General features: G+C 55.8%; 7 protein-coding genes across 24 annotated transcripts in view; 4 read left to right on the top strand and 3 right to left on the bottom strand.

Moving 5' to 3' along the window:
* Positions 1–4,793, top strand: part of Spata33 (spermatogenesis associated 33) — a 5,947-nt gene extending 1,154 nt beyond the window's left edge. The window contains exon 3 of the mRNA XM_047529874.1: positions 4,032–4,793. Within this exon, the coding sequence (XP_047385830.1) occupies positions 4,032–4,243 (212 nt within the window). The 3' untranslated portion in view covers positions 4,244–4,793. The remainder of the gene's footprint in view (positions 1–4,031) is intronic.
* Positions 4,794–7,466: 2,673 nt separating this feature from the next.
* Cdk10 (cyclin dependent kinase 10) lies at positions 7,467–14,694 on the top strand. 3 transcript variants are annotated; one of them, XM_047529871.1, is made up of 13 exons: positions 7,477–7,698; positions 9,541–9,613; positions 10,235–10,306; positions 10,883–10,985; positions 11,096–11,177; positions 11,486–11,553; positions 11,940–11,992; positions 12,117–12,186; positions 12,786–12,845; positions 13,038–13,161; positions 13,233–13,372; positions 13,781–13,833; positions 14,012–14,693. In XM_047529871.1, exons 1-13 carry the CDS (start codon positions 7,612–7,614, stop codon positions 14,107–14,109), a joined length of 1,083 nt encoding a protein of 360 aa, XP_047385827.1. In that variant the 5' UTR covers positions 7,477–7,611; the 3' UTR covers positions 14,110–14,693. The 3 variants fall into 3 exon arrangements, with proteins under 3 accessions (XP_047385828.1, XP_047385827.1, XP_047385829.1); XM_047529873.1 differs by lacking the exon at positions 9,541–9,613 and having other exon boundaries at positions 7,557–7,698; positions 14,012–14,692; XM_047529872.1 differs by lacking the exons at positions 11,940–11,992; positions 12,117–12,186 and having other exon boundaries at positions 7,467–7,698; positions 14,012–14,694.
* On the bottom strand, positions 13,318–19,002 carry Spata2l (spermatogenesis associated 2 like). Of its 2 annotated transcripts, none has more exons than XM_047529868.1 (3): positions 18,621–19,002; positions 18,064–18,367; positions 13,318–16,586 (listed from the first exon to the last, which is right to left on the bottom strand). In XM_047529868.1, exons 2-3 carry the CDS (start codon positions 18,364–18,366, stop codon positions 15,606–15,608), a joined length of 1,284 nt encoding a protein of 427 aa, XP_047385824.1. In that variant the 5' UTR covers position 18,367; positions 18,621–19,002; the 3' UTR covers positions 13,318–15,605. The 2 variants fall into 2 exon arrangements, with proteins under 2 accessions (XP_047385824.1, XP_047385826.1); XM_047529870.1 differs by having other exon boundaries at positions 13,320–16,586; positions 18,697–18,795.
* A 3,610-nt stretch (positions 19,003–22,612) lies between these two features.
* Positions 22,613–34,531, bottom strand: Vps9d1 (VPS9 domain containing 1). Of its 9 annotated transcripts, XM_047529863.1 has the most exons (18): positions 33,194–34,528; positions 32,838–32,970; positions 32,204–32,485; positions 31,991–32,066; positions 30,617–30,709; positions 30,355–30,517; positions 29,172–29,283; positions 29,021–29,083; positions 28,531–28,583; positions 28,348–28,435; positions 28,091–28,176; positions 27,076–27,572; positions 26,291–26,425; positions 26,006–26,135; positions 25,550–25,758; positions 25,183–25,294; positions 23,873–23,977; positions 22,613–23,433 (listed from the first exon to the last, which is right to left on the bottom strand). In XM_047529863.1, exons 5-18 carry the CDS (start codon positions 30,672–30,674, stop codon positions 23,340–23,342), a joined length of 1,905 nt encoding a protein of 634 aa, XP_047385819.1. In that variant the 5' UTR covers positions 30,675–30,709; positions 31,991–32,066; positions 32,204–32,485; positions 32,838–32,970; positions 33,194–34,528; the 3' UTR covers positions 22,613–23,339. The 9 variants fall into 9 exon arrangements, with proteins under 9 accessions (XP_047385819.1, XP_047385814.1, XP_047385818.1 ...); XM_047529858.1 differs by lacking the exons at positions 32,204–32,485; positions 32,838–32,970 and having other exon boundaries at positions 27,076–27,384; positions 27,463–27,572; positions 33,194–34,531; XM_047529862.1 differs by lacking the exon at positions 32,204–32,485.
* Znf276 (zinc finger protein 276) lies at positions 33,261–56,352 on the top strand. 2 transcript variants are annotated; one of them, XM_047529866.1, is made up of 11 exons: positions 33,261–34,307; positions 35,241–35,544; positions 36,102–36,148; positions 36,237–36,683; positions 37,941–38,019; positions 39,095–39,178; positions 42,501–42,601; positions 44,392–44,642; positions 44,999–45,116; positions 46,062–46,161; positions 46,231–56,352. In XM_047529866.1, the coding sequence occupies exons 1-11, from the start codon at positions 34,094–34,096 to the stop codon at positions 46,499–46,501; spliced, it is 2,016 nt and encodes a 671-aa protein (XP_047385822.1). In that variant the 5' UTR covers positions 33,261–34,093; the 3' UTR covers positions 46,502–56,352. The 2 variants fall into 2 exon arrangements, with proteins under 2 accessions (XP_047385822.1, XP_047385823.1); XM_047529867.1 differs by lacking the exon at positions 42,501–42,601 and having other exon boundaries at positions 33,364–34,307; positions 44,392–44,502; positions 44,567–44,642.
* Positions 45,334–101,790, bottom strand: Fanca (FA complementation group A). 6 transcript variants are annotated; one of them, XM_047529853.1, is made up of 43 exons: positions 101,582–101,790; positions 90,098–90,207; positions 89,663–89,756; positions 87,535–87,668; positions 87,318–87,413; positions 85,963–86,036; positions 84,422–84,534; positions 83,797–83,879; positions 83,237–83,270; positions 82,682–82,748; positions 80,226–80,335; positions 79,140–79,216; positions 78,691–78,832; positions 78,385–78,518; positions 77,174–77,284; positions 75,289–75,384; positions 75,148–75,207; positions 72,908–72,996; positions 72,198–72,258; positions 72,076–72,125; positions 68,830–68,903; positions 66,691–66,804; positions 65,135–65,271; positions 64,758–64,828; positions 64,417–64,510; positions 64,104–64,291; positions 63,176–63,272; positions 62,257–62,430; positions 61,045–61,118; positions 58,905–59,033; positions 54,672–54,756; positions 52,836–52,987; positions 52,262–52,367; positions 51,355–51,411; positions 51,102–51,206; positions 50,401–50,513; positions 49,403–49,538; positions 48,548–48,610; positions 48,102–48,207; positions 47,669–47,741; positions 47,335–47,506; positions 47,150–47,242; positions 45,337–47,010 (listed from the first exon to the last, which is right to left on the bottom strand). In XM_047529853.1, the coding sequence occupies exons 2-43, from the start codon at positions 90,116–90,118 to the stop codon at positions 46,903–46,905; spliced, it is 4,167 nt and encodes a 1,388-aa protein (XP_047385809.1). In that variant the 5' UTR covers positions 90,119–90,207; positions 101,582–101,790; the 3' UTR covers positions 45,337–46,902. The 6 variants fall into 6 exon arrangements, 4 of the variants coding, with proteins under 4 accessions (XP_047385808.1, XP_047385809.1, XP_047385810.1 ...); XM_047529852.1 differs by lacking the exon at positions 101,582–101,790 and adding an exon at positions 90,533–90,602 and having other exon boundaries at positions 45,334–47,242; XR_007105545.1 differs by lacking the exon at positions 101,582–101,790 and adding an exon at positions 90,533–90,602 and having other exon boundaries at positions 46,978–47,010; positions 47,150–47,506.
* Positions 101,791–103,326: 1,536 nt separating this feature from the next.
* Spire2 (spire type actin nucleation factor 2) lies at positions 103,327–134,028 on the top strand. Its single transcript, XM_047529974.1, has 15 exons — positions 103,327–103,681; positions 112,296–112,339; positions 116,992–117,351; positions 119,578–119,655; positions 119,764–119,928; positions 120,719–120,805; positions 121,144–121,267; positions 121,733–121,902; positions 122,478–122,667; positions 123,580–123,695; positions 127,185–127,319; positions 127,444–127,511; positions 132,579–132,606; positions 133,158–133,273; positions 133,637–134,028. The coding sequence occupies exons 1-15, from the start codon at positions 103,423–103,425 to the stop codon at positions 133,857–133,859; spliced, it is 2,163 nt and encodes a 720-aa protein (XP_047385930.1). The 5' UTR covers positions 103,327–103,422; the 3' UTR covers positions 133,860–134,028.
* Positions 134,029–135,268: the final 1,240 nt, after the last annotated feature.

Raw genomic sequence — 135,268 nt, 5'->3', positions numbered from 1 at the left:
GAAATTCAGGAACTCCTCACTTAAAAGTAGGAGGCTGCAAGAAGAGCCAGGGTCCTAGGATTGCCTTTGTCTCTCAGGGTGACTTTAGCCACAGTTACAAAAAGCCATCAAATGCAACTGAGGCCAAAGCCTCACAGATGATAGAAGGGTTGGATGTCATTCTGCTGAGCATTCAGAATGGTCTGCTCAGCAGCTCAGCATTGACTAAGTCCTGACAAGGACTTGACTGTTATGCTCTGCTTCCCTCATATCAGGGATGGCTTCTTCCATAGTCCCAAGGTAGCCAGAGGGCCCCTGGTTCTCCTCACTGTCTGAAAGAGAGCTTTCCCAAGTGGACTTCAGCCACCCTGCCTGTCTAGGTTGGGCTCAGCTTTGCAAATTCACCAGGACTGGAGGAACTATGAGGCACTACAGCGGGCAAGACCTCTGTCAGCAAGGAACTGCCTGTTGGAAAGGCACCAGGCAGCACCTGTCACACAGCACCTCTTCAGAGGCAGGGACATGAAGAGAAAACAGCAGGTCAGGAAGCAAGAGGGAAGATGAGCTTCAAGATAGAAGGGAGAGTGTGTTCCTCCATGCCGTGGAATGTGTTCTGCAGTAACAAGGGACCAGCCGCTGACGTGCTGCACTGTGGAGCAACCCCAGAACATGATGCCACATGAAGGAAGCCAAGTGCACAGTGCAGTACAGGATGAGTGCTTGTATCTGAAGGTCAGCTCAGTGACCTCCTGGCAAGTGCAGGGGTGGGGATTGGCCACATTCAGCACAGAGACTTCTTGGGATGATGGAATGGAAATTTCTTAAAACTGAGTTGAGGGGTTGGGGATATAGCTCAGTTGGTAGAGTGTTTACCTCGCAAGCACAAGTCCTGGGTTCAAATCCCCAGCGCAGCAAAAAAAAAAAAAAAAAAAAAAAAAAAAAAAGTCTTTGTTTCACATTTGAAAACTGAATTAGGGGACTGGGGCTGGAGTTGTAGCTCAGTGGTAGAGCACTTGCCTGGCGCTTGTGTGAGGCACTGGGTTCGATTTTCAGCATCGCATCTAAATAAAGGTCCACGAATAAACTACTTAAAAAAAAAAAAAAAATGAATCGGCCCAGCACACCAAGGGGTTGTTGTCTCTCCCTTTGAAGCTGACCTGTATTTTCCATTGAGTGTTTTCCTTGCTTTACTCCAAAGGCATCTCTCTTTTGAGATTGCCATCTCCTACCCTGTTCTCCCTTGAATGTGTATCCACTTTCCTAAATAAACCTGTCTGTGCCTTAAAAAAAAAAATATGGAATTAGGCCAGGTGCACTGGTGCATGCCTATAATCTCAGCTATTCAGAAGGCTGAGGCAGGAAGATGCCAGGTTCTACACTAGCCTCAGCTACTAGGCAAAGACCTGTCTCAAAATAAAAAGTCCTGGGGCTGTAATTCAGTAGTAGAGCACCCCTGGGTTCAATCTCCAGTACCAAAAGAAAAAAAAAAAAAAAAAAAAATCTGGATTGGGCTGGACCTAGCTGTGCACACCTGTGTTCCCAGCTACTCAGGAGGACTGCTTGAGCCCAGGAGTTTAAGGTCAGGCTGGGCAATTTAATGAGACTCTGTCTCAAAATAAAACAAAGGGTCGGCAGTAGAGCACCCAGGTTCAATCCAGTACCACAAATTAAAAAAAAAAAAAAAAAAAAAAAAAGGAAAAAAACAAAAAGAACTGGTGATGTGGCTCAGTTGTAAAGTAGTAGAACACCCCTGGGTTCAATCCTAGTGTGGGGGCATGGGTTCCATCCACACACACACACACACACACACAAATCCAGTCTCAAAAGGTCACATGCTGTATGATTCCATTTGTGTAACATTCACCAAATGACAAAATTATGGAGATGGAGAACAGACAAGTAGTTGCGGGGACGGAGTGGATGGCGGGGATCTGTGGTGAGGGAACAGTCCTGTGTCCTACGTGGCATACATCTGTACACTGGAAACTGTACACTGGAATCTGTACACTGGAAACTGGTCAGTGCCAGTTTCCTGGTGTTGATATTCACTCAGTTATAAAAAGTGTAATCACTGGGGAGAACTGGGTGAAGGGTATATGGGAATTTTCTGTTGTACTTTTGCAGCTTTGTAAATGTATAAATATTTAAAAAATAAAAACTTTTAAAATATATCAAAAGTTGTAATTAAAATGTAGTTCCAGAATTTTTTGCCTTTTGCTTCAAATCAGACTAAATAAATGGCAAGGATGGATGACTTCAGGTTTTTTAAAAAATGTCTTCCAGTTTCAACCACTATTATGAAAAATATGAAAATTTGAGACTATAGCAGTAAATTCCAAATATTTGTTGTAATTTGAAAAGAAAGAGATGCTAAACAGTTACATATATTTCTAAATCCTGGTTCATCTTGTGACATAGACTTACTGGACAGAAGCAAAGGTCCAGTGTGCAGTTAACTGTTTGATGTGGTAAAGAAGCATAAAGACAAGATATCAAGATTGATTTCATATCTGGAAAAAATATATAGTTCCAGTACAAAAGAGCAGAACAATGAAATGGAAAACATGAAGAACTCTGTGTGTGCTTGTATGTGTAATGAGAGTAAAATAAAACTGGCACCAGGTAGGAATGATATTAGCCAAATTATATCATTATATTGTGTATGTGCAAATACTTAACAATGAAACCCACAACTATGTATGACCATTATACACCAATAAAAATATGGAAAAAAATAAGTAACTTTGATGCTTGATATCAAGGCAAAAAACAAGTGGAAAAGGGAAGAATTGCATAATAAATGATGCTAGGAATACTGTCTAACACTTCCAGGAAAAACACAAGTTGGATTGTAGCCTTTTGTCATACACAGATGACCAAGTGATCAGAATAAAATGATGTAAATATGAATCTGATTTTTCTAAACCTCAAAAACGGACATCACAAAGGAATATTGAAGGGACTAGGAAGACTGAGACAGGATGATCACAAGTTTGGATCCTGTTTGGGCAACTTAATGAGACCTTTTGCAATTTAGTGGGATCTTGTATCAAAATAAAAATAATAATAATAAATAAAGGCTGGGGATGTAGCTCAGTGGTAAAGCACCCCTGGGTTCAACCCCTGGTATCAAAAGAAAGAGAAGAAAAAGAAATATTGAAGATCTGCCAGGGATGGTTGTGTAGGCCTGTAATCCCAGCTACTTAGGAAGCTCACCAGAAGGATTGCGAGTTCAAGGCCAGCCTGGGCAATTTAATGAGGCCAGGTCTTCAAAAAAAAAAAAAAGAGGCTGGGATGTAAGTGCAAAAGAATGATACACCTGTACACTGCAGAATGTCTTTCTACACCAGACGAGTTCTAGAAATCTTGCCTGGCATGCATGAGGTCTTGGGTTCAATCTCCAATACTGCAAAATAAATAATAAAAAACATGTTGATATCACCAACCATCCATTCTCCCCTGTAACCAGGTTCATGCAATATTAAGGGAATTGGGGCACGTGAAGCAAGCCCCAAAGGAACATGACCAGCATATGACTGAGTGTCTTATCTGTGCATCTTACTGGGCTCCCATGTGCCCCAGCCTGGGAACCCTGGGCCAGTGGGTGGAGGGAGGAGGCTGGGAATCCCTTGGCTTTCATATCTTGTAAGGTGACAAACTCAGTCACCTTAACAAGTGTATGCAAATGGCAGTACCTGAAACAGCCTTTTCTAGCAATTTTGGCGGGTAAAGTTCTGTACAGAGGTGTCTCCAGAGTTAGAACCCTCTGAGCATCTGGGGCAGATCTGCCTTTATATCCTCTCCTTCCTGTGTTGTCACCCTGCAGGCTTCTCCCCAGGGCACAGGAAATCTAGAAAGTCTCCCGTTTCTCCCTTGAAGGAAAGCACTGTGCAGCTGAGTTGTAAATCCATGTGAGCTTTGGAACATTCATGCACTGTCTCTCCTGCTAACCCTGAGCCCAACTCCTTTACTCTGGCCCAAGACAGGTCTTGTCTGCATCGTGGAAGTTCCCCACACACCCACTAAATGCCTGGATGTTTTCTTCCCTCTAGAGAAACCTGATGTAAAGCAAAAGTCGAACAAGAAGAAATTTGTCATTCCGCAGATCATCATCACTCGGGCCTCAAATGAGACTCTAATCAGCTACTGTTCCACTGAAAGCGAAGAGCAGAGAACCATTCGAGAACAGGCTGATTGGGGCCCCTACCACCGACACAGGAACCCCAGTACAGTGGCTGCTTATGGTCTGCATACTAAAGAATAAACAAGCACCCCCAAACTCACTCTGAGTCTCAGCCACACTGGCAAAAGGACCACCCTCCCTGCCCCTTGGGAGGCAAGGGGTCCTCAGTCCACTAGGTTCTTCCACAGTGGCCACCTTGGTCTTACCTTCCCCAGGGCTGGCAGCTTGATGGAGTGACAGTGACAGGTTCAGAGTGAACTTTGAGGTGCTAAATGAATAAACTAGCATGTCCTGTTGGAAGTGGCTGGCTGTGCCGGGTGATGGGCAGCAGGTGGCACGGACTCTGACTTAGGTGGGCAGTAAGTACTTGGAAGTTATGGAAAATGGCCTGTCCCCAGACTTGGAGAAAAGGCCAGAGTCTGAGTACATCTTTGAGATGTAATGTAGAACAGTTGTAGGGCTGCCGTGTGCTACTGGCTTCTGTGCTGCCTGCTGTGCCTCGACCTAATGTGTCCAAGGCCCAGAATAGTGCAGGATGTACCCTGGGGTGGCAGACAGGGTACTCAGGCTTTGGAAGTGACCTTGCCAATGCTGTCCTGTCTTTCTGGCCCTATGGACAAGGGTCCTGGTAATGAAGGGCCACTCAGGGATAAAGGGATATCATTAGAAAACTTAGCTAACTCCACCCTCAACAGCAATCTTCAAGTCAGATTGTTGCTTGACAGTGTTCTGACCTGTCTGATCTCATGAATTTTGTAACAGTGTGTTAGTTTTGTTAGTTTCTAGATTGGCTGACCTCAGAGGGCAAACCAGAACCAGGGGACAGTGGCATGTCCACTAGGACATGACCACAATCTTCTCAGGTATTGAGACAAGAGGGCCCATTGCCTGTCACACATACTGACCTTCCCCCCCCACCTTTCTTTTTTGTAATTTATTTTCTATTTTGAGTCAGGGTCTCACTGAGTTCCTGAGGCTGGCCTCAAACTTTCAATCCTCTTACTTCAGCCTCCTGAGTTGCTGAAATTACAGGCATGAGCTACCAAGCCTGGCTCCAGCAGCTTCAAATATAAATATATATACACACACACACACACACACACACACACACACACATACATGTATGGATTATATATATATATATATATATACACACACACACACACACACACATACATGTATGGATTTCCATCCTGTACATACAAGTCCTATCTAGTAAATATACAGACATACAAACACACAGCCTTATAGACTGGGCTGGAGATTGGCAGGCAGACGTCCCTGGGCCTTCACTGCAGAGCTCTGCTCTTCCTAAGTGAAAGGAGGTGTTTGATGGTGGAGTACCCACTCAGGAATGCTAAGCTCGAATGCCATTTCAAGGAGCCCTCCCAACTGCCACCTTATGCCTGTGTCCATAAAACCTCTCTATTATGTACATAATACAACCTTGTCTATGTAGTATGTACATGTACATGTGGGCCTAATACATGCATACATTCATATACATCTTTATTTCACACATACATGCAGACCTACCTACTACATACACATATGCAAACCTATCTAATATGTACATAAGTTCTACCTAGTACGTACGTACATACAACCCTATCTTGCACCTTATCAAAATATACATGTAGGCCTATTTAGTACACACATATGTATACACACATACCACTTAAGTAATGAGCAGATAAATTTTCAAAGTCAAAGTATAGCATAAAGATGATTTTAAGCTGGTCATGGTGGTACATATCTGTAATCCTTGCAACTTGGGAGCCTGAGACAGGAAGATCACAAGTTTGAGGTCAGTCTGGGCAACTTAGCAAGACCCTGTTTCAGGGACTCTGGTTGTAACTCAGTGGTGGACCCCTTGCCTAGCACGTGTCAGGCACTGGGTTTGATCCTCAGCACCACATAAAAAATAAGTAAAGGTATAAAAATACAATAACATTTTTTTAGAAAGACCCTGTCTCAAAATAAAATAAAAGGAGGAGGAGGATGACTGGGAATTGGGGATGTAGCTCAGTGGTAGTGCACTTGCAAAGCATGCACAAGCCCCTCAGTTCAATCCTTAGTTAGAAAGAAAAGAAAGAAATGGCATTGTTTAAAGACTTGTGTGATTGTGTTTTAAACTACTAAGGAGAAAGCAGTCTGGCAGAAGTCTGTTTTTAGATGTCTGAGATTTGCCACTGAAGTCCTGCTTTGCACTGACCTAAGTGACTGGAGCCTAGATGGGACTGTGCTCAGGGCGCCTGGGAGCAGGAACAACCCAGTTTTGCAACCTCAGACAAGCCAACCACAAGGGATTGGTGGCAAATGACATTTTATGTTGCATTGCATGCCACACACAGCTGAGTGCAGTTCCCTGGGACCACTTGGGCCTCCTGAGCATTCCCCAGTCAGTACGTTTCCCTCCCAGCTTCTCTCCCAGCTGATTCCAGAGCCAAGCAGCTCTTCCCGACCTGCAAAGAGAAATGTAAGAGTGGAGTGGGAGAACAGGATCTTTTTACCACCTCTGTATTTGGCACATACAGGTTGAAGGAAGACAAGTCCCGATGTACAGCTGGTAGAAGTCCTGTGCTGGGCAATCAATCCCTTACTTCCTTCCGAATGATGGTGCCCCCTCCTGCCCAAGGCTCCAGCCTGTCCCTAGAGATGGGGTGAGTTGCTGTCACGCAGGACTGAACTCCTGGGGAGGCTACTCTTGGGCTACCTCTTGTTGCTCAGTGGCATCACAGAAGAGTTTAAAGCACTGGAACTGTGGTCTATCTGCTAGAACCGCTACTTGTCATTTAAACATCTCTGAAGCTACAAGATGTGAAAGAAACATCAGAAGTGGGGAGGGGAGACATTTTCTTCTATTTGGACAAAACCAATTTGAGCCTCCTCTAGGACTGACTGCGGGCGGTAGTTTCAGGCCTGCTACCTCAACTGGATTTCAATGGAGCCAGATTAGAAGACTCGCAGCCCTGATGCTAAGCCTCCCGTCAAGGGCACTTTGTAAACTTCCCACCTCGCTTCCTTCTTCCACTTTGCAGGGCTGGGCCGGAGACTGGCAGGCAGACGTCCCTGGGCCTGCCTGCATCCACTCCAGGGCTCTGCTCTTCCAAAGAGGAGGGAGGTGTTTGATGGTGGAGTACCTGCTTAGGAATGCTAAGCTCGAATGTCATCTCAAGGAGCCCTCCCACCTGCCACCTTCCGCCTGTGTCCAGCACAGGACTTCCACCAGCTCTGGGGTGTCCCGCCAACCCCACGTGCTTAGCACAGAGGAGGCACTCAGAGGCGGGTGGAAGGCTGCCGCCCGGGATCAAGGCCCGGGCAGAAGCTCCGCAGCGGGGACTTGGCAGGTCCTCCCGCGGTTCCCTTGGTAACCGTTGCCACCAGTATCACAACCCGGAAGCAGATCGCGCGCCTGCGCGCTCGGAAAGCGGCGGCCGGCCCTCGGCATGGCGGAGGCCGACGCCGAGTCGGAGCACATCCGTCTCAAGTGTATCCGAAAGGAAGGCTTCTTCACGGTGCCCGCGGAGCACAGGGTGCGGCGGGGCGCGACGGGGCGCGACGGGGCGCGACGGGCGGACCGGGCGGGCCGGGCGGGCTCTGCGGCCGCAGCGGGAGCCGGGCGAGCACGGGCGCAGCGGTGCCCTCCGCTTGAGCCTGGCGCACTCGAGGCCCGCCAGGCTCCCGCGGACCCCTTTGGTGGTGAAGGTGCCGAGTGGTTTTTAGCAAGGTGGACATAGGTGTAAGGAAAGGTTGGAAACGGCGGGGTTGAGTTTCAGCTTATGGGAATCAAGAGCCAGGCGTGGTCGGGCACGCCTGTAACCCCAGCGCCTCGGAAGGCCGAGGCAGGAGGATCGCGAGTTCATAGCCAGCCTCAGCAATTCAGCGAGGCCTTAAGCAACTCAGCGAGACCCTGTCTCTAATAAAATATAAAAAACGGGCTGGGGACAGTGGTTAAGCGCCCCTGGGGTCAATCCCCGGGACCAAAAAAAAAAAAAAAAAAAAAAACATAAGGAGATTGTGACCCAGTGGCAGCAGAACCACACTTGGTTTCTGCTGGGGTCGCACAGCGTTCAGATGTGCCCCAGCAGCTTGCAGAGTCCAGAACACCGTGCTGGACGCTATGGCTAAAGCAGTAAGGGGGGAATTGCCCTCAACGGGGAGGACAAGGCTGAGGGCATTAATGAGCAGCGCCTGAGACTGGAAGTATCTTGGGTTTTAGAGAAGAGTTGCTGTTCAGCTGGGGTCAGGAAGAAATTGGCAGAACTGGCATTTCTTTTGGACCAGGAAGTGTGACCAGATTGGACATGAAGATGAGAAGGGGTGGCATGCCAGACTCAGGAGGCAAGGACAAGGCCCTGGAGAATCAGTGTGGGTAGGGAGCACCAGGAGAGTAGGATGTGAGAAGGGATGCCTGGCGAGGATCCTGGAGGGAGCCAGGCCCATGTCAGAGTAACAAGACTAGGGGGTCAAGAGAAGGGAAAGCAGGTGGAGCAGTTAGAATCCGAACGCTGCTGCAGATACTGCTTAGGTCCAGGAAAAGTGCTCATTCAGTCCTCCAGAGGCACCACATCATGGAGGGTTGTCAGGGTGCAGGCTCTCCAAGTGGACAGAGCTTTATTTCCTGTCTTCACTAACATTCTAGAGAGGTAGCTGTTTTCCAAAAGGTGGGCCTTGAGTGAACTAGGCGAGTACTCCACTGCTGAGCTACATGCCAGCCCTCTTACGCCTGTAGCTCCCCATTTCTCATCCGTATGCTAGCCTCCCTGGAGGGGAGTGAGGGGTAGCCAACTTCCTTTGACCTGGAGGTCACACGTGGCACTTCTGCTCATATCCCAAGGCCAGCTGCCAATGAGCAGTTTTTCTTTTCTTTCTTTTTTTTTGGGGGGGGGGGGGGTTGGGGGTGTTCTACCACTGAGCTACATCCTCCATCCTTTTTAGTTTTTATTTCGAGACAGGGTCTCACTAAATTGTGAGGCTGGCCTGGAACTTGGGATTCTCCTGCCTCAGCCTCCTGAGTGGCTGAATTACAGGTGCACCACTGCACCCAGCCTGAGCCAAGTTTCTTAACACAGAAACACATCACAGTGACTGGATGGTGGAGGTAGTATTCTCTGCCACAGTGGTGCCTGTGTGCACAGTGGGTGACTGCTGCAGACAGCAGGCATGTAGACAATGGGATTGAGAGGGAATGGCTAGGCCACCTTTGTATTTCATTCAAAGTGGGCCCAGTATCATCCTCCCCCTTTCTCAAAAGAGAAGCCCAAGTGTGTGGCTGCTTTTCTGTGGTGAGCAGGACATAGGCAGGCTTCTCAGGGCCAGGCAGGTGAGAAACGCCTGTTCTCAGTTGTTGTACTGGCAGCACCTCTCTCTTTCAGTTGGGACGATGCCGAAGCGTGAAGGAATTTGAGAAGCTGAACCGCATTGGCGAGGGCACCTATGGCATTGTGTGTGAGTGGCCACCATAGGGTGACTGCTGAGTGCAGACTGTGTTGCACTTGGCAGCTGTGTTGGGCTGGCGAAAGCCTGTTCAGGACCTGTAACTCCTGGTGCAGTTGCCACAAACTTTACACCATGTCTGGGCAAACCTGTTTCAGGGTCCAATATCAGTAACCCAAACATATAACCATGTAACAGAGATAGTTCTTAGATCAATGAAAGGTAGACTTTCCAAAAGCAGTTGGAGTTCGTACTGGCTCCATTGGTGTGAGACTTCTGCTGAGTGTTTGGAACATTTTCAAGGAGCTGTCCAGATAGAGCAACTTCTTTGCCGTTAGAACGAGTTAGAAGCAAATGTGAAGCCATGGGCTAACACGCTGACCAAGAGGAGAATGCACAGAGAGCTTGAGGCACTGAAGGTCAAGTTTTGGAGAGTAAAACTGGGCATTCCCACCCAGCTCCAATGAGGGAGCACCCAAAGAGCTCCTCTTTTGGATAGGGGTATTGCTTGCACAGAGTGAGGACTGAGCACTAGTAGGCGCTAGGTTCCCAGAGAATAGGAAAGGAACCTGGAGGAGCTCAGGAGGGGTTCTGCCTGGCACAGGGGGGCTTGTGATGGGATTTCCATTCCAGATCGGGCCCGGGACACACAGACAGATGAGATTGTTGCCCTGAAGAAGGTGCGGATGGACAAGGAGAAGGATGGTGAGTGGGGAGAGAGGTAGACCACTGCAGCTAGGACCTCAAAGCAGGAAAGGGTAGAACTGAACCCTCTGGGCACTCTGCAGGATGGTTAGGGGCTGGCTCAGCCTGTCACCTCCAGGCTAAGTCTGTGCAGTCTGTCCCCACTGCCTGGAAGCATCTGGATTCTCTTCTGCCCCTCTTCTCCCTCCAGTCTGGTGATTCACCTCACTTTTGTCTCCACATCAACCTGGCACTCCCACTGAGCCCCAGCACCTGCCTTGGATCCACCATGGATGCCCTCACACAGAGCAGTTAGCACAGAGTTGCTGATTTTATTGATGGGTGATGGTTAAGAGTGGTGTTCAGGGCTGGGGCTGGGGTTCAGTGGTGGAGCGCTTGCCAAGTGTGTGAGGCACTGGGTTCGATTCTTGGCACCACATATAAATAAATAAAATAAAGGTGTTGTGTCCATTTACAACTAAAAAAAAAATTTGTGGTGTTGGGATGGCCGTGTCTCCCTGAGCTGGGGACAGTGGTAGTCTTTCAGTGGGTGTTCCAGAGCAGGGCAGGGGCTCACTGAGCCCATCTCCGTTACAGGCATCCCCATCAGCAGCCTGCGGGAGATCACGCTGCTCCTGCGCCTTCGCCACCCAAACGTTGTGGAGCTCAAGGAGGTGGTCGTCGGGAACCATCTGGAGAGGTGCTGTGTGGGCCCTGTTCTCCTATGCCGCCTTCTGCAGCAGCAGAGGGCCTCTGCCCAGCAGGGAGAAGACGGGAGAGGGCATGTGTCTTCCTCTGTTTTTCTTCCAGCATTTTCCTAGTGATGGGTTACTGTGAGCAGGATCTGGCCAGCCTCCTGGAGAATATGCCGACACCCTTCTCTGAAGCCCAGGTATGTGAGGGGCACATCACAAGCCCTGGTCAGTGCACACTGTACCAGACGTGGCTGTCTGGGGGGTAGGTGTCTCAGCCCTTTTGAATGAGGTGGAGTTACTGCCTGTGGGGCATGTGGCGGAGTGCAAGAAGCCACACATCAGCCACTTGGGAGAGAGGTGGCAACTGCACCTTCCTGGTCAGGCTGGACAGAGCAGCTGCTAGGTTCCTGAAGCTGTGTGATGACCAGCTGGCCACCAGTAGGGATATGGAACATAGAGCCTCCGCCATCGGATTGCCCTGACCCTCACCTGGGCCTCTATGCAGGTCAAGTGCATTGTGCTACAGGTGCTCCGTGGCCTCCAGTACCTGCACAGGAACTTCATCATTCACAGGTGAACTGAGGTAGCCCAGAGGAGGTTGGGGCAGTTGCCATTCTTACACTGGGCAGGGTGGTCCTAACCTCCCCCACTGCAGTCATTCAAAGTACCCCCCAGCAGCAGATGTACAGAAGTTCTCCAGGTGCTTGGGGGAAGTCTCTCCTGCCAGGAACTGCTGGGAGCAGGGAGTGGGGGGCGGCCTGCATGGCCTAGAGCAGGAGGCCGGCCTTACCTCAACAGTTGGAGCTCCTGCACCCTGGCTGCTCCTGTCCTTGCCATTGCGCCCCTTGCTTTTGAAAGGCTCAAAGTGGGTGGGGACAGTGTAAGACCGGCTGTGATGTCAAGACTAGTGAGTCTGCCCATGGAGCTTGCTTCCTGGGGACACTGATGTTCTGTCTCAGGGACCTGAAGGTGTCCAACTTGCTTATGACCGACAAGGGCTGTGTGAAGACAGGTGGGTGCAGGGTGCTGGCCCCGTGTGTGTGGAGGTGGCTTTCTGTGGGCATACCTTTAGTAGTGAGGGTGTCGGTCCTTGCAAGCACCCTGAAGAACTTCTCCTCCCCCTGCCTCTGCTGCAGCGGATTTTGGCCTGGCCCGGGCCTATGGTGTCCCAGTGAAGCCAATGACCCCCAAAGTGGTCACCCTCTGGTGAGTCCCTCCTGGGGATGGGTGTACCAGTATAGATGAGCTGAGAGTCTAGGAGACTCATAAAGGCTGGGCCTAGGACAGCTTCCCAGGACAGCCAGGGTTGATCTTGCAAAGGGTGACAGCTTGGCTTAGTGGCCTTAAGGAGCCTGCCTTGTCCAGATGAGGCACCACTCTCCTGAGGTTGTGTGTGTCTTCAGAGCTCTGAAGCACCTTGGGAGTTGGGTGGTCTACAGAGCTCTTTGCAGTCACACTGTTAACATGCAAACAGCCTGTGGCAAGGGAGACCATGGAGTCTCAGACCTGGACCAGGGCGCCTATGTGGCGCCTCTGCAGTGTGCACTCAACCCCACTGAAGTGGGCTGGTGGCTGCAGGCCTGTGCTGAGTCCTGGTGGTTCTCTCAGTGTGTGGGACGTTCATGCGGTGGCTCTCCATTAACAGCTGCAACCACTGGGGCGCCCAGTTTTCAGGCCTAGAGTGGAGGGCAGTTGGACCGGCAGTAGTGGTCCTATTGCTCAGGCTATGTGGACCCTCTGGGAGGCTTGGCCCAGGCTAGAGGAGAGGGCACGGCCAGAGCGAGCTGCAGTGCCTTTCTGTGCAGGTACCGAGCTCCGGAGCTGCTGCTGGGAACCACCACCCAGACCACCAGCATCGACATGTGGTGAGAGTGGCCGGTGGAGCACACCTGGGCAGGGCAGGCGTGGGGCTGGGTCCCGTGGGTCTGAAGGAAGCATGAGAGCGCAGCTGCAGAGAGGCCCTCAGGAGCAGCCTGCCCTTGCCGTGCCCTCCTCCTGTGCCCTCCTCATGTGTCTGGTGGCACAGCACTCAGGTCCATGGCTTCTCTCCCCTGCAGGGCGGTGGGCTGCGTCTTGGCTGAGCTACTGGCCCACAAGCCCCTTCTCCCAGGTACCTCTGAGATTCACCAGATCGACCTGATTGTGCAGCTGCTGGGGACTCCCAGCGAGAACATCTGGCCGGTGGGTAACCTGGCAGTGCCCTGCTCCCCCTGTGCCCAGTCCCTCTGTGGCTCAAGCCCTGCCTCCTACAGGGCTTCTCCAAGCTGCCCCTGGTTGGCCAGTACAGCCTGAGGAAACAGCCATACAACAACCTCAAGCACAAGTTCCCCTGGCTCTCTGAGGCTGGACTACGCCTACTGAATTTCCTCTTCATGTATGACCCCAAGAAAAGGTCAGATCCCGCCTGTGGGCAGTACTGAGTCAGCTCTTTGGGATGGGAAGACCCTGATCTCTACAAAGGTGGAAGGCCTCAAACCCACATCATTTATTTGTTCTCATGGTGCTGGGTCTGAACCTGGAGCCTTGTGCAGGTTGGGCAAGTGCTCTACCCCACCCCAGCTCGCAGAGCCCTTGAAGTTCTCTTAACGTAGGCGGCATTGCTGCCAAGATGCCCAGGTTGGGTTGTTTCTGCTTCCCCTGGTTGTAAACTAACTCTGAGATTCCTCTTGGTTTCTGGGCCTCTTTACCATCAGCCCTGCTATTAGAAGTTTGAAACAGGGTCTGCTGATTTGAGCTGGGGTGTGAGGGAAACAGACCTTTTTTGAGGCCAGCATCCCATTAATGGGCTGCTTTTCTGCAGGGCAACTGCAGGAGACTGCCTGGAGAGCTCCTACTTCAAGGAGAAACCCCTACGTAAGTTCCTAGACCCCTGGAGCTCTCTTCTCTGGGGGCTTGCTTGCCTAGTGGCCCTTTTTCATGGTGGGTGGACCCCCAGGCAGGCAGGATGTAGACACCCCTGGGTAGGTGAGGACCTGCTCTGCTGGGAAGCCACGCTCCCTGTGGCCCAGCACTGAACTGCTCCTCTCTGTAGCCTGCGAGCCGGAGCTCATGCCCACCTTCCCCCACCACCGTAATAAGCGAACTGCCCCGGCCACTGCTGAGGGCCAGAGCAAGCGGTGCAAGCCCTGAGGTCAGCCCACATGCACGCGTGCCCGCGCCAAATGACCAGGCCAGCCACGAACTGGGAATGCCCTACAAACCAGGCTGTGCCTCCTGGGAAGTCAGGGGATACGGCTTGGCCCCACGCCTACCCTCGACCATCCTGTTGCTGCAGTTGACTCCACCTGCTGTTTCTCTGTGCCCAGAACCAGACAGGGTATGGACATGGGGTGCTGTAGGGGCGGGGGCTCCAAATTGTGAACCCAGGTGGGCTGGGCTATTGAGGCAACACCTGGTGGCTGCACAGGGTCTTCTCTGGCAGAAACTCCTGAGGAGGACACACTGGTGCTGAAATCTCAGCTGGTACAAATTAGTGGGGTCTTGGAACTGGGGTTGGGTGCTGGCCCCTGAAGACTGCTATGCTGTTGCCTCTTGGTCACAGGGGCTGCCCGGGGCTCAGAGAGGCTGTGGTGACCCTTGGCAAGGCTGGGAAGGAGGGGCCAGGTGTAAGGTGGGGGCCATGAGAAGGGGTACCCTTGAAACTCCCAAGGAGAGAAGCAGTTGGCTCCCATCCTAAGAGTAAAGAGAAAAACTTTTCTAACACACCTGGTTTCACCATTGTTTAATGCACTGTGGGGTTCTTATTTGCGTGACATGGACAGTGTCCTCTGAGTGCACTGGGGAGGAAGGGTGGGATGGGGATACAGAGGTTGCTGACCTGTCCCCTGAAGGTGGGCCAGGGCAGGCTGCACTTCCCCATCCCTGGGTGGACTGGCAGTCCTGGGGACCCTGGTCTAAGGAGCCTGAGGTTGCCCCCAGGGAAAGCAGGCTGTGATTTCTCCTCTGGCATCTGCAACAGCTGCACAGAGCCACCGTGGACATAGCAGTCTGATGGTCAGCCTGCAGGACTTGCCCCCTCTTCTGCTGGGAGGCAGCAGGGGTGCTGGTTGCTGAGACTTGCATTCTCCACAGGGTGGAAGTGGCATAGCTGCCTGGGTTCCACCAGCAGCACCTCCTGGCTGTGACCCCATGGGCAGGCCAAGGCCCCACAGCCAGGGTGACATGCACCTGGCTGCTTCCCAGACTGACTCAAGTGCATCTGGGGACCTTCACGGTGTCCCTTGCAGACCCTGAGGAAGCCACATGGAGGGTGGGCAACCTGCTGTCCTGAACCACAGGCTGCAGGGAATGGGCCAGGAGCTGTGGGCCAGCCAGCAGGTGAGGGGCTTTTAAAGGGGATGGGTTTGGGCACTGTTGACAGGGACCCTTCACTCACCACACTGGGCATGGGTCTGGGCTTGGAGGACAGGGACACATTGGCAGGTATGTCAGTCCAGCTCAAGGCTTACTACTAGCTAGGCCTCAGGCCTGACACTGGTCCCAGGCAGGAGCTTTCCATGGAAGGCTCTACCCCCACCTCCCTGGACTCCTCCAGGGATAGGAAGGCCAGGAGTCAGTGGCTTTGGCCCCTCCTCGAGAGCAGCACCATGGAAACCTCTGAAAACCCTCGAGCTGGGCCAGTGGGGTTAAGGGTGGGCCCCAGGGCTGCTATAGAGCAGGGTGTCCACCTGTGCACGCTGCAGCCACAGGCGCCTCTGGGCATCGCTGAGCAGTGCCCGTAGTGAGTGACTGGGGCGGCAGGCTGATAGGGCAGTGCAGTGGGCAGCATGTAATTGGTGGCAAGTGTCACAGCAAAGGGTAGGCAGGGCACCAGGGGCTAGACAGCTGTGTGCCTGGTAGCCCAGGGGCTCAGGGACAGGCCCATAGGCTGAGGCTGACACCCCCTCTGCCCGCACACGCCTGGGGCTGGCCCGCCCTGGACTCCCAGGGCCTTCAGGAGCAGCCAAGTCCCCAGGCCGAGTCAGCTCACCATGCAGTGAGAAGAAGGAGAAGGCAGAGGGCTCAGGCTCCAGCTCCTCCTCCAGGGCCCCATAGGGTGGGCTGCTGGCCCCAGGCAGCTCCTCTGCAGGAGGCTCCCAGGCCCCACCCGCAGTACCCCACAGTTTGGCACTCTGCTCCCAGAGCGGTGGCCTGTAGGCCAGTTCCACAGGGGGCGAGTCTGCACCTGGTGAGGGCTCCCCGTAGAGGCTGGCCTCCTCTGAGCCCTCGTCCTCCTGCAGGTCCCGGTACAGGTCCAGTGGGGCCCTATACGCAGCAGAGGTGCCCCGGGGAGGCAGAGGTGGTGGCTCCTCGTCCTGGGCCAGCCGCTGCTGCAACCAAGCCACACAGGAGGCTACGTCCCCACTGGCCCGCCGGGCCCTCAGCAGCTCTTCTGCTGGCAGCACACTGGTGCCCAGCTGGGTCAGCACCTCGCCTAGGATCTCACACTCCAGCCGAAGGGCGAAGCAGCCCAGGGCCACCTGCACCAGTTGGCAGGCAGGAGGCAGGGCGGTCACCATCAGGCGGTGGCTGTCCCTGCGCACGTAGCCCATCTTCTGGAAGCTCTGGATGAGGAGCTCCTCGGAGAGCACGCCCTTCAGCACGTGCACGTAGCCCCCCGAGAAGGTCTGCAAGGGAGGGGCCTGGTCAGCTGCCCTCCGCCAGCCAGGCCCCAGGACTGCTCTCACCTGTCTGGGGCGGGCCCAGATGTCAGAGCCCTGCCTAGAGCGCAGTTCCACTCGGACTCCACCTCCTCTTACCCTGGACTTTCTACTCTAGTCTGTTTCCCTTAACAGGTGGCCTCTTAAGCACTCTCCTGCTTTCTACTTCTTCACAACAGTGCTGGAGACCTTTCCTTACCAGGGCCCAGGGAAAGAGGCTTTGTGGCTTTTCCTGCTGTGTAGTGTTCTCCCACATGGATGAAAGTTCTCAAAGCACTCCAGAGGTGGTTCAGTTTTGTTGCAATGCAGGGCTTCTCCAATGCAAGGCAAGTGCTCTACCAGAGTTACACCCTAGTCCTCTCCTGCCAGTGGGTGAGTGCCCTGAAATGGCTTTCTAGACTACAAAGCTGTATGTTACAAAGTTGGAAGAACGAAAAGGATCATCAGGCCCATGGCCTTGAGCCTCTCCTAAGTAAGTTCTGAAATTTCAGGGCTCTCCGGAGCATTTCTCTGCTTACAGCATTTGGAGGAACACACCTCCCAGGTACTGAGCACCAGCAGTAGCACTTCCTCTTCTGTAAGCCAGATGGGCTTGACTATTGTGTTCCTTTCTCAGATGAAATGGGCTTGGAGGGATTAGGTAACTTGTCCAAAGCCACCCAGTCAGGAGGCAGAACCAAATCACAAGCCAGCTCTGCTCCTTCCTAGCCTCCCCCTGCGCTTGTGAGCACCTCAAGGGCAAGCCTGTCCATTCTGCTTTTGTCCCTCAGTGGGGCTGCCCGGCCCTCTTCTGCTAGTCTGAAGGGCTGAATCTAAGTTCAACAACCTCGGACCAGCAGGTGTCCCAGTGGAGCTGCCGGCTCCCGAGCTCCTCCAAAGGGGCTGCCCGCTGCTAGGCAACCGGCGGGGGCGTACCTCGCCCACGTGAGCACTGACGTTACCACCCTCCCACTCCTCCCAATTAGCTGGGAGCATCCGGCGGCCCTGCCCCCTCCAGCTCAGGGCAGCTCCTCTGGGAGCCAGACCAGCACTGGACTTGGCCTCCGAGCCCGGCTCGGGCTGGGAACCAGGTCCGTGCCATCCCCCTCTCTACGGTTTTCCCTCTGCCTCAGCGTCCTCCTTTACAGATCAGATCAACCGGAGGAGTCATGATGCCTATGGGCTTTAAAGTCCCCCTGTATGCCTGTCCTAGGATTTCCACGGCAACTAGGGCCGCGGGGCCCGGCAGATAGGCACCCAAGCATGTCCTGTGCCCACCCTTGTTCTCAACACTGAGAGTGACCATGGGGACCTCAATACGCCCACGACCTCTTAGCGCTCCGAGCGCTGAGGACTCCTGAAACCCCGAGAGGAGGCGCACTCCCGACCCGACGGTAACCAGCCCCAGAAGCCTAGGCGGGCAGCGGAGCTGAGGCTCTGCCACCGGCGGCGTCCGGCGCCCTACCTTGATGGTGGTGAACTCCTTTCTCCAGGGCAGCAGGTACAGGTGCACGGCTGCCAGCTCCAGCAGCTCGAAGGCCCGGGCAAGGCCGCGGAGCGCGGGCGCCAGGTCGGCGCGGCCCCACAGGCCGTCGGTGAGCAGCGCCAGCGCGTCGTCCTGAAGCGCCCCATGCAGGTCGAAGTCCTCCACCAGGATCTGCCAGAGCACCGCGCGCAGCGAAGGGTCCCCGCACACGCCCGCGCGGCCCCGCCGCAGCTCGCGCTCCAGGCACAGGCGGTAGTCCTCCGACAGCGAGCTGCTGCCCATCCTGGCGAGCGGGGCGGGGCGTCAGGAACTGGAGATTCCTCCCTCCCGACCCGGAGTCCCTGACCTCGCCATGGGGCCGGGCTTCGTCTACAGCTTCCCGCCAGATGAACGCCCCTGCTGCCCACACAGCTCCCACACCTGCAGACCTCCGCCCGACCAGCTGGGCGCTCCCCCGCGCAGCACCCGCGGACGGCCTCCAGTGTCTACAGCCTCTCCGGACCCCGAGAGTCCATCCCTGCTCGCCGTGCGCATACCGCGTGGACGGCAGCCCTTCCCTGGCGTCCCTCGCCCACCAGATGGTGTTGTGGACCCCACGGGCGACAGCGATACCTGGCGGTCCCCAGCCGTCCGCGAGCCGCCGCCGCTCGGGTGAGCCTTCCCACAGCCGCGCGCTTCCGCGGGTGTCGACGCCGCCCCGACCCGGGCTGTGACGGCGGGGGCGGGGCGGGGGCGGAGCGGAGCGGCACCCCGCCCCGCCGGCGTGGGCGGAGCCGAGAGCGACACCCCGCCCCGCCGGCGTGGGCGGAGCCGAGAGCGACACCCCGCCCCGCCGCGCACCTGCGCCGGGCCCGCCCCCAGGCCCGCCCGCCGCGCTCCGTGAGCGTCCGGCGAAGTTGTGTCCCGCAGCCCTCCCACCGGGCGGCCGCGCCCTCTCGCTCATCCAACCACACGACTTCCCGAGCCGACCCTCCGAAGCGCCCGGATCTCGCGGAAGCAGGTGGCCCCTCTCCTGGCGGCCATTGGCCGAGTCCCTGGAGGGCGGGACCCCCGGCGGGGCGGGGCCGGGCCGGCGGCGCTCGGGGTGGGATTAGGGACAGGTATTTATAAGCTGGTTAAAGCAGCAACCTCAGGCTTGGCCTGCACCCACTGACTCTGCTCGCTGCTCCCTACCTCCCAATCCCTGGCCCTCGAGAGCATCGTCTGGGCATCTTCTAGGCGAGAGGCAGGCGTCCCTCTCTCAGCCAGCCTGACTTCAGCTGCAGAGCTGGCCGGCCGCACATCCACCAGGCGTAGTCTGGGCCACACTCTCAGGGACGTTTGCCTTCCCTTCCTCTGGTTTCCTGTGCTCCAGCCCGGACTCAAGTCGCCTTCCTCGTAGTCCCCTGAGGTGGGCGGCGTGGAGGAAGTTAAAGCTTGAGGCTCCCCACCGAAGGTGAGCAGGGTATTCTCTTAGATCCACCTCTTGGGCAGCTTCTGCTCCTTTCCTCCGCAGGCCACCAAAATCAAGGCCCAAATGTGTCCCAGAAGGGACCTGCCTGGGAAAAGGTATCTGCCTCCTCTTAGAATTTTCACCAGAATATTTTTAGATGTTTCTAAAGAGATTTTTAAAACATTGTAACCAAGTAAGCAGATCTCCCTGAGGCATTTTGCTGACTGCTACTAAACTGGGAATTCTTGACTTGGTTTTTTAGGCACCCCAGGGGTCACACCAACCCTAAGGGGAGCTGACTTCGTATGCCTGCCGGTCTTCATTTTTTTCTTCCTGTCAGAGAAGATGGAGTGAACCTGGAATTGATTCCTCTATCTCCTAGCTTCCTTCCTCTTGAACCAGGGTGTGTTTGGGGCCTGTGGCACTGGGACTTCAGAGGCCAGATCATCAAAATGCCATGCTCAGCAAGGCACAGTGGCACACACACCTTAATTCCAAAAACTCCTGTGGCTGGGTCAGGAGGGTCACAATTTCAAGGCCAGCCCAGGCAACTTAGGGAGATAGTGACTCAAAAATAAATAAAAAGGGCTGGGGGTGTGGTTCTGTGGTGTAGTTCCCCTAGGTTCAAGCCCCAGCACCACCACAAAAAGAAAAGAGAAAAAGTAGGAGTGTGGCCATGCTCCTGCCTTATTTTGGGACACAACTCTTGCGCCCCCAGCTGGTGCCATACGGGCACTGGCAGGGGTGGATCCCTGTATACCTGCAGTCTGGAAATACAACTCCTGGGAGACAGGGCTTTCCAAGACCACCAAGATGAGGTCATTTTGAATTGGGATGGGCCCTAATCCAAGATGATTGGAGTCCTTGCAAGAAGAGAGAGTTTTAAACACAGACACATGAGGTGGAAGACCACGTGGAGATGGAGATGGAGATGGGAGTGAGACAGCTCCAAGCCAAGGACCTCAGGGATCCTGAAGATGCAGTAGCTGGAATAGGCAGGAAGGAGTCTCCCCTAAAGCCTTCAGAGGGAGTGCAGCCTTGCTGACACTGAGACTTCAGATGTCTGGCCTGCAGAATCATGAGAGAGAAAATTTCTGTTGTTTTGGAACCCCCATTTTGTGGCATTTTTGTTACAGCAGCCATAAGATACATATATAGTCCTCGCATGTTCTGACAGTCCTGAGGTCCCAGCTGACCACCAGCAGTTTACCTCAGACATGGACAGATAGATCTTCAGATGGATCCAAGCCCTCAGCATTGGGTTACCCCCTTGTGGAAGCTGCCCTACCTGATCTGGGGCCCCTCTGACCCTTCCCCAGATGCAAGGTACGCACAAAACCAGCTAGTGCATCCTCACCTTGGTTCCTGCTTGCCCAAGGATGGATGCTGTGCCCCTCTTACTTGTGCATGTCCCTCCCATGAGCATTGCTCTGTCAGTGGGTCCATCAATACTTATATGGCCCAGGAGTGCAGCTCGTCACTGCTGCCCCACAACTGTGTCCTCTCCAGTGTGACAGGTATGAAGTTACTGGTTTTTTTTTTTTGGGGGGGGCGGGTACTAGGGATTGAACTCAGGGGCACATCCCCAGCCCTATTTTGTATTTTATGTAGAGACAAGGTCTCTGAGTTGCTTAGTGCCTTGCTTTTGCTGAGGCTGGCTCTGAACTCGCAATCCTCCTGCCTCAGCCTCCCTAGCCAGTGGGATTACAGGCATGCACATGACTGCACCCAGCAAAGTTACTGTTTTAACTTGCGGTTTTGTTTTATTTTTAACTTTTTTTGTACCAGAGATTGAACCCAGGGGTGTTTAAATTAACCACTGAACTACATCCCCAGCTTTTATTTTTAAAAAATATTTTTAGATGTTGATAAACCTTTATTTTTCTATTCTTTTATTTATATTCAGTGCTGAGAATCAACCCAGTGCCTCACACATGCTAGGCAAGTGCTCTACCACTGAGCCACAACCCCAGCCCCCCCAGCTGTATTATTATTATTATTTTTTTTTTTTTTTGAGACAGGAACTCACTAAGTTGCTGAGGCTGGCTTTGAACCTGCCATTCTCCTGCCTCAGCCTCCTGAGCTGCCGGGATTACAGGTGTGCCACTGCGCCCAGCTTTAACTTGCATTTCTTTGTTGTGGTTCTAAAACCTTCCTTCCACATGGCTCGTGTTTTTTTGTGTTTCTTCCCTATACATGGCCTGTTTGTAGCCATTTTTTGTTTTGTTTTTGTAATTGGGGCTTTTGCCTTTTATTGACTTGCAGGATTTCCAAAGGGAAGATTGGTACTTGTCCTTCCTGTTGCAGAAAGACTGAGGGACTAAGCAACACCTGAACACAGCCAGGAGACAGCTGGAGGCAGCCCCAGCTCTCCCCAGGCAGAGCCAGCAGATGCAATCCCAGGACTCCCTCAATACACAGCCCTCCTGCACCGCTCTGTGAAGCGGGACTTTAAAGCCCATCTTCTCCACGTCCATGTCAAGGCCTGCTGAGGGCACAGGGATGTTGCCACCCCCTAAGGCTCCCTGCAGCCTGCCTCCCTGCCAGATGCTGTCCGAGCACAGACATCATGAGGCACCCATGAAGCACTGCCCTGGCAAGCACTCGCCTCTGTTGTGCCCATGTGGGATCAGGGCCACCTCAAGGCACTCTGCACATTCACTTGAGAGGTGCTGCAGACCAAGGACGTGTGTGTCCCCATGTGGCAGCTCAGACATCACGCGTGGCTGTTGTGGGGCACTTATACGTGTGTCTGTGGACGGGCTGTCGTCACAGGGCACCTGCATGCAACCATGTGCGGACAACCTGTGTCTCATGGGGAATGATTCCTGAGGCTGTGGGTCCTGCTCAGAGCTCCAGAAAGGAGTTCTGGCCTGGCCCTGGCCTCCCACCAAGTCCCTGAGAGTTGTGCGCCCTGTGTGGCCACCTGCCTGGCCAAGAACAGCCCCAGGAGGCCCCTGCCCTTGTATAAATGGTCTGGAGGCAGGTTTAGTGTGGGTATCTGGACTCAGTGGTCTCTGCAGTGTCCAGAAGAGGGTGGCCATGTTGAGCCCTGACATCATCTGGCCAGTGGGGTGGAGACAGCAGCCACACAGAGTCAGACAGCAGCGACTCTTTATTTTAGGCCAGGTTGGTGGCCACACAGGGCGTGTGGCAGTCAGGTGACCCTTGGGCTCACACTGGCCAGGGAGAAGCTATACAGAGGTGGGAGCTGGACAGGGGCCCTGGAATATTCATCACCCACTACCAAAGTGAGCCAGGGGCAGGGAAGTGTCAGAGCCCCAAACTCAGGACAGGAAAACCCAGACCAACACAAGTGAGCAGGGCAGCTGCTGTCCAATCAATCACAGTCCCATACCACCATGCCCAAGCTACTGGGGTGGGGACTGGCAGGCTCTGGCAAGAAACTGGCTCAGAAGTGCTTTAACTGTTCTGGGGGAGGGGGACTGCTGCTCTGGCCAGGCTCCTGCCTCCCTGCCTTGTAAGGGCCACTTTAGTGTTGGGAGGTGGGTTGAGCCTGCCAGTTGCACAATGCTGGAGGCCTTGCCAGGGGTGTGCAGGCCCCAGGAAAGTAATAGCTCCAGTTTCCCTTTACTGGGTCTGAGGCCAGCGGAGAACAGAGCAGGGCCGGCTCAGAGGCTGATTCTGTTGGGAGAAGCAGCTGCCTAGCGCCTCTGGGGCAGATGTTAGAAAGGGGAAGAGCAGGAGACCTCTGCACATCTGGCCCATTCCCCACCCCAGGGCCAGGTGTGCAAGGCAGCATGGAGGCCACAGGCTGTCTTCAGTGGTCCTGTGGCTTCGGGTCCCTGGGGCCTGGCCTCCACTACTTGCCCAGGGCCCCCCGGGGCAGCAGTTCCACGTAACTCAGGGCGCTCTGCAGTGATGTCAGGCAGTAGCCCTCCTCTCCAATCAGGTAGCTACAAGGAGGCAAAGGCAGGTGTCACCTGGAGGGGCATAACGCTCCGGCACTCTGAAAAGCAACTTCCGCTGTGATAGGGCAGGACCTGGGCCTGAGGTAACAGAGTTGGGCTGTTGGGGAGGCCTTTCCTCACCACCCGTGTTTGTCCGTGATTTCCCTGAGCAGATGCTGCCAGGGCCTGCTGAACAAGGGACGTGGGACACTGAGTGAGCAACCCATGCACACATGCACCTCAAGCACGGCTCGGAGGTGGTGCTGGGGCCTCAAGCCTGCCTTGGCAGCCCGTCTGCCCAGCCTGTCGTGGCCTAACACCACTTTCAGATTGGGGTGAAGTCCCCTGGTGGATATGCCTGTCCTGTCCCCGGCCCTTCCCAAGGAGACACCTGGCTGGGGGTGCATGCCCAGCCCTGCCCCTGACTGGCCCAGGGTGTTCCTACCCCTCATGGGTGAATTCCTCCAGGGCAGCACACTCAGACACCAGCTGGGGAAGCCCACTCCTCAGCACCACGAAGGACAGAATGGGCAGCAGGTCATCAGCACCACTGCTGGGCAAGAGCACAGTGGCTGGGAGATCCATGGCCAGAGGGTCCTTCCACTCCCCAAGCCTGGGAGCCCTGGAGTAGTCTTGGCCTTCCTGACTGCTCTCTGTATCCACCTGCCCATCAGCAGAACAAACCTACGACAGCGCGGCTGTGCCCAGAGGGAGCAGGGACACTTGGCAGCCACTCCCTTGTCTCCAGTCCTGAGATCTCACTGGCTCTCAGGAGCCTGGAAGCAGGATGGAGGGATGATCCCCTTCCTAGTGGTCTGTCCCTGCAGGGTCCCCTGCAGTATACTGGTGGTTGTGGGGAAGAGGCTGAGCAAGGAGCCAGGGAGACAGCCAAAACCTGACACTGGGGCTTGAGCTGATCCCCTTCCCTGCAGGCAGGAGACCCCCTCCACCTGCTGCACTTGTTCATTGAGTCTGTCACCTATAGGGACATGGTGGCCCTGCACTGGCTCCACACCATGGCTGGTTTGGGGCAGAGACTGGGACTCACATACTCTTAGCCCTGGAATTCATAAAATGGGTGAAGAGGTCAGTGGGAGCCAGGCCAGCTTGGTCAGCTCCTTCCTTCCTATCAGAGCGTGAAGTGGCTGGGAGGAATCTGCTCCCTTCCCTTGGGTGGAGCTCTGCCCTGCACTGCTGACCTCACACAGGGGTCTGACCTTGACCTGCAAGGTCCCAGGTGCAGGGCAGCAGGAGGCAGAGCTCATGCAGGGTTGAGGGGGGACATGGCCTCCAGGTCAGAAGGTCGCTAAGTCCAGGGGCATCAAAGTAAGGCACCCCAAACCCCTGGGCTAGGCACTTAGGTGGGGAAAAGCAGCCCATCTAGGACATGCCAGCTATGCCCCTGGCTGGGAGGTCAGTGCAGGACCCAGGGACTTCAAAGCAGGCAGCTCCCCTGTTCACTCTAGGTGTGTGCCGATGGGGGTACCAGCCTGTGTCCGTGTCCCTGAGAAGCCTGCCCAGCCTGAGGCAATGCCAGTGCCTTGCCCAGATGGGCTGGATGTGAGGGCAGGGACTGGGCCTCAGTGGACCATGCTAAAGTGAGCAGCCATGGATGCTCAAGATGCAGGATGGCCGGGTCCTCCTCAGCTTCAGGGCAAGTGGGCGAGTTCTCTCCTACCTAGGCCTCGGAGGGCAGGACAGCACCTCCTACCTCAATGTCCCTCCCAGGGTGCCCCAGCCCCTCCTAGGACTCACATGGCAGCGGCCGGGGGTTGGGAGCTGGCCTGGTGCGTGGCTTCCTGGGCATGGCAGTACTCCTCTGCACAGACGCAGATGGCCCGCAGGGTCCGCACTGTGGCACAGATGCCTGGCTTCAGGAGTGGGGAGTACAACAGAAGGACCCAGCAAAGACAGGAAGACCAAAGGTCCCCATGTGAGAGTCCTGCTGCTGTCCACCTGCTCCTGATGTGCAGGGCTGGGAAGAACTGGTGCCACCCCTCCCAGGGGTGCTGCCCTCATATTTTGCCAGAGGGTGTCCTGTAGCCCAGAGGGGCAAACACAGGCCCAGACCACCCGTGAGATGGGGGCCTTGTAACCTCCCGCCTCTCAAACCTCCTCGCACCAATGCACTCCAGCTTCTTCTGGGGGCAGCTCTCGAGGACCAGCAGTCCCAGCTCCTGGACTGCGGTGCTGTAGGGGTAGGTGGTGGCCCCCTGGGCCTCAGGGTGCTGGGGGAGGAGCTTGGCGGGGATGCCGAGGGCTGTGGGAGGTGCATTCCTGTAGAGCTCCATGCTCCTCCTCAGGGCAGCTTCCTGGGTGCAGTGCACACTCCTGGGGCAGAGAGAGGCCAGCTCAACCCTGGGGCAGAGGCAGAGCTGTGGCTGGGGGCCCCTGGAACTCTGTCCTGGGGAGCCCTGGCAATGAGTCCAGGCAAACAGCCCAATCGTTCCCAAGACCCGAGTCACCTGTGAACTAGACACCCAAGGATGGCCTCAGGCCAGGACAGCACGCAGTGCTCCAGAGCCGGTCTGCACCTGCAGAGCCAGGTCTGGGGATGGTTGGTGGGCTGGGTGCATACCTGTAGAGGGCCAGCAGCAGGGGCCACAGTGGGGAGAAGAAGGGCTCCTCAATGCACGCCAGGCAGCGGTCCTTGCAGGTGGCTGTGTTCAGGCTCTCGAAGGCCAGAAGGGTCAGCGACAGCAGCCTGTCTGCCAGGAACAGAGTTGGGGCTGTCCAGACAGGCCTTTCCACTGCCATTACCTCTAGGCTCGGTCCAGAGCCATGGTGTCCTCCCCAGAGCCAGCCTGTGTGGCTGAGCACAGGAGGTATTCAGGCTCGGTGGGGAAGTGGTCCTTCCACTTGCCTTTAATTCCCCGTGCCCACCCCTGCCATGCTGGGTGGGTGCAGCCTGGGGCAGCAGGGAGTCTGAGGCCAGAGCCCTTCCTGCACCTCCTCCCTGGGGCTGGCATCCTATGCTGCTCCAGTGTAGCTAAGGGGTCTGCAAAGGAGAGGGAAGGATGGCCCTTTTCTGAAAAGGACCTGCTCCCAAGTCTGTAGGAAGCTACGGGCTTTATAATCCTATGTGCAGAGAAGTCAGGCCCCAGAAGGGGCGTGACCAGAGCCCTCAGGACACGGGCAGCACAGGAGCTAGCAGCCCCTTCCCCACTGGTTCCTAGAAAACCTTGGAGGCCTTTATCCCTAAAAGGGACTCACGAGACACCTGCCATCCCAAGCCCTGGAGTCCCTGTGCTGTTGCTCAAGTGGATAGGCTGAGGAGTGAGCTGCAGGCTCCAGATGGCTGCACATAATGGACCAGCAGTCCTTGGGCTGGGAAAACGTGAGCCTAGCTGGACCCAGGGCACAACCTGCTGTCCAGAGTTTGACAGGCAGGCCCTCCTCCAACGGAAGAGTTACAGGGACCAGGGATGGGACAAGGAGGATGGACAGGCCATTTTGCCCTGCTCCCTGTGTAGCCTAGAGAGGACACAGCCTGGGACAGAGCGAGGCCCTCCCTGGGCTTCCACACTAATTGCCCATTCTCCAAGGGCCTGGGTGGGTCAGGTTCCACTTAGCCACATGGAGGGTGGACAGAGGCTCTGCTGTCTAGGGCGGGGCTTCAGGGAGGGCTGTGCGCTGCCCGCGGCTCACCGACGGCATTGTGTATGTCCCTCACTGTGCTCTTCAGGCACTCCAGCAAGGACTCCCTCTTCGCTCCTGGGGTCTGTGGCTCGGGCTGTCCCCCAGGACCCCAGCCCCACCTCTCAGACATAGCCAGAAACTGCTCCAGGTCCTCGAAGGAGCTGTCCTTGTCTGGCAGGCAGGCTGAGGCATCCGTCAGGGGTGAGCGAGGCCCAGCTGGGCTGCTGTCTGCCCCTCTGTCCAGGGGCCTGGGGTTGAGTGGGGGCATGGTGAGCATGGCAGGGGGTCCATCCTGGGGCCTTGGAGCCACGCTGGACTCTGGAGGGGAGAGCATGCAGTAGAGGCTCTGGGAGGACCGAAGCCGCCGGCTCCCAGGGGCCAGCAGCACATCGGCACCTGGGGCAGACGCAGTGCTGAGGGCGCCCTGGCTCACAACGGGGTAGAGGGCACTGTACACCGCACACTGGAGCTTCTTGAGGAGCTGCGAGATGGGGTGGTCAGGAAGGCTGCAAGGAAAGCGGTGGGCTGACGGGCAAAGGCAGTGCGGTCCAGGGACCGCCAGGAGGGCATGCACGACTGCCCGCCCTGCCCTGCTCCTGGCAGAGAGCGTGAGCCAGAGGCCACCACGGGCTGCACGTGGCCTCGGGGTGGGAAACCAGCTCCAGCCTGTCGCCCTCTGTGGTGTCCACCTGTCCACAAAAGACTTAAGAGACCCTGTAGGGTTTCCTGTTGGCAAATGTTGCAAATAAAGTGTGACCTGCCCCATCTGGGGAGGCTAGAGGGAACCAACAGAAACCATAGTGCAGAGCGGCCACAGCAGAGCCCAGCCTCCACCAGGCCACAGCTGCCGGATGCAGCATCAGAGGCCCCAGTGCCTCTGCCAGAGTTCCTGCCCCGTGGCTGCTGCCCTGCCAGCTGCCTCCCCAGCCCTCCCAATCTTTTTTTTAAGCTCTTCCATAGTATCCAGCTTTTGTGGGAGAAGCCCCCAGAGGGCTGGTGGGTGGGTCGATGGGGCCCAGAATACCTGAGCAGGTGGGAGACCAGGTTGGTCACCAGAGATAGGTCCCCTGGATTCCTCTTGAGTTTGGTCTTCCAGTGCTTTGGCCAGTCCTGTAGGACAGGGGGCCTTGGAGGAAAGCACCGTGGGTCCCACAGGATGGGATGCCCCTTGTCCCCAGCCAAGGGTGTGCAGGAGCCCTCCCGGGGCGTGGGGAAGACCCAGCACCAGTAGGCCACGTGGCCCTGGCTCCGCCGCCCACCTGCTCAGCCAGCAGGACTCACGTGGTCTTGCTCGTACTCGAGGATGGCTGCATAGAGAGCCCGCTGTTCCCGCTCCTCTGGGGTCAGGGCAACCTGACTGCAGAACCTCCTGGAGGAAGGATGAGCTGGGCCCAGGCCTGGACACATGGGCACAGGGAGCCCCCTAGGCCTCCCACCATAGCCGAGAGACCAAAGGAGACACACCTGTTGGCAGCCTCCTGAAGCCGCAGGCGGCGCTCCTCCATCTTCCGCTGGAGCTGGGGCAGCAGAGTCAAGGTACTGGCAACATCTGAACTGAAAGGACCTTCCCCCTTCCCAATCCCTCACCAGCTCTGCATGCCCCCAGCACCTGAGAGGTCCTGGGGTTCAGCAGGCAAGCAAGGCTGCCACTGCCCTCCAGGGGTGCAGATCAGCAGGGGCACAGATCAGCAGGTGGGCAAGGCCAGGATAGGCACCGACCTGGGCAGGGTCATTCCCAGGGAAGACATCCTGGGGAGTCACAGCTTATGAACTTGAAGGATGAATGGAGTCACTTGGTGCTAGAGGGGATGGGCAGCCCATGGAGCAGCCAGGAGCAGGACGGCCATGGAGGACAGGGCCCTCCCTAGGCCCACTCTGCCCCATCACTGCCCTAAACTCAAGACCACACTCTGAATCTCTCCTTGGGGACCACTAGGATGGGCAGAAAGGATGCTGTCTCCTCCCGGGCTTTGGCGATCACCAGATTCTCCATCATCTGCCGCTGTAGAGACAGAGTCTAGGAGGGGAAGGAGGAGTCAGGCCTACTCCTCACCCACCTCGTGGACCCCTCCTGACCAACCCCAGGTCCTCCCTGGCCCACTCACCAATGACGTCTTCTGCATGGCCTGGCTGGGGTCCAGACGGGCCATCCTGGCCTCGTAAGTAGCCTTCAGCTTCTGGTTCTGCAGGGAAGCTTCCTCCAGGGGTGTCAGCTCTCTGGAAATGGTGCACGCTGCTGTCCAGACCCAGGACCAAGTGCCCAGTGGCTTAAGTCCCTCCCTCACGTCCCTCCTGATCTCGCTGAGACCAGGACAGGGTGGCAAGGGCTGAAGGAGGTGCAGGGGTGGCTGGGTAAACTAGACGTGCCTCCCTCTAATCTGCCACTGAAACATGAGACTCCTTACTGCCAGGATTTTTGACCTATCAAGAGAAGCTGGACATTTGAACTTCATTGGAAACTAGTTATGTATCTATGAGAACAATATGGAACTCTTGAAAAGCACACTGTATGGGCCAAACAGATTTGTTTGCAGCCTGCAAAAGGGAACCCCATCTACTTGGGTCACTATACCTTCAAATAATGCCTCCCTTCCTTTCCTTTCTCCTCTTTTTAGAGCTCAAAAAAACATGTTTGGCCTTCCATTTCCCGAGTCTGCGACACCTCCTCAATTCTTTTGACCTAGTGCCAATTTCCTGCTTCTCTCCCCAGCTGTCTATGCCACTGTAGAGTCACTAACTTCTTTTTGTGTATATGTGTGAATTCCCACTGGACAGTATAATTTATTCTTGTTCCCAGCTAGTTGTTTTTAAATATTTTTTTAGTTGTAGGCGGACACAATGCCTTTATTTTATTTATTTATTTTTATGAGGTGCCGAGGATCAAACTCAGTGCCTCACGTGTGCTAGGCAAGTGCTCTACCACTGAGCCCCAGACCCAACCCACCTAGTTTTTAAAAGTAACTTTAGGATTGTGTGTCTTGTTCCATTTCTATTCGGTTCTTTCTGTACATGGTCTGACCTCACAGTTTCTTCTTCCCAGCAGGTGTTTTCAGATGCAGAGTGTCTGAGAGCACTACCTGAAGACTCTGCAGGTCTGCTTTTGTTGTTTCTTATATCCTTCTGCGCTTGGCTATCTCTGGCTGTGGGCCTCTGAGCTCATTAAAGAGGAAGGTGGTTTCTTCCTAAGACGACTTGCAGCCCCATTTTAACTAAGTTCCTTATGGTGGGCTCACTATGCTTGGCCTCCAAACCCAGTTCCCAGCCTCAGTGCACCACCCTCCATCTTACTTCTTAGAGCTTTGTGAGTCTACCACCTGGAGTTTCTGGAAGATCTCAGGTGGCAGAAAAGGAGAAAGCTTCCCTCCTTCATCTGAACACACCCGGCGGTGTCGACTGGCAGGTGAGGGGACTGGGGCAGCCACGGGCATGGCCGGCTTCAGGTGCATTTTTCCTGCAAGCACACATAGCCAGAATCAGCAGCAGGCCCATTACACAAAGCAGATGCAGACTGGGGGACACCTCAGGAGAGCCTCCTTCTCTGGGTACCCACCGAGCTTGGCAGCTGTTGACTGTGCCCGCTCCAGACACTGCCCAGCTAGCTTCAGCATCTTTGAGGTGTCAGGGGGTACAGTCTCACTGGCTTCTGGGGAGGCACGAGAAGGCTGGTTGTAGTCAGGTCAGAATCAGAAGCTTGCTAAGATAAGAATGGGCAAGCCCGTCCCACCTGGGGCTCATGGTCACGTGCTCAACGGGTGCTCAACGGGTCTGAATGTCAGAGTCCTATACCTGTACTGGACTGTCACTCCTCACTGGGAGGTCTTACCTGCAACTACTGCACCTCTGGGGCAAGGGCCATGCTGCCTCTGTGGCCACTGCACAGAGACAAGGAGGTGTGGAGGGACCCTTGGGGCCACCTCTGCCCGCTACACGTGCTCACAGAACTGCCTTCCTGCAGGTCGGCAGCAAGCCCGTCCTCCCACCCGTCTCCTACCAGCTCCAGTGTTGCCCTTCCCTCCGCAGAACCAGTCCTAAGCAGGCGCCCACTCCGTCCTGGACCCCACCAGCCCTGGCTCCTAGACCCACTGCCCTGCTCCCCTTACAGCAGAACCCGTAAAACTCCATTTTCTCATTCCCATCTCCCCTGAAACTGTCCTTACCCATGATCAACTTGTCAAAGACAGTAGCCTGCTCAGGTTTCTCTGTCTCCAGGGATGTCACTTTCCCTTGATGGCATCTCTTCCCAATGCCTCAACCATGGAGTTGAGAGGTCAGCTGAGCTCCCTCCCTCTCTGGGGAACTGGGGTGACCACTGGTTTTCTCTGACTGGCACCTATGTCCACTGGGCTGCTTGCTTTCAGACTTAATATGTTCATGGTGGAATTCTCCACTTCTCCCCTCACAAATCTGCTCTGTCCCACCAACCACCTGAGCTCCCCCTGCCCTCAGTGAGTCTGGTCAGTCCCACTGCAAGGTACATCCCAAGCCTCTTGCTGCTCCTGCCTCCAGTGGTTCAGCTCCAGCTGTCCTCTTGGCAGAGGTTCCTTCAGTCTCTGCTCCCATGCAGGCCTCTCCCACAAAGCTCAAAGCCTCCATGAGCTCTTTCGCAACTCGTAGAGGCACACGGAACCCTGCCCACACCCATTCCCTTCTCGGGGCCTTTGCATGTTCTTCTGCTAAGAATACCCCTGCTTCTGTGCAGCCCACTCCTTTCTGCCTTGGGCCAGTGTCTTGTCCTCCTGAGAATCCATCCCCTTGCCCATAGCACTGCCCCTTAATGCCACCATGCCACACTACTACAGTTCATGCTCATGACCCACTTTCAGCTAATAACCATGCTGGAAGGACCCAGAGATCTCAGACCTGGGAAACAGCGAGAGCTAAGCTCCCACAGCGTGCCCTCGTGAGAGGCAAGGCTGAGCCATACCTTGATTTGTTTCAGCTTCTTCCAGTAAAGCCTGCGAGATGTAGTGGATGCTCCTCAGGTATTCTGTGTATGCCTCCTGTGTCCAGGGGAGAGAAATGGCAGAGGTCAGGCCACTAGAGGGGGTGATGACAGCAGGTCACTGGCGTTTCGTGGGAACAGGAGCAGCAGTGCCTGCTTATCCTTGAGAGACACCCCTAGCCTGTGGTGATTCACCTGGGGCAGACAGTATCCCTACTGTCCAGACTTGAAGGAAAAGATGCCTGAGAATGATGCCGGAGGGCTTCGTTCTACAACGTCTGCACTGGGCAGTGAGAGCCGGGACCACCTGGGCATCAAGCTCCCTCTCACTGCCTTTCTCTCCAGCACAGGAAAGAACTGATTCATTCAGTGGCCGTGGGAAGCAGCTTCAGCAGCTGATGCCATTTTTCACTCTGTGCAACAAGTTTCCTTCCTGTGCAGCACAACCACCATTCACTTGCTTAAGAAAAATATGTCCTGAGAAGTTAAGGAGGGAGTGAAGCTGCAAATCTCACTCACTTTATGGCTTAGGTTCAGGGAAACCCTGTTCCCAGAACCAAAGAACACATATCCCCCCCGCTCCCAGGAGCTGAAACAGCTAAATTCTGCGTTTCTAGGGTGCGATTGCTCTGACCAGGGCTCTGATAGCTCGGGATGGGGAACCACAGCACGGAGTGCTAGTTTTCTTTTAAACCAGTTGTCAAATCATCCACCTTTAATTAAGTCTGCATTTCAGAGACAAGAACAAAATGTATTCCGGCAGGATTTCTGACTCTTGCCCCAGAAAACCAACTTGGGCAGCTAATGTGGCTCCCCCGGCTTTGTCTACCTGGTCGCCGTCCTCTGGGTGGCAACCCTTCTCAGGTCAAGTCACACCCCTCCCTGCCTGCATTTCCTTCCAAACGACCTCCGCGTCGCCCGCGAGCCGGCAGGCGGCCTGCTCGGGGTTCGTCCCGGATTGTCTATTGCCCAGAAACACACACGGATCTGTCAGTCACGTAAGCCCCGGGATGCTTCACACCCACCCGGGCTCGGGTTCTGACTCGCTGGCCAGATGGAGCTCTGCCCGGCGCGCGCCGCGCTGTCCGAGTCCACCCCGCGCCCACAGCCGAGCTGCCGGCCGAATGCGCCCAGCCACCGCCCACCCTCGCCCACCAGCCGCCGCGGCGCCCCGTCCCGTCTCACCCGGGGCCGGTTGCCAGCGTCCAGCTCGATGGCCCCGTTGGCCAGTTTCATGGCACTCTGTAGCGGCCTCGCCGCGCTGTCCCCGGCCGCAGCGGCCATAGCACCGGGCAGGGGAGGAGGCGGCGGTGGCGGCGGCGGCGGCGGCCGAGGGGCCGGGCGAGAGGCCGCCGGCCGGAACCCAATACGCGCGGCCGCGGGAGCCACCGGAGTTGCGTACTGCCGGAAGGGGCGCGGCTCACTTCCGGCTGCCCGCCCCCGCCCCACTGAGCAGGCCTCGGCCCCTCAGGTGGAGGGAGCCGGGCGCGGGGGCGGGTCCTGTCAGCGGTCCGGGGCGGGCCCTCTCCCCATCCAGACCAGGAGATTGGTGGAGAGAGCCTCCTCGCGTGGCTGCCGAGAGCCTTTAAGAGCAGCAACCCGCACCTCTGCGTCTGCGGCCGCTCGGCCTCTCGGCCGCCCGCGCTAAGGCAGGAGGGCCGGCGCGCTTCCCCCGGGTTTGTCACGAGTTCCAAGCGACTCTTGTCCTCCCGAGGCCAGACCCGCGGTGGCAGCGGCGGGCAGTGTGGTCCTCGGCCGGACAGGACGCGTTCCCTGCCTCGCCGGTGTCGGGTCCGGAGACGCTGAACGGCTGGGTCAAGCCGAACTAAGCGCGCCGGCGAGTGGGGCGGAGCGGAACCGCGCGGGACCGAGCGGACCTTCGCAGCGTGGGGCCGAGCGGGGCCGAGGGAGCAGGCCCGGCGAGTCGAGAGTGCCCGAGCGGAGCCGAGCGGGCCCGAGAGGGGTCGAGCGGAGCCGAGCGGGCCCGAGGGGGACGAGCGGCCCTGAGCGAGCAGAGTCGAGCGCAGCCGAGTCCCCCCGAGGCGTCCCGAGTCACTCGGCGGGGCTGTAGTGGCGGCCGCCGCCATGAAGCGGGACCGGCTCGGCCGCTTCCTGTCTCCGGGGCCGGCGCGGCCGCGCGGGGGCTCGGGCGGCAGCTGCGGCGGCCGGGCCCGGGGCCGACCCCCGCGCGGCGGCGCGCCAGGCGTTGACAGGGCGGCGGCCTTGGCGGCGGCGCAGCTCGGCTGGGCCCCGGCGCGGGCCTGCGCGGACGCGGGCGAAGACGGAGCGGATGAGGCAGGTGGGTCGGGCCGCTTGGGCGCTGCGGGCCGGGGTCGCTGGCCACTTCGCCCCGCTGGCGCGGCGGTCCCAAGCGCAGAGGGCGTCCGGGTTCACAGAACGCTCCCGGCCAGCTGTCGGCCGGCGTGGCGGTGACCTTCGGCGGGACGGCGACCCCCTAGGCTGCTAGGTGTTCGGTACTCAGATTTTGACGTCGAGCGGCTCCGGCCTTCATTCCTGATGTTTTTTGGGTGCTGGGGATTGAACCCAGCGGTGCTGTACCATTAAGCTACATCCCCATCCCTTTTTGCTTTTGAGATAGGGTCTTGCTAAGTTGCTGAGGCTGGCCTTGAACTTGCATCCTCCTGCCTCGGCCTTCCGAGTTGCTGGGATTACAGGTGTGCCCCACTGCTCCAGGCCCTGCTCGTCTTTGTTCTGTGCACTCTTGAGATAACTGCTTATCTCTCTGAGCCTTAGGTTCCTGTTGGTGAAAGCTGATCCATAAGGTGTGGTAGAACCGAGCTAATTGTGAACTACTCGCGCACACCGGCTGCAACTTCTTAGGCTCATGGCAGCAGTGTACTTGGTCCATGTAATGCCTTTGCCCTTTTGAGAAGGCCTTTCTGTGCACTCTTGTTTAATTACTAGGACCAGGAAATGAGGTGGCATCCTCATTTGGCAGACAGGAGACCCAGGGATGGATGGTATGAGCACAGCTTCTTCTTTCTAGAGCAGGAATGAAGTTCCATCCTTGCGGAGGCATTTGGAATTCTTGAACCAATGAGCTTCCCAAAGGCTGGATGTCCAGCTGAGCCCAGCACCTGAGGCCTTCCTCCCAAGGCACTGAGTGTACTTCCCCACAGGCTCTGGGCACTGGCTGAAGAGCTCAGCAGAACTTCTCAGGTATCTGCACAGCTGCCGACTTCCTGCTGACTGTTCATGTTGCTTTGCCCAGGAACAGGCCGGGCTCTTGCCATGGGGCATTGTCGCCTCTGCCACGGGAAGTTCTCCTCACGGAGTCTCCGAAGCATCTCTGACAGGGTGCCTGGGGAGAGCTCAGAGAGACCATCCCCAGGGGAGCGTGTCTTCGCCAGGGACTTCCAGCGTCTGCTGGGTGTGGCTGTGCACCAGGACCCAGCCTTGTCCCAGTTTGTCTGCAAGAACTGCCACACCCAGTTCTACCAGTGCCACAGCCTCCTCAGGTCCTTCCTGCAGAGAGTCAATGTCACCCCAACAGGCCAGCGGAAACCTTGTGCAAAGTAGGCCTTTTTTTTTTTTTTTTTTTTCCTCCCTTTTCAGTACTGGGTATCAAACCTAGGGCTTCACACATGCTAGGCAGGTGTTCTACTGCTGAGCTACAACCAGGCCTAGTAGCCCCAGAGTAGGCTTTTGTTTAGTTTTTTAGGGAATGTTCAGGGGTTCAGCATGTCACAGGAAGCACCTGGTATACTGGGTGCTGTTTCAAGGCCAGGGAGTACCGAGGTGGGAGTCTTTGCAGTGGGACAGATAGGCAGTGACTGGCTCTGCAGAAGCCAGTGTAAGCAGCCCTGGGACTGCAGGTACCCATGGGACCCACAGGAAGGCTGCCGGGCCCTGCCCAGACTTCAGAAATGAACTGGGAAGTGTTGGGACTGGCAAGGTTTTCCCAGGATCCTAAAGCAAGGGGCAACCCTTGGAACGGAACAGGTCTCCCAGCAGAGGGTTTCCAGTGGGAGGCAGCTGGAGAAGTTCGAGAGATCTTGAGGTTCCTAAATAGGGAGCCCTGTGGTGGGCCTAAGGTTCTGCATCTGCTTATGGCCACACTGATCCTTTTCAGGGTTGGTGCTCAGCCCCCCACAGTGGCAGAGGAAGGAGCTCGTCTGGGTGAGTCTGCCCCTGGTGTGAGGGTGGGCTTCACTTGGGCCGGGAGTTGGCCTGCCATGGGGCTGACATCTCTGTTGACTCTCCTCAGTGGATCTGATCACCTCGAGCCCCCGGTGCCTGCACGGCTTAGTGGGGTGGGTGCACGGACACGCGGCCAGCTGCAGGGCCGTGCCCAGCCTTCAGAGGACACTGTCCTCCGAGTATTGCGGCATCATCCAGGCTGTATGGGGCTGCGATCAGGGCCACGACTACACCATGGACACCGACTCCCGCTGCAGAACCCTCTTGCTGGACAGTGCACTGGCAGTCAAGTGGGCCTGGGACCAGGAGACGGCCCCACGACTCACCCAGAACCAGGAGTCCAGCCCCACAGGGGCTGCCCCTCAGCTCTCCCAGGGCAGAGGGACCACAGTTGAGGCTGAGACCAAGATGCTGCCCAGCATGGATGTGGCCTCACCTCCCTCAGATGGCAGCCCTGTGGGACCTGGGCCAGGCCCCCCACCACAGCCCAGCCTTCCCCCCACCGAGGCCCCAGGTAGGAGGCACCTGGAGCCTGTGCTAGGCCAGGATTCTGTATTCTCTTAGTGGGGCAGGGTCCTCAGCTGAAAGTGAACTTCCACACCCACCTGGGCGTTGGTCATGCAGGGAACTGGGATCTGACAGGAAAAGATGTGGAGCCAACCTCCACAGGTGGGCCCCTCCCTGTCTTGGCTTTTCGTCCCTTCCCAAGCAGGCTCTGCTCTAGCAGTTATTGTGAAGTTGCTCATCTGGTGTCTAGTCTTCCTCCAAGCCAGCGCTCAGGGCAGAGGGCACCAAGGGAGAGGACGATGGGGCCCTTTTGTGGGGATGTGGGGAAAAGAAGCTGTTGCTTTGGGCCAGCTGCCTGCTGACTCCCTGGTCTAGTGCAGCAGCCTCTGCTGCTAACTGGCTGAGGGGAAGAGCCTTCTGTGGGACCCAGACCCCGCTTTATGGGGTGCATCTGCCCCCACATATTGTGTTGGGAGGGCCAGGGCCAGCTTTCTGCCTACCTCTGATCTTCTATGAGCACCTGCCCACCTGTGGGCACTTGGCTGGCTCCTATGTGAAAGTCCATGGCGGGTTTCTAAAGAAATGCAGCCACCCAGGTGGTTCAGCTAGAGACACGTGGACAAGACAGCACAGCTCCAGGGAAGGGCCTTGGGGGCAGAGTCATAAGTGTCACAGGTATTTCAGAGTGCTTGACTTTGTAAACTGCACAAGAAAATTTGATAACAATACTTTTTTTTTTTTTTTTAATATTGTTACTGTATTTTTTAGACCTTTATTTTTTTATGTGGTGCTGAGTATCGAACCCAGTGCCTCACACATGCCTGCCAAGCACTCTACCACTGAGCCACAACCCCAGCCCGATAACAATACTCTTAAGCCAGGTGTAGTGGGCACCTGTAGTCCCAGCTACTCAGAAGGCTGAGGTGGGAGGATCGCTTGAGCTTGGAAGTTCCAGACCTACCTGGGCAGCATAGCAAGACCCATCTCAAAACAAAACCCAAAACCCAATCTTAAGTGTCCCAAAACTTCCAAATATGGGTCACCCACCTAGATTGAGGTCCTGAGTCTGGCAGGGGTCAGACTTGCTGATGGCAGAGATCTGGGTGGTTTCTGCACCTCTGGACATGGGGATTGGGCTAGGCTAGAAGGGGGCCTGAGGCCCGAGGACCCCAGGCTCTCTGCGGAGGCTGTTGCAGCACAGGCATTGCTTCCTGTAAGAGCTTTGTGCTGCATTGGTAACAGAAGCCTGTTCTTCACTTCCCAGGGCAATTGGGTGAGAAGCAGGTTCCATCTTCAGCCTCGGATGATCGGGTAAAAGACGAGTTCAGTGACCTTTCTGAGGGGTGAGAGAAGAGTGGGTTTAAATAGCCTAACATTTCTCCTTCGAAAACCAGACTCAGCCACCTGAGGGGCTGTTGACCATGCCTGGTGGGCACTCCCTGCCTCCAGGGTTGGGAGGAGAGGCGAGGCCAGGGTGACTTCCAGGGTGTCTTGATCCTGACTGGGGACCTCTTGGGTTTCAGAGTCACCTGAACCCAGCACAGCTTCCCAAGAGCTAGGGCAGTTCCCAGCCCAGGGCGGTGTGGAGTACCCTTGTTTAAACTGCCACCTGGTTATTTCCTTCTTAAAAGCCTTAGCTTTCTGCCAACCCAGATGCCACTAGAACAGGATGTCACACACTGCCCTTTGTGATGGCGTTGACGCCTGAAGAGGCACTACTCAGGAGGTGGAGAGGGCTGGCCTCTCTTGGAAGGGAGTGCCCTCAGGGTCTCTTAGTCCTGGGCTGGAGTTCAGCCCCTGCCATCCTGCCCCATGGCCTTGGCTGGAGCCCAGATGCACTCTAATCCACATGGGGAAGGACAGTTGGTTTTTGGTTCACCTCCAGCAAGGAGACTAGGTGTGGCACAGGCTCAGCTGCTGGTTGGCCACAGGCCTTCTTTCATGCAGGTGAGTGGCAGCCTAGATAGCACAGTGGGCTTCTTAGCCTGGCTGTGTTTGCTGCCCAACAGAGACCAAATAGTGATTTGTGTTTTAAGGTGAAGGTCACAGATCTTGCCTCTGAACTTGGGAATGGCTGACAGCGAACCTGTCAGTGACCATAAGTCCAATCTGAGAGTTGATCCACCACAAAACCTACCTTCTCTGAGTCTATACCCTCCTGGCCCAGTAGAAAAGCTCTCTTCAAGTCTGGGGTTCTGACATCAGGAGAGTGGGACTTGTGGGGACTGCTGCCTGAGTTCAGTGACCCTGGTTTGTCCCTCCTGTTAGGAAATGGTATCGCAGATGGTTTTAGATTTCTTAAGACGTTTTCAGGAGAACTGAAATTGGGCTATGGGATCTCTGCTATCTGGAGACAGGACTTGGGTCTGTTGCTGGCCCATGCCAGGGCTTTGCTGAAGGTTCTCTCCTCTCTCCTAGAGACTTCCTGAGTGAAGATGAAAATGACAAGCAGCAGCATGCACAGTCCTCTGACGAGTCCTTTGAGCCTTACCCAGAGAAGAAGTAAGGGTGCAGCCCTGCTGGTGGGTGGGGAGCTGTGGGTGAGCCCGAGTGAGCTCCTCCTGAGACCTGGGGACAGATGCTTCCTGCTGATCCCCTGGCCCCATCTCGCTAGTCCAGTGGATGTGGTTTCTGAGTGACCAGGGCCAGGTGGACAGATGAGTCTGCGTAAGGAGGGTCCCCTTAGCTGCTGATCAGGACTGGGACCTGGTCTCTTTGTGAGGTGGCAGGCAACTAACCCTAACCGTAAGTGCATGCCACCAGGACACCTACCTTGACTGCTTTCTGCTCCCTGGGCCATGCTCTGAGACCCAAGGACCCAGCTGGTAGGCACTCTCAACTTGGACTCTTGTTCTGAGGTGTAGTGTTTTTTATGTGTTTTTGTACTGGGGATTGAACCTAGGGACCTTAATCACTGAGCCACACCCAGTTCTTTTATTTTTTTTATTTTGAGACAAGGTCTCACCAAGTTGCTTAGGGCCTTGCTGAGTTGCTGAGGCTGGCCTCCAACTTGTGATCCTCCTGCCTCAGCCTCCTGAGTCACTGGGATTAGGCGTGCACCCTGTGCCTGGCTTTGGCACTGTTTTATAGCCAGGCAGCTACTGTCCCCTTCCTGGAGTTTCTGCTGTCCCCTTTGACTCCTCTTTGCAGACTGTCTTTTCTCCACGCAGACGTAGGGTGCTACAAGGAGGGTGGGTCATGTTCACCCCTTCCTCCTGGCCCTGTGCCAGGTATTCCACAATTCTTAGTAGCCAGCTGATGCCCAGAGAGCCGGCAGTTCTGAACACCACACTCGCAGCCAGGAAATTCTACAACCAAGATAGACATAAACTTGGAGAAAGTTCTCACATTCATGGAAAAGAAACAGAGGACAGTAGGCAGTCCAGGAGGGCGGTCAGAATGAGCACACTCGACCAGGCCAGCAGACAAGACAGACTGGGGGCCGGCGAGTCTCACACAGGAAGCATGGCTGTGGTGCAGCCAGGGCTGCCACGAGGAGGCCCTGCTTCCTATGTAGTGGCCTCTACAGGCTAGTCTGAATCTTGGGACGCACTTGGAGCTTGCTGGGCACTGGTGTGGTAGGGCTGTGAGACAGGAGGGACAGGTGGGTCTCCTTTCTGGACAGACTTAGGAGGGGAAAGTGCTCTGCTGGACGTCTGTTGCTAACACCCAAGTGCACAGACATGCATGCTTTGGATTGGGACACGTGATGTATCCTGGCTTCTCTAGAAATAGGAGCTATTTAAGTGGAAACCACTGCAGGAGATGAGACAAGGCAGCAGTGGACATGGTCCTCTGCTGACCATGATGTGCATGGTTACACTTGATTCCTCAAGTGGTAACATGTGAGTTTCAGCTGGGAATCTGCAAACACGAGGCCCTGAGCAGACCCAGTCCCTGTGCCTAATTCACAAGTATTCCTCTTTGGTCATCTTCACTTGGACTCTAGACAGGCTTGGCCACTGGGTCCTCAGCCTGGAGATGGGTCAGAGCATGATGGTTCTAGCCAGAGGTCAAACCCCTCTGGCCTGAGGGGTGGAACAGCTGAGTTGGGGGAGGCAGGATGTTCATTTGTTGAACAGCTTCAAAGGCTTGCTTCAGAAGTGGGATGAGGTGGCCTGTCATTGACAGGAGAAGGCCACCCTGTCCAGCTATGGGACAGGCCAGGAGAGGACACTGCACAGTTACCAGACAGGGAGATGGAGCAGCAAAAAGCTTCTTTTAATACACTTTGAGGAGAGCAGTTATTTAGACCACTTCAGCACAGCCCAGCTGTTTCGGGTGCAGGCACAGTGGTGTACTATCGTCATGACTAGAAACTGTTCCTCAGGCACCACCCAGGTCTGTCTCACGGGACCGCATGGCTCATCCCCACTGCAGCCTGAGAACCTCTCCATGCTGAGCAGGCTCCATCGCAGGGATGTGCTGTTTGCTCTCTTGTGTGGGATGGTGTTCGCCTCTTGGCTGTTACAAAGGATGTTGTAAATGGTGGTGTGCATGTGTTGAATTCCTGCTTTTGACTCTTGGGGTGTATACTTCAAAGTGGGATTGAGGCTCACTTGGTGTTTGATGTTTAATTCTGAGGAGTTGCCTGGTTTCCAGGGTGGACACACCCTCTCACTCTGCAGGGCAGTGCATGAGGGTTCCACATCCTTGCGAGCGAGGTTTTGTTCGTTGTGCAGATGGTATGAAATGACTTCTTTTCCTTGTGATTTGCAGTTGCCATGGCTCTATATGATTCTTGGCCATTTGCAAATTGTTTTTGGAGAAATATTTGCGGGGGGAGTGATACTGGGGAATTGAACCCAGGGGCTCTCAACCACTGCGTCACTTCCCCAGCCCTTTCATTTTTTATTTTGTGACAAAGTCTCACTAAGTTGCTGAGGCTGGCCTTGAACCTGCAATCCTCCTGCCTCAGCCACTCATGCCACTGGGATCATGGGCAGAATTTTCCCATTTTTAAACCAGGTTTGCTCTTTGCTCTAGAGATAGTCTTGTATTTTGGATATCAGACCCTTACCAGATGGGTGATCTGCAAACACTTTTCTCCTGTTTTGTCTTCTCACTGTCTTGGTAGTGCTTATCAAAATACGACATTTCAAATTTTGACAAAGTCTAAGTTACCTGTTTTTCTGTTGTCTGTTTTTGGTGTCATACTTAAGGTACTACTGCCAAATCCAAGTTTATGAAGATGTACTGCTGCCTTCTTCAAAGAGCATTATAGGTTCAGCTCTGTGAGTTAGGTCCTGATCCACTTGAGTTAATTTTAGTATATGACACCATTTGCTAAGAGATGTTTTTTTCCTCATTGAACGGTGTTCGCACCCTTGTTGAAAATCTGGAGGTCGTGTGTGAGGTTCTCTGGTTCTGTTCCATTTGGTTGGTGTGTGTGTGTGTCTAACTGTATGCAAGCAAGTTTTGTCTTCCAACTTGTTTTTCAAATTTGTTTTGGCTGGTTAGTATTTCTTAAAGGTCCAGGTTAAATTTTAGATTGGTTTCTATTTTTGTTTTTATTTTGCAGTACTGGGGTTTGATCCCAGGGTCCGCCCATGGTTGGCAGAACGCACCACCACAGAGCTACACCCCCCTTTGGCTGTAGTGGAGCCCCGCAGCTGGAGGAGGTGGCTCTTTCCATACAATGTGGTCTCTGGCTCCAGCAGCTCTGGTGGTTTTTAATGTGCAAATTTTTTGCCTTTGATTGATTTTGTTCCTGATTATTTTACTTTTATTTACTTTTCTTTCTTTCAGGTTCTGGGGTTGAACCCAGGGGTGTTCCACCGCTAAGCTACACTCCCAGCTCTTTAAAATTTTTATTTTGGTACAGGGCCTTGCTAGTTGCAGAGGTTGGTTTTGAATTTGCATCCTCCTGCCTCAGCCTCCTGAGCGCTGGGAATCAGGCGTTTCTGGCCTGTGTATTTTGTTTTGGTGGGTACCACATCATTTTATTTCTTTGGTTTTCCAGCTTACCTATTTCACAGTACAAATTCAGTGTCCCATCTACCTGGCCACCTTGCTGACCTTTATTGAAGATGGCTCTGAGAGGAGGCTCAACAGAAAGGCAGGGTCTCCAGCAGACAGCCAGGCTGAAAGAGACGGTGGGGGGCCCCAGCAGAAGGATCAGACCTTTCTCCCAACCCTCTCCACACTCTGCAGGAGGCTGCACCTCAGTGACCTTCAGTGCTCAGGGCCTTCCCGTAGAGGTCATCAGGGGTCCTCTCAGCATCCCTGTACTGCTCACGCTGAGCCCGGACCCTCCCCCTCTCGGGACCTGAGGCAGAAGCTTGCCCCAGGTTCAGTTCTAATATTATTTTAGGGAGCATATTTGAGTAAGGAGGGTCCCACTCCCCAAAGAAACTGGACAGATGGCCATGCTATAATACTCCTACTGCCCCCAGGAAAAGCCAAAAACAGCTTTAGCTAACCAACCTTTCTATACAACCCCAAAATATAACTTTAAAACTTCCAACGCCAGCAAGGGGGCCTGGCCAACCCACTTAAATCAAAACAAAGACAACAATAAAAATATGACCGGCAGGCAACCAAAAAGAATGTCTGCTCCTGCAGCTTTCTAAAGGGAGAGACGGCTAAGCCAGAAAGTAGTGCCAGTGTGGTCTTGGGAGTCAGGGTAGACACTGTGGGAGCCACAGCAAAGGGCATCTTGGCCAAGCCAGCGGCTATCTCAGGTCCTTGACCCTCCAAACTGGTCCCTCTTCCTCCCCAGCCCCTCTGCACACCCCATCAGCCATCAGCTGGGGTGAGCCTTTCAGGTTTGGTAGAGTGCACACTTCCTTTCATGTGTAGTAAGTGGAGCAGGTGTGCACTGGTTTCTGTTCCCTGCAGTCCCTGTTGGGTGGCTCTGGGGGGCTGGATGTCAAACCCAGGTCCACCTGCATGCTGAGTGCTTTACCACTGAGCTGTGCCTTCAGCCCCTTCACTGGTTATTCTTGTGTGTAGCTACGTCTGTGGACATGTGGTCTGTGAATAGTTTATCTTCCTTTCCTCTGCATGGGACCTCTGTACTACGTTGAAGAACAGTGGTGAAGTGGGCATCTTGCCTTTTTCCCCATGGTAGAATTTCAGCCCTTCACTGTTGAGTGCAGCGTCTGCTGTGGGTTTCCTTGAGGACTTTACATGTTGAGGAAGCCTCTGTTATTGATTCCTTAAGTGTCTGGGCCCAGAAGGAAACAAGTGCCTGTGTCTTCTGATGCCCCTGGGAAACCTGCTGTGGCTTGAAAGCACCATCCATATTTTTGGATGAGCCTGTTCTAGCCCCAGCCTTGTGGGTCAGTCTGTATTGCAGCCGCAGTTGAGCACACAGCCCATCCCGACAGGCCCCTCTCAGTCTCTGCCTGCTTTCTGGGCCTTTCGGGCTCTAGAGTCTCCAGAGAGGTGGTGCTGGGCTCTTTTTTCTGGTGTGAGGCTGTGGTGAAGGGACTGACCATCCATCTTCTCTGCTCCATTCTCCATGGTGTCTGCAGACAGGCTTTGGCTCTGAAGATGCACCAAGCATTGGTGAGACACTCTGCTCTCCTGCTGTCTCCCAGAGCAGCACCAGCTTTGGTGGCTACTCAGGTGGGCTCTAGGACAGCCTGATGCCACGGAAGCAGTGTGGTCATGGGAGCTGGAGGACCTGGGGTTTGAAGAGAAGCATGGAGTACTGAGGACTGAGTGGCGGTCAGAAGCACCACTGAATCTGGGGACGTCTTTTTTCTCAGGGTCTCTGGTAAGAAGAGCGAAAGCAAAGAGGCTAAGAAGGCTGAAGAACCAAAACCTCGAAAGAAGCCAGGACCCAAGCCTGGGTGGAAACAGCAGCTCCGCTGCGAGAGGTGAGGGGCTGTGGTGTGGGCGCCCTGCTCCCTGGGCAGCGCCTCACACGTGCTGTGCTTGCAGGGAGGAGCTGCCCACCATCTACAAGTGTCCTTACCAGGGCTGCACGGCCGTGTATCGAGGGGCCGATGGCATGAAGGTGAGGAGCAGAGCTGGGGATTGGTGTGAGCCCAGGCAACTGGAGATGCAGCCACAGCCAGCACGACCCAGGAAGGGTGTGGAGCTGGCTCTGTGCTCAAGACGCTGCTGTGGGCCCAGAGTTAAGAGCCCATTGGGGACTGGGGTGTAGCTCAGTGGCAGAAACTTGAAGGCCCTGGTTCCATCCCCAGCACCACACTAAAGCACAATGAAGAGCTGGTGCATGGAGCAGTTGGATCTGCCCTGCTTCCAGGAAGGCTGGCCGTCCTCTGCTGAGGGAAGCGGGATGTGCTGCTGCAGGAGGCTGGACTCTGATAAACCCAGCCCTCAGCCTCTCTTGCCTGTGCCCTCCTGCAGAAGCATATCAAGGAGCATCATGAGGAGGTCCGTGAGAGGCCCTGCCCCCACCCCGGCTGCAACAAGGTGTTCATGATTGACCGCTACCTGCAGCGCCACGTCAAACTCATCCACACAGGTACCTGCCCTCCCAGGCCAGCCCTTCAGAGCTGTGATCCTAGTTTGGGTGGTGCCCATAGCTGGGCACCCTTCTAGGAGGACCAAGGCTGTCTTGGTACTAGATGACCTCAGGTGCTCAGAGGTCACACGGGAGGGTAAGGTGAGTCCACACACAGGAGTGAACACCCCTGCCCTTTCCCTTCAGGGCCCAGCAGCTGTCAGACTGATGGCACAGAAATCTGGTACCCCTGTGGGTTCACTTCTGTAGAATGATCCGTCCTTCTCAGGTTATGACTTGTGTACCTTGTAGATGTGTGAAAATCAAACACATTAAGGACAGTGAGCCTCCCACCACCACCCTCGGCTGCCTCCTGCAGAGGGCCCCACTGGGCTCCCTTGGGATTGCAGTGTCCCAGATGCTGCTGGCCTGAGCCTGCAGATCCCTCCCGACAGACATGCTACAGGGGCCATCCTCAAACACTAGAGCCTTGTACACAGTGGTTTGATTGCCAGATCATTCACCATGAAACCCATCCATGTGACATTTGTTATTGCTGGACATTGTTATTCCCAGGTTTTTTGTTCTTTTTTGAATAACAATGGCCAGGGGTGCTCTACCACTGAGCTACATCCCCAGCCCTTTTAATTCATTTTGAGACAGGGTCTTGCTAAGTTTAAGTTGCCCAGGCTGGCCTCAAACTTGGGATTCTGGGATCCTCCTGTCAGCCTCCTGAGTGGCTGGAACTGCAGACCTGTACCACCACGCCTGCCCAGAAGCCAGGTGGTATTTCTATACCATTCGGAAGCTTTTGTTGGTCTCAGGAAAACATCCATCTGTAAACGGGCCCCTGACATGGCCCACCATGTTTGTGCCAGGTCATAAACTATTCTTCCTGGGTCTTAGCCAGACCCTCATGGGGCTGATGTTTTGGGGACCCATGCTCACTCCCTTTCTGGTCTCCAGAGGTACGCAACTACATCTGTGATGAATGTGGGCAGACTTTCAAGCAGAGGAAGCACCTTCTTGTTCACCAGATGCGCCATTCAGGAGCCAAGCCGTTGCAGTAAGTGTGGTCTGGGTGCCTGGAGGCTGGGACCCGTGTGCAGCCTCTCTCACCTGCCTCTGTCCCCAGGTGTGAAGTCTGTGGGTTCCAGTGCAGGCAGCGTGCATCCCTCAAGTACCACATGACCAAACATAAGGCGGAGACGGAGCTGGACTTTGCCTGTGACCAGTGCGGCCGGCGATTTGAGAAGGCCCACAACCTCAATGTGCACATGTCCATGGTGCACCCTCTGACACAGACCCAGGACAAAGCCCTACCCCTAGAGGCAGAGCCACCACCTGGGCCCCCAAGCCCCTCTGGGGCCACTGAGGGCCAGGCTGTGAAGCCAGAGCCTACCTGAGGATGACAGGTGGGACAGTGGCACTTAGAGAAGCTGGCACTCAGCAGGTGTGATGTGGGGTCTAAAGACATTTCCACGTTCCCTACCCTGGGGCACAGCTCTGCTTGCCCCTCGTGCCCAGTAGGCACATGTTGGGCAGGATGGAGGGTGCCACTCTCCCTTGGCTAGTCAAGGGGGGCTTGTGTTGTGCAGCCTTTCTGTCACCCACTCTGGGACCACCAGCTTATTTTCCAAGTACTGAGAAACTTAAGGCAGACAGATTAAGAATAACTGATTCCTCTTCCCAACTACAGCAGTCAAGGAGATTTGTAACCCATCTTCTAGTGCAACAAGAGCGTCATGTTATGCTTGCAATAAATCATTTACAGTGGAGCCAGGCTGGTGCACTGAGCAGAGTCCAGTCAGAAGAGACGGGGCTCCTGGTGGAGGTCAGGGTCGGGCACAGCCTGCTGCCCACTCAGGAGGGCACTGCTCACTTCAGGGTCCCAGTCTTCACGCCCGGCCAGCAGCTGTGCGGAAGGAAACCACTACTCAGGACCAACAGCCCAAGGGAGCCCATCTGCAGACCTGGTGCCAAGACACAGGGAGAGGCTGTTGGGCCTTCAGCTAAGGTGTGAAATCAGACCCAAGAAGAGTGTCTTGGGTTACCTCTGCCATGTTTGAGGAGCTGTTTTTCAGGCACTGAGGTATTAACTGCAGCAGAAAAAGCCGAGCTTCTGTTATCAGTTGCACAGGGTTGCCCTAGAGGACAGTCATGGTCAGGGCACACTGGACCAGGACTGACTTGGTGTGCCACCCTCACGCCCACCATTCCCTGGCAGGAGCCGTCTCACAGGCTGGGGAGAGGACCGGTCATGGAGCTGCAGTCTCCTGCTGGCCGGAGTTGATACAGCCCTGGTCTCCCCATCTATGAAAAGGTGGACCAGCTTGAGGTACATGTCAACAGCAACACGCAGAAAGGCCTCTTCCCCTGTGACCGTGTCGTCTTTGAAGTGAGAGAGAAGACTAGAGAGAGAGACGAAGGAGTTTAGTGCAGAATGCTTTCACCCACCTGTGGTACACAGCTGCAGGCAACCTTCCCCATCCGGTGGGAGACCAGGCTGCCTGGGGAAGTGCCACCCCCTCTGACCACCCTAGCTCCAGTGACCGCCCAGCAGGGATGGTTACCTGTAGAAGGCAAAAGGCAACAGCCTGGTAAGCTGGTCTGGGGCCAGGCGGAGAAGGTGCCCTCGGTCAGCATCTGCAACGCCAAGGGGCCTCGGTCAGCTCTAGGGATGCCACGGGGACAGAGGGATGTCATGTGTTCTGGGAGGTGTGTCTGGATGCAGTGACAACACAAGGTGTGGCCGCCTTGAGGACTCCCTTCCCTGGGTCTGGGAAGATGGGTCATGTCCTCAGGCAGGAGGGCAGAGACACCCCCGACTTCCCAGTCATCTGATAAACCCTGTTGCTTTAAATAAGCTGTGCTGCACTTGGCCCCACCTGAACCAGTTATAAATCTAGCAAGAAAACAGCTTGGAAAGGGAGCCGCAAGGAGGGCTCATTCTGAAGGAACCACACGGCTGCCCTCAGCACAAGCCAGTCCCTCAGACCTTCTCACCTGTCTCCGTCAACTGGAAGAGCACCAGCCAGTCCACCCTCCTCCTCTGCAAACACGCAAGGACTTCAGCACAGGTGTTCACAGCCTTCAGGGGGTCTGCCGTGTCCTGTAACCCAGAGAAGAGCCCCAGGAAGGGCTGGGCATGGCCTGCTGCAGCCAGAAACGCGAGGCGTGCCGGGGGTGGGCCCTTTGGCTCAGCCATCAGTGGGCCACAGCCTATAGTAAGTGTAAGTGTCACCGTGGGCCCTCTGGATGGAACAAGGCTCAGGCAAAAGCAGACACCACAGCCCCTCAATGCCCACACCAAGCCCTGAAATACAACATCCAAGGAAAGGTCACACTGGAGATGCCGAGATCCAATACCAGGTCTCATGGACCTGGGTGCACTGTGTGCACCCTGCCTGGCCCATGGGGAAGGAGGGCAACTCAGCTGAAAGTTCACTCACGTTTTGGGCCAGGTGCGATGAGAGCAGGTCCATCAAGGAAAAGAAGAAGAGGGGGAGCAGCAGCTGCAGGAGACAACAGGCAGTGGGCCGTGGTGGTTCCAGCCCAGCAAAGCAGATCTGCTGCTCCAGCTGGGCTAGTCCTCAGCGCTCCGTGAACACGACCCCTGCTGAGGTACCTTACGTGCCTTCAGACAAGAGCAGTGTGGCACCAGGGGCCGCGGGGGACCCTGCTCCGCCTGCTCCCCAGTAAGGCTCCTGCCAGGCCCTTGAGGACCAGCCCAGTCTCTCTCCCTGACCAGGTCCAGCTGGGGGCCTGGCTGGAGGCTGGCTCTGAAGCCAGTAAATTATTTCTAGCAAAAGTACAAAAGCTTTAGAAAATGTAGGGTGTTTATTTTGTGATGATCGCATTACTTGGCTGTGCTGCAGATCTCGTTATTGGGGTAGCATGTGAATTGAGAGCCAGTGTGGGTCCCCTGCTTGCCTTCCACGCACACAGTCATGGCATGTGCAGCCTATGTGGGTGCTGCTGCTGGGGACAGTGGGCACTCAGGCTTTTGGGGACCCAGCAACCAAGGGGCACAAGCTGAGTCTGAATGTTCCTGTGCAGAATGCGAAGCCACCAGCACAGTGGTACTGTGCACTCATGCCTGATGGTGTGCAGGGTTGTGGTAAGGAAAGTAATGGGCCCAACAGAAGCACTTGAGTGCTAAAACTATACATCAGGTAGTTTCACTTCCCAAATAAAGTGAGGGAAATCTCGTTTGTCCCTGGAAAAGGTGTCTTTTCACTAGGCAAACCATGAGAAATGCCCCAATTAAAAATAAGCCTGCTAAAAAAAAGTAGCCCATGTCTTGCCTCCTCTCTCTCGCAGTCCAGCTTCTTCAGCTGTCTGATGCTTTCTGTCGTGACTTCTTTCAGGGCAAAGTGCAACGCAGCAGCCGAGACCCAGGCGGGGCTGGGTGCAGGGGAAGTCGAGCCAGGGGCCAGAAAGCTGGGGCGTGTGAGAGCTGTGTCATTGCCGCAGCACAGAAACAGCTTTCCAAGGAGCACACAGGGGCTCAGGTCGTGGGACGTGAGATCTGGGTTCCGCGTGAGGCCCTGGCAGGGCAGGGTGGCAGCCCCATGTGGAGGCATGCTGAGGAGCAGGGCCTACGCCCCACGCCTGTGCTGTCGGGGGCCAGATGCCCGAGCTGTGGAGTAAGAGTCCACTGGGAACTCCAAGGGGTACTGGGACTGGCCAAGGGATCCAGCTCTACCCACAGTGGAATTTGGGTCATTAAGGGAGCACTCTTAAGTTGCTTAGAGTGTCACTAAGTTGCCAAGGCTGGTCTTGATCTTGGGATTCTCCTCTCAGTCTCTTGGATTACAGGATGTGCCACCATGTCTGGCAAAGAGCCCTGTTTTCTATGTGCTGAGGTTTCAGGCACCCCTGGTGCTGAAGGAACTCACAAGCATCTGGAATTCAAAACTAGTCACCAGGAACCATGAAGGCTCTGTGTCCCTTGGCTGCTGGGACCAGCACGTCCTGGGAGGCCCTCTCAGAACTGTCCTAGGGAGGGCAGACTGCCCTGAGCGCCACAGGTCTGATGGAGCTGCCGGGTGGAGGGCTGAGCATCAGCACCCTCACACTGGACGCTGACAGTCTGGAGCCAGTGTTAGGTGTGAGAGCGGGAGATGGGCCAAGGTGGGACTGAGCTGGGACAAGACCTGCTGAAACCTGTCCCCACGACCTGCCTGGCTGCTCCGACTGGAGGCTATTAGCCTGGTTCTCTCCTCCTCTTTCTCAGGGTCCCAAGCAGCTGCAACTCAGGATGTCCATGAAACCACCCAATCATCCTGCTGCCAAAACCTACTTGCTGGCAAACTGCTGGGCTTCCTGCAGCCTCTGCAGTTCAGGAGGCAGCGGGCTCTGGAAGCATTTTCTCCACCGACTGTGCAGCACAGGCTCCAGGCTTGACCACCACGCCTGAATGGGGAGAGCGAGCACGAGGAAACGGGTCAGAGCAGCTGTACTTGGCCCCACCTCGAGTTGCCAGGCCCAGAAGACCTGTGTGAGACGCGGCCACACACATGGCCAGCTCCCCAGAGCCCTCACTGGGGCTTCCCAGGTGCTCCCTGTGGCTCACATTCCATTGTTGTGTAACTTCAGGCAACACCTTGTCTACCTCGCTGGGTTCAGAGCAATCCCACAAGGCACCTGTACTCCAGGGCAGGACAGGGGAGGCCCTGCCTGATCACCCTGCAAGAGTTGGTGCCCTGCAGGGAAGGAAGCTGGCAGTGTGGCACCAACTACCCCCTATGTCTTGGCGCGCAGGTCAGGCGGAGCCCCAGCAGGCAAGCAGAGGCAGCCTGCACAGCCCTCAGTGAACACAGCAAGCGGCAACTGGACTGCAGGGACTGTGGCCTTGAGTGCAGCCTGTGAGGGGCCCGTCACCCCTGCTGCACACCAGTGTGCCCCCTAGCTCCCTTGCACATCTCAAGTCACGGTGACCAAGATGGAGACAGACGCAGAAGGCAGGAGCAGCAGCTGAGTACGCCAGGCAGCCAGGCCTACCAGTGCAGAGGTCAGAAGGATGGGGCATTTGGTCTGGCACTCAGTCAGGGTCAGGCTGGCTGTCAGCAAGGGGTCATGGCTCCGTGCACAGGCATTCAGGAGCCCCTGCAGCAGAGAACACAGCAAAGGCTCGGTGGTTGCACAACCCAGGCACCCTTGTGAGCCAAGGTCCTGAAGGGCACCACCCCACGGGAGGATCTGTTCCCAGGGACTCTGGGAAGGTCACATAGGAGGTGCTAGGGAGACCAGTTACCCTGAAGAAGTGGATGGTGATGTCGTGGGTCAGGGCACCTCCCTGGGAGAAGTTTCTCTGTAAAGCAATTCAACAGGCCAGTGTCAGCGGGGCAAGACCAGCGTGCAGTGTGCTGCAGAGGTCCGGCTCATCAGCCAGAGGGCGTCCCAGGTGTGCTGCCAGGACCTTCCCAGCCCTCACCCGTCACGACTGCCGCCCTGCTCCAGCTCAGACACGTGGGCTCCAGGGGTAGCCGGGAGCCGTGCTCTGACTAGCTGAGGGTGACAAACAGTGTCATCCTATCTCTCTGCTCCCGTCCACTTCCACGGGAAGTGCTGCTGGGGATGGAGCCCAGGGCCTAGCGCACACCAGGCGAGTACTCCACCACTGAGCGACAGCTCCAGCCCTTTTCATCTTATTCTGAGTCAGGGTCTTGCTAAATTGCCAGGCTGGCCGGGAACGTGTGATCCTCCGGTCTGTAGCCCCGTGTCCCTGCGTGCCACACCCAGCCTGACTCCTGACTGCCCTCCTTCCCATCCACCTGGCACACGGCACACTGAAAGGGAAGCTAAGCTCATCTCCGGTCTTGCTGTGCGCTGGTCCTCAGGCACAGTGAGCCAGTGACTTGCAGTCCCCAGTGATGGACGCAGGGTGGGCGCCATCTTCAGGCAGCTCGCACTAGCAGTGTCTACCACAGAAGGAAGCAGGTGCCTGGCAGGCAGACTCCCACCGCCCTGACCTCGAACACCGAACACGGGAGCGTCGCAGAGACGGCCGGCCACAGAGAACCCACAGCTGACAGCCGCCTGCAGCCACACTCCTCCCACGCGCCAGCTCTCAGCTCCCCTGTGACTTCTGTTCTTCTCCCAGCAGCCCTGATCCATGCCCACCTCCCGCCACCCCCAGGCCAGGCTCACGCAGCACCTACCAGCTCAGAGTTGACCAAGTGGAAGAACTCCTCGCAGAGGGCGGCGGCGGGCCGCTGGGCCTGCAGGCTGCCGACCAGGACAGATGGAGGCAGGCGAAGGAGGAGCCTGGGAGGCAAGGGGCAGTGTGGACAGTGAAGCCACAGCACAGGCTGCAGCCTTGCCTGGCTCTCGGGAGCCCCCTGCAGCCCGTGACGCCACCAGAACCGTGTGTCTGACCTGCAGCCCCACCAGACGTGTCTGCCAGCCCCTGAACAGTGCTGCAGTCGAGCAAAACGTGTCAGCAAAGACAAAACAAAAACAAAAAAAGCTGCACGATGACCAAGTGGAGGCCACGCCAGGATCCCCAGAGTGAGAACAACACGCCACACTCAGTCACACAAAGGCACACCTTGAGCACGCGGTTTGTCTTGACACAACTGGACCAAAGTCTGCATCCACAGCACCTTCCACCCCAGACCTAGCCCCACGGGAACCACCAAGCAGATGCCCCCTCCCAGGCTTGGGGAGGGCACAGAGGAGGGGCCAGCAGAGAAGCCTGGAACCCCCACGTGATGCTGTCCCGCCAGGCCTTACCATCTGCATGCAAGCAGCTCCTGCTGTCTCTGGAGGCTGGTGGCCACACCTGCCCCACCCGCCAGAGGCTGGAGCCGGCTGTAAAACACCGAGAATACAAAGTGTCCCCGAGAGGCTGCGCCTTGCTCCAGTTCCAGGTCGAGAATCATCTCCTGGAAAAGGCAAGTCAGATGCTCACACACTTCACCTCACTCCCAGTGAGAGACAGGCTTAGGAGAGCGTCCACGGAGGCCACAGATGGAAGGAACAGCCGTGACAGCAATTCCAACCAGAAATCATCGTGACTGCAAAGACAGCTGGGAAGGAGCGACCTGACCCGGGCAGCCCTGGTAGGCGAGTCCCCGTTACCTCTGCCCTCTCCATGTGTGCGTGTGCACGAGAGCACAGGCCCAGGGCGAGTCAGCTCTCAGGCTCTGCTGGCCCACGCCCCCCAGCAGCACAGCAGCCACTGGCCTGCCCTGTCCCGGGGTCCAGGCAGGGTTGGGTGGCTTTCTGCTAACCCCTTTATTTTGGAACATTCCCACAGAGTTTAAACGACAGTGACGTTTTCCAAGAAAATGAGTGTGACTTTTTAAACGCCAACGGATGCTCAGTTCACTCCAGACAATTGAGGATCACACTCTGGAAACGCATCCCGACCCTGTGCCCTGTTCAGTCAGAACACACAGTGGTGGTGCTTCTCTTCTGAGAGCAGACCTGATTCCACTGTCTGGGCTGGGAGCTACATCGTCACGAACGGCACGAAACCAAGTTGCCGGCCGTCTTCTCTGCATCTTCCCCCTATGTCTTGCTCATCCCGTGTCCTGAGGGTCCAGCCCAGCAAGGACAAGCTCCCAGCACTCTGGCCACATGGCCACTGTGGACAGGCTGGCCTTGCTGACAGGCAATGGAGACTGTCTGCCACTTCCCCAGGCCAGGCTGCACAGAGCCGGTGGGGAGCGTGGACTCCTCCGCACTCACCAAAGCCTCCCCCAGGCCCACCCCGGGCCCCTGCCCAGGTCTGCAGGTGCCCTGGGAGCAGCACAGAACAGGGGCGGGAGGAGGGACAGCGCAGATCTCAGGGAGTCAGCTGAGGTCGCCGTGGAGAGAAGGCCAGTGCACACACATAGTGCTCACGTGACCCAACATGCCTCAGCTGGCTCATCACAGCCTATCACGCAACCGGCTGCCTCCCTGGTCACCGCATGAACATCCAGGGACAGGAGAGTGGACGTGGGGCAAAGGTCAAGGGGGCAGGGGCATCTCTTAGGGGGCTGGGGATGGAACCCAGGGCCTTGTGCATGCTAGCCAAGCACTCTACCCAGCTACCTCTCGGCCCTCGGCGTTTTGTGGAGGGTGTTTTCCTCGGTTCCGGCTGACTTCTCTGGTATCACCCTCCAGCCCTTCATTCCCCACATTTCTAAATCCAGGCTTCTAAAGAACAGCAGCATAAAGCCACGGGTGTGAACCTGACCAAGGCACAGCCAGGCTGAGGCCCGGAGGCTGTGCGCTGTGCCTGCTCCTGGGTGGCCCGAGAATGCCTGAGACGTGGCACACAAAGCGCTGCCACCGCACGGTCCCGTGCACGTCAGTGACCCCAAGCTGCCTGCAGACTCCACACACTCGGTGCTCTGCAGAGTTCCTCAGCAGAGGGGCGTGGAGTGACAGTGATTCTACTGCCAAAACTGGCATCTGTCCCCACACCTGGAGCTTCGTGACCGTCACTGGCGTGCAAGTGCACAGCACACTGCTGCTGCGGGTGGCGCAGGTCAGGCACTGTTTCGGAAATCTGTCAGGAGTGCTTGAGCAGGAGAGCTCGAGGCGGGGACACAGGAGCCCTGGCACCCTCCAGCTCACCTGCAGCCTGGAAAGAAGATCCCCACTTCCTGAGCAGCCACCAGGGACCCAGCTGGAGCTCTCCGAGTGGTTCCAACTCCTTGAGCTGAAAATGGAGTGGCACAGAAGACTGGTCAGCATTCCAGTGGGCACTGCAACGCCCACTCACCTGCCTCCAGTGCCAGGGCACTGTGCTTCTGGTATGAGGAACTCCAGCAACAAGCAACAAAACTAACAGTTCTAGAAGCCCAAACCCAGCAAACATGGAAGCATGCAGTAGGGAGAAGCAGGATTTATCCCTAGAATACAATGCTGGGTTAATAGCCAGATTCCAGATAATGTAATCACTTATCAATAGAATGGAAAACAAAAGCCACAAGATCACATCAATAAATGCAGAAAGAGCGTTCAATAGGATTTCACACCTGATCATGTAAAACCACTTGGTGACGCCCTGCTGGGCAGCTTGGAAAACACTGAATTTAACTGTAAAGACAGAAAGCTTTTCCCCTAAGAAGAGGAATAAGACAAGGATGCCCTCTCACACTTCACCGCAAGTTCTAGCTACAGTCACTCAGTAAGAGAAAAGAGTAAAGGCATCCAAAGTAGAGAGGAGTTACATAACTGCTCCTCATGGCCTTCACTAAACCTGGGACCCACACTAAAGTGTCAAAGCTGATAAAGGAGCTCAGCAAGTCAACATTCAGAAATAAGCTATATTTCCACACACCACGATTAACCCAGCAACAACACTGAGGGACACTGAAAAGAAAAGAAAAAAATACATAGGGATAAACTCAACCCCGAATGCATAAGGTCTGTACACTGGAAACCACAAAACACTGTTGAAAGAAATTAAAGAAGCCCTAAATAAGCTGGGCTTGGTGGCACACGCTTGTAATCCCAATGCCAGCCTGGGCAATTCAATAAGACCTTGTCGCAGAATGAACACGAGAAGTGCGAAGGGCAGGTCGGTGGTGGAGTGGACCCTGCAAAACAAAACTGATGGAGAGACATCCTGTGGTCGGGAAGGTGGCAATGTCGCCCAAACTGATCTACAACCGATACACTCCCCATCAGTATGCCACATGGCCATGTAGACGCTGAGGAGCTGCAAAGGACGCAGAAGAGCCAAAACAACCTTGAAGAAGAGGAACAAAGCTGGAGGACTCACATTTCCCAGTGTCAAAACCTACTGCAAAGCTACAGCTATCAGTGTGCAGAGCTGGCATACAGCAGATATGTGGACCAGCAGGTGGAGCCCGGAGTCCAGAAACCAGCCCTGGAGGCAGATCTGCTGACGTCCGATGAGGGTGCCAGGACCCTCCAACGGGGAAAGAACAGTCTTTGAGCAGCAGTGCTGGGACCCCTTCCTCACACCGCATGAGAATAAGTCAAAATGAAAAAACAAATGAAAACCCCAATACAGGTACTAAAACTAAAAACAAATAAATAAACTGAATTCCATCAAAAATTTCTAGAACTTTTGCTTATCAAAGGAAAACTCAGAATGAGAGGACATTCACAAGTCATGCGGCTGCTAGAGATCACATCCAGGGCATGTAAAGAACTCCCACAAAGAAACCCAGAATAGCTAAAGCAATCCTTAGCAGGAAGAATGAAGCAGGGGGTATCGCAATACCAGAACTTCAACTATACTACAAAGCAACAGTAATAAAAACAGCATGGTATTGGCACTAAAATAGACAGGTAGATCAATGGTACAGAATAGAGGACACGGACACAAACCCAAGTAAATACAATTTTCTCATACTAGACAAAGGTGCCAAAAATGTGCAATGGAGAAAAGATAGTCTCTTCAACAAATGGTGCTGGGAAAACTGGAAATCCATATGCAACAGAATGAAACTAAACCCCTATCTCTCACCCTGCACAAAAATCAACTCAAAATGGACCATGGACCTCAGAATCAGACCAGAGAACCTGCATCTTATAGAAAAAAAAGTAGGTCCAAATCTTCACCTTGTTGGCTTAGGATCAGACTTCCTTAACAGGACTCCCATAGCACAAGAAATAAAAGCAAGAATCAATAACTGGGATAGATTCAAACTAAATAGCTTTCTCTCAGCAAAGGAAACTATCAGCAATGTGAAGAGAGAGCCTACAGAGTGGGAGAAAATCTTTGCCACTCATACTTCAGATAGAGCACTAATTTCCAGAATCTATAAAGAACTCAAAAAACTACACAAAGAATACAAATAACCCAATCAACAAATGGGCTAAGGATATGAACAGACACTTCACAGAAGATCTACAAGCAATCAACAAACATATGAAAAAATGTTCACCATCTTTAGTAATAAGAGAAATGAAAATCAAAACTACACTATTGATTCCACCTCACCCCAATTAGAATGGCGATTATCAAGAATACAAGCGGGCTGGGAAGATAGCTCAGTTGGTAAAGTGCTCACCTTGTAAGCACAAGGCCCTGGGTTCAATCCCCAGCACCACAAAAAAAAAAAAAAAAAAAAAAAAAAAAAAGAATACAAGCAACAATAGGTGTTGGTGAGGATGTGGGGGAAAAGGCACACTCATACATTGCTGGTGGGGCTGCAAATTAGTGCAGCCACTCTGGAAAGCAGTGTGGAGGCTCCTCAGAAAGCTTGGAATGGACCCACCATTTGACCCAGCTATCCCACACCTTGGCCTATACCCAAAGGACTTAAAATCAGCATACTACAGAGATGCAGCCCCATCAATGTTCATAGCTGCTCAATTCACAATAGCCAGATTGTGGAACCAACCTAGATGTCCTTCAATTGATGAATGGATAAAGAAACTGTGGTACGTATATACAATGGAATATTACTCAGCCATAAAGAATAATAAAATTATGGCATTTGCAGGCAAATGGATGAAATTGGAGAATATCATGCTAAGTGAGATAAGCCAATCTCAAAAATCCAAAGGAAGAATGATCTCGCTGATAAGCGGATGATGACACATAATGGGGGGGGGTGGGAGCAGGGCAAGAATGGAGGAAGGAGGGACTGTATAGAGGGAAAAGAGGGGTGGGAGGGGTGGGGGGAAGGAAAAAATAACAGAATGATTCAAACACCATTATCCTATGTAAGTGTATGATTACACAAATGGTGTGCTGTTACTCCATGTACAAACAGAAACTACGTGTGTCCCATTTGTTTAAAATAAAAATAAATTAAAAAAAAAAAAAAAAAAGAACTCGCACAACTCAGTAAGATGACCCAACTTAAAAGTGGGCAACAGGGGCGGGGGTGTAGCTCAGCAGCAGAGGGCTTGCCCAGAGGACACGAGATCCCAGGTTTGATCTCCAGCACTGGGAGACAAGGCAGCAGGTGAAGAAGTGATCAGACGCTTCCCCAAAGGCACATGAAAGGTGCTCCAAGTCAAGCCCAGAGCAGCAGGCAGGCAGGTGGTATGTGGGCAGGGGTCCTGCACTGCAGGCAGGGCGCGAAGTGCAGAGTGACCCGGTCACCCTCCGCTCCACTCCACACAGGCCCACAGGAAACCTCACGGGATGTTTACAGCAACATCGTCCACGAGGGCCAGAATGCAAACCCAACCGGACGCCCACCAGCGTGAATGGATAAGAAGACGCATCCTCCCGTCCTCCACGGCACATCCTGTCATCCAAACCCAAGTGCTGGACGCGCGTGCCTGGGGACAGCAAGGGCACGCAGGACGCTCCTGCTACGATGCAGGAGACGCCGGCCGCCAGGGCCGGGTGGGCACGGGCAGGACTCCTGAGGGGCAGAGGACCGACATGCTTCCACAGGCTCTGCGTTGCTGGCCACGCGGAAGCGCGTTTCCAGGCAGCAGGCGACACACCATGAGCCTGCACAGCCCAGCCAACCAGACGGCGTCACGTGGGCCCCGGGAGCAGGAGGGACAGAGCAAGAAGCCACCTGGACGCCATCTTCACAACTACGATCATAAGATGCCCGGCCTACGACTTGGAAAGGGAACTCCTCCACCTCGGGCCTCTGCACAGCCCTGCCAGGAGGGGACAGGGACGGGTGGGCCTCCTGAGGACCAGGGGCTAGAACCGTCCCCCAGGGGACGGCCAGCCAGCCACACTCCCTGCCCCCCGCCCTGCCGAGGAGGTGGAACGCCCCCTCTTCACTTGCTGACCCTGCATGCCAGGGGTCAAACAGCTGCTCCAGGAAGCCCGCCCCTAAGTACCACGTCCGCCCAGATGGTCTCGAGTACCGTGGTGGACAAGTCAGACGCGTCTGGTATCGTGTAGCTGACCTTCGATAGGAGTCCATCAGCACGTTGACCAGCACCGTGCAGGCCTCCTGCAGGTCTCCGTCACAGCCGCCTGAAGCGCAGGGTGCCGGGAGGTAGTGCTCGTGGATGGCCCACTGGTGGAAGTCCTGCCTGCAAGGCCAGCGCTGGCGTCAGTGCGGCCAGCGTTTCTTCCTGACCTCTCCGCGGGCCCCACCAGAGGAGCACAGGGAGCGGCAGCTGGGACGCAGGAGGGCGGCACCAGCAGCACGGGACCTCAGTGGCTGCGAAGGTGTCACCTCAGGGGCAGGCCCACCCTCGCAAACTGCCACCGCTGACCAAGGAAAGTCCAGACGGGGTCGTCCTGCAGCGAGACCCACGGTCATACCCCGATGGACCTGGTGAACGCAGCAGCAGCTGCCGAGGTGGGCTCAGTCCAGAGGAGGTCGGCACCTCGCCTGGTCCACCTGCAGCCCCAGGGAAGCGGGCGCAGGGCCTCCAGGAGGGGGACGGCCCCGAGCAGAGGAGCAGGCCCTCCATCTGTGCTCTCGGGTGGTCAGCAAAGGGGAGGGAGGAGCTGGCTGGGTGGTGCACACCTGAAACCCCACCTGCCCAGGAGGCTGGGGCAGGAGGGTCGAGTCCCAGGCCGGGAAGACCAGACCTCAGACAAGAACTGACAGGGGCTGGGGTACAACTCAGCGGTGGGCACCCTGGGTTCCGCCCGTCCACACAGCACTGACGTCCAGGGACATGCTCACCCAGGGGTCAAGGTGCGGGTCTGAGAAGTCCACACACCCAGAGGTGGCTCTGCCCTGTCTGCTGCCCCTGCACCCAGCTGCCCACTGAGGCCGTGGAGTGCGGGAAGGACGCCCTTCAGAGCCGCTGGACACAGGCCTGGAGGGAGCGGCATTTGCAGCTGGGGGGCAGCTGGAGTGGTGCTTCAGGCCTGGCCTCCTGCCTCCCTGTGTCCTCTACCTACACCAGCACCCGGGCAGCACCAGGCCTGGCCTCCTGCCTCCCTGTGTGTCTACTACACCAGCACCCGGGCAGCACCAGGCCTGGCCTCCTGCCTCCCTGTGTGTCTACTACACCAGCACCTGGGCAGCACCAGGCCTGGCCTCCTGCCTCCCTGTGTGTCTACTACACCAGCACCCGGGCAGCACCAGGCCTAGCCTCCTGCCTCCCAGTGTGTCTACTACACCAGCACCTGGGCAGCACCAGGCCTGGCCTCCTGCCTCCCTGTGTGTCTACTACACCCAGCACCCGGGCAGCACCAGGCCTGGCCTCCTGCCTCCCTGTGTGTCTACTACACCAGCACCTGGGCAGCACCAGGCCTGGCCTCCTGCCTCCCTGTGTGTCTACTACACCAGCACCCGGGCAGCACCAGGCCTGGCCTCCTGCCTCCCTGTGTGTCTACTACACCAGCACCCGGGCAGCACCAGGCCTGGCCTCCTGCCTCCCTGTGTGTCTACTACACCAGCACCCGGGCAGCACCAGGCCTGGCCTCCTGCCTCCCTGTGTGTCTACTACACCAGCACCCGGGCAGCACCAGGCCTGGCCTCCTGCCTCCCTGTGTGTCTACTACACCAGCACCCGGGCAGTACCACATGGCGTCTGTGCAGAAGGCACTGCCCTGCCGCGAGGCAGGCCCGGAGGGTGCCCTGGGCCTTCTCTGGCCTCGAGGTCCTCCGCTTGTTGTTTTGGAGGCCACAGCTCCTCTCCCTGCCCCGACTCCACACTTCAACCCGACGTTCAGCACCCCAGCAGGTGCCTAGCGCAGCACACCTGGCCGATGGCCTTCGGCCCTGGCCCTGCCTGCCTCATAGCCGGCCCCTCGCTCTCCAGGCCGTCTGCCTGGGCAGCGCTCATCCCTCCTGAGTCCAGTTCCTCGACGCAGCCGCCCAGGTGTGCAGGGCCCTCCACGCACCTCCTCCACTCCCCGTGCACAGGCGCCCTCATGGCAGGCTCGTCTGGTTTGCACTGCATGCCCAGCTTCTAGAACATTCTAGGAAAATCTGCCACACAGTCGAAGCTCCATAAATACTTCTTGAATGAAATAACTGGACTTGTGCGCAGAGGCCAACAGTCAACCCAGCGTCACACTGAGTGCAAAGACTGACTCAACAGAAAACAGGCCACTTGCGAGCAGCTCCCTCGCACTCACCTCTCTGTGTCCGACAGGGCATCAGCTCCAGGCTGGATGTCCAGTTCCAGCTGCAGCCAGTCTCTGAAGGTTAGCTGAGAGACAAGGGCGGTCAGCACCGGCAAACCCCACACCCCACGCCAAGCTGCACACTGTCACTTTATCTCAGAAATAAAGGCCAGTCTGAAGCCAAACCACCGCTGAAGAGCCTCACAGAAAGGCCCTGTCCATCCCACCCACGAAACCCAAGGATTCCAACTGACATCAGCCTCCTGACCACAGAGGCCAGGACCTGGGCCTCAGATCACAGGGCTCCAGGCTGGCCTCTCCTACCAAGTGTGTTTGCTCTAAGCCCGAGGAGTGAGGACAGGAGCTGTGTGGCTCGACGACGTCGCGCTCACTGCCCAGCCCTGAACCACTGGCCTGCATACTGCACATCCACTCCCTGCCGGGCAATCGGCAGCACGAGTCCTCTGGCAGCCCAGCTCCTCTCTGAAGATTCCCTGAGTGGTCAGCTGGGCTGCTCTCAAAGCCTCACTGCAGGGAGCCCTCCGCAGGCCCTGCGTGCGTGAAGGCCAAGGCTAGGCACCTGGGCGCAAGCTGGGCGCAGGCCCTGGGAGGAACTGCCACGTCCCTCCCATGCTCGGTGCTGAACACGCTGGGAAGTCGTGCAACCCACCTTACAGGTCTTCTGTTTTGTTTTTTTGATTTAACAACTGTTCAGACACCCGAGGGAATGCTGGGCCCGTGGGAGCAGCCCTGGGAAGGTCGGCATCCAGCAACCGAGGCAGGCTGGAAAGAGCACGCACCTGGAGCGCCCCATCGAAGGCCCGGCAGACGCCTCTGCAATGTGTTTTTAATTCACCCTTAAAATTTTCTGTAGGAAGTTATTATCGTGCCAGGCCAGAGGCTCACAGCTGTGATCCCAGCAAATTGGGAGGCTGATGTCAGAGGGTCACGGTTGAGACCAGCCTCAGTAATTTAGTGAGGCCCTGTCTCAAGAGAAAGAGCTGGTAAGGCAGTTCAGTGGTAGAGCACCCTGGACTCAACTCCAGAACCTGTGGGGGAAGCTGGGAGGCACATCGGGCCTTCCCGGTGTTTCTGAGAGCCGCACAGGGAGCCACCGTGACCTCAGAGCAGGCGCCTCAACACCCTGGGCTGCCCTCCTCTCGGAGCTCAGGCTCACACAACTGGGAGGGGCACACGTGAGCGGCAGGGAGCAGGGCGACCCACCCGAAACCCCTCTGCAAGCAGCTCCTGGAAGCGGCCCTGTCTCCACAGGGCAAGTGCAGCCATCTTCCAGTCTGAGGGGCAAGGGCACACGGGTCCCCAGGGAAAGCCTGCTGCGTCCCCTTGAGGGAGAGGTGCTCGGGCCTCGGAGAACAATCTGAACACAAGAAACTGAAACTGAAACAGAGACGTGTGGTGAGAAACAGCTCCCCCAGCCTCGCCCCTCAGGTGGCCTCGTCCCCCAGCCAGTGTCGCCAGCTCGGCAGTGGCAGCCCCGAGCCAGCACCTGTGAGCACCTCCGACTGAGCTGCATCTGGGGTCACAGGCCCACACGGACCTGGAGTCACGCTACCCTCCAGGGTCTGCCCCTGCTGGGGGTTTCCCACGAAGCGGCCAGCTGCAGGGAGGAGGCTGGGCCTCCTGCCCTCCACAAGGAGCAGTTCAACACTGGGCCCCGGGACTCAGCTCCCCAAAGCAGATGACAGGAGGTGTGGGGCGCCCAGGTCCCCGCAGTGTCTAATGCAAGGCACCAGAACAGGGCGACTGTCAAGGGGAGGGTGTGCGGGGCTGCCCTGTGGAAGATGGCCCTGGGCTACAGTGCCCACTCCCCTCCCTGTGGACAGTCAGGGTGGGAAGCTCACTGAGCCTCTGCCCTTCTGACAAAAGCAGGACCTGCTAGACAAAGGCACTGGGTTTTCTCAAAGCGGAAGAGGCTTCTCGTGAACACTCATCTTCTAGCCTATCCTGCAAGAGGAGGCAGGTGCAGCTGCTGCCTCACACCCGGATTCAGCAAGGAGACCCCCAGATGGCCCGGCAGCCCCCAGCCAAGGCCCGATGCCCGACAAAACCTGAGGCAGTGGCGACGTGGCTCCTGAAGAACCCGAGACCCGCAGGGCAGAAAACCAGGAGCTGGCAGACCCACCTTTTTGACAAGACCTGGAGACAAACAGCTGTACCAGGAACCTCGAGGCTGAGGAGGGAACTTGCTCAGGGCGTAAGAGATCGCCGCCGTGCAGAACCTGCAAACAGCAGGGACGACCAGTGTGACCCACGCAGAACAGCAACGGAGGGCATCTCAGCAGGCTGACCTCAGGGCCTTCACACCGGTGGCCTCAGCGGTCATCCTCAGCTGTCTCCTGAGCTGGAGCTGTTGTCCCCACAAGTCCCCGTCCACAGGAAGGCAGAGATGCACGCCATGTGAAAACGGCACGTGCTCACTGTAGACGTACGAGGGGTGAATCCACACCACCAGCCTCTCGGATAAACCAGGGACAGGGTATCAACGAGGACCACAGCCAGGAGGACAGACAGCCTGAGCTCAGGGCCGTGTCGTCTGCACCACCTTCTGAACAGAAGCCTGCGAGCCACGGTCAAGGGTGCGCGCAGGGAGCGTCCCGAGAGACACCTGAGCACAGCCTCGGCCTCCGTGTAGTCGGTCACACGGCCAGCCATGTGGCCTGCAGAGGCAACGAGGATGGGAACAGAGCCCGTGCCCTGGGACCAGAGCACCAGGAGGATCGTGAGCAAGAAAGGAGACGCAGCAAAGACGGCGTGGGCGCAGGTTGCAGACGTGCCCGGGCACCCGCCATCGCTCCTGACGCGCCCACGAGCATCCACATGAGGAGGCCACAGCGACCCCCTGGCATGGAATCCATGACCACAGCGAATCACAGGAGTCCCCGAGGTGGACACTGCTCCCTCTGGGGGCTGACTTTCTGCACATCTGTCTTTTCTTGTCTTCTGGGGGCTGGGGCCCAGGTCTTCATGTGCTGGGCAAGTGCCCCCCCGGCCGCGGCCCAGCCCACCCAGCCCTCCATGGCTTCTCTACTGAGAGGAGGGACGATGGCCACCTCAGGCAGAAGAGCGAGGACTCCTTGGTGTGGCACGTCACGAGGCTGTCGAGGAACCTGGGGACAGGAAGGCCACCGGCAGGGGCAGGAGGACCTGGGTCCACCTCCGGAAGCGCAGACCCAGGCTCACCCAGGTGGACGGTCAGGGCAGCCAAGCCCAGCACATGTGGGGCACTCAGGCGTGGGCCCTGAAAAAGGAGACAGGTGGCGGAGCTGACGACAGCCCAACAAGCTGGGAGGGTCCTGGGCTGGGAGGACGGCCAGGCTGCCCGCTTCGGCAGCCCTGGGGAGTGGCCTACAGGAAGCAGCCTACCTGGTGCAGCAGCTGGCAGAGGCGGGCAAGGACCACAGGGAGCAGCGCTGGTCCACACAGCGTCCTCACGAAGAGGGCTGCCCAGGGGCCCTGCCTGCAGACAGACGAGGAGGCCCTGGCCGCTGAGAGCCCACGCACCCTCCCACAACTCAGCCACGCACAGGAGCCTGCGTAAGAGCCGCCACTCCCCCAAACAAGGGCCAAGGACAAGCCTTCCATGAATTCCCACTTGATGCAACTCAGCCTGGACATCTGCTCCTGGAAGCTGCGCTCAGGCCTGCTGGCCTGCTGTCTGGGTGCCCCAGGACAGCCCAGGGTCACCCAAACTCCCGCGCCCTTACCTCTCTGGAGGGGCAGAGCTGGAGGCCACCATCAGGCTCTGACAGAACTCTGTGAGCAGGAGGTCCACCACCTGGGAGACAAGGCCAGCAGAGACTGCCACTCCCACCACCAGCCTTGGGAAGCAGCCTGCGCAGGCACTGGGGGCTGCCACTCGGTGGCTGGGGACACCCAGTTCCCAGTGTCCTCACAGGACGAGGAACTCAGCGCTGAGCAGCAGCCGCAAACCCTGACAGCAAAGGGTCAGGCTGGGGCTACAGACGGCTCTGCAGCAAGGACGCACACACGTGGGCTGCCCGGTCCTCAGCACCTGACCAGCTCCTCACGTAGCCAAGAAGCGGCTGGCACACAGCCTGGCTCGAGGGCACACGGCACTTACCAGCTGCTCGGGCTGCTGGAGCCCTGGAGCAAGGACGCTGAGCCGGACCTTCCCAGCCCCACGGGGGCCGCCATCCTCCCCGTGCCCCAAGGCTGTGCGCAGCCCTTCAGAAACCAGGGCCATCTGAGCAGATATGGCTGCACACAGAGAAACCCGCCAGTGAGATAGGAAACGTGGGTGGGTGGATGTGGCCACCGCTGGCCTGCACCTCTGGAGGACCGGGTGGCCTCCCCACAGCCCACCAGGCAGTGGAAGAGCTCATTTTCATTGCAAGAGGTGAGTGGTCAGACCACAGACACACGGGGCCTCTGCCTCGTGACACCAAGCACGTGGTGGGGACAGACTGGGCCTGCTGCCACCACTGCCTCTTTCTGGATCAGCTGAGGGGCAACGTGGCCTTCGGCATCTCAGACCCCAACCCAACCTTCCCACATGCTGCCAGACACCAGGGCGAGGGCCAACGGCCCCCTTAACCATGAAGCCCATCACTTCTGGACAGAGGCCAGCGGAGCTTCATCAGGCTTTGGCTTAAGCAATGGAACTCTTCACGATGCCCTCCAAATGCCACATCCTCTAGGCCTGGTGGCACGGGCCGGTGGTCCTAGCACGTGGGAGGTTGAGGCAGGAGCATCACTGGAAGCCAGGAGTTTGGGTCTAGCAAGACCCAGTCCCAAGAGACACAGCAGGAACAACCCAGGACTGTAGGAGCCTGGTCTGAATGGCTGCAGAGCTGCTGCAGGGCTGCTGGCCTGACAACTCAAGCGGTTACGCTGTGTGATGCGGGCATGGTTTGTCCCCAGGGTGGTGCCACTGGTGGGGGTCCCTGGGACGTCACCTCACAAGGCCTGGTGTGGTCTCCAGTACACTGGCTGGGCCTCCCAGGAGGCTGAGAGGCTGACCATCCTGGTCTCCCTGGCCTCCTGCCTGCCTGTGCCCTTCCGACCTGGCCATCCACCACTCCCCTCCTCCTCTGCCAGCTGTGCAGTCAAGCCCAAGGGGCCACTGAGGCTTGGACTGCCAGCCTCCAGAACCGTGAGCTAAATGCACCTTGTTTCTTTACAAACCCAGCTTTGGTTATCTTGTTGGAGCAACAGAAAGCAGCAATACACTCAGGAAACACGTGGCTCACTTATTTTAGATTCTGCATGCATCCTAATAAGAACCTGGAAGCCCTGCAGTCAGTGTGCACTGCCACCAACTACGGGGCCGTGCTAAGGGGCTCTGCATGCTCTCGCTCCATGGATGAAGCCTTCGCCCAACTCAGTGTTTCAGAACTGTCGTAAGGAGGCAGAGACCAGAGTAGAGGCCCAGTGCACTTCACGTGAACTCCAGCAGCCAGGATAAGGAAAAAACTGAGACTGCCCATCCTGTGGGCTGCCAAATACCACAGTATTTATTTTTGCCAAGAGTCTGGGCAGCTACAATGAAACCAGCCTCCCTCTTCCCTTGAGCCCGATGCGCGGCAGCAAGACACACAGCCTCCATCACCATGGCTCCAACTGCATGCTGCACACTCCTGCGGAACACGCACGCCCCACCAGGCACCCCGTCCTCACCATCACACTGGGTAGGGTCCGCCATCAAGGCTCTGAGCTCTCCCAGCGCGGCCCTGAGCGGTCCTATGGGCTCCTCGGCACAGGTGGACTCTGCCCTTGTTCCCGAGGTTGCACCTGAGGGCGGGGAGGCAGCGGGGAACAGGTTTGTGCAGACAGTAGGCAGTCAGTGGATGCTGACACTGGGTGCCACGCGTCACAGCAAATGCTCACGAACAAGAGTAGTGGTCTTGCGGACCACGGCCATGCGTGTGACAAGCTCAGATGTGACGGGAAAGGATCCACACAGCCAGGGGTCGGGGCGGGCAGGCGTCACCTGTCCCCTTAGCAGGCCCGGGACTGAGTCAGTGGCTGTCACCAGCTCAGCCTGCAGCTGGATCTGCAAAAGATCCTGGTTCACACTCCCACACGCTGTTTTCACTAGAAAAGGGAAGATGGGCCTTAGAGCAAAGTGAGCTCGCGTCTGGGTGGCTGGAGAGGCGACCGCTCACCAGCGCACAACCAAGCCTGTGGCCTCGCCCAGCAGGAGCTAGCAACCAAGGCTCTGCGCCAGAGCCACAGCACACGCCAGGGAAAGCACCTGCGACCCAAGAGCTGGGTGCAGGAGTGCACACCTGTGATCCCAGAGGCTCGAAAGGCTGAGGCAGGAGGGTGGCAAGTTCAAAGGCAGCCTCAGCAACTTATCAACACCCCGTCTCAAAATAAAATATAAAGAAGGGTGGGGATGTGGCTCAGTGGTTAAGAGCCCCTGGGTTCAATCTGGGGGCACCCAAAAAAAGAGTCCAGGAGTACAGCTCAGTGGTAGAATACTTGCCCAGCAAGCATGAGGCTTAAGTTTTGGTCCCCAACGTAGGAAGGTATGGAGGGCAGCTCTCTGAGGAGAAGCCCTAACCATGTGCCTGTGGCCTCAGGCCTCCATCTGTCCCCCGCACAGCGCTGGTCCCTGCTGCTCAAGGAGCTTCACACTCGGACCATTTGAGTCTCCTGGGTCTCCATGACTGCTGGGAACTGGCCAGGCCCATGGAAGAAGGACTGGAAGCAGAACTGGACAGAGGACTACGTCGGACAGAACAGGCTTATTCGGCCTGCCTGGCCCTACAGATGTCAGGAGACGTAAAAAAGGAATAAACACAAAAATGGACACAGTGACCATGCCTGCAGTGCCAGTGATTCGGAGGCTGAGGCAGGAGGATCACAAATTCGAGGACAGCCTGGGCAGCTTAGTGAGACCCTGTCTCAAAGTAGAAAATAAAAGGGCTGTGGTGCAGCTCAGTGGTAGTATGCTGCTGGCTCAGTCCCAGTACCCAAAGAAAAAACCCAAATGAAAGCAAAACCCATAGACCCTCCGCTTCAGCAATGATGTGCTGGTCCCTGTGAGCGAAGGAGTAACAGGGCAAAGCACCCGGCTGCTCTGGACGGGCCCTGCCTGCTGCCGTGAGAGCGTGAGAGCCGACAGGCAGGGACACAGGCGTGCACGTGCAGGAGCATGTGTGTGTGCGTGTGCGTGCGTGCGTGCGTGTGTATGTGTGCGTGTGTGCGTATGTGTGCGTGTATGCGTATGTGTGCGTGTGCGTGTATGCGTATGTGTGCGTGTATGCGTATGTGTGCGTATGTGTGCGTGTATGCGTATGTGTGCGTGTGTGCGTATGTGTGCGTGTGTGCGTATGTGTGCGTGTATGCGTATGTGTGCGTGTGTGCGTATGTGTGCGTGTGTGCGTATGTGTGCGTGTGTGCGTATGTGTGCGTGTGTGCGTATGTGTGCGTGTATGCGTATGTGTGCGCGTATGTGCGCGTGTGTGTGCGCGTATGTGCGCGTGTGTGTGCGTATGTGTGCGTGTGTGTGCGTGTGTGTGCGTGCGTGTGCGCGCGCGCGCAGCCCCCGCCCCCCAACGACGCCCTACACCCCGAGTGCCGCACGCCCCGCACCTCCAGCGTGCTCAGTGTCAGCACAGGCGTCCACGGGCAGGGGCTTCCTTTAGAGGGGCCAGCGCAGGCGGCCTAGAGAGCCCCGGCTCAGCAGTGGCACCGCGGACGGCCCTGGCCTGGGGAGGCCAGCCCAGCCCTGGAGGTCAGGCGCGGTCCTGGGGCAGGGGCTCTGAACCAGGGAAATCTGGGCTCCACTCCGGCGACGGCAAGACCTACCTTCTGGGGGCTTCTCGGCAGCGCAGCAGGCCTGGCGGTAGGCAGCGTACAGAGACTGGGGGATTTTATCCGCTCTGGGTCAGAAGACGACAGTATCCAAGTCAACCACAATAATTTAATTCCCTAGTTTCTAAATTCCTAAACTGTTGCAAAGTAAAAAACATTAAATTTAAGTAGATCATACCACGCTGTGTACAATATTGTCATTTTTTTAATTTGTTTTTGCTTTTTGTTACCAGGGATGAAACCTAGAGGCACTTGACCACTGAGCCACACATCCCAGCCCTTTCTATTTTGAGACAGGGTCTTACTGGGCTGTTTAGGGTCTCGCTAAGTTGCTGAGGCTGACCTTGAACTTGAGATCCTGCCTCAGTTTCCGGAGCTGCTGGGATCACAGGTGTGTGCCGCTGCACCTCGTTCTGTCATGGTTTTAGAAGAAAAGAATCATCTGTGATTCTTTAAAACACAAGGGCTTCGCGCGGCACTCACTCACGACACGCCCAGCACACGTCAGGAGTGCCGACCACCGCGAGACCCGAAGGGCACCGTCACACCACGGAGAACGTGCCCGTGCTCCCCATGGTCCCTCTCCAGGCTGCCCCTGGACTCGGCCCCGCCACTCAGGGCTTCAGTCTGCAGCACGGCTATGCCGCACGCCTGTTTCTTGCCAGTCTGCCTACGGGTGTTGGGCACAGACCAACCTGTCGGGCGCCCATGCCAAACCCTCCCTGGGCCTGCGGCGAGCACGTCAGGGCTTTTCCTGGGGCTGTGGGACACACTGGAGGCCTCAGCAACAGGCGTGTCGCGCAGTCGCAACCCTGGAAGGAGGCCTGGTGACCTGCCCTGGCCACACCGACTGTCCTCCATCTCCTAGGCCACGCCTGCTGCCCTCTGTGCCCAGGCAGCACCAGCCCACTGGCTCCCCACACCACTGTATGCACAGCCCTGGTCAATGGATTTGAAACTTGGATGACACAAGGTTTTCTAGGAACCTACAAAAGACTCGAGGAATAAAAAAAAAAAAACCTGACTAACCTAACAGCTATTCACAAAATGGAGTCGGTGACACCACGGACATTACCAGGACGTCCTAACACAGCTGTGCAGCCGAGCTCGGCCCAGGCTTCAGCCACAGGAACCTCAGTTCCACACACTGCTTCAGGGAACAGAAGGAAGCTACCCATCCATCTTGTAAGGCACTAAAACTTCAATGCCTCAAGAGAATCAGACACAGGCTTCATGAAACCTGCCCTGAGCGTCACTAAATCACATCCAGCAGTTACTAAGAAGGCATCCTGCAAACAGGCGTCCCAGGAAGGCAAGGACAGGCCGATGGCAGGAAAACCCACAGTCATCGCCGCAGGGCCAGAGGAAGAGCACAGTCTCCTGAGAAGACACGCACTCAGGACGTCCTGACCAGGCCAGCAAGGGGCCTCCTCCTCCTCCTCCTCCTCCTCCTCCACAGCAAGGACTGAATCTCAGCAGCATTCCTACTGCGGTGAGGAACAACAGAACAGGGGCTGCCGGCTCAAGACTGCTACCATTCTAGGTTAAACCAAAACGCCTTCCTATCACAGCAAGACGGAAGGCAAGAGACCAGCTGGCCAATGACCAGAATTCCTAGCTACCAGGATCCCCAAACCTCAGCTGTCGCTGAAGAAAGAATTCAAGAGAACATGCTGTTCATTGTAGCAAAGAAATCTAGGCACTTCGTAGTCACCTACAGAAGATGCACAAGAAGACACACCAGGGAACGGAACACTCGCTGCGTGAAGATCCCACAGTACTCAGACCGACCTACGAAGCCAGCGAACCTGTGCTGGAAGTTCCCGGTGTTCACGGAGACGCACTGAGGTTGTCCACTCAGGCTATGCTTCAAGAGTGCAGCCTAGAGGCGTGGACATCTGTCGGCCATGCAGTCTGCTGCCCGGGCCTTGAGTGGTGGTCTGTGATGGTTCAGGCACAGAGAGGACACCACGCACGGCGGGCACACAGCAGGGCAGGAAGGCCCACCAGGGGAAGCACTGGCTGTGCTGGTCTCAGCTGGACAAAACTGATGTGTGTGCAGACGCAAGCACACACACTGGACGCAGAGGTGGACGGGAGTAACCCAAGGGAAGCACAGGGGAAGGAGCAGGCACCTCCAGCGACATGAGGTGGCCGCAGTCAGGAAGCAGGCGCCCAGAAAGGCAGCCCACCAAAAAGAAACCATTTTAAAAAACAAAGATAGGGCTGGGCTGTGGCTCAGGGGTGGAGCGCTCGCCTAGCCATGTGTGAGGCACTGGGTTCGATTCTCAGCACTCAAATAAATGAATGAAACATAGGTCCATCGACAACTAAAAAAAGAAATTTTTTTAAAGGTAAAGATAGCAAAATATGGGTGGAGGTTCCTGGGTGGTACTTAAACATGTGTTTTCAATTGCTCTGTGAGGTTCTGCAGAAACAGCGATAGATCCCAGAGGTTCTTCCTTTCAGCTTCCTGGGCCTTGGGCAGGCATGCTTCCCAGTCCCTCAGGAAGGAGGCCTCTCGGCACCACCCTCCCCTCCACTAGCGGACACACGCAGGCGTGCGGCCCGAGACCCGAGGACCCAGGCACCCCTCAAGTTACCCCAGTCCTGTGTGAGGCTTCCTCAAGCTTTTCCTTTTCTAAATTCTCCTCTTACCACGATGACGCACTGAAACATCAACTCTAAGCCCCAATCACCCCAAAGGTTCACTCAAAAATGATGCTAAATGATGATATTCAGAATTGAGCCAACTGTGTTTTAAAAATCATAACCAGTTGGGCTGGGCTGTGGCTCAGTGGTAAAGTACTTCCCTAGCATGTGTGAGGCACTGGGTTTGATTCTCAGCACCGAACATAAATAAATCAAATAAAGGTCCATCAACAACTAAATACACATTAAAAAAAAAAAAAAAGTAACCAGCTGGGCACAGTGGTCACACCTGGAATCCCAGTAACTCAGGAAGCTGAGGCAGGAGGATCACAAGTTCTACGCCAGTCTCAGCAATTTAGTGAGGACCTAAGAAACTTAGCGAGATCCTGTCCCAAAATTAAAAGGGCTGAGGATGTGGCTCAGTGGTTAAGCACCCCTGGGTTCAAGTCCCAATACCAGGGGGAAAAAATATAACCAACTAATTTTCGAGCCAATGTTTTACAAAAAACACAGGTGACAAGACATTTCTCTAAAAAAGAACCACGTTCTCTGCATCAACAAAGTCGCTCTGGAAAAGCTCCCACATACCGTTTTAGGGCTTCGATAAAAGCCACTCGAGAATCCGGGGCCGCTGGGAGCTGTGGGACGAAGCAGAGCCCAGTGAGGAGCGCCTCGCTTCCAGAGGGGGCCATGCAGGGACACGCACTCACCACTCGCGGCGTGAGCAGGGCGGGCAGGAAGTGGGACAGGTAGTAGGGTCTCCTGAAAATGCTGCAGCACAGAAAGGCAGATGGCACCACGGTTAAGTCCAGGGCCCTGCACGGCGCCCTGGGGCCCAGCCCTCTGCTGCCTCTCCCAGGGTGCTGGTGACGGCCCCGGCTCTGGGAGTCTGGGCCGTGTGACTTCTTGCTCCGGGAGTGGCCAGGGTCGCTTGGGGACCATTCTACACTTTCTCCTTGGAGCTGCTCTAGAATCCCAGGGGCTGCCTGCACTGGTAGCAACCACCATTCGAGGTGTTTTAAAACCACACTGAAGTCAATAGTCTGCTGTTCAACTCCCTGTACTGACTCCATGTTGGTCCCTAAGAAAGCATTAATTAAAAACCCGCTGCTGGGTCAGGCATGGTGGCCTGCACTGGCAATTCAGACTCAGGAGGCTGAGGCAGGAGGATTGCAAGTGAGGCCAGGCTTGGCAACTTAGTGAGACCCCATCTCAAACTAAAAGAGCTGGGGACGCAGCTCAGCAGTTAAGCATCCCTGGGTTCAACCCCCAGTGCCAAAAACTCAAAACACACCACCGCGACACTGGCCGGGGGTCTTCCCTCCTCACAGGGCTCCAGGGGCAATGCCCACCAGCTGCTTCTGGAAGGAAGAGCACCCTACGCCCCGACCCCACCACCACTGCAGCCAGCAGCCCCTACCTGGCCTCCATGACGGGGACCGGGACCCTCCCCGTGTGCTCAAACACCACCAGGGCCTTCTCCACGTCCTGGGCTGCCTGGCTGCAGGGCTGGTTCCACACAGGGAAGGGAAGGAAGGGAGTTTGAGGAGGAAGCGGAGGCCAAGCACAAGCCCCACCTTCTTGGCCCTGCACACCGGAGAGGGACACGAAGGCCACTCTGGAGCCCCGAGGGTGGCAGGCCTGCTGGTCCGCTTAGTTCGCACCGGTGACGATGGAACAGAGCGGGCTAACGCTGGTGCTGCCAGGACCCTCCGCACATCCGGAGGTGAAAGCTGAGGGCTGGGAAGTGCTTAGCGAGGGCGCCTCCCAGCGCGTGTTAGGGCCTGGGTTCCGCCCCCAGCACCGCAAAAACTACATGAGTGAAGGTAAAGGTTGAGGAGGGTGCTACCTGAAGGTGATGGAAAATAACATTTCTACGAGACAGTGCGGCTCGGAGGAGGGAGGGAAAGCAGCCCAGCACTGAGTCTCTCCCAGGGCACCTTTCCCAGTAAGTGGGCCCCGGGAAAAGCAGACTCACCCCTTCCCAGGTTCATCCCAGCATCTCCACCAAAAGCAAGCATGTACCCTTCCCAACCCCACGGCATCCTGAAGGAAGGGTAGATACTGAATCGCTGGGTCCTGGACTTCGACCTTCCCCCACTGCAAATTAGCCCTGAATGGAGGCACAGGAAATACTGAAACTCTGGGAAACAATGGATCCCAGAGAAAGAAAAGAAGTGGGCAAGCTCTGAGCACTCATCCCTCTGGACCTGGACTCCTGTTTCCCCAGGTAAGCCTCAGCCTTTTTATGACCACCCTAACTTAAAGTTCCAACCTGTACAACCAGCCTGACTCCAAACTGCACATCCACAGTCTCCAACGAGACTACAAAACCCAACTCCTTCTGTCACCTGGGGGCCGGCTCATACCCAGAAAGTGGGCCCTCCCGTGCCTGATCCGTGGACCTCGCTGCAGAACACAGGAAAGCTCGCTGACCAGAGGTTTGCTTCCATCTCCTGCCTCCATCATTTGTGGGCCATGGGCTTACCCTACCCAACCAGGGGAACTGGGACACACACATGGACTGTCCAGATAGTGGGGACAGGGAGAGGGGACGTCAGCGTGCGCGAGGACCCCAGATACGTGGGGACAGGGAGGGGACGTCAGCGTGCACGAGGACCCCAGATATGTGGGGACAGGGAGGGGATGTCAGCGTGCGCGAGGACCCCAGATACGTGGGGACAGGGAGGGGACGTCAGCGTGCACGAGGACCCCAGATACGCCGGGACAGGGAGGGGACGTCAGCGTGCACGAGGACCCCAGATACAGGGGACAGGGAGGGGACGTCAGCGTGCACGAGGACCCCAGATACGTGGGGACAGGGAGGGGACGTCAGCGTGCGTGAGGACCCCAGATACACGGGGACAGGGAGAGGACGTCAGCGTGCGTGAGGACCCCAGATACGCGGGGACAGGGAGGGGACGTCAGTGTGCGCGAGGACCCCAGATACGCGGGGACAGAGAGGGGACGTCAGTGTGCACGAGGACCCCAGATACGCGGGGACAGGGAGAGGGGACGTCAGCGTGCGCGAGGACCCCAGATACGCGGGGACAGGGAGGGGACGTCAGTGTGCGCGAGGACCCCAGATACGCGGGGACAGAGAGGGGACGTCAGTGTGCACGAGGACCCCAGATACGCGGGGACAGGGAGAGGGTCATGCTGCCTGTCTTCTCCCCTCAGAAGCGGGACCCCGCAGCCTGGACCCTGGAGAAGCTACTGCCCTGAGCCCCGTTTCCCTCTTTCTGCAGGGGTCGGTGCTGCCCTCAAGACTCCCCCGTGGGAACTGCGGGGACGTGACCTTTGAGATCTAAGATCTTGAACACTTAGGAGCGACTCATGAACAGCAGCAGCCTCGCACGTGTGAGAACTGGGTTCGAGCCTCAGCCCCACGTAGAGGTAAAGAAAGACACTGTGTCCGTTAAATATTAAATTAAAATTAATAATATTTAAATTAATAATAATTAAGAACATTTAAAAAAACAAAGAACCAAAAAAACAGTCGGTTCCTCTCTCTATCTCCTAGGTGAACACAGCGGACCGCCTCTCCACTCAGCCCCAGGACACTGAGAAACCCCAGGGGAAACCCACCCGGCATGAGGGAGCTCACCGGCCAGGAAGGAGGCCTAACCCCAGACCCGCAGAGCAGCCGAGGCGACCTACCTCCGTGACGTCCCCAGCTGAGGACAAATTCTCGTAGAGTCCCATGTTCTCCAGAGAAACCTTCAGAAAGGAAAAACTAGAACCTAAGAGCAAAGACAGGCTCTGGCGGGTGCCGGCGGGGCCAGGTGGGCACGGACTTGCCTTGAGGTCAGCCAGTCGCGTCCTAGCCAGGGCAACGTAGTCAGCGAGGAGGGCGCGGAACTTCCCAGGCACCAGGGGCGGGTGGAGAACATGCACCTGCAACGGAACGTGGCGGCAGTCGCGCCAGGGCCAGGGTGTTGCCCTACCCAGACAGCCCCCAACGGGAGGGACACACAGGGGCGGCGGGGGCCACCCCCAGGCAGAACGTGGAGAGGGAGCTTTGACGACACGGCCAGGTGCGGAAGGGACGCCAGGGAGGCAGCCCAGACCCGGCCTCCAGTACAGTGGCACCAGCTCCGCACCACAGACCCCAGTCATGTCCCAGTCAGAAGGGACAAAAGCCACAGCGCTAAGCACAGACCAGCGGGTCCACAGCCTCGCCGCGTCTGTGACACCCCAGAATGATGGATCCGCGGCAGAAGGTGCGCTCTGGAGAGGGTGCCCGTCCCCACAAGGAGCCTGCATCCAGGGGATGACAACGTAGACCAGAGACAAGGAAGACGAGGCAAGCACTGACCCCGGCTGCCACCGGGCTGGGGCTGCAGCGGGCCAGAGAAGGCAGAGAATCTGCCACAGACGCCAGGAGAGGGCAGGGGCTGAATGTGGGGCAAGGTTCTGCACCAGCCGGGAGAAGGCGGGAGGCCTTGGGACCCGAGGCCTCACCACTCAGCCGCGGAGGCTGGGAGCAGGTGGGCACGGCCAGATCTATCCCCCGGCTGTGGGAGCCTGGCCTTCTGCTGCCACATCCCTACACAGCCTCTCTGGAAGGCAGTGGGAATTCCTGAGTGCAGGGTGAGACGTCAATGTTTACACAGCCTGATGGAACCAGAACAGGTGCCCGTCAACAGATGAACAGATCAAGAAAACGTACACATACGAAGTGGAGTTTTACCAACCACGAAGAAGAATGAAACCAGGGCATCCGCTGCTAAGACGACAGACATGGAGAACATCAGACTCACAAAGACAAGGGTCAAATGTTTTTTTCTCCCATAAGGAAGCTAAAGCAAAGTAAGGGAAAGAAGGTGGGGAAGGGGGCCAGATTTCATGAAGACACAGGGGAGGTCAACGGACAGGAGGACCAGAGGCTGGAGGGACAGGAAAGGGAAGAACTGTGGAATGAACCTAACAGGATACTAGCTCATGCAGGTCTACATGAACCACGGGGAATTCCATCTTTATGTGCATGTAGCAAGTGCCGATCAAAATCAACAAACAGGGAAAGGAAGATCCGGAGAGAGGAGGGGAGAGGGTGGGGATCGGCTCTGACTCCTGGCATGTAGAGCTTTGTCAAAACGAACCCAAATACTATGTATAATTACAATGCTCCAATAAAAAACAGAAAGTAGACGTGAGGATGCCCCACCCCCACAAGGGCCGAGCAGTTATCGGATGAACGAGAACCCGCTGAGGCTGTTTTTTTGAGACAGTTTCACTATGTAGCCCAGGCAGGTCTCCAACTCAGCTCAGCCGACACTCCTGTCCAGCCTCTCGCCTTGCGGGGAGCCCGGGCAGATGCCTCCACACCCAGTCTGGGGCTTGGCAGTCTTGAAACTAACACAGACTTGTTACAAAAACTCAAATAGCCACTAGTGTGAGGCCTGCGGCCTACTCTCTACTCCTAAAAGTGGTGACCACAGGCAGCTTGGGCTGCATCCTTCTAGATTCTTCTCCTTGAATGTGCACAAAACACCTCGTTTTTTAAAAGGACAGTGCGTCTGTCTGCTGGCTGCTCCTCCACCTGCTCTTCCTGCCCAGGTCCACTGCACCCCTGCCGGCACGAGCGCCCACCCTGGGCCTCACCAGCAGCTGCCTGGGGACGGGAAGAGGCTGGTAGGGCCAGCGAGGGCCGAGTCCCAGGGACCGCGCCACAGCGGCTCCTCACCTGCATGTACCGGGGGGCTTCCCAGGGCACGAGGCTGGACAGGAACTTGAAAAGGAAGACCAGTGCCTTCTTGCTGCAGCTGTGGTAGCCCCGAGCACTGCCAAAGGAGGCCTGGAGAGAGACGGAGGAGGCGCTGCTCAGGGAGGCACCTGCCCACGGGCTGTGCGGGCTGCAAGGCTTCGGGCTCAGGCTTAGGACTGGTCACAGCTGTGCCCTGGCTGAAGACAGGTCGAAGGTTCAGTCAGAAAAGGCAGAACCACTCGGAGGGCGGGGGTGTGGCCCATGGAGGAGAGCTCGGCACACACAGGCCTGGGTCCACCCAGACATGCCAACGCAGACAGGAAGTCACACTCAGCAGGAAACTCACTGAACAGTAAGCATGGGGGCCTTTTGTGATGGAGAGACGGGACATAATCTGTCAACAGTCCCAACAAACAAAGACTCTGCTCGGCAAACCACTCCACCCGAGAGGCACCCGCAAACACAAGGTAACTTCCATGCCCGTCCAGAGCGGCAAGACCCCGCAGGAGCTGAGACGAGGACAGTGCCTCAGGGTGGGCAGTCGCAGATCGCCAAGGGAGCCGTGGAGCCCGGGTGCTGTGACAGGACCAGGGACCCAAGCGGGAAGGGGGTGGGAGGAGACCTGAGGTCAGCAAGGCTCCGAGCACACCGCAGGAACTGCAAAGGAGCGCAGACGAGGACTGCGCGGTCCCAGGCCAGGACCTGTGGCCACAGCCCTGGCAACCCCAGGACCCAGCTGCAGCCAGCCCCAGCCAGGCCTCAGTCGCCGAGCAAGGGCAGCACTGGGCCAGCAGCAGCCTCCCGGGCCCACCGTCCCCCACAGAAGAGGGCTCTCGGTGTGCTCTCCACGGGTGCGTCCAGAGCCCTCAGCAGGCACGTCTGAGGCCAGCAGGTGAGAACCACGGGACAAATCAGAAAGCGGTGGACAAAGGGAGGGACACAGAGCAAGGACACGGGCCTTCCTCAGACCTGCAGGGAAACCACAGGCCCAGGCGTCCTGCCCAGCCGCCCAGCATAAGCTTCTCTCACCCTGTGGTTTCCTGGCCCTCTGTCCAGTAGGTGAGGGAGGACACGGAGCCAAACACGGAGAAGGTGAGGAAGCCTGCCTGCCATGCGACAGCCCACCAGGGACATCCACGGTTCCGCCACCAGCCAGCCAGGAGGACGGCACCAACCTCCGGGCCACTCACCTTGAACCAGTCTGCGTAGGACGGGAACGCAGAGGGGCCCTCCAGGGCAGCCTGGCGCACGATCAGGAAGGCGGTGACCATGCTGTCCAGGTGGTAGCTCTCAAAGGCGTGGGCCATCAAACGGGCCACCCAGTCTGTGAGACGGCGACACCGTGGGCAGGCAATTAGGCCAGGCTGGCTGGGACGTGCCCACCCAAACGCCCGCTTCCCAGGACCGAGCCAGTCACAGCGCAGACCCCCTCCAGGCCCCCCCAGGACAGGGCTGGACCCCACAGGTCTGCAGGCACCACCACGCCCAGGGCGCACCCTGCACCAGCTGCGCTGCCTCTGGGAAGCAGACGACCAGCGTGGACACACAGGAGAGCACGCGCTGCCAGTTGACCTCATGCGTCTCCAGAACCTCCTGCAAACGGCTGACCGACTCCTCTGGACTCAGCATCAACAGGAGCTGAAATAAAGTCCCAGCTCCCTCAACAGTGCGGCAAGCCAGAAGCACCAGCACCGCCCCTCCCTGCAGAGCCTGGGCCCACCAGAGAGCAGACACAGCGAGGGTACTCAGAGGGACAGGCGGTCTCTCCTCTCGCAGTGAGCAGCCTGGCTGCAGGGAGCCTCGTCCTCTCGCAGGAGAGGCTCCTGAGAGGCACGTTTGGTCTCCTAACCCCTGGCTGTAGGCCAGAGAGGGTGGGTGGCGCCCGAGGGGAGAGCAACCAGGACGCAGATCCAAATCCCAAGCTGGGCGCAGTGCGGACACTCACCCTGCGGTACAGCACGGTGAGCAGAGGGTGGGTCCTGGCAAAGCTCCACTCTCGCTGCCTCTGAATTGCATCGGATGCTTTGGGAGGGAACAGACAGGAGCTTCAAGCTCCACGTGGAGAGCCGTGCTCCGGTGTGCGCAGTTAACTGTCGCCAAGTGCGCCTCTCCCTCGGGACCTGGCGGTACTGCCTCCGGGAACCCTGGCTCGCTCAAGTCCTCGTCTTCAGTGGCATGTCCGCTCAGAGTCCACCACTCTCTCCAGGTCCTTCACCTTTCCAGACGGAACCCACAGGCATGGGGGGCTGACTGGCCCCTCTGTGCCTCTGGCCTGGTTTCCGCTGGCAACTCCCTGTCCACCCACAGCATCTCCCACTGCGCCGAGTACTCTGTAACGTCCCCACCCTTTAGCTTGGCCAGTCGTGGTGAGGCACTGGTGGAGGGTGCTTGGTACCCCAGGTGCTGCCTGTGCACCAGGCCAAGAGTGCTTGCCGGCCTCCATGGCCAGCTGGGCCCTGCTGCAAGTCTGCCCAGGGGACAGGCCACAGACCCAGAGAAAGCCCAACAGCCAAGACCCTGACTGGGAAGGGGTCTGGCGAGGGTCTCACAGGTCACCAGCAGACGGCAGAGGACGGGGGGCAGACACCTGAGGACCCCTCCCTGCACCAGCACAGACCACGACGTCCTGATACCGAGCCTGGTGCTCAGTTTCACCAGGGCGCCACGTCCATTTAGAAAACGTCCAGAAGATACGTGTCAGAGGTGTTTCTATTTTGGCAGGAAGACAGGCGATAACTCTTGTTTTCTCTTAATTCGGAGTTTTCTAACAAGAAATCACCTTTTTGGGGTCGATGCTAGGGACGCAGCCCACGGCCTCACATCAGAGGCAGGGGCGCACCTCCAGCCCAGGAGACCACTTTGAAATGGAAGGACATTTATTGACAAGTGTCGTCGAAAACTCGAGCTACCTCAGAGCATTAAGTTGCACCCACAGGTCTCAGGGCCCAGGTTCCCAGAGAGGACGGAGACACAGATCCAAAGGGGCCCAGGGAACTGCCCCAAGTGCACCGGGGCCATGGTGTTGGGCTACCTTTCAGCACAGGGCTGTGAGTGAGGACCTGGGTCAGAGTGTGGCTGAGGAACCTCTTCAGCGCGTCTGCAGAAACCCTGCCACACGGGAGAGCCCGGAACACGCCAAGCCTGGAACCAGCAGAGGGAGGCTCTCAGGAAGGAAGGCCGCCCTCCGGGACCCGTCCAGCCCCCTGGGGCTCGTAGGCATGCCCCTTCTCTCACCCTTGAAAGTGCTTTCTTGGCCAGGCCATGAAATCACAGAGGTTTCTGTTTTTTCTTTCGGGGGATACAAGGAATGGAACCCAGGGGTGCTCTACTGCTGAGCTACACTCACAGCCCTTTTCATTTTTTATTTTTAATATTTTCATTTTTAACATTACTTGCATCCTCCTGCCTCAGTCTCCCAAGTCCCTGTGATCACAGGCATGGCCACTGCACCAGGCCAGCCACAGGCTTTAAGTGGAATCCAAGGAACGCTGTCTCATTAAGAAGGAAATCAAACAATCAGGAGCTCAGAGAGCAGACACAGGCAGGAGGTGAGCAGCAGACTGGCAGGGTGGGCCATGACTGAGCAGTGATGGGCACCTAGGAGGCCTCGGTCACCAGGAGCAGGCCAGGGGATGGCACTGGCACGTAGGGCTGACCACACAGCTGTGCTATTACTTGTGCCCAAGAAGTATGAGTGGGCAGGGAAGGAGCAGGGGGCAGATGCCCCTGGGCTACGGCCCGCCTGCAGCTGTGCAAGACTCCCTGACAAGAGCAAGGAGCTCACAGCCCACAGTGGAGAGGGCATGAGAACCAAGGGCCCCAGCACTTAAGTCCCACACCCTGCCAGCCACCAGCGCTGTGTGGATGCAGATGCCCATGAGACACCACAGCAGGGGACAAGCCTCAGCCCTGCCAGCCTTCTTTACAGGGTCAGCTTTGGGACGCTGCAGCTGGGGTGGCAGGAGCCTGGTCATTCCCATGACAGAATGTCCGACTTGAAGTACTGCGACTATACACAGACCTAAGGAGAAAGAGCACAGCCACCCCCTGACTCGGGTCTCAACAATCTGGTCACAGAGACTACAAACAGGCTGTCTCGGCCGGACCTGCCCAGCCTAGCTCAGTGAGGATCCCTACCAGAGGGTGCCAGGATGGCGCCTCCTTACAGGGAGGCCAGAGAGCTGCCCTCACCAGAAGCCACAGTGCTGGCCCTCTGCTAAGTCACACAGTCCACTGAATTTTGCTCTGGTAGCCTGGGCAGACTAACACACACGCACACTTAAAAGTAACGTGGTGTACTCCTGGGTTTATACCCAAGGGACTTAAAATCAGGCTACTACAGTGACGCGGCCACATCCATGTTTACAGCAGCTCAGTTCACGATAGCGAAGCTATGGAATCAACCTAGGAGCTCTTCAACAGATAAATGGATCAAGAAATGTGGTACAAGGGAATATTACTCAGCCTTAGGAATGAAAGGATGGCATTTGTCAGTAAATGGATGGAACTGGAGACTATTATGCTCAGTGAAATAAGCCAATCCCGAAAATCAAAGGCTGAATGTTCTCTCTTATATGCAGATGCTGACTCACAATGGGGGTGCTGCTGCTGGTGGTGGTGGTAGAGGGGGAGTGAGGGGCTGGGGGAGTGAGGGGAAGGGAGAGGGGATGGGAAAGGGAACGACAGAGCAATGAACTGAACATAACCTTTCTATGTTCTTATGTGAATACACAGCCAGAGAAACTCCACAGCCAGTAAAACCCCAAGAATGGGAAGTTATGCTCCGTATATGTGTAATATCTCCAAATGCACTCTGAAAAGAGCAACAACAAAAAGTGGTGTTTCGTACCACTGTAACGGAAGCACTGGATCATACAGCACCTCAAGCACCTTGTGAAACACAAAAATCAGGAGCAAAACAATTGAAAGACTGAGGAGACGTGGAAATACGGGGAATCTGCCAGGCCCCTGGAGCTCCACCCTCAAGGCACTGACCCCCACGCACTGACCCACTCCTGGCCCTCACCTCCCGTGCTCATGTGTGTCCATGGTGCCCTGGGAAGGGAAGGCCACCACACCCAAGCCTGACACTGGGTCTGAGCAGGACCCAGAGAGCAATGCAGGGCTGGCCCAGCTGCAGGACGAGCAGCAGCGGCCTGGGTCAGCAGCTGGTGTGGGCTCTGTGTGGGGCCTAAGGGCAGAGGAGGAAGCCATGGGCCCCGCTCGCTTTAGGAGGGAGAGGAGCAGCTGTGCAGGCAGGGGAGGTCATGCTGGACACATGAGGTGGAGTGAGAAGTCCAAAGGACCCACAGGCTCCATTTCCTGAGGGACTCCAGAGGCAGAGGAGTAAGGGGGCTGGCCTCCTGCCCCCTCTCAGAAGACTACAGACAACGTGGCACCCTGGACAAGCGCTCAAACACCAGGGACAAGGCCAAGCAGGACATCCTCCCTGTGAGCTCAGCCCCCTCCCACATGCTGCCCACGTACCAGCAGCTCACCACCCTGTGATCTGAGGACTCCTCCTGAAGGCCGGCAGCCAGAGCGTCAAGTGCAACTGACGGTGGAACAGAAACGCAGTCAGGGGCTGGCGGTCGTCAGAACCCACCCCAAGTGCTCAAGTGCACCCCAAGTGTGACAAGGGTCAGTTCCCAAGTCCCAGGCCTCTGCAGGCCCTAATCCTGAGGGCACCAGGCCCATCGAGACAGCCACCTGCCCGCAGGACACAGGTCTGCCAGCCCGTGGTTGTTCTCCTTTCGTGGTTCGGGGATGGAATCCAGGGCTGGACAGGCAGGAAGTGCTCTGCCCCTGGACTCCGTCCCCAGCCAGGTCTGCCAGCTCTAAAACTCATCACAGCACACCGGCTGCTGACCCTGCGTTACGCTGGTATCACCGTCAGCCACACTGAATGCTGGCCAGAGGGGCCTCCTGTGCCCAGGCTCTGCAACACCTGAAGGCCAGCTACTGCCTGGGGAAAGGCCCCCAGTGCCGGGACCGCTGCTGAGCAGACAACGCCCTTCCCAGCTGGCGGGGCCATCGACTTACAGGAGAGCATGCTCCGCAGCACGTCGGCAGCCACCTGTCAACACAGCACAGCCGTCACTCGGCAGTCTCCGAGCGCCCGTGCCTCACACTGGGCACGCCTGTCACTTAGAGCAAGAGACAGCTCTGCAAAGAGGCCCACCTTCAAGATTCCTCACAAGCCTAGAAATCCCCCAACGCGGGCCTGAGGGAAAGGACAGAGCTCAAGGAGTGCCTGCCATGACACCAGCATGTCCCGCCAGGTCCAGGCCGGGACTCGCAGCCTGGCTCTGGGGCTCCTTGGCCAAGGTTCTCTGGCCCACCTGTGTCACCTCCCCTCCTGCCCTGTCAGCCCAGGCCTGTGCTGCTATGAAGACCCCCACCCTGGACACCTCTGGAAACTGGCACTCAGAGTGACGCCTCAGGGTCACCTTGCAGCCAAGGATTTCCTCACACAAAGCTCCCGAGTGTGGACATAAAACCCAGGAGTTCTGAAAGGGGCCGCGGCCTGGGTGGGGCCTGCTCTTCAGGCTGCAGCCCACGGCTGTCAGATGCTGGCAGCTGCTTCCTGCCCTTCCTCCTACCTGGGTCATCGTTCCAGACTCTGCCACTCTTCTCAGATCCAAGTTTTCCTGAAATCCCCACAAAACCAGCAGCTCCACAAAATCTGAAAAACCAGAAACCAAAGTATTTATACACATCACGGTCTCCAAACAGCTGTGAATCACAGCTGGCTGTACAAGATCCCAGAGCCGCCCAACCCAGGGGAGCGCCTACCCCCACTCCCATCAATACTGAGTACTCACCCAGCCAGACTCCCGTCACTCTATTTTGGAAGTACTTAGCATAGATCAAATCTATACTAAGGACAAAGAGGTAGATTCCAAGGGATGTCTTATGGATGCTCCCCAACAGCAACTACAGGACACACAGCTCACCCCACCAGGAAGGAGCCTTTTGGAAGGGAAGATCCCAGGCTGTCTGCTGGGGCAGGGGTCACTGGCAATGCAGGGTCCGAGGCGCAGAGAGCAGACAGGGCTGGGCCACTAACAGAAAATGCAGCCCCTGCCAATCTCTAACCGCTGAGGCTAAACTCAAGCTCAGGACACTTGGATACAACACTCTGGGCCCCACACCCAGACATGGGGAATGTTCTGCTTCCCGCCAGCCCAGGGGACTTTTCCCAGGAACTGCCTGCTGTGAACATACCGGACAGCATAGCCCTGGTGACATCCAGGGATGGGCAGGAGGCATCTATCTGCTGGCACAGGAGGCACAGGTTCCTGAAGAGCCAGGCTGCCAAGGCCCGCCTGTCAGGGTGGCTGGGGAAACAGCGCACAGCGCACCTGGGCCTGCCTGACCTGGCTGCATCCCCTCACCAGGCAACTTTCTGCAATCCTCATTCCACTGTGAAGTCTGTGCCTGGTCTTTCTGCCCATAAGTCCAGGGGTCAGCTGCAAGGCCTCTGCCTAGCTGCAACTGACCCAGAAACAATCACTTTCAGAGTTCACTTATCTGCACTTACCACTGTGGGGATTCAGGGACAGGACATGATCAGGACACCTGATGTCCTTTGCATTTATTTTCTATATGTCTTCGTTTCCTACTTCACTGGTTTCTGCTCTACCCCTTATGACTTTCTTCCTCCATTTGAGCTTAACTTGCTCTTCTCTTTCTAGTCTCTGAGGCACAAGGCGGGGTTGACTTGAGCGCATTCTTTTATGAAATACAGACTTTCACAGCTATGGATTTCCTGTAAACATTTCTTAGCTGTGTTCCGTAGATTCTGGAAGACTATTTTCATTCCCATGCATCTCGAGGTATTCCAGGTGCACAACAGTAGGAAACGTGCTTTTGTGTAGTGAAGGTCACTACCCTTGTAAGGCTCCTGGCTCTGTCAGGTTCAAGCCTTCACCTCAAGATCATGAGTCCTCCCAGGGCAGACTTAATGTATGGGCCTTTTCCTCTTTCATTCATCTAGAGTTTGTTTAGTTTTGCATATGGGAGACTGAACCCAGGACCTCAAAGGTGCAAGGCAGCACGAGGCCACTGAGCCACCTCCAGCCCTGGGTTTTTATGAAATAAGGAAAAGACGTCACAACCTTCTTTAATCAGTGTGAGCCACTGTCCCGCCACCACCTGGTTTCAGGGAAGCATTTTCAACCGTGCCCCAAGGAGACCAGGCCCAAAAACCAACACCCAAACCTCCAGCACACTGCCTAAGGCCAGGGCAGGGCCTCGCTGCCCACCATCTCCAATTCTCTACCACCCACCTCCTGCGGCTCCAGGCACCAGGCACCATAAACATTGGGTCTCTGACAAACTCAAGAAACCCTGTTGGCTCCCCCTTTCCACCCTGCTGACCTGGTGTCCTCCGAGTTGCCACAGCAGCTGCTGCTTGCCCACTGCCTCCCGCTCCCACACCTCTGTACACACCCTCCTCACCTGTACTTTTCCACCTTTATGGATCATAATTTTTTTCTGAAGTCCCTTTTCTGACTCCTTATGGGACTTCAGATGGGAATAAAATAGGTGCACAGAATTCTATCAACCATATTTATCTAGACGTCTTTTATTTTTTAGAATCATATATATCTCTTATACAAAAACAAAATCGTATATAAGAATTCCAATCACAATTAATGTTCCCTTTAAATGATGAAGCAATTGCTTCTCCAGGTGCTTTTGGGAAATAAATGACTGATACTAAACAGCAACGTCAAAGCCACACTAATTCACAAGTGCACTACCTTTCCAGCAGCTCTTGGAGGCTCACGACACTTTGCACATGAAGACGCCACGCAGTTTCAAGCAAGAGAGCATTCTGAGGAAAATGAGTGTCATGAGTGTGCATGCATTCCAGCCTAGGCGGACCCCACGCCCACGGAAGCACGCCTGAGGCCACACAGTGGGCTCCCGTTCTCCCGCCCTCCAGACCTCCCTGCAGGCCCCTCTACTGTCCTGCTGGGCTCCTCTCCATTCCCACAGCCTGACCTACTGCCCACCAGCCTCTGGCAAGTCACTCCCACTAACACAGCATCCCGGAATACACTCTGGATGGGTCCACCTCTTCTTTAGATGCCTTCACTGGCTCCTCATCGCTTCTGGGACAAAGTCCAAACTCATGTGTGGCACAGGAAATAGCCCAGGCCTCCCGGGGAAGACCCCCCCTGGATAGGCCAGGCACTCACACCATCCTGCTGGACACTGCTCAGTCCCCATTGATCTTTCCTACCACCACCTGCTATGCCCTCCCCTTCCCCACCTCCATGCAACTTTCAGCTCCTGAGAAGCCTTTCCTAACACCTTCACTGCACACCTGTTAAGATGACACAATGCAATTCATGTGCACTTCATTGCCCTTGTCCCCAGTTAGATGCAATGAGCACAAGGACCATGACGGTTGACAGATCACATGAGCACTGTGCTACACTCAGGATGAAAGAATGGAAGCCACCACCGTGGCCATTTCTTCCCTTTTATACTCTTGCTCACTGGAGTTAGCACAAAGTAGTAACTGAGCTCTTTCAACTCTTCTAAAGTCTGTAAACTGCCCTGCGCAGTGGTGCACACCTGTAATCCCAGCTGTCAAAGCTGAGGCAGGAGGTCTGAAGCTCAAGGCCAGCCTTAGCAACTCAACAAGGCCCTAAGCAACTTAGCAAGAACTTGTCTCAAGACAAAAAATAAGAAGGGCCAGGGATGTGGCTCAGTGGTTAACTGTCCCTGGGTTCCAATCCCCGGTACCCGCACCCCTCCCCGCAAAAAAAATTCTGTAAACCTACAAAGTTTGAAATGATTCAAAAAAACACTGTTGGTATAATTTTAAATACTGCACTAAAACTGGAAAAGACTTCTTAATAATACACCCCAGAAGGCAGACCACCCTGCATTCTAATAAAGATTGCCAACAATGGGCAAACACTGGCAAACAGGGATGGGGCCCTTCCTTTCCAGCACAGGAGCATCTGATGGACCCTTTATCTCACTGTCTATCATCAACAAGATATTCAGCTGAATCCCTAAGAAAACCCAGGGACTCTGGCTCCACCCAAATCCACAGAACACTGTTTGAAAAGACTGGAGTCAGGGTTGCAAGCTCAGTTACCTGTGCTTTCCATACTTCTTGACAGAAGGAGAGGCGAGAGAACATGCTGTGTTGCAGTAAATACTGAGCAATCTCCAGCAAGGAAAACAGTTTCTTCTGAAAGGACAATAAATCTTTTATAAAAACAAGTAAACGAGCTAAACAATGGGAATGTCCTACTCCCACACAGCTCACGAGCAACAACATGCGCATCATCTGAGGGACACCGGCGTCTCACTCTTTGCTCTGTGCTGAGCAGCACAGGGTGGCTGGGCTCCTCACAGACCAGCTTGACACTGCAGGCAACTGTCCTGGCTGACAGGATCCCCACAGGAACCCCCAGCTTTGAGGCCTGATCCCGAAAAGCAGAGCCTTAAAGACAAAACAAAAGTCAAAGTTTCCCTGAAAAGATCAGTGATTTGAGTTTAAAATATCTTTCTAAGTTGTAGTATACAGAAAACTGCCTTCGGAAGGGGAGAAAATGTAAAGGAAAAGCATGAGGTACAAAATAAAGACATTTTCGTGGCCACAGGCTCTGCTACAGTGAGAGGCAGTGCTGGGCCCAGAGCTGTGTGCACAGCAGGTGCAGCGGGAGGAGCAGAACCTCAGCAGGCCCTTTCAATCACTGCTTCCCTTCTCTTACGCCCAGTGCTGGGGATGGAACTGGGGCCACCCGTGCTAGGTGAGTGCCCTGCCTCTACGCTGCTGCTTGGGGCCAGCAGTCTGTCTTCCTGATTACTTCAGCATCCAGGTGGCCACACCCACTGCCCTCACTGGGCTTCCCAGTGCTCTGCTGCACACACCTGGTGGGGAGCAGAGGCCACAGGTGGGCTCAGCCTGCAGGGCTACCAGGGGGAACACAAATGCGGGCCCTCAGGCAGCCACCAGGCTGCTCCTGAGCAACAGCCTCTAGTCTACCTTCCGTGAAGTGAGAAATGCTGGGCACCCTGGAAATAGGTAACACCTACATGCTCATCATCAAGATTCTGAAAACGCGTACCAATTTGTACATGACCAAATGCGAAGGTTTTAGAGGCTTCATACAGTATTAGAAAGCAACGGTTGTGGTTCAGAAACGATTCACAGTGGAAGGTTGGAAAATACAAATGCTAACTTCTAGCCACTTGTTTCCAGTTTGTTGCCATGGGTAAATTTATTTTCATTTAAAAGGCATTTGTCTTATATTTAAATTAAAAAAAAAATACACACATGGTAGCCATTCCTTTAGCAAGAAAAATAAATTTTAAAAACCAACGAGTGGAGGGTCCACAATTCTGAGGATAAGGATAGAGAGTGATGATCTCACACCCATCCGAGCCCTTACGAGACTGTACATCCATGCCTGGCCCTGGACTTGTGATCCAGCATCCGTGAGGTTCAAAACCAGGTACAGCATGAAAATCAGGATCGTTTCCCAAAGGCACCAGCACCAGAAGTCCTGGTAGAGCTGCTACCTAACCTCTACAGTTACTAAGAATGAACTACTGATTCAGTTAATTCCACTTTCTGTAAAAACAGCTGTCACATTAAAAAAAAATATGAGTGCGATTACACTCTATTTCAATATGATCTATCACAATGTATGAATGCATTCTACTATCAACACAACTAATTAGAACAAATAAAATTCAAAAGTAAGAAAAAAAAACTATGAAGGACAAGAAGAAAACTAACAAAGTTTATGTTATCTCCTTCAACTTTCCCTATCTCACTATCTCAAAACGGGAGGAAAATGGTAACCTAGAACACACCTGTCCCCCTGCCTGCTCCCCACACACTCACCTGGAAACATACTTGCTGCCTGCTTCCCGCACACTCACGTGGAAACACACTCCCCCCCTGCCTGCGCCCAGCACACTCACCTGGAAACACACTCCCTCCCTGCCTGAGCCCAGCACACTCACCTGGAAACACACTTGCTGCCTGCTCCCCGCACACTCACGTGGAAACACACTTCCCCCCTGCCTGCGCCCAGCACACTCACCTGGAAACACACTCCCCCCTCCTGCCTGCTCCCCGCACACTAACCTGGAAACACACTTGCCCCCCTGCCTGCTCCCAGCACAAGCCCAAAGCAAATCATGAAATATGTGTAACTGGGGTGTAACTCAGTGGCAGAGCACTTTCCTAGCACAGGGGAGACTGGGTTGGATCCTCCACACCATGTAAAAATTAATAAAACAAAGGTATTGTGTCCATCTGCAACTAAAAAAAAAATGCTTTTAAATGTACACATAACTGATTACTACACACAAAACAGAATGCCATTATTTGTAGGACTCTACGGTTCTGCCTAGTATAAGCAGGTCACAGTCACCTCATGACAAGTCCTCTAACTCGAATTAAGAAATCCAAGTACAATTCACCTATGAAGGAATGAGAACCATCAGTGTAGGCCTTGTCACTGTCACAATCAATCAATCCGCTGAAGCACGATTTTTCACAGGGTGGATCTTCTATCTAGAACAAAAGCAGGGAGTGCAACACTTTCAAACTTCAAGCTCTGTGTAAAAAGCAGCTCCCACTGAGCATGTCTAATATTTTTAAAAGTGTAACTTTTTTAAAAAGATTACTTTTTTAAGTGTACTTTTGAGAATCATTAAATCCATTATCCAACAACTGCTTTTATCTCTATAGAGAGAGAGGCCCCCAGCTTTTCTTCTCACCCAGACACACCTAAGGCTGTTTCTACCGGGCCCGCCAGGCTTCCCAAGCCTCTTCCTACAAAGCCTGCGCCTTGGCTGGGCCTTAAAAGCTCAAACCTAAACCTGCCTGCAAGGGCCAAACCGGCTTCCTCTTACCTCCAGCAAAAGGTCACGCATGCTTTGGTGGCGTCTCAGAAGCTGCACGGCCGAGTTCTGCAACTTCTGTTCCCTTTCCGGATCATGCTTTTGCCTCTTGACCCTTCCCGCTGGAGGGAAAATCAGTTTCAAACCGTGACGCGCCGCCTGGATGACAACACGGCGACACCCTGCGCCAGGACCTGCGCCCCGGACCCGCGGCTGCCTGCACCCGGGGAGCCCCGGCCTGGGCCGAGGGGCGCGGGGCGCACCGCGCGGCGGGGTGGGAGAGCCTAGCCGCGCGGTGGCGGGGCCGCCGCGACCCTCCCGGCCGCGGGGCCGCCCCACCGCCGGCCGGGCTCCGGCGGCACGGGGTCCCGCCGCGGAGGGGCGCGGGCATGGGCACGTGCGCGCGGGGGCACGGGTGGGCGCGCCGCCTGCTCGGCGCCCACCTACCCAGCAGCTCGGCCCAGGACCTACGGCGACGGGGCGAGCCCGCCATGCTGCGCGCCGGGACACCCTGGTGCTCGCGCCGCCGAGCCCGCGCTGCCTTCCCATTGGCCGAGCAGGCGCGCGTGCTTATTGGCTGGGGGCCTTCAGGCCACACCCCCGAGGCGGAAGCCTCCTGCTGCCTCCAACCTGGCGGTGGCGTACGTAAGAGCCTCTGGCCGCCGTCTCGGTGGTGGCAGCCGGTCGAGAGGGCAGGACGACGAGGAAAGGGCCCTCCCGGGGTTTGGAGCCGGAATGGGCTATAGGGATTGACAGTGGCATCACACGCAAGGAAACGGTGATGTCCCGGATGCGTCTTTCCTGACGAAAAGAACCTCAGGCCTGCAATGCTCCCAACTATGCAGGGCAGCTCCAAAACCTGCAGCACCAATATTCTGCATTTCTCTTACCAGGGGTTGCAGCGCTGAGGTGTCTCTCATTCCAGGAAAAACTGGCCAAAGGGGCTTTTGTGCCAGGGCATGCCGCTCCTGACCTCGAAGGTTAAGGCTGGAGGATGGAGCTCATAATGTCACCAAGAGAAAAGAGCCCCATTGTTTATGCCAAAACTAAAAACCATACTCCTTTCCTGTAAGAGCGGCTCATGCAACCTGATGTGCTTCCCCATACTTTTTCTGTGGGGAAGACTTACAGAATAGACCAACCGTGCTTTCTGCATGCTAGAAATAGGTTAGCCAGCTCCCTCCATAGCACAGATAAAGCTGGACCAGGCCAGCTTCCGCAGCAACAGGAGTCATGTTTGAAAGCAAATGAAAGAGCGTACAAAAAGAAAAAGAATTGGAGACAGACCTCAACGGATCAGTGCTGCTTGAGTAAACCACAGAGGAGCACCTATTCAAGGTGAAATGGTGGTGGGCTTCAACAAGGGTCTGGGTTTTATAGGGTTTAGCAGGGTCGGCTCAGTTTTGGTGGTGGACTCATTCAGGTCAGAGCAGGAGGATGGATAAGGGAAACTCCCTGGGCCTATTCTACTGGGGTTGGCCTGTCCAGCAGTAGTGGGGGTGGCAGGCCCTCTGTGCTCTCTGCACTCCCTTCCTGCCTCCCCTCTGAAGCCTGGGCTTCTAAATGACAAGAACTCCAGCTTACCAGGCATCTCTGGTACATCTGGCATGAGAGCAGGTAGGGGAATAGCTGTGGATAAGGGATGTTTCCTGCAGCCTATTTTCCATGTCCTGCATTCCAGATCTGAAAGGAGTGTAGAGTTGAGACGGTTCATCATGTTGCCCTGCACTCACTTTCAGGCTCATTACTGTTAGGTCCTCGGGCCAAAGTGACTCAGCACCTGCCCACCAGGCAGGACCTTCCCATTAGGCCCACTCCCGAGTCCCTAACTACACCAAATAACAATCGCAGGGCCAGGCAGCTTGTTTTTTAACTACTCTGATGTCTGTGACTATATAGTAAAGAAGTTTTTCCTGCAGGTACTGCGCCTTGCAGAGGGGCAGCCTGTCAGACTCTGTCAATGAACCTTTGCTTGAACTCAGAGCTGTGTCTCTCACGGATACTTGCACCCGCTACCCTAACGATCACGTCTTCCGTGCTGCATTCACCCAGTGAGAGTCCCACCCCCTCCTGCCATGACAGTTGATGATCACCTTCAGGATGATAGAAGAGATCATCAAAGGAGCAAAAAGAGCCAGTACCCCAAATCCTAGAAAACCTCCACCCCTCTGTAGGAACTACATGGATACTCCTCCCCTCCCTCAGCTTCCCCCGCCCTCCATATGTATGTCATTCTCCGCCTGGGGTGGGGGTTTGAAGGGCAGATCTGAGAGCCATGCCTCCCGAGTCTCCTTTGGCCAAGAATAAAACTTCCTTTGTTGCTTGACCAACGCTTGGTTTTGTTAATTGGTCCAAAGATTCTAAGAGGGAAAAAGAACCCAGTGTGGGTCAAAATTGGTAACAAGAAGATCCCTCCCTGCTAAGCACCCAGACTACTCAGGATGGGGAAAACAGCCAAAGAAGGCTGCCATGCCTCAGTCTCTCCACTGGTAAGACCAATCCCACTGCTCAGAGTGTTGCTGGAAGGACAGGGGATCCTGCCCTTGTCTGCACACTTGGAGGGATCTGAAAGTTCAGAGTCAGGGTGATGTGACCAGCCAAGGGCTGGATCCAGAGCTGGGTCACAAGACCCCCAAGGTCTTGAGATCCACAGAGAAGCTCCCCTTGCACCTTCCTCATGGGGAGCTGGTGGTGCGGTGTGGTTCAAGTCTCCACAGCAGGGCAGCTTTCCCAGCCACAGGGCAGCTGGTAAAAGACACATGGTGCATCCATAAGCTTCCTAGAAGGACTGATCTCCAGGGAATGAGGTGGAGGGATTCCCACCACTCAGCTGCATTTAGAAGTGCACTGCTCCAAATTCCTGGAGGACAGCAGGTGCTGAGGGAAGTGGAGGCGGTAAGAGAAGGCAAGGTGGAGAGTCTGTGGGGAAACCTTGTAACTGTCACTCACCCCCCACAGCAAGCCACAGCTCAGAGCCCAGCAGCACACACAGTGCCCGTGCACTCACGCCATGTACATAAATGCACACTTCAGACATGCGCACACTTGCCTACACGCACACTCCATGTGTATGCACAGGCATGGTGCATACATGCACACGCACAGCATTTCAGTTAAATTTGACAACTTTCTTCCTTCTCAGAAGCATTATTTATCAATAGCAGGAAAGAGAGTGGTGGAGGGAACGGTCAACCATGCTGTGACATAAAACCGCTGGGTTCCTAGGATTGAACAACCTGAGAGGCAGATGTACAGACAGTGTCTACAAGAGCAAGACTAGAGGCTGAGGCAGGAGGATCAGGAGTTCAAAGCCAGCCTCAGCAAAAGCGAGGCGCTAAGCAACTCAATGAGACCCTGTCTAAATAAAATACTTAAATAGGGCTGGGGATGTGGCTTAGTGGTTGAGTGCCCCTGAGTTCAATCCCCGGTACCAAAAAATAAAAAAATAAGGCTAGCACTCAGGACAGTCTTTCTTGAGATGGCTGGTCATTGCTGCCTTGCTCTTCTAAAACTTCCAGAGGAGAAAGCCAGGTAGCAGAGAGGAGCCACAGCCAGAGCCAGAGGGAGGCAGGAGCCTCAAGTTTTCAAGGAACAGACCTGTCTACCAGAAGGTGGCACTGTCATGCTGATGGCTGAAGCACAGCTGTGCACCTCAAAGAGAAAACTTGAAAGGCTCAACACTGAAGGGACCCAAGGCAGCAGAAGAGAACATTCAAGAAAACCCAGCATGGCAGGAATGCAGCTCGGTAATAAAGTGCCCCTGGGTTCAATTATTAGTACCCCCCCAAAAAAAAAAGTGTTAATATGCGTTTATTGACAAATAAATCTAAAGGTACAGAAAAATATTAATCCATTCAAAACCATACAAGAAACCCAGCACAGTGGCACACACCTGTAATCCCGGCAACTCTGGAGGCTGAAGCAGGAGGACCAGAAGTTCGAGGCCAGCCTCAGCAACTTAGTGAAGTCCTAAGCAACTTAGTGAGACACTGTCTCTAATAAAATAAAAAAGGGCTTGGGGGTGTGGCTCAGTGGTAAAGCACCTCTGCGTTCATCTATAGTACCAAAAAATAAAATGAAATCACACAAGAGACCAATATTTTATTATGGGTCTCTCAGGTTTTCTTTTATTCTTTTTTAATTTTTAAGGTGTCAATGGATCTTTTATTTTATTCATTTACTTATATGTGGTTCTGAGTATTGAACCCAGGGCCTCACACATGCCAGGTAAGCGCTCTAGCACTGAGCCACAACTCCAACTTTCTTTTATTCTTTTTCTTTTTCTTTCTTTCTTTCTTTTTTTTTGTACTGGGTGTTGAACTCAAAGTCACTTTACCACTGAGCCACATCCCCAGTTCTTTTTATTTTTTATTTTAAGACAGGGTTTTGCTAAGTTGCTTAGGGCCCCTTGAGTTGCTGAGGCTGGCCTTGAACTTGCAGTCCTCCTGCCTCAGCCTCCTGAGTCCCTGGGATTACAGGCGTGTGCGCAGCACTCAACCCAGGCTTTCTCTTTTACAAACACACTTTTTTCTTTTGGGGGCAGTACTAGGGATGGAAGCCAGGGCACTCTACCAGCCCCAGCCCTTTTCTCTCTTTCTTTCTTTCTTCCTTTTTTTTTTTTTTTTTTTTTTTTTTTTTTTTTTTGAGACAGTCCTGCTAGGTTGCCCAGCTTGGCATCTAACTTGCACTGCTCCTGGTTCAGCCTCCAGAGTGTCTGGGATTACAGGCACCACCATGCCTGGCACAAATAGTTTTCTTTTAATTGCAGCTTTATAACCTGCGTTTTCGAACTTATGGCATTTGCAGGTAAATGGATGGAACTGGAGAATATCATGCTAAGTGAAATAAGCCAATCCCAAAAAACCAAAGGTCAAGTATTTTCTCTGGTAAGTGGATGCTGATCCATAGTCGGGGGTGGGTAGGGGAGAATGAAGGAACTTTGGATCATGCAGAGGAGAGTGAGAGGAGGGGTGGGTGGTGGGGATGGGAAGGATGATAGAACGAGACAGACATTATTACCCTATACACATGTATAAAAATTTTTTAATTGTAGTAAGAAAAATGCTTTGGGTTAAAAAAATAATAATAATAATCTGCATTTTTGCCAGGCCTGTGGTCCCAGCTCCTCAGGAGGCTGAGCCAGGAGAAGCACTTGAACCCAGGAGCTTGAGACTCTGCCTCAAATAAATAACCTGTGTTTTCTCCCCCAACCACTGACGGATGCCCTCTGCCTGTAGATGGAGCTTCCCATCGGTGGTTCACCGCTGACAGGCTCCTGGTGCTCCGGTCAGTCCTCTAACAACCCTGTTGCTGAGCATGGCTTCCTCGTCTTCCTCTGAGAACGTGAGCTTAGAGTGCACGCACACCTTGGAGGTCGGAAGGCTCGCTCTCCCTGCCAGGAGGTGTGTTCCAAGTGTCGAATGCCTGGGTCAAGGCCAAGCACAGCCTCCTGGCCTTCATGGCTTCGCCACAGGACCGTCCTCTGTGGACGTTCAGGGGCACACCCTCACGTATGCAGCACAGTCCCGCCACATGCCAGGCGTGGTGGTGGCCAAAGCGCCATCCCGGCTACTCTTGAGGCAGAGGCAGGAGGATCACTAGTCAAGGACAGCCCAGACAGTTTGAGACCTTGTCTCTAAAGCGTTTTAAAGAGGACCGGTGGTGTGGCTCAGAGCTCGGGTAGGAGGGTTCAGTCCCGAGTACCAAAAAACAAAACAAAAAACCTGCCAAATCCAGTGACAGTGTCCAAACAAGGGCCAGAATAAAAGGTGGCACACAGAGGAGAAGTCGAGAGCTGGAGACAGACTGGAGTGTGGCAGCCACAGGCAAGGCACACCCAAAGCCACCACAGCTGGAGGAAGCAAGGCACCAGCCGCTCGCCAGAGCCCCTGGGGAGTCGGCCTTGCGGACGCTGACCTCTGGACCCCAGAGCCTCGGGAGGAGGTGCTCCTCTGCAGCAGCAGCCCCAGGAAACCCACATAACCACTGTTTCTGTACCCTCATGGTGTTAGCACGGTGAGAAGGGGAGCCTGCACCCTGTGTCATGAAAGCAAGCTTGCCTGAGGGTGCCTGGGACCTCTGAGTGCCTGAGCATCACCTTGGCTCTGCTGCCTCCCTGCAGACAGAGCTCCCGTGCAAAGGGCCAAGACAGTGAGTACTTCAGCTCTGGGAGCCCATAGTCTCCATCACAGTCACTCAGTTCTGCCACAGCAGCAGGAAAGCAGCCACAGATGACAGGTCACAGGGGATATGCCTAAGTGCCAATAAAACTTTATTTACAAAAACAGGGAGTGGGTCAGATGTGGCCTGAGGGCCACAGTCTCCAGAAAGATCTCGTACTAAGAATGAAGAAAGCTGACCTTGACTTGTGAACTCACAGATAGTCAAAGGTTAATCTAGACCTCATTTTTTCATCTATCAAGTACAGATCATGGTGCCTATTCTACCTCCCTGGTAGGATTTCTGTGAGAATAAATGAAGTGAAAGCAGCAAAGTGCCCACCAGGTGGCCGAGGGCTGCACATGCCAGCAGGAGCAGTGCTCCCTCCACGCCAGGCCGCTCGCCCCTCCCCGGCACCCGTGTCAGGCTTGAGGGTGCCGCTGCAACAGAGGCAGACGGGTGACAGCCCTGCCCTTCTGGAATGTCCAGGCCCCTGGGACAGAGACACAACAAGTAGAACGTGGGCGTCTGCGGGCGGTGGCCAGTGCCACAGGAAACTAAGAACCGAAAGGTGCTGCGAGCTGGGGGGAGGGCGGGGTCCCCCTGGGCTCAGGTGGGACACAGTCCGGGAGGGATGACGTGGTCTGCATGGCTCTGTGCTCTGCATCGTCGACCACAGACTGAGGGTAACCAGGCAGGAGCAGGAGCAGGAGCAGGGAACAGCTGGGTTCTGCCAATTATCAGAGGCTGTTTGTGTTTACAAGGTTGATCTGCCAGATGAGAGAGTCCAGAAGTTTTTTTTTCTTTTGCCCTTTTTATTTTATTTTATATTGAGACAGTGTCTTACTAAGTTTCCCAGGCTGACCTTGAACTTGAGGTCCACCTGTCTCAGCCCCCAGAGTTGCCAGGATCACAAGCTGAGAGTTTTGATCCTGAACCACAGGGAGGATGGAGATGCCAGGAATGGAGGGAGGAGACCCTGCAGGCCCTGTCTGAAGTGTGTCCGCTGCTCCACTCTTCATCTTGGCTTTGTCCTGGGACCTCATCATGGCAATGTCTTGTCCTCTTCTCTGGATCTTTCCTCTGTCCAGCTTCAACCACCAGCCCAGAAACCCTGCAATCCCCCCCCCCCAACAGCTCCTCCTCCCAGCTGTCCTGGGTTCCCTTCCAGAAACCGAGCACAGCCTGGCTCTACCTGGCATCCCTTGGGATACAGGGCTTTTATCATTATCCCAAAATAAACCTAAAGCACAAAACCCCAGCTTCTTGCATTTCAGCTTTTCTTCTCAGACCCCTGAACTCTGGCCCTGCCTGGCTGCATGGACCATGACAAAGAATGCATTCAGGGGCTCTGTGTCCTGGTAAAATGAAGCTTGGCTGCTCACTGCCCAGTGCACAGAATCCCTAGGGAGAAGCTGACCTGCTTTTGAATCTGAACTTGACTCTGTGAGGTGTGGGCCAGGAGTCTCTGCCTCCACTCTCTGCAGGCAAGGCAATTCCACCTGTGTCTGGGCAGGTGCCCAAGGTCTTTGCTCTGGAGTCCTCTCTGCCTGACTCACTCTTACATTTGCACCCAGGCACTGCATGTGTTCTTGCTACACCATGTGGGCTCTGGAGTCTTGCACCCCTGAATTCAGTGCCTCAGAACTGTCTCTATTTGTAGCCACAGAACACCTGAGGACCCAGTGCCCACAGGCCCTTTTGGCCTCCAGGACCCTCCAGCCTCTACATCTGCAAAGATGCTCACAGGTAAATTCCCAGAGCTTTCTAACCTGTGCCAGCACAGTGGTCAGCTCATAGCCCTCCCCTGGCAAGGCCCCTGAAGGACCAAGATTGACAGTTCCCTTGGAGAAGATCTGTAGTATCTTTTCAAAGCTCTGAACAGGGCACAAAAAAAGGCAAACAACCAGTAGGCTCAGGTTCATCCCTGAGCCTGTTCCTCACCTTTCTCCCCAGGAACAGAGGCGGGCTTTTTACAGCTCTTTTGCCAGGTTGTCCGTGGTACCTGGTGCTGTAAACAGTGTGAGCAGGGGGGCTGGGGAGATAGCTCAGTTGGTAGAATGCTTGCCTTGTAAGCACAAGGCCCTGGGTTCGATCCCCAGCACCCAAAAAAAAAAAAAAAAAAAACCAGTGTGAGCGGATAGCTCACACCCAAGATGACTATTTTGAGAGTGTATTTGCAAATAAGAAACTCAGCAAAGTGACAATTTAGTTCCAAGCACTAAATGATTCTAGTCTGTCCCCAGCAGAGTCACCAATACCACCCCATTTTCTAACCTACTGGAAGTGAAGTATGCTACAGGTAACCCATAAATGCAGAAACAGCTTTCCAGGTTGGGTTAATGATTGACCTACAACAATTTTTATTATACTTCTCAGGTGACTCTCTCTTTTTTTTTTGTACAGGGGGATTGAGTAGGGAAGCTTTACTGCTGAGTTACATATCAATTTATTTTATTTTATTTACTTTTTTTATTTTGAGACAAAGTCTCACAAGTTGCTCAGGCTGGTCCTTCTCTACCCCTCCTGCTTTAGCCTCTGGAGTGGTGGGGTTACAGCTGTGTGCCACTGTACCTGGCTCAGTCCAGGTGTGCTCTCTATCATGTATTTTTGGTTGTAGATGGACAGAAAACCTTTATTTTTATTTATTTGTGTGTAGTGCTGAGGATTGAACCGAGTGCCTCACACATGGTAGGTAAGCACTTCACCACTGAGCCAAACCCCATCCCCAACCTCTCTCTCTTTGGTAATGGGGAGTGCTAAGCCCAGGGGTGCTTAGCCACTGAGCCACATCCCCAGCCCTTTTTTGTATTTCGTTTAGAGACAGGGTCTCACTGAATTGCTTAGGGCCTCATTGAGTTATTGAGGCTGGCTTTGAACTTGCCATGCTACCTCAGCCTCCTGAGCTGCTGAGACTACAGGCATGCACCATCATGACCAGTCCCATCCTTTTTTTTTTTTTAATTTTTTTTTTAGTTGTAAGTGGACACAATACCTTTATTTTATTTATTCATATGTGGTGCTGAGGATCAAACCCAGTGCCTCACACATGCTAGGCAAGAGCTCTACCGCTAAGCCACAACCCCAGCCCCCTCCAAGTCTCTTTTTAATAGCTGGAAATAAATTATTTCTAAAATCCAGATGGCGAGTTCAAGTTATGGAAGAACTAATATTTCTTTGATTCTGAGGTCCTGTGTTTCTTCTTCACAGGCAAAACCTGAACATTTTAGCCTGGTGCCACTCTCGGCGGGAGGAAATGACTCTAAACTTCGACTTTGGATTCTGACTGGTGGAACTCACCACTGTACTGAGAGCTCACCACAGACCATAATCCAGTTGCATCAAGTTGCTGGAGCCATAGGCAGTTACTCTGGTTTTGAGTGGATTTACTCTTCAGTTCTGATCATTGGCTTAAAAGTCACTCTCAGAGGTGGGCATGATGGCTACTTGGGAGGCTTAGGTAGCAGGATCACAAGTTCAAGACCAGCCTGGGCACTTTAGAAAGACCCCATCTCAAAACAAAAAATAAAAAGGAATGGGAATGTAGCTCAAGAGTAGAGAGCCCTTGACTATCACGCACAAGAACCTGCGTTCCATCCCCAGTACCACAAAGGAAAAAAGATCACTTTTGGGTTCCCAGTCTACAAGATTGAAATGTTTCTTGCTGCAAACCCACCATTAAAATGTCCATAAGAAGTCAGAAGACTTCTCAACTTGGGCCAATTTCTGGGTCTCGTCTGTTACTGTGGGGGGATGTATCAGTAGCTGATTGGGAGGCATAAAGGGATGGTTTTCACAAGAGTCTCCAGAGCTGGCCAATACTTTGCTTCCTCATTTGGTCATGGATAAGGGAATAAACCTTTAGATAAGTAATAAACCTTCAGGAGTTAAGTAAGTAGAATCTAAGTTTCACTTTTTTTTTTTTTTTTTTTTTTTTTTTTTTTTTTTTTTTTGTTCTAAATTTTACTGGCTGATACCTGGGGAGGTACACAGGGATCCCTGAAGCAGTGGTAGAAGCCAGGTGAGAGAGGGTCACAGTACTCTTATAAGCAGGTGGCCACCAGGGCCACTGAAGCAGCCAAGTGTGAGTCTTGCCAGACCCACACCAAGCCAGGAAGCTGCTGGATAAGCTCCTGCTTATCCAATGAGACCTTGAAACCTGTGGTCAGCAAGGGACATTCAAACTCTCAAGAAAGAGGGCAGATGTCCTTGATCATCTTGACCAGCTTCCCACCAGGGTAATTACCATCTTCTGCCCAAATTCCTCCACCATCTCTGTCCTTTCTCCTCCCTCTGGCTGCACTTCCAGGGATGCTCCTGCCACCCAGGAAGGAGGGAGGGGCAGCACAGTCTACAGTGGCAGCACAACCCAGCTTCCACTGAGTTGGTGGTGAGAGGTGAGGCAGTCACAAGTCTCAATTCCTGTGGAGCCGACTGGCATGGTGTGGGCACTCTCGCTCCTACACAAGATGCTTCACGGAAGGTGTCCCCCCACATTCAGAGGCAGCCCTTGAAACTTCTTCCTTCCATGGGTGCAGGATTAGGGAAGCTGAGCCTGAGCCCCAGGTGGTGCCGTCCCCCTCTCCCTTCCCTCATCTCCACTTTCCTGCTACAAAGTGCCAGTGCTGCTGCGTCTCATGTCTCATGAGCTTGGGGAACTTGGAAAGATGTGAACGTTGCCACACAATTGTTATGACTCATATGTATCAGGCTGGGGAGGTGGCTCAGTGGTAAAGACTTGCCTCGCATGAATGAGGCCCTGAGTTCAATCCCCAGCACCACATAAAAAATAAACAAACCAAAAAAGATTTAAAAAAATACGGCTCTCATGTAACAAACTCCTTTCTGCTTTAAGATAAAAATACAGAAGGGATGATTTGACGGTGGGGCCTCAGGTGAAAACCTACCCTCCACACCAAGTCCCCTTGAAACAAAGTGAGATTGCCTTGCTGTGGTTTTGACCCCTGGCTGCCTAGAATCACCAGGGAACTTCAGAGGCCCAGGTTTCACCCCAGCCCTGGCCAGAGCTCCAATTCCAAGGCCAGGAACCTGGGTTTGTGCTCCCTGAGTGATTCCAGTCAGCAGCTGGGCCTGGAACCCACACTGCATTGGTGCCATTTATTTCCTACTTGCATTATCTTGCCCTAAAGGTTGACCTCTGGCCAACCCTGTGTCTGCACCATCACTGTCTCAGGGACACTGGAGAGATGTAAGCAGACACACTTCTCCTGCTAGATAGGGTCATCTATTAAGTGCCCAGTCACCTTCAACTTAACCACCCCCAGCAGCTCCTGAGGTCACCTTGTCAAGGTCCTCCAGAGTCCACCACAGCATTACCTGCTTCTCAGGGTCGTGGCCATCACAGTCCTCCTAGCTCCCTCCGGCACACCTCAGCATCAAACTTGCAGGCCCCCCAGTCGCTGCAGGGTTTCCAACCACAGGCAGCCTGTAGTGAGCCGGTGGGCATGGGCTCCTGATGGACACCCGAATCAGGAATGCATCCTTTTGAGTCCAGGTCTGCGCCCCAACCTCAGTCCTGCCCTGGACCCCAGTTCCCTGAGCCTCTCCATCTCCGTCCTGCCCACTGAGCTCACGCTCCCATCTTGTCCTCAAGTCTTCAGCTCCCTCCCTCTCCCACCCAGTCCCCCACTGGCCTTCCCTCCTCAGCACCACCCCTCTCTCCATTAGTCCTTCACTGGCCCTCCCTCCCCAGCGCCCTCCCTCTCCCCATCAGTCCCCCGCTGGCCCTCCCTCCCCAGCGCCCTCCCTCTCCCCATCAGTCCCCCGCTGGCCCTCCCCCCCACGCCCTCCCTCTCCCACCCAGTCCCCCGCTGGCCCTCCCTCCCCAGCGCCCTCCCTCTCCCCATCAGTCCCCCGCTGGCCCTCCCCCCCTACGCCCTCCCTCTCCCACCCAGTCCCCCGCTGGCCCTCCCCCCGCAGCGCCCTCCCTCTCCCCATCAGTCCCCCGCTGGCCCTCCCTCCCCAGCGCCCTCCCTCTCCCCATCAGTCCCCCGCTGGCCCTCCCTCCCCAGCGCCCTCCCTCTCCCCATCAGTCCCCCGCTGGCCCTACCCCCCAGCGCCCTCCCTCTCCCCATCAGTCCCCCGCTGGCCCTACCCCCCAGCGCCCTCCCTCTCCCACCCAGTCCCCCGCTGGCCCTACCCCCCAGCGCCCTCCCTCTCCCACCCAGTCCCCCGCTGGCCCTACCCCCCAGCGCCCTCCCTCTCCCACCCAGTCCCCCGCTGGCCCTCCCCCGCAGCGCCCTCCCTCTCCCCATCAGTCCCCCGCTGGCCCTCCCTCCCCAGCGCCCTCCCTCTCCCACCCAGTCCCCCGCTGGCCCTCCCCCGCAGCGCCCTCCCTCTCCCCATCAGTCCCCCGCTGGCCCTCCCCCCGCAGCGCCCTCCCTCTCCCCATCAGTCCCCCGCTGGCCCTCCCTCCCCAGCGCCCTCCCTCTCCCCATCAGTCCCCCGCTGGCCCTCCCCCCGCAGCGCCCTCCCTCTCCCACCCAGTCCCCCGCTGGCCCTCCCCCGCAGCGCCCTCCCTCTCCCCATCAGTCCCCCGCTGGCCCTCCCCCGCAGCGCCCTCCCTCTCCCACCCAGTCCCCCGCTGGCCCTCCCCCCCAGCGCCCTCCCTCTCCCACCCAGTCCCCCGCTGGCCCTCCCCCCCAGCGCCCTCCCTCTCCCACCCAGTCCCCCGCTGGCCCTCCCTCCCCAGCGCCCTCCCTCTCCCCATCAGTCCCCCGCTGGCCCTCCCTCCCCAGCGCCCTCCCTCTCCCCATCAGTCCCCCGCTGGCCCTCCCCCCGCAGCGCCCTCCCTCTCCCACCCAGTCCCCCGCTGGCCCTCCCTCCCCAGCGCCCTCCCTCTCCCCATCAGTCCCCCGCTGGCCCTCCCTCCCCCGCAGCGCCCTCCCTCTCCCCATCAGTCCCCCGCTGGCCCTCCCTCCCCCGCAGCGCCCTCCCTCTCCCCAGTCCCCCGCTGGCCCTCCCCCCAGCGCCCTCCCTCTCCACCCTGCCCAGCCTCCCTCCGCACCGGCTGCTCCACCTGCGGCCGCTCGTGCGGGGCGGGGCGGCCCGGGATGACGAGGCACGCGGGCGGCGCGGACCCGCCCCGCGCTCGGCGGTGCCCGGGCCCGGCTGTTATGGAAACCCGGCGCGCGCGCGGGCGGCGATGATGGGCGGCCATGGCCCGGGCTGGCGGCTGCGGCGGCGCGGCGGCCCCGGAGCGCGCGGGGCTGGCGGCGCGGTCGGAGCCCTGGGAGCTGTCCCTGGAGGAGGTGCTGAAGGTGTACGAGCAGCCCATCAACGAGGAGCAGGCCTGGGCCGTGTGCTTCCAGGCCTGCCGCGGGCTGCGGGGCGCGCCCTGCGGCCGAGGCCGCATCCGCGACACGGCGGACATCCTGCTGCACAGGGACGGCTCGGTCGGCGCGCGGCAGGAGCCGGGTGAGCGCGGCGGGCGGGGGGTGTGGCCGGCGCGGCGGGAGGCGCCGGCGTCTCGCTGGGTGGGTCCCCTGGTGGAAGGCCCCGCGATCCCTCTGCCCCCGCAGCGCCGTCCTTCTGCCAGACCGAGCCCCGCCTTCCGCACCGGCTACTGGACCTGGAGGCCCCTCTGCCCTCTGGATCCGAGCCTCTGCGGGGGCCTGGACTGCTCTCCTTGCCTCTCCAGACCTGGGGGACCCTTCCTTGTCCCCTTCCCATCATCCCATCTCTCCTGGCGTCAGGGCCAGCTGCCCTGCGGCGGGGCACGCTTTCCTCAGCGGAGAGGGGCTTTGGCCAGATTGCCGAGTCCCTTGGGTAAAGTCAGGAAGCAGGCGTTCTGCCGTTCCTGTTCCCTGCTCTCTCCACCTAGGCCAGTCCTCCTGGCTTTGGGGTCTGCAGCCCTCAGCCTGTGGTTCATGCAGGGTTTTGTGGGTACAAAGAGACCTTGCGGCTCTCTAGTGACACGTAGGAACTTAAGCAGGAAAGGACACAGAATGTCCCCAGGCTAACTCTGTGATGGAGGGTGGGGGAGGGGGCTTGTGCCTCCTGGGAATCTGTGCTGGATCCACACCAGGGTCCTGGGTTTAATTGAGAGAGAGCAAGGAGAGTGTAAAATCTGGGGGACATTCTGCTTTTTATGATCCAAAGGACCCAACAATTTAGGTCCATTGAGACTGGTTCATCTACATGGCCAAGCACTTCTCCCCCTTAAGTTGTTTTCCTCTCTGGAGAATGGAAGTGTTTTTATGGCGCATAGGATGATATTACCCCAAAAGTTGATACCCTATTGGGAGCACAAAGGCAGGCTGTGTGTACTGGTTGAAGGCTGGCCTCCCTCCAGTCTTCAGCTGTGGCCTTGCAGGGGCTCTTGGGCTGGCTTCTGTGGAATACTGGGCAGGAGCTGGGCAGAGTCAGGTAGAAGCAAGGACAGTGGCTGCATTTCACAATGGGGAGGTGCCTGCTGTGCGCTCCCAGGAGGCCTGACAGCTTTTCTTCCCCAGCTTCCTCTTCCTTCCAACCCCTGCCGGTGACATTGCAAGTTGTATTTTGCACAGAAAGCACTGATATATTTCACTGGTGGAAGCAGTAAGCATAGACACTCCTGGTATTATTCCCACTTTATCCTCAAGTAAGCTGAGACCAGGCCTCAGAAAGGCCAAAGTTTTTCAGAAAGTGGCAGAATTTGGACTCAGCACCCATGCTCTGAACCACCATCCTGCTGTGTCTTTCAAAGGCTGGGCAGAGGGGCAGGTGCACAGTGACCTGCTGTCACCTGGAGTGTGCATACTCTCAGAGCTTTTCTCCTCATAAGATGCTCCCTGGGCCCACCCCAGCCCTGGAGGTAAGTGACCTGGGCCCGGCTCCCAGCACTGCAGAGCAGGACAGGACTGCAGGGAGTCTATAGTCTGGCTGCTGTCTTAAGGATGGGAAAACTGAAGCAGGAGTGCTAAGTGCTAGGCACAACTGTAGCAGCCATCACTGCGCGTGCCTTGTGCCTCCCTGAACGGTGGACGAGCCGCGCTGGGCTTCCCATTGGTTCTGTCCTGAATGTCAGAGGGCCCTGCTTGGGATGCGGCTCATCTGGTTCTCTTCACCTCCCAGGATCCTATCTGCCTTTTCTTCCCAGTCATTGCAGACCTAGCGGTCATCACAGATCCAGTGGCACTTCCAGGCTGAGGAGTCAAAGCTCAGGATGAGCCTGTGTGTCGAAGATCCTGATCTCTGTTTGGATAGGGTCTCCGGTTTCTGTTCATGAACATGCCTCACAGAGGTGATGGCTTATGACTTATTGATTTTTTTTCCCCCCTGGTACTGGGGATTGAACCCAAGGGCACTTACCACTGAGCCATATCTCCAGCCCTTTTTTGTATTTTATCTTGAGACAGAGTTTCACTGAGTTGCTGAGGCTGGTTTTGAACTCACGATCCTCCTGTCTCAGCCTCCTGAGCTGCTGAGATTCTAGACACGCACCGCTGTGCCCGGCTGCCTCTTTTTTTCAAGTGGGAGAATGGGAAATGTGTTAGTCTGTGGAGCTGTTTTTAAGAAGCCATTATTAAAACTTCATGATAGGGAAAGGGTTACTTTTTAAAATGGACTCAAGAAACTCCATCAGGTGAAGCTGTGTGGAACTGTTCCCTGAAGCAAGGCCAGTGGTCAGGTGACCCTGCAGTGTTCTCGGTGGTGTTCATCCACCTGCAGTTCCAGGGTGGCTTTCCCCAGGAGAACATGCTCCACAACTCAGGGCTTGGCCGCCAGCCCCTGGGAGCATCCAGCTTCTGGCTCAGCTATCTTCCAGGGAGATGCCAGGGGCAGGTGGAGGCTGGTGTTGGGTGCTCAGGGGCGTGGAGAGCGACTGCCCGCTCCTCTGCCTTCACTGCCTGCCTTGTGCTCACTTACACATAAATATTTTTATTTATTTATTTGTCCACTTTTCTTTTTGGCAATGGGGTTCAAACCCAGGATCTCTTGCATGGTACGTTCAAACTCTACCACAGAGCTACATCCCCAGCTCTTCCTGCCTTTGATGCTACACCTTTTCCAGGCAGGTCCCACTCTTTTCCATAGGTCTGAGACTGGCTGTCCCCAGGGCTCTCTGGAGCAGTGTTGGGCTCCATGGACAGTTCCTTGATCTTGAGTGGACACAGGCCTTCCCTGCTCATGTTGTGGACCCAGGTTCCTAACACAAAGGCCATTAAAAAGCACCTGTCCAGAACCGGACCATGGTGTCCACAGGGCTGAACTTGTCTCTCGCTCTTTACCCTCAGCAGTACTGGAGAGCAGGCTCTGGCCTCAGGGAGTTGCTGCTCCTGGGCCCACATGCACAGCCATGGGTGCTGCTGCTATTGTTTCTGCACTGCTGTTGCTGCCTGTGTGAGCAGGGCGTGTGTGCCCACCACAGGCACCTAGTCGTGTCTCCTAGCCCAGTGCACCCCTGCCAGGTGCTGAAATGGGTCCCTTTGCTACTGAGAAGTATTGTTGAACCCTTGGGATCAGGAAACCCACAGCTGGTTCTCTGCTGCTGGAGCCCCCTGAGCTCCACCAGTGGCCAGGACAGTCTGTTGAGCTCATCTTTATTTTCACAGTCGCTCTGCCCAGAAGTGTTCAGGTGAGCATTGAGTGGCGTTGTCTGGAGCTGGTCTCCATAGTCATGCTGGGGAGAAGCTGGAGTTGGTTGGAAAGGTAAAATTCTGTTTCCAGAGAGAATTTCCCCTTCCTAAGTCTCCTGGCTGCCAGAATATTTCTGGTGGTTCTTTCAGCTGAGTCCTTGCCATGTGGTTTCTGCCTGTAGCCTCTTGAGTCCTGGCCATGGCTGGAGGTGCCTGTCACAGCTGTGTCACCTCTCTGGCTGTTGCAGGCACTCTTGGGCTGTGCTCTTTGCCCTTGAGGTCCACTTAGTCCAGTCATGGTGAGGGATGGCACAAGCCACCCAGAAGGGCAGGAGCTTTCCTTCCCCGCCAGTGACAGGGGCAACCTTGAAAGGTGCTTGCAGGACAGGTGCTGAGCAGTGTTGGGGTCACTCTCCTGGAGAGCTACGCCATTCGAGCCCCTTCTACAGACTAGAAACCTGAAGTCACAGGGAAAGCAGCCACCTGAATTGTCAAGGGTGGGTGTAATGATGGCCCCTGCCTTAGAGGTGTGTGATTGACCAACTGCAGCCTTGGAGTCAGTGAAGGGCCTGTGCTGATGCCCTGCACATTTCTTGGTCAGTGCCTGTCCCTGAGCTCTGCCTTTTAGAAAAGGGCCAGCCAGGCAGCTGCCCCATGGGGTGTGAGCCAGGTATGTTTGCAGGAGATTTCTGGATCCATCTTCTGAGCAAGGCCACCTCACAGGAAAGCCATCCTCCAGGTGTGTGACCTCTGATGCTGCCTGTGCCAGGCCAGCCTTCCCGCAAGTCCAGGACACATGTGGCCCAGGCGCCTGTCCTGGCCAGCCCCACCCAACCAGTAGTTTGTAAGCCCTGTGGTGTGATTTTGGAAAAGGCTTCACATGTCCAGGGACCTGGGGGCCCGTGTCACTCATGAGGTTCAGTTTGCCGTCACCTTCCAGCCCCGTCCTCCACACACTCACCAGCCACCTCCCTGGCCTCCACAGGGAGGAATCTCTCTGCCCACACAGAACAGAGCCGACTCTTCAGTCAGCACCAGGGATCTGGGGCACTGGTGCAACTAGAGTCTCCTCGGCCTTTTGGGCTGGATGATCTGTCCCTGGTGTGGGGCCCACTTAAGCCCTGCAGGACTGAGGGGTGAGAGGACAGGACAGTAAGGGTGCCTGTGGCTTCAGGACAGATTTCTACAAACTTCCTGGTTTAAGACAACACAAGTTCGTTCTCTTCTGTTCTGAGAGGCTGGAGACCAGAATAAACTTTTCCTTAGGTCAGATATTAACAGGCCTGCCTGCGTCTGCTGCCTGTGTTCCTCTGGCCACAGCAACAGGAGGGGTCGGAGGGCCAGGAGTGAGTGGGCACGCACCCCTTCCGTTTCCACCCCCACGTGTGGGTGTCACATCTTTATCCATTCTTTCTTCTTTTATTTTTTCCCTATTTTAAAAAAGTACTTTTTGAGATAGGGTCTAATTTGCCCAGGCTGCCCGGGAACTGGTGACCTTCCTGTCCCCCTAGGCAGCTAGGACTACAGGTGTATGTCGGGGTGCCCAGCTCATTTTTGTGCATTCAAGGAACTTGTTGGAGGCACATCATTCTACTTCCCCTGAACACTTCAGCATGTGTGCTGTTAACCCGAACTTGGCATTTGTTTGCAGTTCTTTCTTTTGATGTGAAATTTGGATATGATGGAACATGAACACTTAGCACACCTTCCCCCATAGGTCTCTGCACCCCACCTTCTGCTGTCAGGACCCCAGCCCACCAGCTGAGTGGTCAGGACCACCCCGTGCTCAGAGCCACCCTGTGCTGGACCCTCCCCTGGATTCTGACTCAGTAGATCTTTACAGGGCCCAGGAATCTGTTCCCCAGTGGCCCGGGGCCAGCGCGCACATCCACGTTCCACCCAAGACTCTCACTCCCCCAACTTGGGTCTCCTCTCATCCTTGCCCAGTGAACTGGAGGGAAGCCCCCAGGGAGTGTGGAGAATCACACTGATCTCAGCCCAAGGATTGGCGGAAGTGGCCCAGGAGGAGGGACACACCTGGATCCCTTTGACCCAAAGAGCATTCTGTGTTTGCTGAACAAACAGGGCTGCGACCTCTGGACCTCCCTGCAGGTGTTCTCCAGTTCCTGAAGGCCAGTGCTCCACCTAGGGCCCCACCAGCTTTTGCAGTTCATGCCTTGACTGTGGAATGAACTTTTGTGGACATCTCCGAAAATGCCCAACACTGAGTGTGTTTCATTCACCCTGACAGTGACCGTGGTGGGTGGTGTCACCCTGCAAGAGGGGACCGAGGCTGTGGAGGCCCTAGGTGGCTGGGAGCACACAGGGTGTTTGGTTCCAAAGTCTGCTGGCTCGGCTCCACCCCACCTCTGAGATAGGGCAGCACTGCATGTTGACTGGCACCCTTGCATAAATTGATTTCTTGACTCTAGTGTGTCCACAAGACTCAAATTCAGAAGGTACGAGCCCTGTGTCACAGTCCCCAGCCACTGGCCTCCTAGACAGCCACAGTTTAAGCATTTTACTCAGAAACCTGGAGCTGCCCTCTGCCCTCCCAGCTGAAATTAGGGCGTCCTGGAGTAGAGTGATCCAAGCATCGAGCACCGTTTCTGGCGGGCAGGGTACCCAGTTCCCGTGGTGATGCCTTTGCATGTCTCAGGGGGCATATGTGTATGTTTCCAGGGTCATGTGGTAGGAAGGTGCAGAGTGAGTGGTTGGTGGTGAAGAGGCTTCTGGAAGCAGACCTGCTATATTGGAAGACCAGGAGTGTGGTTTTGAGAAACTGGTGGTGGCCTTCCTGGGGTTGTGGCCAGTTCATGTGTCCAACAGGCATGAGTATCCTGCGGCCTGCTCTGGCCACATGATGCTTCCGGGAGGTTGCCCTGACCCCAGGAGCCACCACAGCACACACTAGGGTGTTCTGCATACCCTTCTGGCTTCAAGCTTGGGAAGCACCTCTGCCTCTATTCCTGAACTTCTCTGAGGTAACACTCTTAGCCTGGGCAGGTGCGTCTCTGTCCTGCAGGTGAGAAGGTGTGGTCAGAAGGAGGACACCCAGAGCCTGGTACCACAGATTGGCCAGGATCTGACCTCTACAGTGCTTCTCAGTCCTCCTTGGGCAGGTGCAGAAGAGGCTGCAGGTCACCTCTCACCACTCACCTGCCACGCAAGGCTGTGCACTTCCTCTGGAAGCTGCTCAGAGGAACTTTAAAAGTCCTTTGGGCAGCTCTCCTCCAAATGCAGTCTCTCTTATTTCACTTCCAGGACACAAGAATGTTTTAAAGAGAACTCCCTAGCTTCCTGATTTCTCCTCACTTGTTATTTTATGCCAGAGATTCTGGAATGGTTTCCCTTTTCTCTTGGCAGGGGTACACTTCCTGCAGAAGTGTGCACTGAGTGGAATCTCAGCCCACAGCAGAGCTTGGGTTGGAGGGGGAACCTGGTGTCCTATCTCCATCTCCCTCTGGAGGTCTTACTGATAGACACCAGTCTCCTGGGTCCCTGCTGCCTCTGTCTGTTTCTGGCTACTCCTGAGTGGGCAGCAGCAGTCTCCTGGGTCCCTGCTGCCTCTGTCTGTTTCTGGCTACTCCTGAGTGCAGCTCCGTTGCAGTTACACCTGGGCTGTTTGGGGGTTGGTCAGGAGTGTGCTTTGGCATCAGCAGGCTTGGGGGGGACTCAGCTTTGCCATGTATTAGCTGGGTGGACTCAGGTGAACCTCTGAATCTTCCTGAGCCCCAGTTTCCTCCCCACTGAGGAGGAGTCCCAGCACCACCCCCATGAAGTGGTGTGCAGACAGAGGCCGGAACTAGCTGGAGTTTTGTGGCATCTGCATGGAGGCCCACTCTGGGCCTCACAAAGAGATCTCCTTCATCCCTGATTTTAGCAGGCTGAGCTTGCTCATCAAACCCCAGAGAGTTCCTAAGTCTTTGCAACTTAAAACAATTAGATTCCTGGACACTTAATTTTGGCATGATTTTTTGTTCTTTTTGTTAACATATGAACTATTTAAGTCAGTGACACAAAGCATTCAAAACATTCCCACAAAGAGCAGCCTGCAGAGCTGGACTGGGTGTGCACTTACTCCATCTGCAGAGAGCTCTGGCCATCCTCCCTGTCAGCCCCTTCTACCCTGACCAACAGCATGACCAGGCACTGACCTCCAGGAAGCACATTCATCCTGGGTCTGATGCGTCTACCTCCTCCCCACTACCGGGATCCAGTCATGGCTGCCAGGCAAGCTGGGTGCTGGCCCAGGACAGGAACCTGCAGCCCACTGCACGCTGCTTGCCTCTCCTGACCTCACTGAGGCTGGTGTGAACTGTCCCCATTACTGCACTGGACTGCAGTCTCCCTTTATCTTTGGCAATCTTCCTAGTTCTTGATGGCATTCTGAAAGTATTTGTGGAGTTAGCAGGTTCACGCAGGAGACCATCTTGTGGTCTGTCTTCTCACGTCTCACCTCTTCTAGAGGAGTTGAAGCAGCTGAAGCTCCCATCGTATGAGTGGGTGGCTTTCTGCATCTCATTCTGCAGCATCCTGGGAGCCTTGGGCAGCAACTGGTGGTACAGATTCTGGGGTTCCCCCAACACCTCACTCTGGTATCACCACCCACTAGCCATGATACCTTGGAGCAAAGGTTACCTCTGACCTTAGTCTCTTCATCTGTGAATGGGGGTCTGTGCTGCCTACTTCCTGGGTGGTATTCCGCATATGTGGGTGAGCACCTGAGAAATGCTAACTCACTACCTGCCATCACTCAGTTTCAGTTTAGTACATCAACACCCTTCAGCTTGTGCATGTGCTTCTTACTAGGGACTCAGTCAGTCTCAGACCCAGGGGTTGCATTCAGAGCTGGACATATCTAGCCAAGCAAAGTCTGTCAGCTCTTTTGAGCCTGAGGTTCCCTTCTGACAATGTGACTTGTAGGCATACAACCTCAGTTCCAGACCAGTGTCCTGCCTGCGGACACACCTACCTGAGCTGCTCCCTCCTCTCCCCTCTGTCTCCAACCAAGCCTGGACCCCTCAGGGACTGGATTCACTCACTGGCCCCTGCTGACCACTCTCTTGAGCAGTCACTGGGGAACACTGGGGGTCTGCCTTTCCCAGGGGCCACCATCCTTATGCAGGCAGGGACTGTCACTCTTGGCACCTACGTGTCCCGCCCAGAGCTGGCTCATGATGGGCCTGGCAAGTGTCTGACCTGGCGACTCAGGTGGCAGTGAATTTTCTGGAGTTCCTTCGGAGAATCTGGAGGATTGTTTGTTTCCCTACAGGGAAATGGAGCTGGGGTGTGTGGGCAGCCCCACCTTGCCGTGGGCCTCAGGAGGGCCATTGCAGCTGTGGGAGCCCTGGGGAGCCACCTGTCTGTTGGGTCCTAGGGTTAGGGGTGCAGCTGTGGGGAAGGGTGGACAGCTCGTCTTGGGTCCTGAGGTTGCCAACGTAACCTTGACTTTCTATCTTTTCTTGCAGAGCCCACAACTGTGATGATGTCTCTGGCCAGCTCAGAAGCTCAGGTACTTAAAAACAATTTTAAAGAGGATTTGATACATGTTAACATGTACCTGTGTTGCACAATGTGAACTATAATGTGTATAAAGTTATGCAGTTGTTCAGTGAGACAGGAAGGCACAATACGCAGAGGGCCTGATGAGGAAGCCACGCGCAGAGGTCCAGCAGGGTGGCAAGGGCCCTAGGGCTGGTCCTGTCCTATAGCTGGAGAGGCAGGAGTGAGGGAGGAGATGCTACTCACCAAGATGCCATCTGCCTGGTTGGCCCCACAGGGCACAAGGCCAGGGACTGGGTGTGGATTTCAAGGGCAAACAGGAAAACCAGCTGATGACCCACACCAAGGAATCCCCACCCACCCCACAACTCAAATCCCACTTCTTCCTCCACCCACCTGCCCCGAGGTTGTGTCCTAGATTTGGTGCATTATTGCACTATTTTTACACCACAGCTCTAATATAACACCTGTTTTATAATAAACGTAGTGGCATGCTCAGGGTGGAAGTGGACACAGACCAGAAGAGGGTATAACATCTGTTGTTGAGAACCCAGAAACTGGCAGCACCTGCCCAAGGCTGTGTGCATCTCACCTTGGAATACTGCCATTTAAGCAGCATGTTGCAGTTTTCTTGCTGGCTCTGTTCTTGTCTTATGTAGAGTTTCCTGGAACAACTGTGTGTGAATCTCCAATGCAGATTCTCATCTGCATTGCTCTTTGGTGACTACATTCCTTTTCACTGCTGTGTAATATTCTGGATAGTTTCTTTTTCCCAAGCCCAGTGCTCCTTGGTGACCGCTGGTCCTTGCTGTCCACAGTCCCCAAGTAGTTTATCACTTAAAGACTTTCCAAAGGATGCCTTAAAAATATTCACAAAGAGGGGCTGGGATTTTACCCCAGTGGTGGAGCACTTGCCTCGCATGGGAGGCATCGGGTTCGATCCTCAGCACCACATAAAAATAAACAAATAAAATGAAGGTATTGTGTCTATCTACCACTAAAAATATATACATATGTATATATCACAAAGAACTGTGTATGGGGATACTCCAGGCTGGACTGTTGTTCTCAGAGGCCCCAAGTTCACCTGAGAGCAGTTAGCCTCTGCAGAGGAGCTGCTTGCATCTAATCTTGACTGGAGCTCCTTGGGCTACACAAGAAGCCTGCAAAGACCCTGTACCACTGACAAGTTCCCAGACTGGCTGGCTGCCCTGGGGCTGCTAAGCCTGTCCAGTGCTGGAATTGCAGGCAGGGCTAGAGGTCCTGAGACTGGCCAACCGCCCAGACGTTTCCCGTCGGGAAAACAAGCATTCTTTACTTCCAGAGAAAGTTTCCAGTGACTTGGGGCACAGAAGAACTTTCACTGAAGCAGCTGTCAGATGAGACTTGACTTCAGTGAACACTTTCCCCAACGTGGCACTAGGAGGAGGGATGGACTTTGCCCTCAGTCTGTCCTGTTTGGTGTGGTCTGCTTTAGAAAGACCGTCGGAGCCACACAAGGCCCAGCTGCAGTTGAGGCTCCTCGCTCTTTCTTGGCATCTACCTCTGGGCCAAAAAGAATCAGAGAATTTGTGTGGACTGTAGCTTCTGCCTGCCTTCCCTGCCACCGTGGCACCCAGCAGGGGCACCGAGGGGCCTGCTGGAGCCCTCCAGCCCCAGGGGCTCGGCCTGCCCAGGCCAGGGTCAGACTGGCACCTGTCAGGTGTGCCCGCACCACTAGACTTTGGTTACTGTGGCCTTTTGCTCTAGAGTCTTGGGTGTGGCTTGGAGCTGCGTCTGTGTTGCTTGTCCACCGAAAGCAGGACACACGGATGGCCTCCAAGGGCGGCTGCCCTAGCCTCCCACTGCCACCCTGCACTCCTGCTTGTCCCCTGCCCAGGCCCTGGTGTTAGACACCTGTTCTTGCTCTGCATGGCACAGGCCCTGGTTCCCTGGGCTCCTAGGGGTGGATACCCAGGAAGCCAGAGCCCCTGAAACAGGTGACCCAGGAAGTTCCCAGAGGAGGCAGTGGCCTCTGCTCTGGCGGTGAGGGACAAGGCTGGGGCACTGCACAACAGACCCAGGCCTGGTCCAGCCATTCGCGAGCAGGGGTTGGGCGACCTGACCTCTCTGTGCCTCTGTCCTCAACCTGTGAGATGAGAGGTCAAGTCAGTGGGTTGTCCGTGCCAAGCAGGTGAGTCATGCCAGGTTCTGAGCAAGCCCTGACATAGGAGAGCTTTGCATCCTCTCTATCTGTGTCATAAAATGAGCATGAAAGCCCCTTAAAACTTAACAGTGCTAAGTAAATCAAAAGGAAGGACCTCAGCATGCTAGGCGAGTGCTAACCACTAAGCTTCACCCCAGCCCTTTCCATTTCATTTTGAGACAGGGATCTAAGTTGCCCAGGCTGGCCTTGAACTTGTGATCCTCCTGCCTCAACCTCCTGAGCTGCTGGAATTACAAGCATACACACTGAGTCTGGCTAACCATCTGTCTTCTGTGGCTGCTTCAGGCTGGCAAGGGGTGATGGCCCTGCTAGTCAGGGCTCAGAAATCTCCTCCTTGCTCATCTGAAGGAGGCAGACAGCCTCAGCTGTGGGACTCTTGCCTGCTATCTTCTTACCATGGAACTGGGATGATCATTTGCCAGGCTTCCCTCCCCTACAAAGTCACAGGTGGGCCAGATATCCCCAATGTCAGTGGCTCTGAAGATCATTGTGCAGGCCACCAGGAGATGTCAGGGAGAAGAGCTGTCTTTGGAGAAAGGTCCAAGGAGTTCCCAGAGGGAAGGGGGAGCTGGACTTGGGACCAGCAGGGTTCTTGGCTTACCTGATGGAAAAGAATTTCAGCAGGAGCCAGACAAAGGCACAGGCAGAGGTTCCCTGAGGAAGTAGATGCAGGTTCAAGAGAGAATGCAGGCCACCTCGAGAGTGAGACCAGGATTGGCAGTGCCATCCCGTCAAATTCAGCTGGGCCAAGTGGCCTAACACAGTGCTTGGAGCATTCCCAACCCTTCACGGGAACATGCCGGTCAGGGTGGGCAGACGGTGCCGCGGTGTCAGGACAGACTCATGGTCACTTCTGCCAGCTCCCCCATAGGACCTCTGGTCTCCAGGCCCTAAGAGCAGACTGTGGAAACAGGATTCCCTGCTACACCAAGCTGAGAGGTGCCGGGGCGAGAGGCCTCTACCACGAGAACTCTCGGATTTTTTTAATGTGCTTAAAAAAACACAAGAGCTTGTTGAGGGCCAGGGATGTAGCACAGAGGTAGAGTGCTTGCCTAGCATGCTGGAGGCCCTGGGTTCCCAATGCTGCAAACGAAACAAAACAAACAAGTGAAAACATTACGGAGAATTTCAAGTGCTTACAAAGCAGGCAGAGAGTGCAGGCCATATAGCCCATCTCGTAGAGTGCCTGCCTCTCATGCTGGAGGCCCAGGTTCGAGTCCCCAGCACTCTACAATTGTGGAAATTACAAACAAATGAAACAAAGCAGGCAGAATAGCACCGAGCTCCCCAGTACTGAATCTTGCCCCTCCCTGCTGGGTGCTTCCCTGTTCCACCCACACCCACTCAGTGTGAATGATTTTTAGGGTTAAATTTCTGCACATTGAACAGGTCCATGTGGTTTTGAAGTTGTAAGTGAGGAGATGCCCTTGTTTATAAGGGTAGTTGTCAAACTTAATCATGTCTGGGTTAGGGTCAGCCAGCATTCCACCACTGAGACAAGTACCAGAAACAATCACAAAGAGGAAAGGTTGCCAGGTGCGGTGGCGCACTTCTGGAATCCCAGCAGCTCTGGAGACAGGCAAGAGGATTGAGAGTTCAAAGCCAGCCTCAGCAAAAGTGAGGCCATAAGCAATTCAGTGTGACCCTGTCTCTAAATAAAATACAAAATAGGGATGGGGGTGTGGCTCAGTGGTTTCACTGAGCCTCTGAGTTCCCCTGAGTTCAATCCCCAGCACCCAAAAAAGGAGGAAAGGTTTATCTTGGCTCACAGTTTTGGAGTTTCAGTCCATGACAGCTGGCCCTGTGGCTTTGGGCCTGGTGTGGCTCAGGACTCATGGTGGGAGCACAGAGCAGAGGAGGGAAGGGGCTGGGTCCCGCTCTCCCCTCCTAGCCACCCCCCAAGACCTCCCATGGGCCACCCCTTAAGGGTTCCACCACCTCCCTGTAGCCCCTCCCTGGGGATGCCTGCAGGGAGCCCCTGACACCCTGTGCTCTGGATCAGGCTCAGCTCTTGAGATTCCTGCAAAGGGACTGTGGGTCCTGCAGGCCCTCTACCCACTTCTGTCACTTACTTTAGCACGTGTGACTGCGCGTGAGTTCCTCTTTGCCGCGTGGTAGCATTCCTTGTGAGTGTCCTGAGTGCAGCTGTGCTTCTGCACCTCTGTCAGTTCAACACCTGCAGAGGGGGCGGAAACACCAGCTGGACGCATATTTGATTACCAGGATCGCCAAGCTCTTTTGCAAAACGACTGTGCGGTCAGGGAACATCCTTTCGCGCCCCTCACCTGGTCGTGCCATGGTGTGTCCCCTTGGTGGACCTGTGGCTCCTCCCTCCTGCCTGTCACTAGATCTGGCTGCCGGCCCTCTCCTGAGCCTCTCCCTGCCCGTGATGGGGCCTGAAGGCTGCCCAGCCCTGGGGCGCCCCGCCCCCGCCCCAACCCCTCCTTGTCCTGCAGATGGTGCAGTCGCTGGGCTTTGCCATCTACCGCGCGCTGGACTGGGGACTGGACGAGAGCGAGGAGCGCGAGCTCAGCCCACAGCTGGAGCGGCTCATCGACCTCATGGCCAACAGCGACTGCGAGGACAGCGGCTGCGGGGTGGCGGACGAGGGCTATGGGGGTCCGGAGGAGGAGGAGGAGGCGGCAGACGGCGGCCCCCGCGCCCTGCGCACCTTCTCCCAGGCCATGCGGCTCTGCGCCGCGCGCCTGACCGATCCGCGGGGCGCGCAGGCCCACTACCAAGCCGTGTGCCGCGCGCTCTTTGTGGAGACGCTGGAGCTGCAGGCCTTCCTGGCCCGGGTCCGGGAGGCTAAGGAGGTGAGCAGTGGGCACCAAGGCGCTCATACCCACAGGCGGCGGGTGCCAGGAGGGGAGCAGGTGGCTGCCAATGAGCCATCCTTGCCACTTTGGTAGGAATGCCCACAGCAACTCCTCTGTGCTTTGTGCGCAGCCTCACATGTCTTGGCCAGCTTTTCAGAGACGGAGCTGAGGCCCAGGGAGGCAGCAGCTGGCTCCCAGCTCACTCCTGCTGCCCTAAGCCAGCTGTTCTCCTCGATCCCATGTTCACATTTGCTTGAGGGAGACCTGCTTGCTGCCCCCACCCTGTCCCCCAGGTCCCAGTTTCTTCTGAAGACATGATGCCAACAGCAGCCCCTTCCCACCACTCAGAACCACACAGATCCTCCAAGTGGGGTGGGGTGTGTGTTTCAGTGAGGGCACCCGTGGGCATGTGCGCGCCCAACCTTGCTCTCTGGCCCCCCTCTGAGGTCGCCCCCCCTTTTACAGGTAGGCAGGTGCAGCCTCTGGGAGGCCGGATCCTTGCCAGGAGTCTCAGCCGGTATAGGGCAGGGCTGGGTCTCCCTTGGCTCCCAAACCGGAGTTCTTCTCTGGGGCTGTCCTGCTTCCTCCTGGACCTTGAGTTTGGTGTGCAGTCTCCTCTCCCAGCTCTTGGCCCCTCCTGGAGGAGCGGGTGCTGCTCAAAGGTAGCCCACGTGTTTGTTTGGCAGAGTCTCCCGAGTGCAGAGACCCTGGTCCTGTGGGCATTCCACAGAGGAGAGAAGGGGCACCTGGAGAGGTCCGGGAGATTGGCTCCACTCCTTTACTTAGGTTGAGGGTATTTTGGGAGTTACCTGGAGCTGGCTCCTGGTTCCACCCTCTTCTTTTTGGGTGCTCTTTCCTCTTAATATTAAAGGGGTTCTTGGTTAACTTTCCTGACCCATGGGTCCTGAGAAAAGGCTTGAACTGCCAGCCTCCCCTGCAGCCATCACGTGCTGAGATTGGGAGGTCACCAGCCCCTGCCCAGTACCTGTGGTCATCCTGCCTTCCCTCCACTCTTCCTTGACATCCTGGGGATTCTGTCCCATGCACCCCACAGACAGTAGGTGATCCTGATGCTTTTAACTTAGTCTGCATTCTGTTGCTCACTCAGACAGTAAGGCTCCTGCTTCAGCAGGAGCACACAGCTCTGCCGTCAAGCTATTGGCCTGAAGTTCAGGGAGTTGGTGGTAGGGGCACAGAGCAGGTCCCTTGTGGGACACAGCTGCGCTAGTCTAGGCAGGCGTTTTGGACAGAAGCCGCCTGCTCAGAATGGGGAGCCACCCTCTTGCCCTTTGCCACTGGAGCTGGCCAGGTCCCACATGAGGACTAGAATGGCATGCCTCGTGCTGCTCTGAGCTGGCAGCATCTCCCAGAGCGTCTCAGAGCCATGTGGCAAGGAACTTGGGGTGAAACCAGGGTAACCGGTTCTGTCCTGGTGTGGCTGTGGGCTGAAGGGCAGATGCTTCTCCAGGGCAGGGGACTCAGTAAGAGCAGGGGCCAGGCTGCCACAGAGATGCAGGGCAACCAAGGCAGCAAATCCAGCACCTTTCCCCAGATTCTCAGCACAGAACAGCCACCTGGCCATCCCAAAGCCTTTCCTGGCCCTCACCATGATGTTGGCATTTTCACTGGTTTGGAAATTATCCTACCAGGACCTGCTGGCAACCACCCTGTCCCGCACCCACTTACCCCTGCTCAACCAGTTTGAGGACCTAGCGTGTGCCGTGCTGCGTGAGGTCCAGCTGCAGGTTCTGAGTGACTGGGTCCCAGGTGACCTCCTGCTGGGATGGTGGTGGAGAAGCAGCTGTGAATGCCCCAAGAGAGTGAGCGGGCCAATAGCTGGCCAAGGTGTCCCTGAGGAGGTGTGTGTGCACTAAGATCTGGGGGAAATGGGGAACTCCCCACTGACAGGGGCTCCCACACCTGCCACACCTCCCTGGGGTCTGTGGGTCAGATGGGAGGAGGTGCCACATGGGTGCTGGACTCTCACCAGCCCCTGCCCAGGAGGAGCCACCTAGGTGCCTGTGTGGTTCCAAGGGAGGTGGCATGGTTCTCCCGGACGTCTTCCCAAGCCCCTCGGCCTGGGGGATTCCACAGGTCCCCTTTTTAGCTGGTGCGCAGAGCCATGTGGCAAGGAAGTGGCCTGCCTGGCAGGGCTGGAGGTACCCATGTCCCATGTCTGCCGCTCTCCCCCCTTCTCTGGACTAACCAGATGTGTGGTCTCAGATGCTGCAGAAACTGGGGGAGGATGAACCACAGGTGAAGCCACTGGCTGAGCTGGACAACCTGGGACACACAGACTGGGTAAGACTTGGGCCCCTGACCTGGGGCGCAAAACAGTCACCCCAGGGCCTATGCCTGGGGGTCGAGGGAGGCCAGGGGCTGAGGGCCATTTCTCTCTCCTGGGGCCAGGCCCGGCTGTGGGTCCAGCTCATGCGGGAGCTGCGCCACGGGGTGAAGCTCAAGAAGGTGCAGGAGCAAGAGTTCAACCCCCTACCCACTGAGTTCCAGCTCACCCCCTTTGAGATGCTGATGCAGGATATTCGAGCCAGGAACTACAAGCTGCGCAAGGTCATGGTGAGTGTGCTGAGCTCCCACCCACCTCCGCCAGAGGCCCCGGCTCCTTAAGCTGAGCACCCAGCCCCTTAGTGCACACAGATTGTGAATGAGGCGGTGTGGCCCCTCAGCCCCACCGCTCAAGGCTGTGCTGGGGACACAGTGTGACAAGGGAGAGAGGAGGTTGGGAGCACCAGGGGTGGCCCTGGGGGGTCTAGAACTGAGTCTGCAGGGTTCTTCCACTTAAGGAACACCCAGCAGCCCTTGCATGGACGGATGCCACTCTTGGAATTTTATGATGATTATTAATTTTACCACTGAGTCACATCCCCAGCCCTTTTTATTTTTTTGAGACAGAGTCTCCCTGAGTTGCTTAGGGCCTCACTAAGTTGTGAGGCTGGCTTTGAACTTGAGATCCTTCTGCCTCAGCCTCCTGAGCTGCTGGGATTACAGGCATGCACCACTGCACCCCAGCTACTCTTGGAATTTTAAATGAATGTTCATTCATTCCTTTGACAACCCTATGAGGTGGGCACTAGCAAGCTCCTTTCCAGAAGAATCCAAGGTGCAAAAAGATCACATCACTGGGCTCAGAGGTTTGAGCACTGGATGGTATAGCTGGCTACCAACTGTGTACCTGTCCTAGAGACAGCCTGGTCTCAGGGAGCTGATGCCATCAGAGACAGGACAGATATGAAGGCCGAGCTGTGGTCAGGGGCTGAGTGAACCCTCCCAGTTGCCCCAGGCACCAGCACACAGCCCCTACCAACTCAGACTAGCCCAGTTCTGAGCTTGGGCTTCCTCCTGGCAGGTCGATGGGGACATCCCTCCGCGGGTGAAGAAGGATGCACATGAGCTCATCCTGGACTTCATCCGCTCCCGGCCTCCACTGAAACAGGTACCAGCGCTGTACCTCCTGCAGGGCATTCCAGAGCCTAGTGCTGTCCTGTGTCCCACCTGGGAGGTGGACCTGAGCACATCTCTGCTGGACGAGGTGGACAGGCTCTGCTCCTTGTCTGTTGGCTGCAAGGCTGGGCCTGGGCCCTGGGCCTCCTTCCTTCTAGGAGGAATCGTGCGGGTCATCCCACCCCGTGCCTGCTACAGGCAGTGCCCCCTGGTCAGCACCCACTCCTGGTGGGCTGAGGGTCAGCACCAAGCCTCCTGGAAGCCTTGAGTATCTCCCTCCCCTGTCATTGCCCACCTAACCTCCTACCTGGTGCTCCATTCTCTTTGCAGGTCTCAGAGAGAAGGCTTCGCCCATTGCCACAGAAGCAGAGGACCCTGCATGAGAAGATCCTGGAGGAAATCAAGCAGGAGCGGAGACTGCGCCCAGTGGGAGACCAGCGCTTGGGCACCCGTGGTGAGCAAGGGGAGGGATGACGGAAGAAGAGGCCCCAAGTGACCCTGGCTAGAGTCCTTCACTCCCCCGGTCACGCCACAAATCGGGAGTTGGTGCTGGCCGACGCAGTGCGGCGTTGTGAAGTTCTGGCAGGAGGCTCAGCGTACCCTGACTTCAGCTCTAGGTTTCGACCTGACTTTGCCACTCTGCACTTTTTACTATGATGAATTGCAACACTTAGGAGGAAGACAAAATAAAGGCAAAGTTTTGGGGTTGGGGAAAACCAGGCGTTTATCCCACATCTGGGACCTGGTCTTCCTGGTGGCAGGGGAGACGCTCTGCAGTCCTTGTGCTGTGCTGCTGAGAGCCCAGCTAGCACTGTCCCTCAGCCTTCCGTTCTGTGAGTGGTGCCTGTGGGGCTGCCATGCCTGTCCCGCCTGCCTCCTCCCTGCTCACGTCCCATCTGCCTGGCCTCCTGCCTCCCAGGGTTCGGCTCTCTGCCTTGCATCCTCAGTGCCTGTTCTGGGGATGTCAAGTCCACTTCCTGCATCAACCTGTCTGTCCCGGATGCGGGGAGCAGCGTGCAGCGCCCGCGGCCCCGAGTCCTGCTCAAGGCACCCACCCTAGCCGAAATGGAGGAGATGACCACATCTGAGGTCAGAACCCACAGAGACCCCTGAGGACCAGAGGGGCTGCTGGGTGGGGCATCTACTGCCATGGCTGCCAGCCAGGGGTGGCAGGGGAGCTTCGGGCCCGTACCCCATCTCGGCAGCTCAGAAGGGTCCTTGGGACACTGGTTCAGTGGCCTAAGACCACCTCTTCCTGCAGCAAAAGAAGGGTGAAAATAGGTGTGGCCCATCATCTGCGGCCAGGAGGCTGGTTGGTCCCTGGTTGATGTGAAAAGCTGGCACCTTTGCTGCCCTCTGTGCGCAGCCCTCTCCTCCCAGGAGGACAGGAGATGGCCCCCGTGGTGGTCCTCTGGGAGGGCTCATCCTTCTCCTGCACAGGTCTGGCCTATCTAGGACTTTCCAAAGGCCTCCGTGAATGGTTTGGTTATTAAGGCACTTGTCAGGAACTTTCCGGTAGATGGGAGGGTCAGCAGTGGGCAGAGGACAGCACAATGTGTCAGTGGACCCAGCAGCACCCCTGGGTCCAGCACCTTGGTCAGGGATAGGTGGGAGGCACTGGGAGCATCATGGCCAGCACAGGGCTCTATCTGACGTGTCTGCAGGAAGAAGAGTCTCCCTGTGGGGAGGCGGCGCTGAAACGAGATCGCTCTTTTTCGGAGCACGACCTGGCCCAACTCCGGAATGAAATGGCTTCTGGTCTGCAGCCGGCCACGCAGCCCCCAGGAGGGATGGAGCTACCCCGGCCCCGAGCAGGCAGTGTGCACACCTGGAGGCCCAGCACCCGAGAGCAGGGCAAGTGCCACTTCACCTCCTGCCTGCCCTTACCCTCAGCTCTGCCCAGGGCGCCTCAGTCCCATGCCCTCCTGACAGGCAGCTCCCCAGGTGGGGTGCAGGAGCTGGTGCCTGCAGGAAGGTGCACCCCTTTTTCACTTGAGGACGTTTTTATTCATTGTAAAACATTTCCTAAAGAACTTAACCCCCAGCCTTACGGTATCTCAAGACAGCTAACACTGGGATATAGCAAGGAAGCTGATTGGCCAGATGCTGACCAGCCCTCCGGTCCTCTGTCGACAGAAGCATGAATCCCTTGTAGGCAGATGGACCATTCCCATGGGCTCCTTTCCGGCTGGAGAGCACAGAGCACTGGACTGTGCTTACTGGGCAGGCAGGGTTAGTTCTTCCATTGAAGGGCTGGGCTCTACTGACAGCTGTCAGAGTATCAGGTTGTCAGCCCTCCGGGATGGCCAGGCCTCCTTGTGGTTTGCATGGTTACCTGAGTACCCCTGCAGCTTTGTGGCTACTCTCAGGACAACCCCCTGGTCTTGATGTTTCCCTTTCCAGTGTCTGGAGGTCTTGGCCAGGCCAGTGCTAAACCGTGCTCTGCCCCAGGTCTCTCCCTCTGCCAGCTGTCCTCTTTTCTCCAGCCCCCAAATCCCCAGCGTGTATGTGGGCAGGAGGACCCTTCTTGTGTGTACGCATCGGTGCTCAGACTGCCCGCTGCACCATGGGCTCTCAGTGTTGACTTGTCAGGGGTCCCTGTGCCTCTGAACAGCATGCCCCTGGTACAGGTCCCCACACGGGTGACATGCTTTCCACTTGACTCAGCTTGATGGACCCCATCTGTGGAGGCACAACCCCCTTCATCCACAGCCCTCCACAGCAGTACTCCTGCTAGGCGGTCCTCACAGGCCTATGTTCTTCCAGGTTCCTGTCCTGTGAGTGTCTACTGCCCGCCTGAGCCCAGCTCCCCACAACTCAGCAAACTGAGCTCGGCGGACAGACTTGAGGCTTCTGCAGCAGACAGTAGGCACCTGTGGTTGGTGAGTGGCAAGCCCTTGGGGGCCTCTTGAGTGAATTTTCATGACGACTGGACACCACCTGGTGCTCTGGAGATCCAGGCTGCATTCCTGGGGTGTGACTGGATCTGGCTTTTTTCCTGAAGCCTCTGGTTGTGTGACTGGTGTTGTCTGGGAGGTTGGTCTTTGCTGCCACCTACTGGGGCACATTGGCACTGTGACCCCAAGGTTAGAGCACCACCAGGGACCTGCTGGGTGACCCTGGTGTGAGTTAAGGCAGTGATGAGCCCTGAACCCGGCACCCCGGGCCTTCAGGGCAACATATGTGCCAAGGGGATGTTGTTGGTAGAGATGAGACCCTGCCCCTGCCCAGGACTGCCACCGGCTCCGTCCATCAGCTGAGACCGTGTTGATGCAGATTGGTGCAGAGCTGTCCCGAGGCCCCCACCTGGACAGCATGTAACTCTAGGAAGCGAGTGACGGGACTGCAGGGCTGGGAGCTGGGGCATCGGGAGTGTGGAGGGCCGCCAGGTGTGGGTGGCAGCAGGACACCCAGGAGAGGACAGGTGTTCTGTGTCAGTGCAGGGCGTTGCCGTTGATTGTGACTGGAAGGCGACGCTTGCCCCTCAGCGTTCGTCATCGAACTCTGCCCTGAAAGTTACTTCTTGGGCTGGGGTTGCGGCTCAGTGGTGGAGGACTTGCCTAGCGTGCGTGAGGCCCTGGGTTCAATTCTCAGCACCACATATAAATAAATAAATTAAATAAACATCCATCAACAACTAAAAAAAAATTTTAAATTACTTCTCAAGCTGCATACACCTATAATCCCAGTGATGGGCGGCTGAGGCAGGAGGATTGCAGGTTAAAAGCCAGTCTTACACTCAAACCAGAAATCTTGAGATGAATCAGGACTTTGTCCTCTCTCCCACCCCCACATCCCTCATCTTCCAAGTCCTTTAACTCTGACTCCTAGAAGCCCCCCGATTCCACCAGCTTCTTTTCATCTCTGTGGGCACCACCTTCTCTCTCCCGGGTGACCTCAGGGACCTCCTAGCAGTTTTCCTCATTGCCACAGCACCAGACTCCAGTGCATTCTCCACAAAGCAGCTGGAAGGTTCTTTATGAAAACACTTGTGCTGAGAACCCCTAAAAGTCTGCTCATGGCTGTTACAATGAAGTTCCAAATCCTAGGAGTGGTTTATGAGCTCTTTGTAATCTCTTGACTTCAGTCCATGGTGCCCCACCCCACCCCCACTTTTTGATACTGGGCTACTTCTGGAAGTTTGAATGCACCGTGCTCTTCCAATTCAGAGTCTTTGCGTAGGTGGTTCTTCCTTGTGTTCTCATATTTCATTCGTTCTTCTCCACTGCACTTACTGATTTCTCATCATCCTTCACCCCTCCGACTCAATGTCACCCGCCCCCTTGAGAATACATTCCTTTCCCTTGAAACCAAGGTGGATGCTTATGTTATACCCTCATATGAATTCATTTATTCACTCAATAAATATTTATTGAGCACCATCTATGTGCCAGAAGCTTACATCCTAATGGGGAGACATATCGAACAAATAATTCTAAAGATGACCACCATTAATGCCTTGTGGTGATATTTCTCATAATAAAGCAAATTTGGACAGACACCAAAAAAAAAAAAAAAAAGCCAGTCTTCGCAACTTAGTGAGACCCTGTCTCAAAATAAAAAGTAAAAAGGGCTGGGGATGCGACTCAGTGGCTAAGTATCCTGGGTTCAATCCCTGGTGCCAAAAAAAATTTGAATAAATAAGTAAATGAACAAACAAATAAATGATGAGGCATGGCTTAGCATGTGCAAGGTCCTGGGTTCAATCCCTACTGCCACATCCCCCCAAAAATTACCTCCATTTGGCTTCTTAAAAATCAATATTTATTGTCAGGTGTAGGGGCTACACCTATAATCTCAGGTAAGGCAGAGGACCACAGTTCAAGGCTAACCTCAGCAATTTAGTAAGTCCTAAGCAACTTAGCAAAAACTTTCTCAAAAAAAGTTGGGGATGTGGTTTAGTGTTTAGGCATCCCTGGGTTCAATTCCTAATGTGTGTGTGTGTGTGTGTGTGTGTGTACATACATACATAAAATATATATCATATTTATATATATAAATATTTTAAAATGTAGAACAGGTGAGGGTATAGCTCAGTAGTAGAGCACCCCTGGGTTCTGTCCCCAGCACCAAAAAAGAAAGAAAGAAATCAACATTTGTCATTCCATACAGCTCCTGAAGGTCAGATCATGAAGAGCCCAGCGGGCCCCTGGCAGTGTCTGCCAAGGCTGCCTTTGGGTTGTCAGCAGGGGCTGCATCACCATCTGAAGACTGTCTGGGGGCTGCAGAGTTGCTGCCCAGGCAGCTCCTCTCTTTCTGTGGGTGTGCAGTCTCAGCTCCATATCACTCAGACCTGTGGGGGCCACCTGAGCATACTCACAACATGGTGGCTGTGTCCCCCAAACAAGTGGTCCAAGAGAGAGCCAGGTGGAAGCTGCAGTGTATTTGATGACCAAGTCTCAGACACACTTTCACTATTCATTGCACATGGGTCACCAAATGCAGCCTGTTCCCAAGGGGAGAGGACTTAGGAACCACTTCTTGGTCCAGGAATCAAGGACATATTTTAAAATTCAGTTTTGAAAACCTGGAAGTGCTTCTGAAAATTTTGCCTATCAACATCACAGCCTGGTGGCTTCCAGTCTTGCCCTGGCACACACTGTGCTTCCCCTGCCCACAGGCCATGGTTGCACCTGACATGAGAACTCCTGGTCATAGGCAATTGGCAACAGAACCTGAACCCGAAGCCAGAGGCCCGGGGTCAAGTGGAGAAGAAAGCAGGGCCCCAGATACTCTCCCCATGCCAGGAAGCCCCGCACGGGACAGCCTGATGCAAACCTGATACGTGAAGCACCACCAGCCTTCATCTGTGGCACCTCACAGGCTGGGCCCCTGGGAACAAGAGCTGGCATTTTGAGCTCCTTGTGCCCTGCACTGGGTTAAGGGCTTTGTATGTATTACCTCAAGGGAACTGAACTACAACCCCATTTTACAGAAAAGCGAAGCTTAGCCAGGTCCACGCAGAGTTCCGTGCTGAGCACCAGGAGGCAGCACAGGCTCCCTCGTGCCATGCTGGGCCGATGGGGCACCTGCCGCAGGGTCAGTGGTGAGGAAGGAGAGCTCAGTTTGAAGGCTTCCAAGGGGGGGGGATTTGAGGTGGACTCTGGTGGTCTTGATCAACCCAGGGTGTGTGTTTGCAGGCAACTGGGGACCTGGGGAATATGGCCAGCCAGGGCTGGGGACAGGGAGCTGGGACCAGCAGTGCGAGTCTTGCCACAACAAAGCCTCCTTGGAGAAGATGGGAGCTGTGTGGCTTCAGAAAGCCGCCAGAATGTTTGGAAGGGGGTCCCCGGGGAAGGGATGAAGCTGGTAGGGGCCCCTGCTTGGGAGGCCTTTTCCCTGGGGCTGAATGAGCAGGACCCTTCCCACAGGAGTTCAGCCACCCTGTGGAAAGCCTGGCTCTGACGGTGGAGGAGGTGGTGGATGTGCGTCGTGTGCTGGTGAAGGCGGAGATGGAGAAGTTCGCCCAGGACAAGGAGCTCTGCAGCAGCCTCAAGAGGGGCAAGGTAGTAGCCTGGGGACAGCCAAAGGTGGGATCCCTCCTGATGGAAGCCCAGGGGGCAGCCAGCACTGGGCAGGACCTCAGTGGGTGGTGGACGCAGCTGGACCACAGTGCGCCTTCCCTCACAGATCTGCTGCTGCTGCCGAGCCAAGTTCCCGCTGTTCTCCTGGCCGCCTACCTGTCTCTTCTGCAAGAGGTGAGCCTTCAGAGCACTCAGCTACAGATTAACACGGAGGGGCAGCCTCCTGTGATGGTGGGCTGCTGTCACACACCATGCTGTGGGGTCCTGGAGCTTGGTTAGTGCGGCCAATGATGCCTGCCCCCAGACAGGCGTCTCTTTACTTTGCACCTATTTTGGGTGGATTTGTGGGGCTCAGGCTCCTCCTCCAGTTTTCATGGTGGGCTTCTCTGGGCACAGCAGGCTGAGGCTTTAATGGAACCAGGGACCTGTCCCTGGACATCATTTTCCTTCACGTGTTCCAGGAAGCTGTCTGGGCTCTTAGCCCAATATGCCCAACACATAGAAGCCCTCTGGGCAGGAGTCTGTTATGATGGCTCTGGCAGGAGGTGGGGTAGCCCTGGACCCTCCCAGGTGAGCCTGGGAACTCTGGGTGTTTCTTCTCAACAGCGCCATTCCCTCAATGTCCACAGTGCCAGCCTTCCTGTAGATCTGCATGTAGATCTGCATCCTTCAGTGCCAAAGTAGCAGCTCCTTGGCTTCTAGAGACCAGGAGGCCACGTGTGAGGGCCTCTCCTCCTCCCTCTGTGTCCCACCCCCCAACCCCGGGGCTGATAACCTGAAGATGGTAGGTAGTTCTGGGCAAAAAGTAGGCTGAGGAATGGCATTTGTAGTGGTATTTAAATTAACTGAAATTTTAATAGCCAAGGGATTCCAGCTCTCAGCCCAGATGGGGAATAGGACCTTCTGGCTGGGAATCCACAAACAAGTAGTCACAGGGTGTGAAGCAGTGGTTTTCAAGACACTGGTAACACACAGGCAACGTCTGCGTCTGGGTCTGAGCCAGGGTCTCCTCAGGGCAGGGGACAAGGTTAAGTGGAGTTCTCAGGCCTGGAGTTCTCAGGGCAGGTCCTTGAGAGGGGGCAGCAGCACAAAACGCGCCCCTCAAAGCCCCCTTGAGCAGCCAGCAGAGGGTGCAAGGAGGTGACTGAAACTGGGGAAAGAACCATCCTACCACTGGAGTTGGCAAGTGGCCTGCAGGCCAGATCTGCTCCTGCCTGTTTTGTAAGTAGAGTTCCGCTGGAACCCAGCCAGAGCAGTTCACCGCCTTGTCGTTCATTTAGGCACATCTAAGATGTTACTATCCTGCTTTCTACAGACGCCTATTTACGCGTGTCCTAAAGATTCAGTGGAATCAGTGGAATCAGTGACCAGGCAGGGTGGCACATACCTGTGATCCTAGTGACTTGGGGGGCTGAGGCAAGAGGGCTGCAGATGCAAGGACAGGCTGGGCAACTAGCAAGGCTCTGTCTCAACGTGAAAAGTGAAAACAAAAGGGCAGGGATGTGTCACCAGGTGGAGCTCTCCTGGGCTCAGCTCCAGTGGTGTGTCTCCAGGTGGAGCTCTCCTGGGCTCAGCTCCAGTGGTGTGTCTCCAGGTGGAGCTCTCCTGGGCTCAGCTCCAGTGGTGTGTCTCCAGGTGGAGCTCTCCTGGGCTCAGCTCCAGTGGTGTGTCTCCAGGTGGAGCTCTCCTGGGCTCAGCTCCAGTGGTGTGTCTCCAGGTGGAGCTCTCCTGGGCTCAGCTCCAGTGGTGTGTCTCCAGGTGGAGCTCTCCTGGGCTCAGCTCCAGTGGTGTGTCTCCAGGTGGAGCTCTCCTGGGCTCAGCTCCAGTGGTGTGTCTCCAGGTGGAGCTCTCCTGGGCTCAGCTCCAGTGGTGTGTCTCCAGGTGGAGCTCTCCTGGGCTCAGCTCCCAGTGGTGTGTCTCCAGGTGGAGCTCTCCTGGGCTCAGCTCCAGTGGTGTGTCTCCAGGTGGAGCTCTCCTGGGCTCAGCTCCAGTGGTGTGTCTCCAGGTGGAGCTCTCCTGGGCTCAGCTCCAGTGGTGTGTCTCCAGGTGGAGCTCTCCTGGGCTCAGCTCCAGTGGTGTGTCTCCAGGTGGAGCTCTCCTGGGCTCAGCTCCAGTGGTGTGTCTCCAGGTGGAGCTCTCCTGGGCTCAGCTCCAGTGGTGTGTCTCCAGGTGGAGCTCTCCTGGGCTCAGCTCCCAGTGGTGTGTCTCCAGGTGGAGCTCTCCTGGGCTCAGCTCCAGTGGTGTGTCTCCAGGTGGAGCTCTCCTGGGCTCAGCTCCAGTGGTGTGTCTCCAGGTGGAGCTCTCCTGGGCTCAGCTCCAGTGGTGTGTCTCCAGGTGGAGCTCTCCTGGGCTCAGCTCCAGTGGTGTGTCTCCAGGTGGAGCTCTCCTGGGCTCAGCTCCAGTGGTGTGTCTCCAGGTGGAGCTCTCATGGACTCAGCTCCAGTGATGTGTCTCCAGGTGGAGCTCTCCTGGGCTCAGCTCCAGTGGTGTGTCACCAGGTGGAGCTCTCCTGGGCTCAGCTCCAGTGGTGTGTCTCCAGGTGGAGCTCTCCTGGGCTCAGCTCCAGTGGTGTGTCTCCAGGTGGAGCTCTCCTGGGCTCAGCTCCAGTGATGTGTCTCCAGGTGGAGCTCTCCTGGGCTCAGCTCCAGTGATGTGTCTCCAGGTGGAGCTCTCCTGGGCTCAGCTCCAGTGGTGTGTCTCCAGGTGGAGCTCTCCTGGGCTCAGCTCCAGTGGTGTGTCTCCAGGTGGAGCTCTCCTGGGCTCAGCTCCAGTGCTGTGTCACCAGGTGGAGCTCTCCTGGGCTCAGCTCCAGTGGTGTGTCTCCAGGTGGAGCTCTCCTGGGCTCAGCTCCAGTGATGTGTCTCCAGGTGGAGCTCTCCTGGGCTCAGCTCCAGTGGTGTGTCTCCAGGTACAGCTCTCCTGGGCTCAGCTCCAGTGGTGTGTCTCCAGGTGGAGCTCTCCTGGGCTCAGCTCCAGTGCTGTGTCTCCAGGTGGAGCTCTCCTGGGCTCAGCTCCAGTGCTGTGTCTCCAGGTACAGCTCTCCTGGGCTCAACTCCAGTGGTGTGTCTCCAGGTGGAGCTCTCCTGGGCTCAGCTCCAGTGGTGTGTCTCCAGGTGGAGCTCTCCTGGGCTCAGCTCCAGTGCTGTGTCTCCAGGTGGAGCTCTCCTGGGCTCAGCTCCAGTGGTGTGTCTCCAGGTACAGCTCTCCTGGGCTCAGCTCCAGTGGTGTGTCTCCAGGTGGAGCTCTCCTGGGCTCAGCTCCAGTGGTGTGTCTCCAGGTGGAGCTCTCCTGGGCTCAGCTCCAGTGCTGTGTCTCCAGGTGGAGCTCTCCTGGGCTCAGCTCCAGTGGTGTGTCTCCAGGTGGAGCTCTCCTGGGCTCAGCTCCAGTGGTGTGTCTCCAGGTGGAGCTCTCCTGGGCTCAGCTCCAGTGCTGTGTCTCCAGGTGGAGCTCTCCTGGGCTCAGCTCCAGTGGTGTGTCTCCAGGTGGAGCTCTCCTGGGCTCAGCTCCAGTGGTATTTCTCCAGGTACATGGTGTGGGCTGTTCCCACACCATGTGTGCAGGGTACACACAGACTTAAAGGCACAGTGACGTGGTGCACAGGGCCAAGACTAGTGTCTGTGTCCACTGGCTATGACTGAAATGCTGTGACTCTGAAGCACTAGGTGGAAAGGCAGGAGGGCTTGCGTGCCACACAGATGTAGAATAAGTCACTGGGTTTCAGCATTGCTCCAGGCCTAACAAGTCATATTGCAATACCTGAAAGGACCAAACTGCTTCCAATATCTTAGCAGTTTCCCAGATCACAGCTCAAGAATAGGAATAGCTGAGCATGGTGGTGCATTCCCGTAATCCCAACAACTGAAGCTGAGGCAGGAGGATTTCAGGTTCAAGCCTAGCCTCAGCAACTTAAGGCCCTAAGCAACTTAGCAAGACCCTGACTCAAAATAAAAAATAAAAAGGGCTGGGGTTCAGTGGTTAAATGCTGCTGGTTCAGATCCCCAGTTTCACCTGGCCCCCCGTAAAACAAAAACAAAACCAAAAAAAGAATAGGAATAAAACATGCTGTACCCAACAAGAAAAAAAGTTTTGGTACCCAATCACAGATTACCAGGTATACAAAAAATAAAACAAAATTAATAACAATGTATCGCGGAGTTTTTTTTTCTTTCTTTCTTTTTGGTACTAAGGATTGAACCCAGGAGCACTTTACCACTGAACCACATCCCCAGTCCTTTTTTTTTTTTTTTATTTTGAGACAGAGTCTTGCTAAGTTGCTTAGAGACTCACTAAGCTGTTGAGGCTGACCTCAAATTTGTGATCCTCCTACCTCGGCCTCCAGAGTTGCTGGAATTATAAGAGTGCACCACTGTGTCTGGCTGTAATTTTTAAAATATTTTTTGGTTGTAAATGGACCTTTATTTTATTTATTTATATGTGGTGCTGAGAATCAAACCCAGTGCCTCACATAGGCATGTGCTCTACCACTGAGCTAGCTACATCCCCAACCCCTGTTATTATTTTTCAATACGGTGCTGGGGATGGAACCCAAGGCCTTGGCACCTGCTAGGCAAATGCCCTACCACTGAGCCACACCTGCAGCCCCAACCCGGGAATTTGTGAATGGAATATTAATTTAGGACATCCATGCCAGAGAACATTGCACATTGTTTTAGAAAACAAGTGTAGACAAATTCTGCTAATATGGAGAAGAGCCATTGGTGTTTCTTTAAAGAATAGTTTACACAGCACCTCATTTTCATTTGTAAAATATTATGTATGTTTTATTATTTGTCTAGAATAGTCTGGAGGATGGAGGCTGTGTTGCTAACAGAGATCACCTCTGTTAGTGGGCTAAATTGTAATGTCAGTGTTTGAATTGTTACAAGAAAGCCTTCACTTTTAAAATTGGGCATGGGACTACAAACATGTTCATTGCTTCTGGAAACAGCACCTCCGTGGAGGCTGCTGTGCTCTGATGTGCTTCTCGTGAGGCGGGTCTGGCACACCCCAGTGCAGAAGGTGCGTGAAGACTCCAGTCAGACGCACCAGGAAAAACTGAGGGGCTGAAGGGCACTGGGTGGGAGCCAAGGAGAAGAGGAGAAAGAGCAGGAGTGAGCTGTGGAGACCCAGACCACCGGGCATCAGGCCGATGGCTCGGGTGGTCGGGGTCAGGCGGGAGGCAGGGCCCAGCAGGCAGTCGTGCCTTCCTGGCTCTTTACTGCCTCCTCCATTCCCTTCCAGAGCCGTCTGCACTTCCTGTAGCATGAAGGTGAGGATCTCCTGGGGTCTGCAGGGTCCCCGGGAGCGGGGTGGGCCTCTGCCATCTGGCGCGTGTACCCAGCAACCCAGCCCCACAGGCACCTCGCTGTCACCAGCAGAACCCTGCCCTACACTTTCCAACCCTGCCTGCTGTTTCTAAGGGCCTGTGGGTAGGCATTTTAGGAAGTGGTGAGAGTCCCGAGGCTGCCCCTCTTGAACTCTCCTGCCCCAGGAGTGCCTTGTGCCAGATCTTTGGTTGCATGGTGACATGCTGGCGTGCACCAGTGGGACAGTGGCGCTCAGAAGCATCCCTGTCAGCCCCAGCTTGGAGACAAGCCCGCTGAGGAGGGACTCTCCCACCACTGTGTTCAGACCCTCCTCACGACCCACCCTCGACAGGACCAACCAGCTTCCTCCTCACCAGTGTCGAGTGCCGTTTGTGTCTAGGGCCAACACTGCATCCTTCCTGGTATAGAAGGGCACAGTCCCCACTCCCTAAGAAGTCTGTCCCAGTGAGCAGAAGGCACTCCGTGGGGCCTGCCACGCCTCCCTGTGTTGCAGATGAAGATGCCATCTAAGAAGTGTGCACACATCCCTGTCTACACCCTGGGCTTTGAGAGTCCTCCGAGGGCACAGGCTGCCAAAACCACGACAGCGCCCAGAAGAGACGTCTTCCAGTGTGTTCCCTTGCCTGGGTGCTGGTGTCGGCAGCGGTCAGGCGTTGGCAGGGACCTGGGAGCGGGGCAGGGCTGGCCTCACCTCGTGTGAGGACGCCCCCTGGAGGTGGAGTTGAGATTGCTTTGGAGGGCTGGGGAGCAGAGTGGCGAGATGGAAATTGAACTGGGGTGGTTCTGTCAGGAGCCCCTCTGGGGCGCTCTTTGCTAGGCATGCTGATTCCCCCAAGTCCCTGTGGGTTTGTGATGAAGAAGGGGAGGGGCAGGCAGCAGGGCAGCCTGGGCACCTGCAGAGGCCCGTGGGGTGTCTGAGCCCTGCCTGCTCCTCTGCCTGACAGTCCTCTCCTGACCCCCACCCTGCCCCAGACCCCTGCAGGGGCCCCAGTGGCGAAGTGTGGAGGAGGAGTTCCCCCACATCTATGCCCACGGCTGCACCCTGAAGGACGTCTGCAGTGACTGCACCAGCTTCGTGGCCGATGTTGTGCGTTCCAGCCGCAAGAGCGTGGATGTGCTCAATGCCACGCCTCGCCGCAGCCGCCAGACGCAGTCCCTCTACATCCCCAACAATAGGACTCTTGACTTCCAGTGACGACCCAGGGTGGCCAGGCCTCCAGGGAGGGACCAGGCTCCGGCCTGCAGCAGGCGGAGGCTCTGCTCCCAGTGCTGGGCACGGCCCCATCTGCTCCTGAGCTGTGCATGTACATATACACATACGTAGATGCCTTTACATAATAAATGCACAAGCCTCTATATTTATACACATGGTTTCCTGGCCCCACAGTTCATTTGGGGCCAGGCTCACTCTAAGACCCTGGGTGGCAGGGGTGGTTCCTTTCAGGATTCCTTGGAGGGACAGGGAGGGGACAGGGGATAGGTCTTCTCACTGAGCAGGGAGGACAGAAGACTCCAGGTGCTAGGGCTCCAGGTCTGTCTTCCAGTTCACTACCTCAGGAGTGAGAACTGGCAGTTTCCCCTCCCTGGGTGGATGTCCAGGTTGGGATAAGGCACCTTAGTTCCCAGGTGGAGCAGAGCACCCTGCCTGTCTCTGCTCTCCCTTAGGAGGGGTGTGAGCCAGCTTCCCATCTCTGTGACAGAATACCTGAGACAGACAAAAGCAGGGAGGATTTATTCTGGGAATGGTTGCTTGGCCCCATCACTCCGGACCTGTGGTGAGGCAGCAGCATGTGGCAGAGCAGAGCTGCTCGCCTTGTGGTGGCCGGGAGCAGAGGAGACACATCCCCAACACATCCCCCAGCGACCTGCTTCTCCAACAATATCACCTTCTAAACTTACTACCATCTACTGGTAATATCACCAGCTGGGGACCAGCCTTCAACACTATGTCCACAGGGGATGTTCGAGATCCAGACCTTAACAATCCATCCTGGTCCCCCAGAGGCTTGTGTCCGTCTCATCATGCAAAATGCATTCAGTCTGTCCCCAAGAATCCCATGGTCTCAACAGTTCCAGCATTGCTCAGAAGTCCAAGGTGCTGCCAGGTGTGGTGCACACACCTGTGATCCCTGCTACTTGGCTGGCCAAGGCTGGAGGATCGCAAGTTCAAGGCCAGCCTGGGCAACTTAGTGAAGCCCTGTCTCAAAATAGCTCAGTGGCAGAGCCCTTGCCTATCATTCACAATCCCATGGGTTCAATCCCAGCAATACACATACATATGTCCACATCCAAAGTTCCTCTGAGACTCAGGCAAACTGTTTAAAAAAACAACACACCATTACATATGTCCAGTATACCAACAGTACAGGGTGAACATTCCATTCTGAAAAGGAGAGACAGGATAAAATCATTGAAGGATCAGACCAAAGAAAGACCAAAACCCAACAAGGCAAACACTGAATCCTGTAGCTCCCTGCCTGGCACCTGGGGGATGTGGTGGGGGTGGGTGAGGCCCTAAAGGGTTTGGGCAGCCCGGCCCCTATTTCCTTGCCACCTGTCGTCCAGAGGGCCACTCTCTTGGACTGGCTCTGCTTGTTGCCTACC

Source organism: Sciurus carolinensis, chromosome 16, assembly GCF_902686445.1.
Source record: "Sciurus carolinensis chromosome 16, mSciCar1.2, whole genome shotgun sequence".
Taxonomy (NCBI): Eukaryota; Metazoa; Chordata; class Mammalia; order Rodentia; family Sciuridae; genus Sciurus; species Sciurus carolinensis.
The sequence above is the reverse complement of the archived record's forward strand: the minus strand, read 5'-3'. Positions and strand labels throughout refer to the sequence as shown.

What these genes read in the sequence shown, in the direction of transcription:
- Cdk10 (XM_047529871.1), top strand. Translation starts at nt 7,612, where the DNA reads ATGGCGGAGGCCGACGCCGAGTCGGAGCACATCCGTCTCAAGTGTATC. An exon ending in GGGCACCTATGGCATTGTGT is followed by an intron (nt 9,614 to 10,234) that starts GTGAGTGGCCAC and finishes TTTCCATTCCAG; the next exon opens with ATCGGGCCCGGGACACACAG. An exon ending in ACCACCAGCATCGACATGTG is followed by an intron (nt 12,846 to 13,037) that starts GTGAGAGTGGCC and finishes TCTCCCCTGCAG; the next exon opens with GGCGGTGGGCTGCGTCTTGG.
- Spata2l (XM_047529868.1), bottom strand. Translation starts at nt 18,366, where the DNA reads ATGGGCAGCAGCTCGCTGTCGGAGGACTACCGCCTGTGCCTGGAGCGC. An exon ending in AGGAGTTCACCACCATCAAG is followed by an intron (nt 16,587 to 18,063) that starts GTAGGGCGCCGG and finishes CCTCCCTTGCAG; the next exon opens with ACCTTCTCGGGGGGCTACGT.
- Vps9d1 (XM_047529856.1), bottom strand. Translation starts at nt 33,292, where the DNA reads ATGGCCGCTGCGGCCGGGGACAGCGCGGCGAGGCCGCTACAGAGTGCC. An exon ending in CTGCTGCTGGCCCTCTACAG is followed by an intron (nt 25,759 to 26,005) that starts GTATGCACCCAG and finishes TCTCTGCCCCAG; the next exon opens with GAGTGTGCACTGCACCCAGG. An exon ending in CAACCCCCGGCCGCTGCCAT is followed by an intron (nt 23,978 to 25,182) that starts GTGAGTCCTAGG and finishes CTTGCCCAGCAG; the next exon opens with TGGTGCTGATGACCTGCTGC.
- Znf276 (XM_047529866.1), top strand. Translation starts at nt 34,094, where the DNA reads ATGAAGCGGGACCGGCTCGGCCGCTTCCTGTCTCCGGGGCCGGCGCGG. An exon ending in CAGCGGAAACCTTGTGCAAA is followed by an intron (nt 35,545 to 36,101) that starts GTAGGCCTTTTT and finishes GATCCTTTTCAG; the next exon opens with GGTTGGTGCTCAGCCCCCCA. An exon ending in GAGGGGCCGATGGCATGAAG is followed by an intron (nt 44,643 to 44,998) that starts GTGAGGAGCAGA and finishes GCCCTCCTGCAG; the next exon opens with AAGCATATCAAGGAGCATCA.
- Fanca (XM_047529852.1), bottom strand. Translation starts at nt 90,578, where the DNA reads ATGGCGGGCTCGCCCCGTCGCCGTAGGTCCTGGGCCGAGCTGCTGG. An exon ending in TCACCGTGCTGTACCGCAGG is followed by an intron (nt 78,833 to 79,139) that starts GTGAGTGTCCGC and finishes ACTTTATTTCAG; the next exon opens with CTCCTGTTGATGCTGAGTCC. An exon ending in GGACCCTACCCAGTGTGATG is followed by an intron (nt 65,272 to 66,690) that starts GTGAGGACGGGG and finishes CTCTGTGTGCAG; the next exon opens with CCATATCTGCTCAGATGGCC.
- Spire2 (XM_047529974.1), top strand. Translation starts at nt 103,423, where the DNA reads ATGGCCCGGGCTGGCGGCTGCGGCGGCGCGGCGGCCCCGGAGCGCGCG. An exon ending in TGGCCAGCTCAGAAGCTCAG is followed by an intron (nt 112,340 to 116,991) that starts GTACTTAAAAAC and finishes CTTGTCCTGCAG; the next exon opens with ATGGTGCAGTCGCTGGGCTT. An exon ending in ACAAGCTGCGCAAGGTCATG is followed by an intron (nt 119,929 to 120,718) that starts GTGAGTGTGCTG and finishes TCCTCCTGGCAG; the next exon opens with GTCGATGGGGACATCCCTCC.